Source organism: Spinacia oleracea, chromosome 4 (genome assembly GCF_020520425.1).
Source record: "Spinacia oleracea cultivar Varoflay chromosome 4, BTI_SOV_V1, whole genome shotgun sequence".
Taxonomy (NCBI): Eukaryota; Viridiplantae; Streptophyta; class Magnoliopsida; order Caryophyllales; family Amaranthaceae; genus Spinacia; species Spinacia oleracea.
The window spans coordinates 86,071,388-86,215,566 of NC_079490.1; the positions used below are offsets into that span (position 1 = coordinate 86,071,388).

The window sequence follows — 144,179 nt, forward strand, 5'->3', positions numbered from 1 at the left end:
TAAATAAAAACCCAACCACTTAAAATACCCACCCAGTCAAATGATTTTTGTATACCTTTCTTCTCCCTCTCCTGCCGTCAGTAACAATCCCCCATAACTGCCACCCCTACCACTCCCCGGCAACCGACACAACTACCAGCACCTCTGTACTGTCGACGACTCTACTTCCTCCTCAATCTCCATTGTCGTCACCTCCGTCAACCACAACCTTCCCTTCTCCTCTATGATCTTACCCAAATGCCCAAAACCACCGTCAAATCTCTCAATTGCTCGTATGTGTCTCCCGCTAGTGTTACCAACAACCTTAATTACGGTGTGCGTTGTTTCAGCCAAAAATTCGATCGTAAAAGAAGCTTCCTCTGGAAAAGACAAAATCGAGGAGGAGAGAGACGGTGGTGGTTTCAAGGGGTGGTGGGTGATTGAAGTGGTTGTCATGGTGCTTTCCGGTGGGTGCTTAACAAATGGGTTGACAATTAGATGCGATTACAGAGACAATATTCGATCGTTTTTTGCCGATAAAATGGAATTGGACGGCGCAAAATCCCTCCTTTAATGTCCTTTGCAATATCAATAAAACCCTCAAGAGAAATACAAAAAAAATCAAACAAATTAGTTAAGTTAATTTTAAGTTAATCAAACAAAATCCCACCTTTAATGTCCATGGTTCCATGGTGGTGTTAATGGCGGTGCATTAGAGCAATTGGAAACTCAATTCGAAGAAGATAACAACAACACATATTGTACGGGATACTCCCGTAGGCCCAGTTCTATACCAGAATATCATATTCTAGTATTATGGGCCCAAAGAGTAATAAAGGCCAAGGCCCAATCCATGACCTAATAATCTATCAAACCCCTATAAATACTCATTTTAGGGGAAGGTAAAGGGACTTCTCTACACTCTCTACTCCCTCCTCTCTGTACTCCATCTCTTTATGATATATTACTAATGTTGGGCGTCGGAGGCTCCGATTCGGGAAACCTCCCTCGGGTTCGAGTTCACTTTGCAGGAAATCACCTCCACATTCAAGATACGAAGATCCGACCACACCACCCGATTCCAATACCGGAACAATTGGCGCTAAAAGGAGAGGCACAATAACATATCATTGTGCCATCGAATCTCCGAGAGAGTAGAGGAGTATTCTATTGTCTTAATTCATTACTGTCATCTAAGAAACAAATTCGCATCTCAAATTTACACTCACAAACCAAAATTAACGAAGGCCCACAAGGCCATAAAGTCACAAATCAGTCCGTAAGGAAGATCTAAGAGTAAAAAATAATAAGAACATTGCAAATGCCAAGTTTTGTCTTCCCCATCATACACAACGAAAAGCCATTATTACAAAGTCCGTTCAGGATAATCAAAGCAAAAACCAGGGGCTCCTAAGTGGATTAGAAAGGTGGACTACACATATCATGAGTTCAAAGATCCCCATTTTCCTTTTAACAAACTTCATTATAGTTAGGCAAAAGTCAGTGCCTATTAAATCACGAATTTGCCCAGAACATTCTCAGATCTAAAGCTTAATTTAAAGAAGAAAAGGAAAGCTAAGCATCAATATAGGGGGTAGGTTAAATTGCTTGACATGGATTTCACCGTGGGCATTAAAGCAAGAAGGATGGTTGAGATCCCAAAATAACCGACGAAGTGCACTGCTGGCATTTTTCCTACCGGCCGTCTTCTACCGGCATCACCGACTAAGTGCCGCTTGCTGAGTTGCTCTGCTAAAGGCGGCAATGCCAGAGCACGGATACCAGCTAAGTTTTCTGTCTCCTTACTTGTATGAAATTAGTAGCAGACCGGTTGGCAGCCAACGTTCTAAATAATCCTCCATGAATACATGGCTAGCCATTTAAATGAACTGTTGTCGGCCTAATTTGCATGCCATATTGCTAAATGTCCTTTTTCCTCAGTTATATTAAGTTAAAGGTTGCATAACTGTATAAATAAGTGTTTCCTTAAAAACCATTTAACAAAGTCAAAAGAATGATTTTGCCGACTGTGATTTCTACCGCATATACCTTCTGGAAAGTCTGTGTTAAAGCATAAGTGCTTATTCTTGAATAGCAGGTGTGTTGGCAATGAAGCATCATAGTTTGCGTATTACCTGCTTGCGCAATAGGAAAACTGTATATATGAAAGTATGATACCGTCTGTCAGCTTAAATATATGGGCATGGCTATACCGGCCAGAATTATCTGATTTATTGCTGGTAAAGATTATCTGATTAATTGCCGGCTGTATAATGGCCGGTAAAGATTACCTGGCTAAGAACACCCCGTAAAATTACTTGACCCATTGCCGACCGCATTATTGTCGGCTAAAACTACATGACTAATTGTCGACTGTATTATTGTCGGCTAAAATTACATAACTCTTTGCAGACTGCATTATTTACCGATTAAAATTATCTGCTTTTTTATCGGCTAAATTATCTGATTAATTGTTGACAAGCCATACGCGACTTGGTGCTTTGAATTGTTGCCGAGTAGCATGTGTGAACCTTCAACCATGTCATTTGCTCCCAGCATGTGTTTTTAGATGATGTTAGGCAAGGCTCATAAGCATCTTTAGCTCACTAACTCATAGATTAATTATTAGCAAGGGTTTAAGCAAGGAATTATCAACGAGCGATTAGTTATTTCCTTATTCGCTACCAGTCTAGATTGAAAGTTAATACCAGTCCAGTGGTAATGCATCCCTATAATTACATACTTTCTGTCGGCCATTTTTCAATGTGCCTAGTATGAAGTCATTTTGAAACAATTTTTATAAGAAGGGGATTGGTGGTCATACCACCTTATGTGCTACCTGTTTGTACCTGATGTTTTCTCGATTAACGGGCAAATAAAAAATACAAGTAAAAGATAAAAAGTAAAAAAGCTGATCATTTCAGTAATAAAAACTTTTAGCCGGTGCATAATCTTACCGGCGCATTGTAGCAATCGTGATAGCCGGTGCATAATTTCAATATTTTCACTATCTTTGCATGACCCTTAACTTTTAGTTGCTATTTGAACTATGAATGTAAAAGTCATCCTATCTGCTGCCGTTTAAAACTTTAAGTTGGTATCGGTCTTGTTTGAGCAATCGCGGCCTGGTTTGATAAGTCATGCCCATGTCATATTCTCTGTAGCAAATGTGCCGAAAAGTTTGAAATTCCTCCTATCATACTTATTGCAAATAAGTGTTGGCATGATGAGCCTGCTACAATTTTTTAGTGTCCTACCGGGTGATTCCTACCGGCTCAAATGTGCAAATCACTATAAAAGTGTCCATAGCCAATCTGCCATATATTGTGCACCCATAGGCATTTAATTTGAACATCTAATTAATTATCCTCTGCCCCATCATTTCTAAATGGTAGAAGATCTGTCGTACTGTTATACTTGCAGTTTTCTCAACTGATGGGCAAAGAGTAGCTGAATTTCAGTGTTAAAGAAATCATCCTTTATAGTTAATGACTCCCATCGTCGGAGTGCGCATATTACCGGCGCATAGTAATAAACTTATTAGCCGGTGCATAATGTTATTATTTTTGGTTCGCTGTCCAGTAACCGTTAGCTTTTGTGAGAGATTGTCTAAATTGTTGCCGTATAATTGTATAAATAGTTAGCAGCCTAATTTTGGGAGCTATGTTTGCAACCGGCTTTATTCAAAGTCGTGCCCATTGGCCCAATCCCCCTTTATGTTTATTTGTTGCCAAATCAGATGTCTCTTAATTCCCTACCAATCATATATACAATCAAAAATCCCCACCAGACTCAGAGGTGCGAGTCATGTTATGAGAGTTTCCGAAAAGTCATAATATAGTACCACTTAATTTACTAGTAATTTCTGCAAGTCTTATTTACAAAATCAAAATCCATACCGGTCTTTTTAAGCGGCCTCGATTTAATTCATTTGTTGTTAGCAAGAGCTTAAGTACTCCAACTGTTTGGTAAGCTCCCAAAGTGTTTGTTAAGTGTATATTGTGTGCCATCTTGTAATAATGAGTACCAAGGGCCGCCTACTTTGATACTACATGCTTGGTCTTTTTTGTTTCTTAAAAAGTCAAGTATGTATATTCGCAGTTACGTGATAATAGGAGGATGCAACCATTTTATTTGCTAGCGGTATTTTAAGCAGCCTAAGTTGTTGAGACTCATAATTAAGTCACCAATAAACCAGAATAAAACTAATCGGTGTCTTAGTTGTAAGACTTGAGCTATAGGTTGTGGTTTTCTATCTGTCTAATATGATAATTTTCTGCCGGCAAAATCCTTGTTGGGATCCTAAATGCAAATCGCACCGTAAATGTTTTTGAAAAATCACACTCGTACCATTTAGTCAGACAATGTCATGCTGTCTAAAGTAATGTCGGCCTAAGAATGGTAGTCTAAGCAGCCTGCAAGGCCGTTCCTTGTTGCATTCAGGTGTGCAGTTCACGTTCTAAACGTTTTTACAAATGCCTACCGATAACTTTTGTATAAAAGGCTACCAGTAAGAGAAGGTAAAATAAGTGAAGTCTTATTCACTTGCTATCATTTACTATTTTGTGCAAGTCTACAATAAGTGTAAGTTAAATAATGCATGCGGATCAAGGTCTAGCATAAACCGTATAAGTATTGATGAAGTCAGACTTTGTTTATATTTCAAAGAGGAATATTTCATGCCTCCCAAAGGTTGGTTGAGGGTAATAAGAAGACTTATTGTTTGCAGGAGCTTCTCATAATGCAATTGTTGGGTAAAAGCTCTTGACATCGAATTTATTGCATATAAATGTTTTGAATAAGGATATTCTTACCATATAATTTGCAACCGGCCTATTTCTTGCCGGACCCGCAAATTTGTTGATTACCAAGGGCTTAGCTCACTTATCGTCAAGGATAATATTAAGCACTCCAGATGTTTGTGAATTGTGCAAGGGTCGCAGCTCAAAGAAGGGCACCATGTTGTGCCGGTAAAAGGTGATAGTAGCATGACTTTATCAAAGTATTACTGGTAGTAGTAAAATTTAGAACTTTAGACCCATTTGCTGATCGCAATTTCAAGTGTTTTACACATTAGGTGATTTCGATTTAAAAATAAAGCATAATGCATTCATGTGGTAATTAAGAGTTGTTAAGGGTCTCATTACATATACAATCCCGTTTGAAAGCGAAAGTGGCAAACTTCAGTTTGTATGTAATTCCTTTGATGTGTATGATATAGGTGCTTAATCCAACCATTGCTTCGCATTTTCCGAGTTCAATCCCATGATGATCCCATGATGACCTATGGAGGACATTCATTTACGGGCGTAGGTAGAAAAATTCTAAAAAGGGGATATGCGCGCAACAATTACAACACTGCATCATGAGCGTAAGCAAGAAAACTCTGGAAAGGATAAGCTCGAAGCAATTACGGTAAAAGTCAGGAAAGCCTCCCTATATCCTTCTCGTGTGCACTTGATGTTAAATATTATTGTACGTGGTTATACGCATGAGAAAGGAACTGCAATTTAATTATTCATTACACTCACATGAGATATGTGTCTACCCGCCATGCATAAGGCACAAAGACATCCTAAAAACAAGCATGCTAGCACTATGATCTTAAGGTGTTATTTTGTTTTAACTATGTTAGCTAATACCAATCATGATGTATGTTGCAATGAATCATGCTTAGAGGTATCAAGTTTCAATCAGGGTAGGCCTTTAGCGGTATGACTAATCGGACTAAAGTCCCGGTAATCGTGTCCAATTCTCTTGTATGTTGTTGGTTGTAACTGTACGGGGTGTCCTACCGGCACCACTTGGTACCGGCAGAACTCCCCGTAGGTAAACTTAACCTGCAGGTAATCTGGTCATCTTAGGTACAAAACCCCTACCGGCAATATTTGCAAAGACCCCTACCGGCATTATCATGAAGATAACCAACCAAGGGTCACTATCAACAGGTCGCTATCTAAACACAAGGGACCCACCTGATCGTACCTTTGGATTGGTCTATATAAGGAGCACCTCATTTATTGCTATGAGGTACACAAACACTAAAACACACTTCTTTCTTACTCTCTAATCATCTCTTAATCATCTCTTAATCTCTCAGTAATCTTACTTAAGCATCGGAGGGGGGATCCTCGAACCACCCTCGAGGCTAGTTAATCCATTCTGTTGTGCAGATATCAACCGACACTCTCAACAGGAATCCAGTATCCCACAGTCAGCTGTTCCCATTCCACACCCGGAACAATTGGCGCTAGAAGGAGGGGACCTCATCCCTTGAAACGGTAGAACAGTCAGCATGGATCTCTCACAGAAAGACGGTAAAAAATCAAAGAAAATTCAGGAAAAAGCAGCAACTCCACAACCGGCGACAACCTTCAAATTCCAACTCTCACTTCTAAACCCAGCCCATCTCTTACAAGCACAATCAATTGTAAGCCCAGCAACAAAAAACACCTCGGTACCGGCACAAAAGGAATTCACAGTGGAGGACGATGATGAGTTAGAAATAGAAAGCCCTGCCAGAGAGCAACCGAAAACTCCGCTGGAGCAGACGCTGCAGGAGCGCCTGTCTCCCCTATCGGAAGTATTCACGGGAGAGCAATTGAAAACACTGTCGGCGGTGATGGCCGCTTTGTCAGAGTTACCAGCCTCGCAACAGCCAGGCTCAGTCTGCAGTCTAAGAAAGACCAGGTCGGCGATTCCCCAGTTACCCGTTAGGGATCTCCTAACCGCCCTGAATCAAGAAAACACCCCAGAAAAAAGAAAGCGCTCGGATCCGGCAGAAACAGAATGGCCTGAAACAGAGCAAGTCCCAACCGCGGAGTATGAGCGAAGAGCGCCGGTTCTACAGATAGCTAGACGACAGACAATCCAGCCAAAGGATTCTCCTCTGTGCAGAGAAATCCTAGAAGAAAGGATGGAAAGGATAAAAATCCCGACAGGGAGATACGATGGGACGACGGATCCGGAGGATCACTGCACCACATTCAAACAGCACATGATGCTGTACACAGATTCTGACGCCATGTGGTGCAAAGTATTCCCATCCACACTCTTAGGAGTTGCAGCAAGCTGGTATAAGGGCATAGAGGCACACTCCATTTACAGTTTTCGACAGCTGCAGGCGTCGTTTTTGTCACGATTTGTGAGCAAACAGAAGAGAAAGAAATCGTCGGGAGAGTTAATGTCGTTTGCTCAAAGAGATAGAGAGTCGTTAAGAGATTATCTCACCCGCTTTAACAACGAATCAATCACTATTCCCAATTTGCAGCAGGAGGTTGCTGTTCTGGCTCTGATGAGGGGAATGCAAGAGTGCGAATTCAAGAAGTACCTTAGCCGGAAATCATACACTAATCTGGGCGACGTCCTGCACAAGGCCAATGAGTACATCAGGGGGGATGAAATGATGAAGATCTCCAATGTGGTAGTGGCAACCGGCGGAAATGTCGGGTATAATCCAGGCTATAACCCCCAGGCGGGAAAAGGAGGAAGCAATTTTCACCAGAACAATAATCAGCAAGGGGCAAGCCAGAGAAACCAGAATAACAGAAATGCCAATCCACAGGGGCAGAGACCCCGACAAGACAGAAGGGAGTCCAGAGGACTCTTTGATAACTACACTCCGCTGAACACACCGCAGACGACAATTTACAACATAAACAACAAGATGGACGGTTGGAGAAGGCCGCCACCAATGCAGAGTAGGAAAAGAAATGTCAAGAAATTCTGTGACTTCCATAACGAGCACGGCCACCTCACAGAGGACTGTAGAGACCTCAAAGACAACATTGAGGATATGGTCAGAAAGGGGTATTTTTCGCAGTATAGGGCGAGACAGGGAAATGGTAACAACAACTCGGTGGGGGGAAACCCTACCAATTCATACCGGCCACAACAGCAAAATCAACAACAATACCCTAGAATCGAACAGCCATATCAGCCACCTAGAATCGAGCAAAAACAGCCGGAAACCAGTGCCAGAGCAGAACAGAGGGATGGCGGGAAAAAGCCACCCGTGTATGTAATTTCTGGCGGTCCAGTCCACGGAGGGACGATAAGCGGCGCCAGCAGAAGTTTGGAGGAACACAGTCACATGGTAAATTATCATAACACAAGAGTGTGGCCGAACCCACCCAGCATACCAGTGATGACGTTCTCGGAATCAGATTGCAGAGGCATCAATTTCCCGCATGATGACCCGCTAGTTCTCACAATCGATATAGCAAATGCCGACGTGAACAGAGTACTGGTAGACGGAGGCAGCTCAGCAAACATCATCTTCTGGGAAGCCTTCAAACAATTGCACATACCAGAAGACGAACTTCAAAGGGTGAACTACCCAGTAATCGGTTTCTCAGGATCTACAGTGTACCCAGAGGGTAGCATACGGCTGCCGGTGAAAATCGGAGAAGGATCTGAAATGCGAGATCTCATGGTGGATTTCCTAATCATCAAAGTACCAGCGGCCTACAATGTGATCATCGGTCGCCCATTCATACATGACGTGCAGGCGGTAGTCTCCACCTATCACTTGACAATGATATATATGTCGAACCTGGAAAGGCCGGCAAAGATAAGGGGAAGTCAGTTGGCGGCAAGATCCTGTTACTTGACTGCTTTGAGAACACCGGGAAGAATGGTCCCAGAAGTAAACCTGACTACTGAGCCGGCAAGGCAAGAAGTAAACTGGACTACTAAGCCGGCAAGACCAGAACAACTGCCAAAAAAGAAGAACTGCACGAAAAGAGGTCGAACTGACCTGGACATGGAACACTTCGATGAGAGACCGGTATCAGCACCAAGACCAATGCCAGATGGTTTGACAGAAAATATTGAGTTGGAGGTTGGAAACATGGATAGAACGGCCGTGATCGGTACAGAAATGGGGAGTGACATGAAGGTCAACCTCATCAGCTTGCTGAGGGAACACGCGGACATCTTTGCATTCTCAGCGGATGAGATGCCCGGTATTGATCCAGAGATAATGGTCCACCGGTTAAACGCCGACAGAAATGTTAGGCATGTACGGCAGAAAAAACGTAATTTCTCCACAGAAAAAATGGCAGCAATACAAGAAGAGGTGGATAAACTGCTGGCGGCAGGTTTTATTGAGCCACGTGACTACCCTGAATGGTTGGCAAATGTAGTAATGGTGAAAAAGCCGAGTGGGTCATGGAGAATGTGTGTAGATTTCACCAACCTTAACAGAGCATGTCCAAAAGATTTCTATCCACTTCCACGGATTGATAGGCTGGTAGACTCTACTAGCGGCCATGCAATGCTCAGTTTCCTAGATGCCTTCTCAGGGTATCATCAGGTCAGCCTGCATAAATCAGACAGGAAGAAGGCGGCTTTTATCACGGATGCAGGAGTTTTCTGTTATAAGGCGATGCCATTCGGGTTGAAAAATGCAGGGGCAACGTATCAAAGGCTGGTCGACAAGGTGTTTGCCGACCAAAAAGGCAGAAACGTGGAGGTCTATGTAGATGACTCTATCGTAAAAAGCCGGAAAGAGGAGGATCATGTTAACGATCTCCGAGAAACTTTTGAGACTTTGAGAAAATACAGGATGAAATTAACCCCAAAAAAATGCGTCTTCGGAGTAAGGTCGGGAAAATTCCTGGGGTTCTTGGTCAGCGAGCGTGGCATAGACGCTAACCCTGAAAAAGTAGAAGCAATCATCAGTCTGCCGCAACCCAAAAGCGTAAAAGACATACAGCGGTGGACAGGAAAAATGGCCGCCTTAAACAGATTTGTGAGCAAGTCGGCAGATAAGCAAATGCCCTTCTTCACAACCTTGAGGCAAAATAAGAAATTCAAATGGGGGCCGGCAGAGCAAGAGGCTTTTGAAGCTCTAAAAATTCACCTAAAGAACCTGCCAACAATAGCAAGGGCAAAAGAGGGCGGAAAATTACAATTGTACATATCGGCGTCGCCAAAAACAGTTGCAGCAGTACTGGTAGCCGAAACAGAAAACAAAGGGCAGCAACCAGTATATTTTGTGAGCCATGTGCTAAACGGCCCAGAAACAAGATACACGGTTGTGGAGAAAATGGCATATGCAGTCCTTATCGCGGCTAGAAAGTTAAGACCATACTTTGATGCGCATACAATCGAAGTGCTAACAAACTTTCCTCTCGAAAAAGCCATCAGCAAGCTAGATACATCAAGCCGGCTGCTAAAATTGGCAATAGAGTTGTCCGAGTTTGACTTGGAATTCCGGCCAAGAACTGCAATCAAAGCCCAGGCATTGGCGGACTTCATAGTTGAAGCGTCATACCAAGAGGATGAAGTACAAGCTGAAGTATGGGATGTGTCAGTGGATGGTTCAGCTGCACAGACAGGCAGTGGGGCTGGAATAATCATGAAATCGCCAGGAGGAGACATTTTTGAGTATGCTATAAAGTTTATGTTCAACGCGTCAAATAACGAGGCAGAATACGAGGCAGCAATCGCCGGCATCCAAATGTGCCTCGCAGCAGATGCCAAAAGAGTAACACTCACATCAGACTCCCAGCTGGTAGCAAGTCAATTTAGCGGAGAGTACGAGGCCAAAGAACCTTCAATGGTCAAATACCTGGAAAAGTTGAGGTCAGTGTCGGCTCAGCTAGAGAAATTCAGTATTAATCTGGTATCCCGAGCAGAAAATACGCTGGCAGATGCACTATCAAAGTTAGCAAGTTCAAATATCGCCGACTTGAAAAGAACAGTCATGATGGAAGTCATGAATAAGCGAAGTACGGAGTCGGAGGAAATACGAGTCATGGCCATCACAACTACCTCAGAATGGTACGATAATATCCAAACATACATACAGACTGGAGCCCTACCAGCAGGTTTGGCAGAAGCCAAAAAGACAAAAAGGGACGCGGTTTGGTACATCATCCTGTGGGGACGGTTGTACAAAAAGTCATTTAGCCTGCCATTCTTAAGGTGCCTGACAGCATTCGAGTCAGCAAGGCTGATCGAAGAGATGCACGAAGGGACATGTGGGAACCATGCCGGTGGAAAACCCCTTGCCATCATCTGTCAAAGGCAAGGCTATTACTGGCCAACAATGTTAGAAGATTGTCGAGCATATGTAAAAAAGTGCGAGAAATGTCAAAAGTTTTCAGTTGTGATAAACCTGCCAGCCAATGATTTGATGCCCATTCTGAACCCAATCCCATTCGCACAATGGGGAATGGATATTGTTGGACCATTCCCAATGGCGGCTGGAGAGCCCAAGTTCTTAATAGTAGCAGTGGACTACTTCACCAAATGGATAGAAGCAGAGCCGGTAGCAAAAATAACGGCAAACCAGGTGAAAAAGTTCATATGGAAAAATATAATAACAAGATTCGGACTGCCGCAGGCAATAGTTTTTGATCATGGATCACAGTTTGATTGTGCACCCATACAATGCTTCCTGGGATTATACAGAGTAAAGTTAGCTCACTCGTCAGTATGTCACCCACAAAGCAATGGGCAAGCAGAGGCGGCGAATAAGCAAATCCTGGCTGCACTAAAGAAGAAGTTAGAAGACTGTAAAGGCAAATGGGCAGATCTTATGCCAGAAATTTTATGGTGCAACAGAACTTCTATCAAGGAGGCTACCGGCGAAAGTCCGTATAAGTTAAGCTTCGGGTCTGAGGCGGTCATACCGGCAGAAATGGCTCTGCCAACCATGCGAATCCAGCATTACGATGAGGAAAGAAACGATCAGCTGCTACGACATCAGTTGGACTTCATGCCAGAAATCCGCATGAAAGCAGAAATCAGTTCGGCAGCATACAAAAGCAGAATGAGCAGAGCATACAACAAGAAAGTGAAACACCGGCCTCTAGGAGTAGGAGAACTGGTACTGCGAAGAACATCGGCAACAGGAAAAGGAAATGCTCAAGGAAAGCTGACAGCTAATTGGGAAGGACCATACCAGATATGGGAGGAAATTGTTCCTGGATCATACCGGTTAATGCAGATGGATGGTACCGCACTCAAGAACTCCTGGAACGCCAGTACTCTGAGAAAGTACTATGTTTGAAAAAACTGTAATGATGATGCATGAGCAGACTGGTTGCAATTGCAGCCTGCATTTTGCTGTTATGTATAATTAGGGCGGTCCCCAAATACGACCAGTCCATAAATGAAGGAAGAAAAGAGCAAAAAACAAACGTTGCATAAATCCACACACAAAGGTAATGTATGGATGTGATCAGTAGCAGTAAAGAAAATAAATGCCGTATGGGCACTTTACTGTGAAGCGTAGCAGTCCATAATAAGTTGATTGTGATTAGTAGCTTTGGAGAAAATAAATGCCGTTAAGGGGCACTCCATTGTGAAGCGTAGCATTCAACGAAGTGTATGGATGTGATCAGTAGCAGTAAAGAAAATAAATGCCGTTTGGGCACTTTACTGTGAAGCGTAGCAGTCCATAATAAGTTGATTGTGATTAGTAGCTTTGGAGAAAATAAATGCCGTTAAGGGGCACTCCATTGTGAAGCGTAGCATTCAACGAAGTGTATGGATGTGATCAGTAGCAGTAAAGAAAATAAATGCCGTATGGGCACTTTACTGTGAAGCGTAGCAGTCCATAATAAGTTGATTGTGATTAGTAGCTTTGGAGAAAATAAATGTCGTTAAGGGGCACTCCATTGTGAAGCGTAGCATTCAACGAAGTGTATGGATGTGATCAGTAGCCGTAAAGAAAATAAATGCCGTATGGGCACTTTACTGTGAAGCGTAGCAGTCCATAATAAGTTGATTGTGATTAGTAGCTTTGGAGAAAATAAATGCCGTTAAGGGGCACTCCATTGTGAAGCGTAGCATTCAACGAAGTGTATGGATGTGATCAGTAGCAGTAAAGAAAATAAATGCCGTATGGGCACTTTACTGTGAAGCGTAGCAGTCCATAATAAGTTGATTGTGATTAGTAGCTTTGGAGAAAATAAATGCCGTTAAGGGGCACTCCATTGTGAAGCGTAGCATTCAGCGAAGTGTATGGATGTGATCAGTAGCAGTAAAGAAAATAAATTCCGTATGGGCACTTTACTGTGAAGCGTAGCAGTCCATAATAAGTTGATTGTGATTAGTAGCTTTGGAGAAAATAAATGCCGTTAAGGGGCACTCCATTGTGAAGCGTAGCATTCAACGAAGTATATGGATGTGATCAGTAGCCGTAAAGAAAATAAATGCCGTATGGGCACTTTACTGTGAAGCGTAGCAGTCCATAATAAATTGTTGTGATTAGTAGCTTTGGAGAAAATAAATGCCGTTAAGGGGCACTCCATTGTGAAACGTAGCATTCAGCAAATTATATGGATGTGATTAGTAGCCGTAAAGAAAATAAGTGCCGTATGGGCACTTTACTGTGAAGCGTAGCAGTCCATAATAAGTTGTTGTAATTAATAATTTTAGAAAAAATAAACGCTGTTAAGATGCACTCCATTTCGAAGTATAACATTCATTTCGAAGTGTATCATTCAACAAGTTAGCAATATAGTGAGGCCGACAACAAACAAGAGTTTATGCTAATAAAATGGAAGTATCATACGCAAAATGAAGTAAACATACACGATTACAGCAGAAAACACTAAAAACCGACAGCCATCACCAAAAAATCTTGCGAAGTGATTAGCTGATCACAAGGCACAAAAGATGTCGATTAAAAACCGACACCCCTATAATAAAACGATGTTCTAAGATATGTTACATCAACAATAAGTGCCCTAACAGCATCTGGCAAAAAGTCAAAAGCCAACCGCCTAAACTAAAAAACCCTAACATGTATGAGGCCGGCTGGGAAAAGTAGAGGATCCGCAAGAAGAGGAGGGTGATGACTGCCAAGACCGTCAAACGGCATGCTCATCACCAGACCAATAGGCATCTTCTGGAACTTGCAATGGGGGCAAGGTTCTTTGATTGGCATTGCAAATCACAGCCTCGGGTAGCTCCTGAGGCTCAAAGCCGGTAGCAACCTTGTACAGCTCTTTCTGCTCATACCCATCCTCAAATTCTTGCCACCCATCCTCATCCAGCTTCTTCACATGGCAAACGACCCGATGAGCAGCGCACCAACCACCATTATGGCGCAAAGTAAGAAGATCATTAAACCAGTCGGACTGGAGAAGCTTATCAACAGCCCTCTTGGCGGCAGTCTTCTTCACCCCAGGCAAACTCTGGTTAAGATCAGTCAGCTCCTGAGTCAGACCGTTTGCTCTCTCAGTTTCAGCCTTCAACTTCGGCTCGACATCTTCCAGCCTTTTGTTCGACGCCTCCAAATCTGAAGAAGCAGTCTCCAACTTCTTCTCGTTATCCTTCAAAGCAGATTCAGCCGCCTCAGCCCGCTTCTTCAGCTCGGCAATATCAATACTATTCTGCGTCAGCTGCATCTGGTTCCAACGATAGACATAATACAAGTCCATGCTGGATTGAACAGCCTAAAAAACAAAACAAAAAGCAAATGAGTAATCAAAAATAGCCGGATAGAAAGTTGTAACAAATTAAGCAAGAAATACCTTGTACAAATCGTTAAAATGCTGAGCAGCAGGGGCGTCAATCGGACCCTGTGGCCTGTCAGCAGGAGTTATCAGATCCCGAAAAGCACGGTAGCCCAAATCCCCACCGTCCTTAGCAGAATCGGTCGCCACCGACTCCCCACATAGCAGATCAATGTGTGGGTAGAACTGATCGGTGGGTTCGCCCCCAGAAGACCCGAACCATGACTTCATTGCTTCCGGGATCTTAAAGGGTGTATCCTCAATCCAACCGCCGGTACGAAGCGGCAGATGATAATTCAGCCGAGAATCACCAGATCGATTCTCACTACGACTAACAGGGGGCATACTAGAATTACCCCCTGTCACAGCGGCCGACGTGGCACAGTGCTGAAGTGGAGCCTCATTCTCGCCGCCACCACCTTCCACGTCCAAAATCTCAATGGACGGCTGCGGAGACGGGTGAACCGCAACAGCAGAATCAGCCGTCTTTTTGAGAATATCGTCAACGGGGAATTCGTAGTTGTCAACAGCAGCCGAAACATCATCGCCGCCAGCAGCCTTAGACTTCTTAGTGGGGTCAGAGCGCCCACTAGTAAGTGACAACCTCTTTCGAGTCTTCCCACCACGGCCGGTTGGATTAGATTGCATAGTGGGCGGTTGCACATTTTTTGGAATAGAGACAGAGGAGGATTTGGTTTTAGAACCGCCGGCAACACGATTCTTTGCAACGGTAGCAGTTGAACGACGGGAGGAGGCCCGTGTGGAGTACGTTGATATGGTGTCGTACTTTCCCTTAGGCTGCGGAGGCTGCGTGCACACAGGTCTCCAATTCTCGTCAAATCCAAGAATTTCTCTATCCAATGTTTTAGTACCTGCAAGGACAAAGACTCAATTAAAGCCGGCAACGAACTTATGCAATACACAAAACTATAAATAGCAATAATAAGTACATCCCATTCAGCTAAAAATATGTTTACCAAAGCAGTGGGTGTTGCAAAGGCCGACAGCGGACAAGGGCTGATTACCCAAAATATAATAGGCATTAGGGAGCCAATTCCGATTAACAGCCTGCTTTTTGCTGAGGCCGACATCTAAAATGTCACACGCCAAATAATCAAAAGCTTTTCTCTCCCGCCGGCCCAAACCACGCTGGCTGTACTGCTCCATTCGAGGCCGGGGTTTAGTAAAAGTCCGTCGGAGTAAAAAGTCGTCAGGAACTTGAACGAAGTAAAAACGATCCTGCCAATCTTTACAGCTCGACAAAGGAGGATGCACAGTCTTCCTCTTCGTTGCGCTATACGCCGACATCTACCCCGTCTCTCCATCCTTCTTCAACCATAACAGCCGCTTGAATAAATTCAACGTCAGCGGCCATTGTTTAAACAAACACAACCAGACATATGAAATAACAGTTCTGATGGTAGTAGGGGTGACTTGGGCCAAGCAGACATTCCAAGCCCGGAATATTTTCTCAACAAAAGGATGCAGAGGAAAGCGAAGCCCAAAATCGAAATGCTTCGCATACACAGCAATATGGCCGGGAGGGCAGTCAAATATAGTTGCACCTTCATCCGGCACTACCAGCTTATACTCAGCCGGTAATCCAAGAAAGGTCCCTCCATGAACCACATGATTCTTCTTTATGATCAGATCACGCCAAGTCGTCAAAATCGCGGTTGTACGAGGAAGACTTTTTAAGGGAGGGAGTTCTTCTTTCCTATGAACATCCGTGGAGTCGTCGGTAAAATAAGGCTGCTCTTTAGCCTCATCCGCAAGAACTTCAGCGACTATCACGTCGGCCGGATCGTCATCATCTGAACCAATACCGTCGTCTCCAATGTCTGCGTCATTCCTACCAGAAACGCCAGCATCATCACCATCATCACCCCTATGATCATCAACATCCTTGCCGGCGGAATCCTCGAAGATGGATTCACCATCAGAGTATTCGCCGGTAGCCATATCTATATCATCATTAACAGGCTCTTTACCAGGGCGGCGGCCGCTAGTGCTAGCCGGTTGTTCGGAAGCCATCCTATCAGCCTGACCAAAAGAAACACCGAAGTTGCCAGTATTAGTTCCATACTGCCCGTGGCCACTGCCGGCGGAATCCAAGAATTCCCGGTAATCACGAATATAATACCGCACCGAAAGGGGAGAAACATCTAAAGCAGGCTCAGAAGCCGGAATAGGATGCTCATGAGACCAGCCCGCAGATGATGTAGGGCATAACAACGCTCTCTCTCAGCCTGATTCAAACCCTCGTCATATACCTCACGAATGGCAGTCCGTCTTAAATTAGATTGAGAGTACGGCTCCTCCCGGGCCCAACTACAATTACTCTCTCGAGGAACACTCCAACCGGTAAACCCAGAAGGCTGAGAAGAAGGGTTGTCCCCACCCAAATTTTTGGTCATTTTGTTTTTAAGGCGGCGGATAATTAAAAAAATTTGACACAACAGAAAAGCAAAAACAAAAAATATATATATAGCAAAGAGTAACAAAATAGAGGAGGGGGTACCTACTGTTTTTCTGGAGTTTGAAATACAAATGAAGCACGCGAAAGAGAAAAACAGGGAGAACCTACAAAAAACACAGAAACGAAGGAAAATCAAACACAAAAGCAAAAGAGAGGAAAAAAAACCCGAAATTCAGTAACGATGAAAAGGGAGGCTAGTAAACCTTGGAAAATTCAAACCACAACAACAGCAAAAGCTTGAAAAGCAAACAGCAGCGAAGTTCAGCGAAAAACCCTAAGGGAAGAGAGAGAGAAAGGTCGGAAGTTCAAGAAAAAAGTGGACGGAATGGAAAAATCTCGAAGAGGTTAAGGATTTTTATAGGTCAAAGGGGGGGTATGTGAAACGTCACGACCCGTAAGTCAAGCAGTTAAAAGGTCAGTTACACTCGAAATCAACGACCCAGATTAAGCGCACCAAATAATGCCCGGGATGAAGGCCACGTGGAAGAACGTGGGTAACAATCTCCCGCCACTTGCAAGATAAAAAATTCAAATAATGCCTAGTCACCCACAGCATCTTCAAGGTGGCCAGTCGTCCAAATCTTTGATCAAGGGGGCTAGTTGCCAAATTTTTTTTCCAAAGGGGCCAGTCGTCCAAATATTTATCAAAGTCGCCCTAATATTTTATCAAGGGGGCTAGTTGCCCAAATTTTTTCTTTTTCTAAAGGGGCTAGTCGTCCAAATATTTTTCAAGGGGGCTAGTCATCCAAATGTTTTCTAAAGGGGCTAGTCGTCCAAATATCTTTCAAGGGGGCTAGTCGTCCAAATGTTTTTACAAGGGGGCTAGTCATCCAAATGTTTTTTAAAGGGGCTAGTCGTCCTAATTTTTTTTAGGGGGCTAGTCGCCCGAATGTATTTTCCAAAGGACCTAGCAATATAATTATTCATTCAGAGCGAAGGCAGTCGGCAAACTGTTCGCGGTCATTCCTCAAAAATACTCGCAACACAGTCAACGCCCGCACTTCACTCTGAGGGGGCTAGTTGTACCACCAGGTATCAAAATAGTACTTATTTTTTCCCGTTTAATCAGAGCAAGCACAACAATTGTCATATATGCGCTTACTCTGAGGGGGCTAGTTGTACGGGGTGTCCTACCGGCACCACTTGGTACCGGCAGAACTCCCCGTAGGTAAACTTAACCTGCAGGTAATCTGGTCATCTTAGGTACAGAACCCCTACCGGAAATATTTGCAAAGACCCCTACCGGCATTATCATGAAGATAACCAACCAAGGGTCACTATCAACAGGTCGCTATCTAAACACAAGGGACCCACCTGATCGTACCTTTGGATTGGTCTATATAAGGAGCACCTCATTTATTGCTATGAGGTACACAAACACTAAAACACACTTCTTTCTTACTCTCTAATCATCTCTTAATCATCTCTTAATCTCTCAGTAATCTTACTTAAGCATCGGAGGGGGGATCCTCGAACCACCCCCGAGGCTAGTTAATCCATTCTGTTGTGCAGATATCAACCGGCACTCTCAACAGGAATCCAGTATCCCACAGTCAGCTGTTCCCATTCCACACCCGGAACAGTAACCAACAATGCAGTCGTCGTGGAATAAAACATTTAAGACAGACTCGTCTAACTGTCAAGCATGTAAAGTTAGTCGCACCGCTAGTAAAAATTAAGTCAAAGAAACGTTGCCTAAACTCTGTATGTGTGATGAGTCTTTCGCAGTGTTATCCTAGTTTTGGGTTCAATAATTGCCTTAAGCGTCCCTCTATAAATGTTGGTAATTGGAAAAGTTAATCTCAATTCAAAGATTACACCTGTATTTGCCGTGATAATTTTTTACCGATAAGAATAATTCGAGGGGGTTTGTACTACCAATAAAATTTTGATTGTAAAAATGAAAGATAAGACTACAGCGTTTCATTAATCACAACACCGGCAACGCTTAAATAGTCTATTTTCCCCCATGCTATGTGCAATAAAGTTCTACAATCGGCTTAATAGTCTATTTTCCCTTAAGTAAAGAGTCTGGGTATTGTCCCTAAATAATCCGCACTCTAATTTACTACTGCAAGAAAGTTGTGCTTTTAAAACTTTTTTAAATAAATGCCCAATGACATCCCAATAAAAGCCAAGGAACTCCTAAGTGGCTATATGTTTATTTACTTGGAGTAAACTACCCACACATCTACTCGTATGATCCGCATAAAAAACTTGTTAAGATCATGATCGTGCTAATACAACTTTCGTATCAAAAGGGTTGAAGTGTTAACTTCCCGCACAATATGATGATGGCATGCTAGTATGTCATAAGATCTACATAATTAAGTATCATCTCTTGTCTAAATACATGTATTCCTTTTAAGTTTCACGATTGATAATTAATCTCTTACCGGTCAAATGTCGTTAACGTCATTTGAAGTGCATATAATAAACAAATTTATTATACTAATAGTTATAAGGATGTTATGCAAACTCACATATGCATGTGATTTGGTTAATTATAATTATCACCTTATATTCTCTACAACAAGATTGCAGGTGCTAAATAGCCGGTGTGTTTGAAGTAAGTAAAAGGCCGACATCGCATATCGAATGTGAAATATAGAAACCAACGAAATGTATGGATGTGATCAGTAGCTTTGGAGAAAATAAATGCTGTAGGGCACTCCATTGTGAAGTGTAGCAGTCCATAAGGAATGGATGTGATCAGTAGCTTTGGAGAAAATAATGCCGTTAAGGGCACTCCATCGTGAAGCGTAGCATTCCAACGAAATGTATGGATGTGATCAGTAGCTTTGGGGAAAATAAATGCCGTAGGGGCACTCCATTGTGAAGCGTAGCAGTCCATAAGGAATGGATGTGATCAGTAGCTTTGGAGAAAATAAATGCCGTTAAGGGCACTCCATCGTGAAGCGTAGCAGTCCAACGAAATGTATGGATGTGATCAGTAGCTTTGGGGAAAATAAATGCCGTAGGGGCACTAGAAGTGTAGCAGTCCATAAGGAAAGGATGTGATCAGTAGCTTTGGAGAAAATAAATGCCGTTAAGGGCACTCCATCGTGAAGCGTAGCAGTCCAACGAAAAGTATGGATGTGATCAGTAGCTTTGGGGAAAATAAATGCCGTAGGGGCACTCCATTGTGAAGCGTAGCAGTCCATAAGGAATGGATGTGATCAGTAGCTTTGGGGAAAATAAATGCCGTTAAGGGCACTCCATCGTGAAGCGTAGCAGTCCAACGAAATGTATGGATGAATAAAATCAAGGGGCTAGTTGTCCTAAAAATTTAAAGGGGCTAGTCGTCCTAAAAAATCAAAGGGGCTAGTCGTCCTAAATATTAATAGTCTAGTCGCCCGAATAAAATCAAAGGGGTTAGTCGTCCTAAATATTAAATAGGCTGGTCACCCGAATAAAATCAAGGGGGCTAGTTGTCCTAAAAATTCAAAGGGGCTAGTCGTCCTAAATATTAATAGGCTATTCGCCCGAATAAAATCAAAGGGGCTAGTAGTCCTAAGTATTAAATAGGCTGGTCACCCGAATAAAATCAAGGGGGCTAGTTGTCCTAAAAATTCAAAGGGGCTAGTCGTCCTAAAAAAATCAAGGGGAATAGTCATCCTAAATATTAAATAGGCTAGTCGTCCTAAAAAAATCAAGGGGGCTAGTCGTCCAAAAAAATCAAGGGGGCTAGTCGTCCTAAAAAATTCAAAGGGGCTAGTCGTCCTAAATATTAATAGGATAGTCGGCCGAATAAAATCAAGGGGGCTTGTTGTCCTAAATATTAAATAAGCTAGTCGTCCTAAAAAATCAAGGGGGCTAGTCGTCCTAAAAAATTTAAGGAGCAAGCAAAATAAATTATTATTTTTATCTGCATATCTTCGACTCATGAGCAGGTGATATCAGTTCTGAAGTGGTTTCAAATTTCAACACAGAATCAAGATATCCGCCCATTCTGTGAACCTCTGCAGATAAGGGGGCTAGTTGTACGGGGTGATTACTTTTTCAGAGCAAGCACAACAGTCTAAGACGGTTGTACTTACTCTGAGGGGGCTAGTTGTACGGGATACTCCCGTAGGCCTAGTTCTATACAAGAATATCATATTTTAGTATTATGGGCCCAAAGAGTAATAAAGGCCAAGGCCCAATCCATGACCTAATAATCTATCAAACCCCTATAAATACTCATTTTAGGGGGGAAGGTGTGAGGGGGTCGAAAAAGCACGAGGCTAATGCGTGACCTCGTCCCTCGTGGGTGTGACGATTCTTTTTATTCAATCAAGTGTAATTGGATTTCCTGTGAGTTTACACCCAATTGACTAGTAATATAGGAGTCGCCATTCAGTTTTTAACGACAATGAGAAAAACTGACAAAACCCGGTTATCGTGACATAAAGGGAGTGCAATTATGTTTGACAGGATACGTTCTGTTCGATTTATGGATCGATTGCGACAGAACGTGTGAACAGTTTCGCAGCGTGAGGCTTAGGCTAAGGGTTGGAGTCAATACTCAGAATATGAATTGTGTGTTATTTTTTCACGTCGAATTTGGGGCTGTATTTATAGGGAAGAGTTCGTGGAAAGATAGAATTGCAGAGTTCTAATCCACAAAGAATTAGGAAAAAAACACGTACCCAGGTATTTTCAGCGCCCAGGCCTGGGCGCCGAAGATTTCGGCTCCCAAAGCCAGGCGTTGAAAATAGGGTCTGGGCTGTTTTCTTAGTCAGATTCAAATTCCTGAAATCCGTAGTGCTTGAGACTTAATCGAGCCTTTTAGTGCGTATCAATTTCATGACGGAATGCGTCTGGGCCCGTTACGAACTCTAGGCTCGTTAAGATTTTAATTAATACGTAACTCTTATTTCCGAATCATATTAGGGATAGGATTCTCGCAGTTTTCTATCTCATTTAGGATTTATGTTGGAGTGCAACACCTAATTCTGACAGGTATCTATCTTTTATGACTTGCCACTTTTAGAAGCTACCATTTACGGCAGTTACTATTTTTAGCAAGTTTCCATAAATAGCAGGTTTCGGGAGAAATGAAAAGGGGAATTGAGATTCGTTTATTTTATAGGAGATGCGTTATCAAGTGGAGATTTACGCTTTCATCATCGAACCTTTCCCTTTCGGGAATGGGGACAAAAGTAGGTGTCTACAGTTAGCCCCCACTTTGACTGAGTCTCGGGATGAGACGATGGTCAAAGTATTAGACGGAGTGCGTCACACAAGCCATGGTGCATGTGACCTGTTTTGCGAGGGTCTCACGAGCCCCCGAGTGATAACATTTGACTTAAGGGTCATCACTTGAAATGTCGACATATCCCTCACATGTCATTGGGATTTGTCAACGGATAGTATAGAATACTCCCTCACTTTGTCATTGGAAGTATCTAAAGAGGCGTAGAAACTCCCTCACTTTGTCATTGGGAGTAGCTACAGATGTTTTCGAAATCAAAGCTATAAAGTGTAATTGGGCCTGGCCAAGCCCAACCACGAGGTAAAAATGTTTTTAAAGATTCTCATTTTCAGGGCTAGCTAAACGAGAAAACCCCATTGTTTTTATGGGACGTAAAACGAAGGAAAATCCAGCACATCGCTCTTTTTTTGGAAAAAACGGAAAACCAATCCTTTTAATTTTTGGAAAAGGGAAAACCAGAAAAAGTTATCGCTGCAGCGACTAAGGACTTGCGCGGTTAGTGACGCAGTCCCCGCCCGCTTAAGGTGGGGGAGCCTGTCCGTTGAGGGTGGACGCCCCGTCCGATAGAAGTGGACGAATCTGTTTTGATGTTTTGAAAATAAGGACCTACGCGGTTTTGTGACGTAGACCCCGCCGGCTAAAGATGGCGAACCTGTCCGCTAAGGGTGGACACCCCGTCCGATAGAAGTGGACGAATCTGTTTTTTGAAATTTGAAGATAAGGACCTACGCGGTTTGTGACGTAGACCCCGCCGGCTAAAGATGGCGAACCTGTCCGCTAAGGGTGGACACCCCGTCCGATAGAAGTGGACGAATCTATTTTGAAATTTGTTTGCGCTTTTTGAAAATAAGGACCTACGTGGTCGTCGTAGACCCCGCCGGCTGAAGATGGCGAGCCTGTTTCATTTTGTTTTTGAAGACTTCATTTTTGGAAAACTAAGGACCTGCGCGGCTAGTGACGCAGACCCCGCCCGCTGAAGGTGGGCGAGCCCTGCCCGCTAAGGGTGGACGTCCCTGAATTCGTTTTTTCGATTTGGGAACTCGCGCGGTTTGTGACGTGATCTTGCCGACTGAAGATGGGCAAGTTCCTATTTCTTTGGTTCTTTGTGATTTCTTTTGAGAATTCCTTTTTATTCATTCTTGCAAGAGCGAATTATTTCGAGGGATGCTCGAATTTAGTTGTAACCTGAACGTGGGCTGACAACGTGTTCAGACGGACCTTTGTCTTGCGACCGTCTGCTTTCGTGATTTTGAGCTAGTCTTTACGGCTCGGCTTGGTCTTCGATCAGGGGACCGTGCACAAGTGTCAATGACGACCTTTCCCTGAGGTCGAACCTGTTGTTTTTTGTTGAGATATCCAAACATGATATGGTGTATGGCGCAGTCCGGGAATGAGATTTTGATCGTGCGCTCCTTGTTGGAGTCTATTTTTTTCGCGAGCCCCCAAGCACTGGGGCTCGTCGGTCATTTTCCGTATCTTGTAATCATGTTTGGGGTCATGTTCGTATGTGCGAGCGACCTTTCATAGTAGTGTGCTACTTTAGCGAAGCCGTGAAGTGCGACTTTAGTTTTCAGGCGACATACGGTTTTAGCTTGGCCCGGATTAACCCTTTGACAGACAAACATTTTTTATTTGGAAAACCAACGACTTAACGATACACATTTTTGGTGTTTCGAAGAATGACCATGATATTTAACTTGTTTTTTGAAAAGTGTACATAAGCGTTTTCTGAGACGAGTCTAAGTTTCGACCAAGTTTTAATGTTTATTTTTTGCTTATTTGGGAGCTAAAGGTGCTTTGGGGCTTGATCCTACTTGCAATAGGGCCTCGTGTTTAGCAACACGGTCTTAAGTCCTTTCCTGGTCCGCGTTTTGTGAAATCTGGGCCTTGGGCTGCATTTTCAGCGCCCAAGGCCAGGCGTTACACATTTCGGCGCCCAGCCGTGGGCGCTGAAAGTCTTTTCCTGGTGATATTTGACTTTCGGATTTCCTAACACGTTTCCGAATGGGATCAGGATGTCACTGGGTGCGTCCAGCTATATATAGGGGCTAGATACGTCCCTATTTTCCACCACTCTCAAATTCTTTCTCTCTTTTTTGCTTTGTTTTAATTACTCATTGCTTTTGCCATGTCGATCCCTACTTTCTCACTCCAACGGACTGTTAGGCGGTGGCTACGGGCCCTTACTCCAACATAAAAGGCTTTGTTAAAAGAATACCACTTAGAGGCACTTTTAGGCTTACAATAAATTAATATTGATTATAACTTTCTGCATGCTGCCCTAAGCTTTTGGGACTCCGATCATCATGTTTTTGCCTTTCGGGGCAACGAAATATGTCCTTTGCCGGATGAATTTGCTGCGATCCTTGGTTATCCTACTAATGCTACTCCTGCTACTCCTGGCACTATTGAAGAGGGTAAAACAACCATAAGGGCTTTCCTAGGACTAGATGATAACATGTTTGCTGAAAATTGTTGTAGATGACAAGGTTAACTTGGCAAAACTTGTAAAACATCATTTTAGGCCTAGTAAGAATATGACCGAACAGAAATTGAATATCCGAGCCCTTGTATTTTGCTTGTTAAATCACTATTTGCTGTCGAATAACAATGGCGCGTTCGGTGACATAAGGTTGGTCCCCTTGATTAGCCAGATGGAAAGTTGCTATTCTATCATGCCGTTGGTTGTTGCCGAGACTTTGCTGAGTGCGGATGAGCTGAAGAAGGATGCCAAATCTGAACATTTTAAGGGAAGCCCCCTATTACTGCAGGTAATCGATTTTCTTCTTTGCGCACGCATACGCCCCTTTTGCATATATTTCTTTTGCCTGGGGCTGAGTTTCAGCGCCCAGGGCTGGGCGCTGGAGTTTTCGGCGCCTGGTCCTGGGCGTTGATACTGCGCCCCAGGGACCGTTTTTTTTTCTTTTCATTCTTTTAATTCGATCGTACCCTGTTTTTGCAGATTTGGCTTGCGGAACGGCTTAGACTTTTGGAAGCTCCTGCCGATCCTAAACATTATCGCCCTATAGCCTTGGGTAACCGAAAATACTTGCACCAAGGCCAGGACGAGGCCGAATGGACCTCCTTTTTTACTTATGGCATCTGTTCTATTAAGTGGGTGGTACCGTGGTGGGGTTTGACTACTATGACGGGGGGTTCTGATGTATCGGTTTATGTTTCCTTGTTGGGGCTATCTCGTCCCATTTATATTTTCCCTTACCGAGTCATGCGTCAATATGGTTTAAGGCAGACTATCCCCTTTTCTGATACGGTACCACCTAAGGTAGCGGCCTTTTCACAAACACGGGTTCTAGCGTGGGCTAAGTATTATGATGGTCTCCCGTGTTGGGCCGTAGCTACAAATGGCTTTGTGGGTCTTTCTGAAAACTACAAGTTGTGGATGAGCTCCGATGATAAAGATGTGAGGACCGAGGCTCGTAATGGGGAGCCGGCTGAGCTTTTGATACCTCGTATTCGTGTTAAGTATAAGGGTCCTGACTCTGCCAGACCTCGTACCTATAGTATTAAGACTGTGAAAGCTCGTCCTGATCGAAAGCGAAAGGAAGTTCCTCCCCGTTCCAGTTTCAGGCCTAAAAAGGTGCCTAACATGAAGGGGCCTGCTGTTGTTAAAAGAAATGCAAGCTCTCGCGGAGATCGTCGCCGGAACAATGTATGGGTTAGGAAGGCTCAGCCGCCTGTAGAAACAGTGGCTAGTCTAGTTGATGATAATAATCCTTCTCCCACCATTGTCTGTGCCCTTGAGGCTGAGCGGGCTATAACTGAGAATGTTTCTGAAGCCTTGGCATCTTAGTGTCCAGGAGCCGGTTCTTATGGAGATTGATATTGGGGCAGCGCAGAAGACTGTGGGGGTGGATCCTGCAAACATTACCCTCTACAAGACTTTATTTGATGATCCGGAAGAACTAGAGTAGTGTAGTTCTTGCTAGGGTGTAGGTGCCCTCTATTTATTTCAGTCGTGTTTGTTTTTATTCTTAGCACTTTTGTTTTCCTTCTTATTATTTTTTAATAAAGGCGTATTTTTATTTTTTATTTTCATTTATTTTGTTTCTCCTCTTTTTTATGTTTTTATATGTCTAACACTTTTTGCACAAAGAATTTTTTTTTTTTTTTTATTAGACCGAATCCTTGGTAAGGATTGCCTACGTATCTTATCAGAATCAGGTCGCGCGTAGTTCTAGCTAGATAAGTTCTAGGATGCCAGATTTTAATAGATATGCCCTGAGGTGGTAGCATATTACTTAACCGGTCAAATGAGTGAAGTATTATCATTATTTTTTCGTCTGCCGTTTTTTTTGCTGTAAGTCGCGTAAAAAATGAAATTCGACTATGTTTTCTATGGCTATATTTTTGGTAAGCCTATTTGGATACGTATTGTACCCCCCAAGTATTCGTTATTTTTCTGTTGTGTGCGGACAAAATGACGAGCACTTTTGAAAAGAAATTTTTTGGCAGGCAGAGAGTTTCAACGCCCAGGCTGGGGCGTCAGAAATTTCGGCACCCAGCCCTGGGCGCTGAAAATGACTTGGGCGGTCAATTTTGGACGCTTTGCTTCACATGTTCTTGCATTTATTTCTTCTTTTGTGCCTTGATATTTTGCTCGTATTTAAAGTCAATTTTGAGGTTATTTTGGAGACTTTTTTGACTGTTAGCGTGAAATGCGTTTTTGTCCGGATTAATTTTTTTTATTCGTGACTCGAAACAGTTTTGAAAGTGGGGTTAGGGTGCGGAAGTTATAAAGATCTTCGTGTAGGCTTTTGAGGTGGGTTGAAGTGCGTGTTATTAGTGAAGGGTATGATGGAATTATGTTTTATGAATCTGTTTTTTTGGTAACATTTGCATTGTTTTTGGATTTGAAATTCCTTTGATTTTGGATTGCATGGATTGACTCTTATGATGACACTGGTTGGCTTTTTAGGTTTTGGGGATATGAATGGGATAGTGTGGTTTATTTTGTGGGTTTCGGGAATTGGTTCCCATGGCACTATTTCAAAACCGAGTGGGCTTTGTTTGTTGGGCCTAGAGTGGGCCGCCTCTTTATTTTTGCAAGTACATTTGGTGTTTATTTAGTGTTAGAAAAAAAATTTAGGAGAAATATTACGCCTTTATTGATTCGGAAAGTAAGGAAAACACACTGAAATAAAACTGACCTATATTCTAAGGGGCTTTAGGACCATCTAAAGTCTCTATTATTTTTTCTATCAATCTAAAGAACTACTAGGCGCTTTTTACTAATGGTGCTCTATGTGGCTCAAGCCTGGGGTTTAGTCTCATAAAACTTCGGTCCTTCACCAGTACTCATCTTGAATTCCATTCCTTTTGCATTGACCCACTGATATGTCTTCACCCATCCGTTCTCGACCTCTTCTAGTGTTGATGCAGGAGAGATTAACCGGGTTGGATCGAAACCTTCATCTTGTAAAGCTAGGGTAGTCATCACAGTCTCGTTCTCCATAGGCCTCGATTCGTTAAACAATGTCCATAGAGCCTGGTTGTCCAATATTTCAGCTGTTTTAGTCTTGGTAAGGTGGGGTGCCTCATCCAAGGTGTGGCAGTCATGGAAAATTTCAAATCCGGGTTTTAGCAAGCCATCCTGAACGAAGGGTTCAGGGAAATCACAGCATGGGTGTTCTTCTCCTTCCCGAACGAACATCCCGTTAAGGGTCCTTTGATACGGGGGAAGGAGGGTAGTTTGTTTGGCTTTGTTAAGGCGTAGCCTAGACAGGCGGTCAGCAATATCTTCCTCCGTTGGTTCATAGCCTAAGCCAAAGGGAGTAGATTTGTTGGGAAAAGGATGGAATGTGTATTCCTTCTTCCTTATGCCCAATGGGGTTCCTGGGAAGTAACCTTGAGCTAACAGCATTCTAGGGATTACTCGGGATGCATGCGGGTCTAGGAATGCTGGATCATAATCTTCGATGAACTGGATTGTTTCTTCCATTTGAAACCCGTAAAGGTCGTCTGCAGTTTCGGCCGTTCCAACCATAGTGCAACTGACGTCGAGAGGAGGGGCGCGGTTTTCTAGTATTACCCCGTTATGGTTAAGTTTAACCATTTGGTGCAAGGTAGAAGCCACACCTCCTAAGTCATGGATCCAAGGTCGCCCCAAGAGGAGGTTGAAAGTGGGCTTGATGTGGATTATTTGAAACTCCGTGGTGCGTGCCACAGGACCGGTTTGTATGGTAAGGTTGATTTTTCCCAATACAGGCCTTCGGGAGTTATCATAAGCTCGTACCCCTTGCGTGGAGGTTTGGAAGTCATCGTTTCCTAGCCCCAAGAAATGGGCGGTTCGCAATGGGCAGACATTAACCGCCGAACCATTATCTACGAGCGCTAGGGGGATATTTTGTCCTTTGCATCCAACCACTAGGTAAAGGGATTTATTGTGAGCACCCCGCTCTTTGGGCAAGTCTTTGTCAGTGAAAACTATGGCTTTTTCTCCGACATCTCTCGTGACATGGCTAACCAATGAGTCAGGTGTGATATCTGTAGGTACTGAGATGAGGTCGAGTGAGCGAATAAGCTTTTCGCGATGTTCCTTTGAAGTACACATGAGATCCCAGATGGTAATCTCGGCCTTGGTTCTTTTTAGTTGTTTCAGGAGAGGATTTTCAATGACTTCTGCGACGGTGGCGTGCCGTCCATTCTCAGGAGTTTGCCTAACCGGGATGTCGTCCATAGGAGGTGGGTGAATATCTGGTTGGTATATTCTTCCGGATCGGGTGAGGTTGTCAACCTCGGGCTCCTGAGGGGTGGTGTCAATGAGAGCATACCCGGGCCAAGTTTCGGTGAAGAGGTCCTGGCCCGATACTTGAGATAGGTAAATATCTTCAGCATCATCATTCCACACACCGCACACTTCTCTCTCGATTCGATCCATAGGGACCACATCGAGTGGTGCACCTTGAGGCGTGATGTACACCGTGGGGTCGAAATTCTCTGGTTGGTCGAGAGAGATGTGACAAGAGCCGAGTGGGCTCTTGTTGTTGTTGGGTTTGCCAACGTTAAGGAGAGGTATCACTTCATCCTCTATCATGTCCTGGATCGTATGTTTTAGATTGCAGCAGTTTTCAGTGTCATGCCCATTTCCTTGATGGAATTTGCAGTAAGTACCTTCGACCCAATATTTGCTTTTGACAGGAGGGTCACGGGTGGGGCCTATAGGTCTCAACTTTCCTTGATTGGTTAGTCTTTCAAAGGCTTGTACCAAAGTCGACCCGAGTGGGGCAAACTTTCGGTCTCGGACCCATCTTCCAGGGCTTCTTCGGCCGGGAGTCTCTTCTACAACATGGAATTCTTGGGCTTGGGATGTGTTACCCCGATTATAGGTGTTGTTTTATATGTGGGTTTGCTTTGTATGGTTTTGGCGAGGTCGTCCTCGATCTTTATTCCTACATCATAAACTCTTTTGAAAGTGTCAAGTCCCAGGTACCTAAGGTGTTGTCTGTAAGCCGGGTCCAGGTTGTCAATGAATTTTTGGACCAATTCTGTTTCGGGAGGCCTATTGATTAGCTGGGCCGCCTGGTCCCTCCATCTAGCAAAGTAGGTCGTGAAACCCTCATTTTTCTTTTGGAAGAGAACTTCCAGCTCGCGCATGGTGACTTGGAAATCCATGTTCGACGAGTATTGCTTGATGAAGACATTGACAAAGTCTTCCCAAGTGGGGAAGAGCTTAGGGTCCTGGTGATAGTACCATTTGAGCGGCACAGGTTCCAAGGACAAAGGAAAGACAGGTAAATACATGGACTTGTCCACGCCTTTCAAGTTCATGGCATTCACAAAGCTCAGTAGATGATCACGGGGGTTGTCCGTGGCCTTGAACTTTGGTAAGTCAGATGAACTGAACTTTTCTGGTAGTTTGCCAGGAAAAGGTTCAGGATCGAGGGAGAAGTATTTGCTCCCCATGGTTTGCTGTAGGACCATTTTTTCAATCCTCTTCTCGTTATCGAGGTCATTTTTGGCTTGCGCAGCCGCTAAAGCTTCATTTTCCATTTTCAGTTGGCCCATGAGTCGGGTCATTTGAGCCATCTGCTCTTGCAAATCTTCGATGGACATGTTTGAAGGTGCGAATCGAGGTTGGGGAAGCAGAGATCCTTGAAATGAGGGATGACGGACGGAGCTTGGAGTCACTAAACCTGATGTTGGTGATGTATCTTCGAGACGCACTAACCGTTGATTCCCTGATCTGTACCAAGTGGCAGGACCAGTCCTAGGCATAAGATAAGCTAAAGTTTAGGTTCCCAAAGTTTCAAGCATTACTTAGTCTATACTTCGACTCTCTAAATTGGTTTTTCACTCTTTCTTTTGTTGGTACACTTTTTTAGTTTTTTTTTTTTCTTTTGGTCATTCTTTGGATTTTCGAAACACTCGCCCATGTGACATTCATAGTTATTAGCATGTTCGGTTTTGGTGCCGAGCATTGTCGTCGTAGGAGGCCTAACAACGACACAAAGAGTTATTAATTTTTTTACGAGTCGCTTTTGAAATCGAGTGCTTTTCTTACGCCCTCGTAGTAATTCTTTTTACGAACATTTTTTTGTGCTACGTATTTTCCTTTTGCGCGGGCACCGAGGTTGTTGCGCCTGACCAGAAGGCCAAGCAGCAACTTCAGCGCCCAGCGAGGGGCGTGAGAAATTATGGCGCCCAGCCAGGGGCGTTGAAAATGCGTCCCTGGCTGGTTCTCGTTTTCTGTCTTCTGTTTATGCGACTTCGATTTGCGTGCTTGCCTAATAACGTCCTTTACGCGTTGTGCAGCGTTTGTGGGATTCGTTATGGGCCATCTCGAGCGTCGCTTATTTTTGTGGCGATCGTTCGGGTTTGCGGAACGCGTATTTCGGTATAACTCTTTGGCAAATTAGTCTATGAATGTTTGGGCAATTTTTAAGGTCGTTGGTTTTCTAGGATAGTTTGTCACACACAATCACATATTTCGCTACACATAACTAACATTCATCATGAGGCGATAATAACATGTCATGTAGTTTATGATAGGCTTCTATGGGTAGTTATTTGCGCCTGGCTTGGTACCGCTTCTATCGTAGATCCAACACATGCCCCGGTCGAGGTAGTGTCTTCAACAGACGAATTTCGCTCAAGAGGCCAACCCGCAAGTGCAAGCCAAGGGGGCATGCAGGCGAGAGGGACCTAATGAGCGAGAGATTGGGTTCAGGATAGGTGTACTACCTGCACAAGTACCGAGTGGGAAACATACGCGGCGGATGCACCCCCCTATTGGCGAAAAAAGGTATCCTTAGTCCCAACTCCCGAGGGAGCCGAGATTCGTTATGCGGTTCTTCCCGTTCACATTAATATGCTGATTTTCAGGTCGTCCCAACTTGATGGGGAAATAAACGCGGGGTAGGATCGTTTCACCCTTCGGCTATTTTGATTACCTACAAGCACGAGTATTTCCTTCACTATCCCCAGTGGAGTCGCCACTGTGAGGGGGTCGAAAAAGCACGAGGCTAATGCGTGACCTCGTCCCTCGTGGGTGTGACGATTCTTTTTATTCAATCAAGTGTAATTGGATTTCCTGTGAGTTTACACCCAATTGACTAGTAATATAGGAGTCGCCATTCAGTTTTTAACGACAATGAGAAAAACTGACAAAACCCGATTATCGTGACATAAAGGGAGTGCAATTATGTTTGACCACGACGGCCGTAGGTTCCCTTGTGATCCCTGGTGTGGGGATCTCTCAACATACACCCGCAAGGTAGAGATTGAGGGTTCGGGGGACTGTAACTACCGAGAGGAGTACTTTGATCGTCGATAACTCCAGAGGCAGGATATCCTTACTAGCTCAGCATAAATAATTGAAGGGACATGCGTTAACTATTAAACTAATATGAGTTGATTTTAGCAATATGCAACATATAATACTAGACCGATCGTGATTATCTGATTTAAATAGTATTAAGGGACCTAGCATGATAATCCAATTTCCCAACATATTATCTTTATTAGGTGTGATAGAACAATCAGATTTAGTTAGTTTAACAGTTCATAAAAAGGGCGAGGAAAGCAATTAAATCATCGAAAAGGGACACATTACGACGCACCCTTGAGAGGTGCGTCACGGTTCTCAGAAAACTAACCAGTTTGACTTTGCTATTTCTCCTTTTTATTTAACGAATATCAATTATGGGACAGAATACGTTCTGTTCGATTTATGGATCGATTGCGACAGAACGCGTGAACAGTTTCGCAGCGTGAGGCTTAGGCTAAGGGTTGGAGTCAATACTCAGAATATGAATTGTGTGTTATTTTTTCACGTCGAATTTGGGGCTGTATTTATAGGGAAGAGTTCGTGGAAAGATAGAATTGCAGAGTTCTAATCCACAAAGAATTAGGAAAAAAACACGTACCCAGGTATTTTCAGCGCCCAGGCCTGGGCGCCGAGATTTCGGCGCCCAGAGCCAGGCGTTGAAAATAGGGTCTGGGCTATTTTCTTAGTCAGATTCGGATTCCTGAAATCCGTAGTGTTTGAGACTTAATCGAGCCTTTTAGTGCGTATCAATTTCATGACGGAATGCGTCTGGGCCCGTTACGAACTCTAGGCTCGTTAGGATTTTAATTAATACGTAACTCTTATTTCCGAATCATATTAGGGATAGGATTCTCGCAGTTTTCTATCTCATTTAGGATTTATGTTGGAGTGCAACACCTAATTCTGACAGGTTTCTATCTTTTATGACTTGCCACTTTTAAAAGCTACCCTTTACGGCAGTTACTATTTTTAGCAAGTTTCCATAAATAGCAGGTTTCGGGTGAAATGAAAAGGGGAATTGAGATTCGTTTATTTTATAGGAGATGCGTTGTCAAGTGGAGATTTACGCTTTCATCATCGAACCTTTCCCTTTCGGGAATGGGGACAAAAGTAGGTGTCTACAGAAGGTAAAGGGACTTCTCTACACTCTCTACTCCCTCCTCTCTGTACTCCATCTCTTTATGATATATTACTAATGTTGGGCATCGGAGGCTCCGGTTTGGGGAACCTCCCTCGGGTTCGGGGTTCACTTTGCAGGAAATCACCTCCACATTCAAGATACGAAGATCCGACCACACCACCCGATTCCAATACCGGAACACATATGATTAAATTAGAGCAATTAGGAATTTGAGATTGTAGTTTATGTTTTCAATTTTAGGGATTAAATCACAAATTTTAAGATTCTCTTCTTTAATTTTCCTTGGTTTTGTTCTTTATTTTCAGAAATTTGGTTCTTCAATTTGGGAATTTATATTGAACTATTAATTGTAAAAAAAACATCCAACATTTTGGGTAAAAATAAATAAATTGGAAAAGCTTTGACTTACACAACCGGCCACTAGTAAAAAGGCCCACGGAAAATAAACACCCCCTTAGTTGGGATCGGCCAGTAATAATCTGTACTTGGGACCTTTTAAAGTTGAACGTCCATAGTTGGGACTGCCTTTATCAATTTTTCCAACAAATAATTGTGAGAAACTATGCAGATCACATGTCTGATACCTTGGTGGTTTTTCATTTTAAAAGGTATATGACCATTGCCGAAAACAAAGATTAGATCACAAAATAAACACACTCGTTAAAATCTTGTCATATTATCTTACGTTGAAATACATTTGATGGAGAAGATATCTAGACAAGACATTCAACTCAGAAAATATCCAAGATAAATTAACTTGTATATGTCCACTCAAAGAGCTAGAAACAGTAAAATGTATGGTATAGATATGATCCTCTTTTTTTGGAGATTCAGGAAAATATGTCTTTGCTCCAAATATACATTTAATGTATTTATATGAAGTCTAATAAATGTGGTTTTATAGAGTTAATTATATTCAGTGAAATCAAGTATCTGAATTCCTAGTTGAATGCTGAAATTAATCTCCAATTAAATCCACATCTTACTCTTGGATAAACTCCTAGGATCGCACAAATGATACGTCAACAGAATACGTGCCTCGCTGTGAGCACACGCAAGGCAACGAGAAGAGGGGCAAGGCAACAAGCCAGCACTGGCACGCGCATGGGCTTGGCTTGCCGCCTGCTGTGTGCAAGGGGTTGGGCGAAGCCTACGGGCGAGCCTCGTGCATGCAGCACGCAAGGCGAAGTGACACATCACCAGAGAGGGAGCTGGCGTGCCAGCGCGCGCTGGCCAATCACACGAAGCAGCGATGACAGCGACGAGCGATGCTCGTGCACAGGGGCGCGCCAACGTGCCTTGTGTGCCTGCGCGGGGCGTGGGCTTTGTGGCCTACGTCTCATGCGATGAGACCGATGAACAACGCATCGTTGGGCAGGGCGCTTGCCTAGCCCACGTTGCATCAAATTGTGTATTTTGCTTCGTTTTACTCCGAGGCCCAACTTTGGGGTTTTGGGCTTATTTTTGCACGTAGGGGCAAACAATGGACTTGTTTCATACTTTTTATATTACTAGTTGTTGTCCCGTGCGCTAGCGCGCACGGTACGCCAAGGTATAGAAAAATAATTTCCAAATCAAAATGTAAATCTCAAGCGTAATTAGTATATGGAAATAGTTGAACAGTGGAGTATTGGCAAAAAATAAAATAAAAATTATGATCGGTTATTTTGTTTGTTATTTGTTTATAGTCGCGTGAGAAAAGGCTTATGAAATAGGAAATGTACTTAGATACATCTATCATTAACCATAACCATAACCATTTTAAACAAATTGAAAGAGTTTCTCTCTCGGACATGTTCCACAAGCTAGCTTGATCATCTTCCAGTAGCAGTCCAATTAGCCTATTAGAAACCAAAGCCGGTAAATTTCTCACATTAACATCTGTGGGTAACATACGGTACTTGATTTTGAGATCATCTCCTCAACAAGAAAGGATTTCCTCACCCATCTCTCCCCCATGTCCTGATGATTCATCCTATGTGATACCCATAGCGTAAACATTATCCAGTTAAGTCATCCACATCCATCGTCACTATCATCGGAGCCGGGTACCAGTGATCCAACTTGTCCAACTTCTTGTCAATATACCTGAAACTAGCAAATCAAACCAGGAACTAAAAAAGCTGCAACCACTAAATTCACCTCATTTGGAGATGTGTTAACCCTGCATGAGAAAATAATTGAGATCAGTTCATTAAAATCAGGTGAAGTGATCAAATCCGTAGGTAGGACTCAGCTATAAACATCCAATACATTTCTTGAAAATAACATACTCTTATAGATGACTACATAGCCGTTAACCATTTTCTACCGAGAAACTTTGTTAAAAAATGTGCTTGAGTAACATATTCATATTGCATAATTTTGTAAAGATTAAGAACAATGATACTCTACAAGCTAAATGATGTTCTATCCAATGCGCATATACAATGAGAACCACCACACAAGTTTGAAACTTTTTTCTTTTTTAAGGGAGGGGTAAGGAGCTTTAGTTTATGAACTAATGAAAGATATTTATGCTATGCCAATCAGAAGAATGTTAAATAGTCAACAAGTATAACAAACACATTTCAGCTTACCTTGTTGTTCTTTCCTTCATCAAAGAAAAATTTTCTACTGAAGTTGAGATGTGAACGCAAAAATCAATAGTGTCTCCCATATCTAGACTTCTGTAGTAGTTATGGATAGGCTTGATTGTTAGCACACTTTTGGGTAAAAGATTTTTTGGTTTTCATATCTCAGAAACACAATAGTAAATATATCCATCTCGTCCACAATCATATGTGATATAAGAACACAATTGAATTATAATGTGTTGCAAAAGGATCCGTTGAAAGTTTACATTTTTGGTTACTACCATCAGTAGCTCCTTCAAACAGATTTACTGTCATGTGTGCTACATCTTCTCTCAGAAATTGCACTATGTCCACTAATTGTATATTCTTTAACACCGAATAACATAACAAGAACACAAACTACTACATAAGATACATCATGACAAGAGGACAATGACTGCTAACAGGATACTCAAGGAGAGGATAATAAGATGATAACCTAAGAGGATTACTACGAAACAGATAGGAACAACAAGCATAACCAGACACAAATTGCAGAATGAACTGCTAAAAAGTAGTAAGTTTATGTATACGACCTCATATAGACATGTGTATAGTCATGCAATATGACAAGATCCCACTTGATAAAGTTGATATGAAATACACTTCTAACATACAACATACTTCTATATTCTAGCAAAACACTATCATATTGTGTCATACAAACAATCAAACTACAAATAATACTTTGAATATCAGTTATATTTATTTTGTAATGATACTCAAATATCAAGAACCGAGAGTAACCTGCTAATGAACTTAAAATTGGAATATACTTAAATCAACAACAAAACAGGAAGAATAACAGGATACCCATGCACCCAACTCTCAAAATTCAAAATTATGCTCTACATATCAACGTATCCTCAGAGATTTCTGCAAGAAATACTACTACATGCACCAATTACACCATATTCACAAGCTCGAAAGGCGAAAAATCTACCTATTTTTCATCTTCTCCTCCTCTACTAACAATCAATCACATCTCAGTACCAACCACGTTGAATTTGGCTTTTGTGGAATTATGCAGCAAACCCACAAATTGAGAGCTCCATAAACTAAAAAAAAACATCCATATAGTGATCTAGCTAGCCCCGTGAAAGTACCCGAAGTGAACACATTAGTTCATAATGCATTCCCTTTGTAAGGCGTAAGACAATTCAATGTTTTATTTTTAAAAGTAACTGAATTAAATACATAAGTTAATTTTCATTCCATTTGTAAGGTGTAAGGCGATTCAATGTTTCATCGTACGACAACTTAGAGTGAATACATACCAAAGGAAACTAATTTTTAAAAGGAGAAGATCCTTTAACATGACTGAGATACTAATCAGAAAAGAGAGGAAAGAAATGTATAAATTGAACACAATTGTAACCATCAATGAATTCAAGATACAGATAAGAAAATAATGCATAATAAAATATTGTTTTGATACGGAGTTCTCTATAAGCATCTTTCAATTCCTATATTCTCTCAATTTCTGAATTTTCTGGGTATACACATTTATATTTAGATTTTTAGGGATTTGCGGTGTCCAGATTCTTATCTTCTCTCAATTTCTAAATTCTCTAGGTCTAGGTATTAAAATTTTGATTTTAGAACTTATGCGCTGCAAAATCGGGCTATAATGTTTAATTAATAATTAAAGTTTCTAATTTTAACTTATACTCCCTTCGTAAAGAGGTACACTTGCTTTTAGTTGGGCATGCATAATGTGTCCCTTTACGAAACAAGATCTGAGTGAAGAAGAGAAAGGGAAAATTTCAGAGCATTTATTTACCCAACAGAAGCCAAATGGTAATACGCGTAAAGGAGCCGTCAAAGAGTTAGTCAACAAGTATTGCTGCACCATAAATACCATTCGATGGGTTCGGAAAGTGGCCAAGAAGAGTAAGCAACAGGGAAAGAGATTGAATGTGAAGTCCAACAGAGATAAGCGTGGAAGGAAAAAGTTTAGCCCTGATCTTGATAGGCTTAAAAGAGTCCTATGCCAAAAAAGACCAACATCAGAGCGGTAGCATCACTACAAGAAACAAGGCTTTTAGCGACAGATTTTCGCAACCGAAGGAAACTCAGTAGCTAAATTACTACTGCTCAAGTGTTAGTCACCAATTAATTACTGATATATTTTCAGTCAATATTTAACAACCAACTCATCTTTAGTTACAAAAACCGGTTACAAATTAGCAACTACTTGAAGGTTAGTTGCTAATTATCTACTGAAAACTATTTGGTCTCTAATTTACTACCAACAAATTTTCAGTCACAAAATTTCGGTCGCCAAATAGTTACAAAACAATTGTTGGTCACTATTTTACAAAAACCGGTTACAAATTAGCAACTACTTGAAGGTTAGTCGCTAATTATCTACTGAAAACTATTTTCTCTCTAATTTACTACCAAAAAAATTTCAGCCACAAAATTTCGGTCGCCAAATAGTTACAAAACAATTGTTGGTCATTATTTTACAAAAACCAGTTACAAATTAGCAACTACTTGAAGGTTAGTCGCTAATTATCTACTGAAAACTATTTGGTCTCTAATTTACTACCAACAAATTTTCAGTCACAAAATTTCGGTCGCCAAATAGTTACAAAACAATTGTTGGTCACTATTTTAATACAGAAATGTTTCAATTGTTGAAAGTTTACAAAAATATTTCGATTTTCGAAAAAACTACTCTATCCGTTCTCGAATATTAGTCCCTTTTGGAATCTTGACACTATTCATAATTGAAGAGAATCTTCTAATTTCCTTCCAATACGTATTTCAAAATATATTCATGTCTGATATTGTTTTGTTCGTCTCAGTGTGTAGTTTAACAATATTAGAATTTTATATTTTTTAAAATACGTATTTTGAGATATTTACCTTTAACTATTGAGTTGAAACGGATTAAAAAGTCAAAAGGGGACTAATATTTAAGAACGGAGGGAGTAGACCATTTTTTGTCCCTTCTTGTTTTCTCTTTAGATTTTGCTTTTTTCATTTATTTACAGTGGTTTGTTCCAAATTTTTAGGGTTGTTCTCAATAAATTATTCTTGATTTTATTTTCTACCTAAAAAATCTAGGTTCTTGATTCTCATGCATGGATGAGAATTTAATGTTTAGTGTATCAATTTTGAGAAGGTGATCTCGATTGTATGGCTTCGGGGTTTGTCATTAACCCAACGAGAACAATTCGTGCACAAATTGGGAAGAGATCTACTTGGAAAGATGCGAAGACATCGAAAATCACTGCTCGGGTCAAAACATAAGCGGTGTAGTACGTGTTGTGCTTTAAGAGGCGGAATAGTAATTGTTTTGATTGTAGCTGTTATGTGTTTTATCTAAATATGTGGTATACATATCTATTTCATCTATGTAGATGTAGTGTCGTATGTGTGATTATTAATGATATTATTTATCACTGTAAAAAACAAAGTGTAACACATACTCATAGAACTCACATAATGTTTGAAAATTTTAAAAAATTTGGGTTTGTTCTATTCACCCAATTTTCACTTATTTTTCATGAACTTATCTTATCTAAATTAATTTAACTTAACTTGTTAAAACTTATGATTTTTTTTTAGTTATAAATTGTAATTGACCAACACTTATTTTTACTGAATTTAATTAAACTTATCTGAACTTATTTTTCCTGAAATAAGTGGAAATAAGGTGAACATAACATAACCTTAATAATGAATTAAGATAAGGGATTTTCTACACCTATATTATCGGACTTTATCTGAACATGTGGAAATATTATTGGTATTCGATCATCTCATAAATTGGGACAATTCCCGAAACTGAACATTTCTTTTTTGTTATTAAACATGGAATGATATATATATTTAAGGACGCAAAAATGTCTTTCTATTTAAATTCATAAATAACTAATTTCCTATAATGATTAAATTGTGTTATACCTATATAATATATTCCTCTATTTTTTTTAAATGACACAATTATCTAGGCACGTTTGCCAATGTACGATTTCAAACATTAATATCTTCAATTATGAATAAGAAAAAATTATAAAAAGTTGATATTTAAAAGATATTTATTGAGACGAATCTAATAAGACCCACACGATTATGTTTTTTCTTAAGTATAAATCACAAAAGGAAGTCAAATGAGCTTGTGTGAATAGTATCCAAAACCTCATTGTGTCATGTAAATAAGAACGGAGGAAGTAATATTTATGAAAATTTCTTAATTAATTAATCAATATTAATATAAATGGAGTACCCATTTAAATACTGTAAAATGAATCTTAAAAATATTCGGAGTATAAGGCGGTTTAGTTAAAATTTGGGCGGTAAAGAAATTTGGGTAAGCGGTTAATTAGACTGGTTTAAAAATTTTAATATGAAAAGGAAAAGATGTGTTCTTTTTTAACCTAAAAGTTTGGTCTCTTCATTCTTAGCAGCCGCTATCTAGTTCTCTCACCTCTCCCATTTCTTCAAATGAGGATCATTGTAGTGGTACATCCTCTTCTCCACATCCTCTATAGCTCCCAGGTTTGCTCTTAATTTGTACCATATTTCCCTTCTTTATGGCTTTCAATTTAAATTTAAGAATTTTTTTTTATCTTTAGTTGGTTTTCAATTGAATTTTGTAAAATTTGTTTTTGATTTTCATAATTTTTTGGGTACAAAAGTTAGTTGTTAATTCTCAAATCATTTGCACGATTTCCGTATTTTGATGAATTAAGTTGAGTTTGTCTTTCGTACTCATTCGTTTGGGTCGATTCGGATTTGATTCAAATCAGGGTTTGATTTTAATTGTTTGTCTTGTTAGGGATTTGAAAGATGAGGAAGGGGAACTTGAGCATTTGGAGAAATATAGAGATGTCGTAATCTCAACACTTTGCGTAATTACATTTTTGGTACTGATCTTGATTGGAAACGCGTTGTTGATTGGTTAGTTTTGATGCATGTGTTCTCTCAATTACAGGATAATGAAATTTTGGACTGGTAAGTTTTGAGACAATGGCGAGGATTCATGATTTGGGTTTTGCTGATTGTAACAGGGTTGTGCTCTTTCAAGATCACACGGATCTTAGTATCTTACCTCCACTCAAGTAATCTTTTTACTGCTTCAAATTTCATTTAACTATCATTCTCTCAAATTTGTTGCACATTGGTTACGCAAATTATTTGGATAGGTAGTTGTATGATTGATTATGAGATGCTCTTTCTTTGTGGAGCATGGATGCAATTTGGCGACTTGAAATGTCTTGGAGTTGGTGAATTTGTATTAAGAGAGTACATGATTATGCAGAATAATAACATAGTGAAATCAACATCAACTTGGTTTGTTCTCTTTCTTTCCCTTTTTTCCAATTATGATACGGACAACTCAATTTTTTTGTTTCAGTTTATGATAACTCTCAAATTAGTTTTTCATTTTAGTCTAGTTTGTAAAATCAATTGTGACTTTCCCATATAAATCACACGTTTTTATGTTTTGTGTTTGCGGGTTTCCGTGCAGGTCGTTATAGTTGAGAAATGAAGAAGCTACATCAATATGAACGACATGATTTTGTTGTTATCTTAGTATCTTTGATTGTAAATGATTATTTTATTTATTTCATTTTGAGATTTTTTTACCTACAAAATGAAGCCTTAATGTAATCTAATGTTTTTAGTACTTTGCACTCATCAGTGTAGTCTCTTAAAGGATATGATCATGATGTAACTATTGCTAGTAATTGAATTTCTATTTTTATAGAGTTTTTAGCTAAAGGATATAAATTGCTTCCAAACAAATATAACACAAGTCTTGTGTGATTATATGATTATATCAATATTTGATTCTTTACAATACAAGTCGATTATAAGAAAAATAAATCTCGTAAAGATTTGAGTCGGGTAGATTAGTTGCTATCCTAGGTAAAATTTATGACTCCTATTTGCGACTGAGAATTATCTAGTTGCTAATTTGCCACACATTTTGCCAAAAGCCAATTACGTTGTACTAATATGTCAATCGTGAGATTGTGACCAATTGATCACGTTGCTAGTTGGCTACTGAATTGTTGATCTCTAATTAGTAACGGAAAAAATGTTAATTACCAATCAATGACTCGAAAGTTCAGTCACAAAATAGTGTCCGTCACAAATTAGTCGTTATAATGTCACTGAATTCATCGATCGCTATTTAGGGACTACTAATTATCCAGTCGCAAATTCGTTACGGTTATAAATTTGCGACTGGGTGTTTAGTGACGGATCAGATCAGTCGCTAATCCGTCGCTAAAGGTCTTTAGCGACCGATTTTTGGTGTTTAACGACTGAAATTTCCGTCACTAAACGACTGTTTTCTTGTAGTGCATTTTCCTTGCAATGCTCTATTTTCATTGTTCAACGACTAATAAGGGAAAAAGTTATCAAACCACACAACAATTCAATCAAGCCATCACTCAAAGATCACAACAAAAGAACAAGGTTGGAATGGTGCTTGCAAGAAATTGACGCTAATAACATTGATGCCAACCCATGCTTTGAAGACATGCACAACACTATTCATATAGATGAAAAGTGGTTTTACATGACAAAAGGAAAGCAGAAATACTACTTACTTAGAGGTGAAAAGAGACTTTATCAACACTGCAAAAGCAAAAGATTCGTTGCAAAGGTCATGTTCCTTGTTGCAGTTGCAAGACCTCGCTTTAATGCTTCTAGGGAATGCACTTGATGGAAAATTAGGAATTTTCCCATTTGTTAAATGGGCATCAGCAAAGAGGAGAAGAAAGAACAGACCGGCAGGAGCCCCGGAGTTGAAAGCAATTAATTCAGTGACCAAGGATGCATATAGAAGGATGTTAATCAGACAGCTTATACCAACCATTCAAGAGAAGTGGCCAACTGATCATGAAGGACCCATTTTCATTCAACAAGATAACACGACATCACACATTCAAACAAATGATGCAGATTGGTTAGAAGCAATCAAAGAATAAAACAAAGATACCGGGTTAGTTTTCCAGCCATCGAACATCCCTGATCTTAATGCATTAGACTTTGGCATTTTTAGAGAAATTCAATCTTTAAAAGACCATAAATCCCCTACAATGTATCAACATTTTCTAGGAAGTGTAAAATATGTATTTAATTTGTTTTGTCCAATTAAAGGGAATAGGATATTTTTGAACCTTCAATTAGTCCTGATTCAAATCATGAAGGCTAAGGGTAGCAATGATTATCAGCTTGCACATATTGCCAAGGAAAGTTTAGCTCGGCAAGGCATACTACCCACAATATTTATTCCCATCCTCTGAGTTAGTTCAAGAAACAGTAGATGGTTTGCATGCAATGGAAATTCAGAGTTGGTGATCAACGAAAAACTTTTGAAGCAACAAAAAAGGAACATATCAACATGTTACATATGCTCATTTTGTAAGTACTAATATTCTAATTCACTAGAAATACCCTAACACACGTAAAACATTTTGATGGGTGTGTCAGCAGGACAAATGATATAATCAAAACGTACATGAATTAATATATTTTGTAGTGAAGGTTATTAAGAGTTTAAATTTCACATGTCAATTGTCTCTCAGGGAGTGATTAATAATATTTGATGAACACGATGCTAACAATCACAACAAATCAATACAACTCGCCAATTAGAATTTCTACAAGCTGGTTGCAAAAGGTTTGAATAAATTGAATAAAATATGAAGGCAACGAACATCAAAAACGGCTCATACATCATAGAGGACTCACCTCTCAATATCAAATTCATTTTCATCATGTTGCCTTTTCTTTCAAAATAATTTATTTCACGCAAATACCACATCATCAATGTTAGAAATCTAATTTCAAGGATCAATATGTTAGGCCGTCGAGCGTACGATCTCTATTTAACTCCATTTTCATCATTGAGGACTTATTTAACTTAGGGCCAGGGACTTATTCAACTTGGGGCCAGAACATGGTTAAATAGGTTATGATCAATTGTGATTTGTGAACATCAATTTTCTTTACTGTTAACCAATTAATATGTACCTTTTGCACTTATCCACCAAAAAAGAAAGTATAATTAAGTGCCCCAAAATAAACACTTGCAGCAGTATATGATGTGCATGTTAAACACTTGAACACAAACATATACCTAGTCCAACAAGAACACATAAACAGATAACCAGTCCAACAAAAACAAAAACAGATAACTCATCCAACAATTACGCAGAGGATTTCCAAACAATTACATTAATAGTACACAAATTATTAACTAATCATCAACACCATTAAGAAAACATCAAGCAGTTAGTAAGAGGTACTCACTGGTGCTCGAACTTAGAATTCTTGTGTTTCATCAGAATCATATCTGGTGCCTAGGTTTCATCGAAATCAGAGATGAATTCAAGAGCCTTTCTTGAGCTCGACTCATGCGTGGAGGACTCAGGTGCAACCTCTTCAGAAGCTTTATTGGCAGGCGTTTTAGGCACACAATCCCCATCATTGTCTTCATCATCTTCGTAATCATTTTGGCTCTTCCAATTGAGGTTAGAGGCCTCACGTTTTTTCTGGTTAGAGGCCTCAAGTTTTTTCATCAGAATTCCTTCCAATCTTTATGATCATCCTCAAGCTTTTTCTTCCAATTCATCATAAAAGCATGACAATCAGCGATTGGCTCCATGACAGGCAAATGCATCCTCAGCCTAGCCAAATACTCCTCGTCCGTATCTAATTAAGGGAGTTCGATGATAATATGGATACATGAAGAACTCAGGTGAATCCCCAAATTGAAAACCCTAGTAATCGAATTGCCCAAACCCTAAGTTAACAAATTCCCCAAATTGTATACCCTAAATTAAACAAATCCCCAAATTTTAAACCCTGGAATTCGAATTGCCCAAACCCTAAATTGACGAATTTCCCAAACCCTAAATTGACGAAAGCACCATACCCTAAATTGATGAAATCAGGAAAAAAATCCCTATACCCTAAATTTAACGAATTCCCACCCTAAACCCTAAATTGACGAAATCACCATACCCTAAATCCTAGAATACGAGAATAAAATCTCAAAAACCATAAATTGACGAAATCCCCAAAACCCTAAATTAACGAAATCAGAAAGAAAAAAAAAATCATAAATTGAAGAAATTCACAAAATCAAGAAATTCTCCAAATTGAAAATACCCTAATGCACAAAATCCCCAAATTCAAGAAATCCCTAAAATCCCCGAAATTCCCAAAATTTCCCCCAAATCACGACAGAAAAGCTAACTCTAATTTGAAGAGAGGAGAGGAGTAGAGAAGAAACCATGAGAGAAAAAGAGTAAAAAGGAGGTCAATTTTCGTTCTTGAAGAGGTGTAGTGAAGAAACCAGGAGAGAAGAAGAGTAAACACGGGACCAATAGTTTCAAAAGAGAGAAATGAGAGAGCTTTCCATAAACAAGAGAGATAAGAGAGAAAATGAAGTTGAATGGGAACATGGGTACATTTTTTTTATACTGGAGGGGGGGGGGGGGGGGTGGGAGACTGGGATGGGTGGGGTTTTTAGTTATGAAATTATTTGTTTAATTGGGTGGTGAGACATAAGATATATTAGATAGATTATTTAATTAGATGGTGGGGTTGATAAGTTACTAAAAATGGCAAGTGTATCTCCTAAATAAATACGGACGGAAAAGACAAGAGTATATCCTAAATAAATACGGGCGGAAAAGACAAGTGTATATCCTAAATAAATACGGAGGGAGTAGTCTTTAGAGATATGAATGGTCAAAGTAGTGCGTCAGAGACAACACAAAATGCAAGTGAGTAGAACTTAGAAAACAAAGGGACTACTTCGTATTTAAATGGTATTATAAATAAGAACTATTCCATCAGTCCCAGATTACTTGTTACACTTTCATTTTTCGCCCGTCCTAGATTACTTGTTACACTTCTAAATTGGGAAAGACGCCACAATTATTTTATTATATTATCTCTCTCTCTTCCAACTCGAAAAAGTTTTGTCCCCACACCCTCTCTCATTCAATTAAAAAAATACCCACTAACTCACATCACATCTAATTTTTCAATAAAATAACAATTGATAACCAAACAACTACTTATCACCTAAAACTTTGTGTAAAGATAAATGTATCGAGTAATGTGGGGCGGAGAGAGTATAATATTTTAAGACTATGTTAAGAAACAAATAAAACATGAATTTGAGTAGTTGAGTTCATGGAAAAGGATGTTAGTTCAATAATAGGCCAGGTGAAAATTGGGTTAGGTAATTAAAAATGAGATAGGGTTAACAAATGTCGGTTTGAACACATGTCGGGTCAAATAAGATACTCCATATTTGTCGGGCCAAAGTACGCTCAAACCGATGTGAGTTAAAATGCACATTGATTCAAACCTGTGTTGGGTGGAGTTCAAGTTAAGTCAAATTAAATAGGGGTTTTATGTCTGATCAATTTTGATTTCAAGTTAAGTTCAAGTCGGTTTCGGAACACGTGGTTTGCCGGATACACCTCAAGCGAGAAGTAGGAGTCATGAACTCATTAGTCATTACTCATTACGTTTGAGACTTTGAGCAACTCCGTATATGATGAGAGGAGAGGAGTAGAGAAGAAACCACGAGAGAAAAAGAGTAAAAAGGAGGTCAATTTTTGTTCTTGAAGAGGCGTAGTGAAGAAACCAAGAGAGAAGAAGAGTAAACACGGGAATAATAGTTTCAAAAGAGAGAAATGAGAGAGCTTTCCAGAAACAAGAGAGATGAGAGAGAAAATGAAGTTGAATGGGAACATGGATTTTTTTTATACCGGAGGGGGGGGGGTGGGGTTTAGTTATGAAATTATTTGTTTAATAGGGTGGTGGGACATAAGATATATTATATAGATTATTTAATTAGATGGTGGGGTTGATAAGTTACTAAAAATGGCAAGTGTATCTCTTAAATAAATACGGACGGAAAAGACAAGAGTATATCCTAAATAAATACGGCAAGAAAAGACAAGTGTATATCCTAAATAAATACGGAGGGAGTAGTATTTAGAGATTTGAATGGTCAAAGTAGTGCGTCGGAGACAACACAAAATGCAAGTGAGTAGAACTTAGAAAATGAAGGGACTACTTCGTATTTAAATGGTATTATAAATAAGAACTATTCCATCCGTCCCAGATTACTTGTTACACTTTCCTTTTTCGCCCGTCCTACATTACTTGTTACACTTCTAAATTGGAAAAGACCCCACAATTATTATATTATCTCTCTCTTCCAACTCGAAAAAGTTTTGTTCCCACACCCTCTCTCATTCAATTAAAAAAAATACACCACTAACTCCCATCACATTTACTTTTTCAATAAAATAACAATTGATAACCAAACAACTACTTATCACCTAAAACTTTGTGTAAAGATAAATGTATCGAGTAATGTGGGGCGGAGGGAGTATAATATTTTAAGACTATGTTAAGAAACAAATAAAACATGAATTTGAGTAATTGAGTTCATGGAAAAGGATGTTAGTTCAATAATAGGACAGGTGAAAATTGAGTTAGGTAAAAATGAGATAGGGTTAACAAATGTCGGTTTGAAACATGTCGGGTCAAATAAGATACTCCATATTTGTCGGGCCAAGGTACACTCAAACCGATGTGAGTTAAAATGCATGCCGATTCAAACCTGTGTTGGGTGGAGTTCAAGTTAAGTCAAATTAAATAGGGGTTTTATGTCTGATCAATTTTGATTTCAAGTTAAGTTCAAGACGGTTTCGAAACACGTGGTTTGCCGGATACACCTCAAGCGAGAAGTAGGAGTCATGAACTCATTAGTCATTAGTCATTACTCATTAGGTTTGAGACTTTGAGCAACTCCGTATATGACCGTTAAAAAACAAAATAAAAAGAACACGAAAAGAACCGTCGTGAACCCCGAGCACAAAACAACAAAAGACTGCCCACATTCATTTCAATTTATTTGTTCAATCACCTCCCAACGGTCACCCTTTCTCTCTCCTAAACTGCCGATTATACAAATCTTTCTCCTTTCTCTCTCTCAAACAAATTTTGTTAATTTCACGTTTTCAGCAGCTGATTCATACGGTAGGAGATGAAAGGAATGAAGGGAAAATTGATGAAGAAACTCAAAACAGTGAAGCAAATTGGGTATTTGAACCCAGATCGAATACTCCAGGTGAGTGGCTTTGATGGGTTTGTTGATAATTTCCATTTAAAATCAACTTTTGTAGACAACTTTCCATTCAAATCTCATAACAAATCACACTGTTCTCCTCAATTGGACTCAAAATCACGAGCAGAAGTCGAAAAACCCGAGGTTATGGATGTCGAAACCCTCATGAAAGATAATGAAGAAGAATCTAAAACTGACAAGATGAGCACTGGGAATGATTTTGATGAGAAAGAAAATATCTTTCGTTCAGTATCAAAAGTGTCGGTGTGTGAAATGAAGAAATTGAGTTGTTGTTACGAAGAATTGGAAAAACAGAGTGTTTCAAAACTGGGGATTTCAAGCAAAGAATTGAAGAAAGAGGGTAATTCTGAAATAGAGAAATCAAGTTGTGGTTGTAAAAAATTGAAGAAAGAGGGTGATTCTGAAATAGAGAAATCAAGTTGTGGTTGTAAAGAATTGAAGAAAGAGAGTGATTCCGATTCTGAATTGGAGGTGTCATATTTCAGGCGACCGGATATGGATTCAGGGAGTTTATTTGATCCTAAACTTCTGACTGCATTCGAAGAAGCTGTAGAAGAATACATAAGAAGCAAGAAATCAGCTGAATTGGAGTCGAATAGTAAAAATCACAAGTACACATATTTCCAACCCGAAGATGAATTTGAATTGGACAATGAAAGCAAGCCATTAGACGAATACGAAGAAAAAAGTATCCCGGGAGGTAAGGATTCAGTTATATTGTATACAACAAGTGTAAGAGGGATCAGGAAGACTTTTGAGGATTGCCAGAGTATTCGATTTCTCCTAGAAAGCTTCGGGTTGGTGTATTACGAGAGAGACGTATCAATTCATTCGGAGTTTCGAGATGAATTATGGAGGATAATGGGGGAGAAATGTTTACCTCCAAGGTTGTTTATAAGGGGAAGGTATATAGGAGAAGCAAATCAAGTATTGACATTGAATGAACAAGGAAGACTAAGGGCATTATTTAGAGATATACCCATTAATTTTAGTGAAAGACCTTGTAATGTGTGTTGTGGGTTGAGATTTATCTTGTGTTACAATTGCAATGGGAGTAGGAAGGTGTTTCAGGTTCATCATCAACAACAACAACAACAACAACAACAACAACAACAAAGCAGTATTAATGGTGGATTATGGTCTAAATGCTTGCAATGTAATGAAAATGGTTTGGTTGTTTGCCCACTTTGTTGATGTTTTTCTTATTATTTTTGGTTTATTGCTCTTCTTTGCTAATTACTTGTATCATTATCATTCTTTTATTTATTTAATAAAGTTAAATATCATTATATTATTTTATGAAATGGTAGTTTTTGTTACTAGTACAATGTACTCGTATGAGTTTTACTTTACATTGTGTTTCAGAATGTTAATTTTTTACCGTCTTATTAGAGTATTTTATTTTTATTCGTACAATTGCGATCCACAAATTTGTGATATATTTGGAGTACAATGAAGTTAAAATTAGAATGTAAAAAAAAAAGAAATATGAAAATATCTCTATTCTATAAGCCAACAGGGGAGGGGTATTCCGGTAACACCACTTTTGGTGTCCCCAAACAAATATACTAAAATACCCTCTTATATTTCACTGTAAATCTAATTATTTATTATTTTAAAAAGTTGATTAAATACAGATTTTAAAAACTGAAAATAATAACAAATCGGGCAAACTTTTTGAGTGCCAGTATTTTTGGCTAATTAATTGTTTAAACGTCAATCAATTCGCATTCAATAAGGAAATCTTAAGACCAAATTAGTAGTAAATGCCTAAAATCAAGGAGCAATAAAGGTATTAAAACAACAATCAATTCACATTCAATCAGGAAATTAATCATACAAAACCGTAAAGAGCAGTAAATGCCTCAAATCAAAGGTAATAAAAGGCTAAACCTCCGGGAGGGTCAGAATTAAAAATTAGAAGTTTCCAAATCAATAATGGTGAGTATTTTACAATTCCAATCGCAATATTTCAGCAGAGATTGAAGTTGTCGACTATAAAATTTAACAATTCCATCAAATTACAGCGAATTTGAGTACTGAGCTCAACAATTGAAAATTCGAAGAGAAGAAAAAAACTCCGGTACCTAGGAAACGTACTGAGAATCATTTCCATTCTAATAGGAGAATCTGAAGGCGATTTGGAATGAACAAGACTGTGTGAACGCCTACGATCAGAGTAGAGAGAATCGTAGCCATGGATCGAGAGTTCATCTTCTTCGTCGTAATCATCGTGGACATCAAGAGAAATTTTATTTAGATTTTCTTTCAAATCAGCAATTGAACTCCACATCTTTCGAGTTCAATAAATCAATTCGATAATTCCGTGGCATGAAATTGGAAATGCGCTTGGGAATTGCAGGGGAGTTTGTTGATGGCTAAATCTGAAGGGAGAGGAAGTTGGGGTTTCGGTGGAGCAAAAGAGGTGAGATTAATATGCGGATGCCAAGGATTGAATTAGGTGAATTAGGTGTTTGATGTAGAGCCATTGAGATGCCAATGACTGTATTAGGTGAATCAGGATGTTTCATTTTGCTTTTGTTCACCAAATAAAAAATGTTCTTTTTTTTTTATTAAAATAGAGAAACGGTTTATCTTTCCCCCAAACAAGTAATACTTTTGCAATTTATGTTCTACTAATTTAGTAAAAAGATATATTTTTAAATAGAGAAAAATTGATAATGGTGATTAGAAATATTAACGGTAGAAACGAAGATCAAGGTATACAAGATCGAAGGTCAAAATGGTGGGATAAAGATAGACAACAAAGACAATCACTCACTCCAAACAAAAAGATCGCCAAAATACCAAAAGAAAGATTTCCTAGAGCCCAAGGTCGTGAGCCTCCGGACCAGATGATTTTTTAGTGCTTAATATTTGTTATAATTAGTTGTAACAAAACAATTTTAATTTTTAATAATTTCGCACGCATCGCGTGCATATAAGACTAGTAATTAAAGAAGAGAAGGGAAAATGATGAAAATAAATGATGGTTTAAAGAGATATGAGTTAGATAATGTTTGAGGCTTCATATTTTTTTTTTCTATCCTTTAGGATTTACACCTTTTTTTTCACCTTTTAGGACATCATTAAATTTCCCGGCAAGTTAACTCCCTTTTAACCACAACTTGAATGAAATAATAACTTCAAAATTCTGAATAGTAACCTTTAGTACTCCCTCCATTTCTTTTTGTTCTTTAAGTTTTCCTTTTTAAGTATCCCAAAATGTTTTTCACATTTCTTTTTTATATTATCACATAAATGCTTTAATATTCTATCAAAATTTGTGTCTGATGACTATTTTAACCAATTAAAATTCATTTAGTCATTTTATCTCTCACACTTTTGCATTTGAACATTAAAATTTTCCCATTTTCCCAATATCAGAATTTTGATAAAAGCGAAAACATTATAAATAAACGTAATTTGCCTTGTTTAAATAAAAAAAAAAGGTATTTTTGTTAGAAGGCACCTCTTTTATAAGAGTGTTTATGTGGGAAATGAGACATTTTATAAGGAAAGTGACATTTGGATCTTAAACATAAAATATTTTGTTGATTGGTACCTTTGGCCGGATTATTGGAGTTGACCCAAGTTTTTAGCGTTGACTTGGACATGTGGCAATTTAAAGAGGTAATATTTTTTTTTCAATTCCCTACAAAACCCAACTGACTTCATTTAAACCCAAAGAAGAAAATATCGTTTTGCTTTCTCTCCCCTCTATCCGACTCCATAGCAAGGAGCAGAGGAAGATTCAAGCTCGAGCAAAGTACTTCGCCACTTCAATTTGCTGTCACGAATTGTGATTAATACCCACACGAATCAGGTATGATGTTTTTCCCTCTAAAATTCCTCCTTAATTTTTCTAATTTTGCATCCAAAAAATCAGGGTTCTTCGATTGTTCAAGAACACGAACTGAGGATTTTCTAATTCGTTTTTTTTGTGTTGTTCAAAATGATATTCTCTCAACAAAAAGTGAAAATTTGTGCTTGTGGGTTTCCCGTTGTTCAAAGAACGTCGTGGACACACGAGAATCCGTGGAGGAAATTTAAAGGTTGCAAATTCTACAACTTTGAAACTAGGCAAATGGGATGTAATGCATTTGATTGGGTAGATGAAGACATTCTTGATTGGCAAAAGGACGTCACTAATCTCCTTATTTTAGAAAAGCAGAGGCTTGTAATAAACTTGAAAAGTTATCAAGGGAAGAGATGATTTCTTGGAACATGACAATAAGAGGTTGAATGAGGAGTGTTGTGGGATCTTTTACGGTGATCACGTGTCACGCGTGCCTCGGAGGTATAAAGTATAAGCTGGCACGAACCTCTGGAGACCTGCAAAACAAGAATATTCCCGTAGGAATATTCCCTCCGATGCCTAAGTAAGTATAGGCTAGAGAGAAAAGTAATTTAAGAGAGAAGGCAGAGCAAAGATAGTTTTAAGGTAGGTGGGAATGAATTGATTACCCTTCTACCTAGGGATCTGCACTATTTATAGTGCTAGGGTGTGAGGGGGTCGAAAAAGCACGAGGCTAATGCATGACCTCGTCCCTCGTGGGCGTGACGTCGTCAGATCAAGTGTAATTGGATTTCCTGTGAGTTTACACCCAATCGACTAGTAATATAGGAGTCGCCATTCAGTTTTTAACGACAATGAGAAAAACTGACAAAACCCGGTTATCGTGACATAAAGGGAGTGCAATTATGTTCGACCACGACGGCCATAGGTTCCCTTGTGATCCCTGGTGTGGGGATCGCTCAACGTACACCCGCAGGGCAGAGATTGAGAGTTCGGGGGACTGTAGCTACCGAGAGGAGTGCTCATCGATAATACTCCAGAGGCAGGTTATCCTTACTAGCTCAGCATAAATAATTGAAGGGACATGCGTTAAACTATTAAACTATTCTGAATTGATTTTAGCAATATGCAACACATAACACTAAATCGATCGTGATTATCTTATTTAGATTGATTTAAGGTACCTAGCATGATAATTCAATTGTCCAAGGTATTATCTTATTAGCCGTGATAGATCAATCAAGTTAATAGTTTGACAATTTTATAAAAGGGTGACGAAAGCGATTAAATCATATGAGGGACACATTACAACGCACCCTTGAGAGGTGCGTTGTGGTTCTCAGAAAACTAACCACTTGGCTTTGCTATTTCTCCTTTTATTTAACGAATCTCGGGTTTCTAAGTAATGTCCTAGTATTTAGGCTTAATTCATCAAGCTACAAGGGGCAGGATGCGTTCTGTTCGACTTTTGGGTCGATTGCGACAGAACGCTGGATCAATTTCGCAGCGTGAGGCTTAGGCTTAAGGCTAGAGTCAATACTCAGTTTATGGAATTGTGTGTTCTTTCACGTCGGTTTTGAGGCTGTATTTATAGGAAAAGGGTGTGTGGAAAGATAGATTTTAAGATACGAATCCAAAAAGAATCCGGGAATAAAACGGCCCCAGGCATTTTCAGCGCCCAGGGCTGGGCGCCGAAGATTTCGGCGCCCAGATCCAGGCGTTGAAAATGGGATCTGGGCCGAGTTTCTTTGTCAGATTTGGACTCTTTAGAACACGGAGATTTTGAGATTTATCCGAGTCTTTTAGTGCGTATTAACTTATGACGGAATGCGTCTGGGCCCGTTACGAACTCTAGGTTCGTTAGGAATTTAATTAATACGTAACTCTTATTTTCGAATTATACCAGGAATGCAAATTCTATCTCTTTTAGGATTTATGTTGGAGTGCAACCTAATTCCGACAGATTTCTATCTTTTATGACTTTGCCACTTTTAACAACTACCTTTTACGGCAGTTACTATTCTTAGCAGGTTTCTATAAATAGTAGCTTTGGCTGAAATGAAAGGGTGATTGAGATTCGTTATTTTATAGGAGATGCGTTTCCAAGTGGAAATTTATGTTCTCATCATCGAACCTTCCCTTTCGGGAATGGGGACAAAAGTAGGTGTCTATAGTTAGCCCCCACTTTGACTGAGTCTCGAGATGAGACGATGGTCAAAGTACTAGACGGAGTGCGTCATACAAGCCATGGCGTAGGCGACCTGTTTTGCGAGGGTCTCACGAGCCCCCGAGTGATAACATTTGACTTAAGGGTCATCACTTTAAGTGTTAACACATTCCTCACGCGTCATTGGAATTTGTTAACTGATAGTATAAAAACTCCCTCACTTTGTCATTGGTAGTATCTAAGATGTTTTCGAAATCAAAGCTATAAAGTGTAACTAGGCCTGGCCAAGCCCAATTACGAGGTAAAACGTTTTTAAAGACTCTCATTTTCAGGGTTAGCTAAACGAGAAAACCCCCTTGTTTTTATAGGACGTAAAACGAAGGAAAATCCAGCACATCGCTCTTTTTTGGAAAAACGGAAAACCAATCCTTTGATTTTTGGAAAAGGGAAACCATCCTTTGATTTTTGGAAAAGGGAAACCATTCTTTGATTTTTGGAAAAGGATAAACCGGGAAAGTTATCGCTGCAGCGACTAAGGACCTGCGTGGTTAGTGACGCAGACCCCGCCCGCTGAAGGTAGGCGAGCCTGTCCGCTGAGGGAGGACGCCCCATCCGATAGAAGTGGACGAATCTGTTTTAATGTTTTGAAAATAAGGACCTACGCGGTTTGTGTCGTAGACCCCGCCGGCTGAAGATGGCGAGCCTGTTTTTGTTTTTTGAAGATTTTATTTTCTTTTCATTTTCGAAAACTGAGGACCTGCGCGGTAAGTGACGCAGACCTCGCCCGCTGAAGGTGGGCGAGCCCTGTCCGCTAAGGGTGGACGCCCCGCCCGCTGGAGGTGAGCGAACCTGAATTCGTCTTTTCGATTTGGGACTCGCGTGGTACGTGCCGCGATCTTGCCCGATTGAGGTGGGCAAGTCCCTATTTCATTTGTTCTTGTGATTCTTTTGAGTATTTCTTTTTATTCATTCTTGTAAGAGCGAATTCTTTCGAGGGATGCTCGGATTTAGTTGCAACCTGAATGTGGGTTGACAACGTGCTTAGACGGACCATTGTCTCGTGGTCATCATCTTTCATGGTTTTGAGCTAGTCTTTACGGCTCAATTTTTCCACTACTTGGGTCCTTGATTAGGGGACTATGTATAAGTATCAATGGCGACCTTTGTCTTGAGGTCGTAATCAGGTTTTATCTTTTGAGATTACCCAAACACGGGACTTCGTACAGCGTAGTCTGGGAATATTGTTTTAACTTTGCATACCCTCTTTTGAAATATATATTTTCTTTCGAGCCCCCAACCACTCGTGCTTGACGGTCATTTCTTGTCAAAGAGGTTCCTTGGGGATACACATTTTGTAATGTCCTTGATCGTGGTTGGGATCATGCTCGTAAGTGCGAGCGATCTTTGTAGTGGTATGCTACTTTGATGAAGTCGTGGAGTGCGACTTCATTTTTCGGGCGACAAAGTTTGCTTCATTTTTTCAATAATTAATACATCGAGCTTACTTTTGGCCCGGATTGATCTTTTGACAAATAAACGCTTTTTAATTTGAGAAAACCAACGACTTGATTCTTTAATTTTGATTTTTTTTGTTTCGAAGAATGACCTTGATTTTTATTTTTTTTCTATATTGCCTTGAAAAATGTACACATATTTTTTCTTGAGATGAGTCTGAGTTTCGACAAGCTTTAACATTTGTTTTCACTATTCGGGCTCTAAAGGTGCTTTGGGCTTGATCTTGATTACAGCAGGGCCTCACGTCTATTAACATGGTTTTAAGTCCTTTCCCGCTCCGCTCCACGTTTTGAAGGATCCGGGCCTTGGGCTACATTTCCGGCGCCCCAGGCCAGTCGTTAAAAATTTCGGCGCCCAGCCTTGGGTGCTGGAAGTTCTACTTTGGCAGTTCCCGGATTTTTTAGCGCGTTTCCGAATGGGATTGGGATGTCACTCGATGCTTTCTTGTATATATAGGGGTTAAGTACGTCTTTCTTTTTTACCACTCTCAATCTTCCTCTTTTTTGCGATTTCTTAGCTTTTATTTTTCCCTCCCCTTGTCATGTCGATTCCTCCCTTCTCCCTCCAACGAGTTGTTAGGCGCTGGTTAAGCCCTTAATCCCACAGAAAAGGCCTTGTTGAAAGGATACCACTTAGAGGCATTCTTAGGTTTACAACAAATTAATATTGATTATAATTTTCTGTATGCGGCCCTGGACTTTTGGGATTCTGATCACCATGTTTTTGTCTTTCGGGGCAATGAAGTATGCCCTTTGCCAGATGAATTTGCCGCGATCCTTGGTTATCCTACCAATGCTACTCCTGCTACCCCTGGCACTGTTGAAGAGGGTAAAACAATCATAAGGGCTTTCCTAGGACTAGATGCTAACATGCTCACTGAGATCATTGTTGGTGATAAGGTTAATTTGGCAAAGCTTGTAAAACATCACTTTATACCTAGTAAAAATATGACCGAACATAAATTGAATATTCGAGCGCTTGTATTCTGCTTGTTGAACCACTATTTACTGTCGAATAATAATGGCGAGTTCGGTGACATAAGGTTGATCCCCTTGATCAGCCAGATGGAGAGTTGCTATTTCATTATGCCGTTGGTTGTTGCCGAGACCACACTGAATGCGGATGAGTTGAAAAAGGATGCCAAGTCTGAAATTTTTAAGGGGAGCCCCAAATTGCTGCAGGTAATCGATAGTTTATTCGCGCAAAGTAATACGCCTATTTTTTCTTTTTCTTTTCTTTTTTCGTTTGCCTCGACAGCCCCCTGCCTGGAGCTGATTTTCAGCGCCCAGAGCTGGGCGTCGGAATTTCTGGCGCCTGGTCCTGGGCGTTGAAAGTGCGCCCCAGGCAGGACTTTCGTTTATTATTATTTTTCTGATCGTACCCGTTTTTGCAGATTTGGCTCATGGAACGACTTAGGCTTTTAGAAGCTCCTGCGGATCCTAAACGTTATCGCCCTATAGCCTTGGGTAACCGAAAGTATATGCACCAAGGCCAGGACGAGGCCGAGTGGGCCTCCTATTTTACTCATGGCATATGCTCTATTAAGTGGGTGGTACCGTGGTGGGGTTTGACTAATATGACGGGGAATTCCGAGGCATTAGTTTATGTTTCTTTGTTGGGGCTATCTCGGCCCGTTTACATCTTTCCTTACCGAGTCATGCGACCGTACGACTTAAGGCAGACTATCTCGTTTTCCGATACGGTACCACCTAAAGTAGCAGTCTTTTCCGAAGCACGGGTTCAAGCGTGGGCTAAGTATTATGGTGGCCTCCCGCGTTGGACCGTGGCTAGAGATGGCTTTGTGGGTTTTTCCGAAAACTACAAGTTGTGGATGAGTTCCGATGATAAGGCTGTGAGAACTAAGGCTCGAAATGAAGAGCCGGCTGAGCTTTTGATACCTCGAGGTAGGGCTAAGTATGAGAGCCGTGATACTGCTAATCCTCGCGACCATGATATTAAGACTGTAAAAGCTCGTCCTGATCGAAAGCGAAAGGAAGTTCCTCCCCGTTCCAGTTCTAGGCCTAAAAAGGTGCCTAACACGAAGGGGCCTACCGTTCACAAAAGAAATGCAAGCTCTCGCGGAGATCGTCGCCCGAATAATGTATGGGTTAGGAAAGTTCATCCCCTAGTAGAACCAGTGGCTAATCCAATTGATGTTGATAATCCTTCCCCTACCATTGTTTGTGCCCTTGAAGCTGAGCGGGCTATAGCTGTTCAAACTGAAAATGTTTCTGAGGCCTTGGCATCCTTGGAAGTTAGTGTCAAGGAGCCTGTTCTTATGAAGATTGATATAGGGGCAGCGCAGAAGCCTGTGGAGGTGGACCCTGCGAACATTGCCCTCTACAAAACTTTATTTGATGATCCGGAAGAACTCGAGTAGTGTAGTTTTTGTTAGGGTGTAGGTGCCCTTTATTTATTTCAGTTGTGTTTGTTTTTCATTCCTTAGCACTTTTTGTTTTCCTTCTTATTTATTTTTAAATATTAATAAAGGCATAATTTTATTTTTCTTGTTTTCCTTTTGCTTCTCCTTTTTTTTTATTTGCTCATTTCCAACACTTATGCACATTATATTTTCATTTGATTGGACCGAATCCATAAATAGGATTGACTACGTATCCTTGTTAAGTAACTTTAACTTAGAATCAGGTCGCGCGTAGTTCTAGCTAGAATAAATTATAGGATGCCGAATTCGATAAGTACGTTCTGAGATGGAAACATATTATTTGAAACGGTAGAATAAGTGAAGTTTATTATTATTTTAATCTGCTGCTTTGCCGTAAGCCAAAAATTTATTTTATATTTTTTTTGAGTACATGTATTTTTTGGTGGTACATATATCTGAATACGTGCTGTAACCCCTCAAATGTTCGTTATTTTTCCGTGTATGTGCGGATAAAATGACGAGCACTTCTGGGAAAAATTTGGCAAGCAGAGAGATTCAGCGCCCAGGCTGGGGCGTTGAAGATTTCGGCGCCCAGCCTTGGGGGCTGAAAATGATTCCTGGGGAGATTTCTTGGCGCGTTGCTTCTTTTCCTTCACATGTTCTTGCATTTATTTATTTTCCTTTGCTTCGTTTTACTTTTTATTCGCCAGAAATCAATTTTCACACTATTTCGAAAGCTTTTTGGACTGTTAGCGTTAGACGCATTTTCGTCCGGATTAATTTTTTCTATTCGCAACTCAAAACAGCTTTGAAAATGGAGTTAGGGTGCAGAAGATATGAAGATCTTTGCGTAGGCTTTTCGGGTGGGTTGAGGTGCGTGTTGTTAGTGATGGGGATGATGGGTTCATGTTTTATGATTTTTTTTTTTGTTGAGCAACATTTGCATTGTTTGATTTCTTTCGGTTTCTTTGGGTTGCACGGGTTTGACCTTTATGTCTTAGAAATATGAAGGGGATGGTGTGGTTTATTTTGTGGATTTTCGGGAATTGGTTTCGATGTCACGATTCAAGACCGAATGGGCCTTGCTATTGGGCCTACAGTGGGCCGCTTCCTTACATTTTTTTGATTTTTATATTTGCAAGTATGATTAGTGCTTTATTTAGTGTTAGAATAATTTTTTAGGAGAAAATTTACGCCTTTATTAATTTGGAAAGTAAGGAAAACACACTGAAATAAAATTAATCAATATTCTAAGGGTTTTTAGGACCATATCTAGAGCTTTATTCTTTCTATCATCTAAAGAACTACTAGGCGTTTTGCTAAAGTGCTCTCTACGGTTCAAGCCTTGGTTTTAGTCTCGTAGAACCTTGTGAAGGATATAATGCCCTTGGTCCAAGTATGCATATAATATTAAGTCTAATAAATACGGTTCAGTATTAATTAACAAGTTAATAATTCAGTGAGATCAAGTGAGCTGAATGCCTAGCTAGAGGCCGCTTCAGTTCAAGTGGAATTAATGATATTAATCCACAGCTTACTCTTGACTGAACCCGTAGGGTCACACAAATAGTACGTAAACGGATCAAGTATTTAATGACATTAAATACTCCAACTATTGATATTCGGAATCGACGGATCCTCGTTTCAGTGGGAGCTGAGATCGTCACAAGCAAGAAATGAATACTCCGGAAACGATGATATTGCCGGAAACGGAAATATGGATCGTATCGGAAATATAAATATTATCCAAGTCGTAAATGTTGCCGGAAACTGAAACATGGTACGTATCGGAAAAGATTATCGAAAATGGAAATATTGCCGGAATCAGAAATATTGTCGGAAACGGAAATATTGTCAGAATCGGAAATATTATCGGAATCGGAAAATAATTTCGGAAACGGAAATATTAAATATTTGTTCGAAACGGAAATTAATTCCGAAATCGGAAATATTAAATATTGTTCGTATCGGAAATGAATTCCGGAATCGGGAATTTAATCGGAAGCGCATCGTATGAATTAGCATCGGACGAGGCTTGCTAGATGAAGGCCCAGCACGAAGCCAGGCCCGCGCCCAGCAAGCCGAGCGCCCAACATGGAGCTGCCACAGCCTCGCCAGGCCCAGCGCAAGGCCAGGCCCAACAAGGCCTTGGCGCGCGCACGCTAGACGTGCTGTTGGGCTGCGAGCTACGGCTGCTCGTGTGGGCCGCAAGGCCTGCGCGGGTGGTGCGATGCTCGTGGCCTTACGATGCTCATGTTCGTAACGAATCCTAATCCTATCGAAATTCGTGTATTGATTAAATCCTAATCCTAATAGATTAAGTTTATTATTTAGAGTTCAAGTTGGATTCTAATTAATAAATCCAAATCCTAGTAGGATTATAATTCCTTTTCCATACCTCTATAAATAGGTGCCTAGGGTCATAATTTATAGATACAATTGAAGTATTCTAAAGGTAAGATTTTGAAGAAAAATCAGCCATACACTTGCACCTAAATAACCGAAATTCCTAAGCTACCTTAAGGGCGATTCTAGTTGGTCAAGCTTAAGGCGGATCCGGACGTGTTGTGGACTATCTACGGAGGGACGACACTTGGAGTCCTAAAGACTTGTTCTTGTTCGGTTCGGGCGCAACTAGGGAGGGCACGCAATGCATCTAAACTATGCTAAATTATTATGTGTAAATAATATGCTTTCCTGGCTTTATGGTTTTTTCCGCATGATTTATGTTTTGTCATATGAATCATAATCTAATAGTGGTATCACGAGCCTCTTATTATTTTCATAATCTAAATTGCATAAACATGGTTAAATTTTACAAACTTGCAAAGAATTAAAAGGGGTGATTAATTTTCGTAATTGTTAATTAATTGCAAATTGCGTTTATTTAATTATATGTCCGCAGTTTTTCGGCAGTTTCTTCGTTACTCATCCAAATCGAGTGATTTTTGTGTCAATTCCGCATGTAAAAGGAATTCTAAATTTTTGACAAAAGATTTTTTTTCGGCCGAACCCAGAATTCCCAAATTCGAAGCCTAACTATGACTTTTCGGAGGTTTTAGTTTTTCGAACGCAAAAGTTTGTAAATTTAAGATGTTAAATTAAATAATTGCGATTCTTGTTGATAAATCTTGAATTTTTGATTGACCTACAGTATATGTTTAACAAGTTTGAATGCCTATCCTTGTTAATTATACAACCTAATTTGTAATTATGATTAATTTGTTGAAATTCGAATAATTTAGAATTAATTTGATTCTCATAATTAATTAATAATTTAATTAGGTACCAATGATTAAAAACCACCATAAAAATTGTTAATTTGTGTTAAATTTTAAATTTTTATGACCTAGATTTGAATCCATGTTAATCGGAAATTAATTGATTAATAAATTTTCGATTTTTCACCCAAAAATTATGAAATTAATATGATTTATTAATTTGTCATTAATTTTGGAAATAAAATTTTTAATTTTTATGCAATTCGCTCATAAAACTTGCACGCACAAAGCAATGGACGCTAAGTGTTACCCTTAAGGGGTGTTGTATAGTGCGGGCATGCGACGACGAGCAAGGGAGCTCGTCGCCCATGCGGTACGAATGCAGCGAGCAAGGCGAGTAGCACGCAAGCACAAGGCAGCAGCCCTGCCTTGCGTCGAGTGCTGCGATGATGCATGGGCGGATGGGCGAAGAAGCAAGGCGCGCGCGCGCGGGCAGCGAGGGGTGCCTCGCAGCACGAGCGCTGCCTCGCCCAGCCTCGCCAAGCAACTGCTGCGCTACGAAGCAGCGAGCGACGCTGCGCGCAAGCGTGGCTCGGCTTGCTGCGTTTGCGCGTGACAGCTGCTCGTGCCTTGCTGTGCGATCACTCGTGAGGGGCGATGCTGCCTCGTGGACTCGACGGGGAATGGGCGCAAGCCCATGGCCTCGTCTTGACCCGATTGATGCGTTTTGAATTTAATTTTTTAATTTTCAGTTCGAAAACGATTTTAATTAATTTTAAAATTCGTAATTTAAATTGTTTTCTTGGATTTTAATTTTGAATATTATAATTATTATAAATATTATTTATACTAATTATTTTACTAAAATTAAATCTTGAATTAATTTAAATTCGTTTAATTCAACTGAAATAAATTAAATTAATGGATTCGATTATAAATTTATATGAGCTTTAAATTTTAATTAAATTTGTATGTTTTCGGTTAGACTAGAAATATATTTTTATGTTTAAAATTAGTAAAGCATATGAATTTATTGGTGTAAGTGGGAGCATTTTTAGTCATAAACTCTTGATTAGGTCTACCAATCATTTAAGGTTAAACAACTTGATTAGAATTAATAAGGACTGAATAATTGGTAGATTATTGGTGCCCTTAATTAATTGCTGCAAATATTTATGTGATGCATAACGTATTTTACTAACCAGCTATGTGGGCCATTCATGATAATGAATGGGTGAATGGTATATATTGTATATGTACTGTTTTGCAGGTTATGGAGTGACTAGTATGGCCCAAATAGGATAGAAAATATGGTCTGCGCACCATTAATTTGAATGTAATTGGTCTAATGCACCAAATTTGTTTTTCAATTTAAATATGGTCTGCGTACCATCAAATAGTTGTAATTAGTTTAATTATAGCTTATCCTATTTGAAGAAAATGGCGCCTCCCACGGTGAAATTCAAGACGAAGTTACCATTTTGGAGACGGACTTTGAAGTTGAAGCTTCAAGATGAAGTCGGGCCATACTAGATCACATTTATCGATCTTATGCATGCTTTAAGTTATTTACTGCTTTAAATATGTCTTAATTATGCATGAGATTGTGGCTTGATTATGTTGCATGATTAAGGATTTTAGTTCACTTAAAATCTAACCAACATAGTAAGAGCCTTAAGTTCCAAACTTAAAAATTGAGTTAAAAGGTGCCATGCCAAAATAAACACTTGCTTGGATATCCTTTACATCAATCTAGTAATAGTTTTCGCTCAGCGAGGTGTTACTTATTGGTCCTAAAGGGGCAAGGTACACAAATAATTGTGAGTACATGTTAGTTTTGGTGAAACTCAACGATATAAGTAAGGAGTCCTTTTATGTCGGCAAAATCGATAGGTTTACCTAATAAGTTCTTAGACGTACCTATCAACCAAGAGTAGTTTCTAGACTATTAGCAAAAGGCTTTTGCTTACCTAAAAGATTTCAGAATTGAGTCTAAATACATAATGTGCTTAATTCTTCAATGGGTTTTAGGGTCTTGGAAACATTTTATTCACACCTGCCGGAACACATAAGTTGAATAAAATGCTTAATGAACATTGAATTATGCATGTATGCTAGAATTTAAGTTTATTAAGAGAAAATGTGAATGGTTATTTATTTGTTTATTCTTTTCAATTGTAGTTTTAATTACGGCAAACAACAATTCATTCAACATTCGATCAATTCTCGAAAAGGAGAAGTTGAGCGGGAAAAACTTCCTTGACTGGCAAAGGAACTTGCAAATAGTTCTTATGCAGGAAGAAAAGGAGTATGTCCTGGAAGAGGCGATGCCCGAAGCCGCAAGCGAAGGGGTCACTCAGGCAGCCCTCAATCATTGGATTGATGCCAACAAGGATGTGAAATGTCTAATGCTCGCCACCATGAGTGCAGATCTGCAGAAAACGTTCATCAACTCAGATGCTTTCACGATCATTAGTGAGTTAAAGAACATGTTCCAAGATCTGGCTCGAGTCGAAAGATTCGAGACTCATAGGCAAATTCTTGAGACCAAACTTAAGAAAGGCGAGCCCGTAAGTCCACATGTTCTCAAAATGATTGGACTCATTGAGAATATGAGTCGGCTGGATCAGCAATTCTCTCAGGAAATGGCTGTAGACACCATCCTCCATTCTCTTCATAGCGGGTATGATCAGTTCAAACTGAACTACAGTATGAATAGTCTGGACAAAACGCTCACTGAGCTTCACGGTATGTTGAAGACCGCTGAAAAGACGCTCAAAAGTGATAAGGAAGATGTGCTTATGGTGCGTGGGGGCAAGTTCAAGAAATCTGGAAAGAAGAGGAATGCTAAGAAAGGTGGCAACAAGGCCAGCCAAACTAAGCAACCAGCTGGCGCCAAATCTGAAAAGAGGAAGGTCAGTCAACCCACTTCTGAATCTGAATGCTTCTACTGCAAGAAGAAGGGGCATTGGAAAAGAGATTGCTTGAAGCTAAAGGAAGATCAGAAGAACGGAACAGTCGTTCCATCTTCAGGTATTTTCGTTATAGACTGTATACTTCCTAATTCAACTTCTTGGGTATTAGATACAGGTTGTGGCTCACACTTATGTTCCAATCCACAGGGACTAAGAAGAAGTAGAAAGTTAAGCAAGGGTGAAGTCGACCTACGAGTGGGAAATGAAGCACGGATTGCTGCATTAGCTGTAGGAACTTATTATTTGTCGTTGCCCTCTGGGCTAGTTTTGGAACTGGAAGAGTGTTTCCATGTTCCAAGTCTTACTAAAAACATCATTTCTGTTTCTTGCTTAGATGCTAAGGGATTTTCCTTTTTAATAAAAGACAATAGTTGTTCGTTTTATTTTAAAGAGATGTTTTATGGATCTGCTCGATTAGTCAATGGACTTTATTTATTAGATCACGACAAACAAGTTTATAACATAAATACCAAAAAGGCCAAAAAGGATGATTAAGATCTCACCTATCTGTGGCATTGTCGATTAGGCCATATTAACTTGAAACGCATGGAAAGACTTCAAAAGGAAGGAATTCTAGAACCATTTGACTTAGAGGATTATGGTAAGTGCGAATCATGTTTACTTGGCAAAATGACAAAGCAACCTCTAAAGTTGGAGAAAGAGCAACTAAACTATTGGGTTTAATCCATACAGATGTATGTGGACCAATGAGTACAAATGCTAGGGGTGGTTTCAGCTACTTTATCACTTTCACTGATGACTTCAGTAGATATGGTTATGTCTACCTAATGAAGCATAAGTCTGAATCCTTTGACAAATTCAAGGAATTTAAGGGTGAAGTAGAGAATCAATTAGGCAAGAAGATTAAAGCATTGCGGTCTGATAGAGGCGGTGAATATCTGAGCTATGAATTTGATGACCATCTGAAAGAATGTGGAATTCTATCAGAATTGACTCCTCCTGGAACACCACAATGGAACGGTGTGTCGGAACGGAGAAACAGAACCTTGCTAGACATGGTTAGGTCAATGATGGGTCAGGCCGAACTTCCAATAGAATTTTGGGGACATGCACTAAATACAGCTGCACTCACTATAAATAGAGCTCCGTCTAAAGCTGTTGAAAAGACTCCATATGAGTTATGGTTTGGAAAGCCTCCAAAAGTGTCTTTTCTTAAGATTTGGGGATGTGAAGTATACGTCAAACGATAAATTTCAGACAAACTTCATCCAAAATATGACAAATTTATCCTTGTGGGCTATCCAAAGGAAACAAAGGGGTATTACTTCTACAATACATCTGAGAACAAGGTGTTTGTTTCTCGAGATGGTATCTTTTTGGAAAAGAATCACATTTCCAAAATGACAAGTGGGAGAAAAGTAGACCTCGAAGAAATTCGAGTCGAACAACAAACTCTAGAGAATGCTACAGATGACATTCAGGATGAAACTCAGAGATCTTTAGAAGTATCTGGTGAGAATCATGGTCAATCTAGAGATGTAACCCCGCGTAGATCGCAGAGATATAGATCTCAACCGGAAAGGTACTTAGGTATTTTGACGAACGAGAGCTATGATGTTCTATTACTTGAAAGTGATGAACCTGCGACTTACAAACAAGCTATGACGAGCCCTAGCTCCAAGCTGTTAGGTTATGATACATATGACAATTCATAAATCATGCGGAAAAACCATTTAGCCAGGAATACATATTATTTACACATAATCATATAGCATAGTTTAGATGCATACTCTTTGTTGCGTGCCTTCCCTAGCTGCGCCCGAACCGAACAAGAACAAGTCTTTAGGACTCCAAGTGTCGTCCCTCCGTAGATAGTCCACAGCACGTCCGGATCCGCCTTAAGATTGACCAACTAGAATCGCCCTTAAGGTACTAATAATTTTCGGCACTTTTAGGCAAGATATGTGACTGAATTTTTCTCTCAAAAACTCACTTTGAATACTTGAAAACTCGTTATAAATTGTGAACCCAGGCCACATATTTATAGGGGTATGGAAAGAGAATTGGAATCCTACTAGGATACGAATTAATTAAATTAGAATCCTAGTGAAACTTTTAATTAATTTATCTTTTAGGATTAGGAATTTAATCATTAAATGAATCCTGTACGTTTTAGGTTTCGTATGTGAACACAAACACACACGCACGCACAGCAGCCCACGAGGGGCGCCATGCGCTCGCGCGCGCACAGCCCGAGCAACGCAGCCCACGACTGCCGCAGCCTTGGGCGCGCGCTGGGCCTGCCTTGCGGTGGGCCTGGCGCAGCCTTGGGCTGGCGTGTTGTGGCGCGCGTTTCCCTTGCTGGACGTGGGCCTGGCTTCGTGCTGGGCCTTCGTCTAGCAAGCTCGTCCGATGCTAATTCGTACGACGCGCTTCTGATTAATTTTCCGATTCCGGAATTCATTTCCGGTACGAACAATATTTAACATTTCCGATTCCGGAATTAATTTCCGTTTCGAACAAATATTTAATATTTCCGTTTCCGGAATTATTTTCCGATTCCGATAATATTTCCGATTCAGACAATATTTCCGTTTCCGGCAATATTTCCGATTCCGGCAATATTTCCGATTCCGGCAACATCTACGACTTGGATAATATTTATATTTCCGATACGATCCATATTTCCGTTTCCGGCAATATCATCGTTTCCGGAGTATTCATTTGCTTGCCTTTGACGATCTCAGCTCCCACTGGAACCAAGATCCGTCGATTCCGAATATCCATAGATGGAGTATTTAATGCCATTAAATACTTGATCCGTTTACGTACTATTTGTGTGACCCTACGGGTTCAGTCAAGAGTAAGCTGTGGATTAATATCATTAATTCCACTTGAACTGAAGCGGCCTCTAGCCAGGCATTCAGCTCACTTGATCTCACTGAATTATTAACTTGTTAATTAATACTGAACCGCATTTATTAGACTTAACATTGAATGCATACTTGGACCAAGGGCATTATTTCCTTCAGTCTCCCACTTGTCCTTAGGGACAAGTGTGCATTTCCTAATTCCTTTGTCGCTCGATGCTTGCTCTTGAACATAAGGTAAGAGTTGTCATCCTTATTATGTCAAGAGGTGTTCCTCGGTTTCAGAGTTCAACTGATCAAATAAACAGATAATCATAGCCTATGATTCATCCGAGCACGGCCATGCATTTCACAGTTTCTAGCTCTCCGAGTGGCCTTGTACAACTTTTAAGCATCTCATCCCGATTTATGGGAGGACAATCCCAATCTTGCGATCTTGAGATTAGACTTCGTTTGATAGGTGATTACCTGAGCGTTGCCTTTATAGCCTCCTTTTACGGTGCGACGGTTGGTCAACGTCAAAGTAACCAGTTCTCAAACAAGTAATCTCAAATCACTCAGGTATTGAGGATTTAGTGTCTAATAATTTTAATGAAATTTACTTATGACAGATTTTCATCTCTTACAGTAAAGTTTCATAGGTCTTGTCCGATACTAGTCTTCCCAAAGTAAGTATCTATGCAAATGATTATGACATTGCCATGTCCACATAGTTCAAGAAACAGAACTACTAGTCATCTTGCATTCTAGTCGTCTAACGTTTTCTATTCGTCCAATTTTATAGAAAACTCCGACTAGGGACCATTTTCAACCTTTGACATTCAAGTTCACTTGATAGACATTTCTTAGTCACAGGACTGGTCCTGACAGTCTATCTTGAATATATCGTCAAATTGAAGGGACTCATCATTTAATAAACCACAAATTAAATGGAAAAATGAATTCTCTTCATTTATTGTGAATGATTAACCAATAATGTTTTACAAAGATTTAAACTCTAAAACTTTAAAACATTAAACAGAGACATCAAAGCCATTCTCCAATATGCTTGATTCCCATAGCTGCAGTGTGCGAGTTGTGCTTCGCCTGCGGCAGAGGTTTAGTCAATGGATCTGATATGTTGTCATCAGTTCCAATTTTGCTTATCTCGACTTCTTTTCTTTCAACGAACTCTCGTAGAAGGTGAAATCTACGAAGTACATGCTTGACTCTCTGGTGGTGTCTAGGCTCCTTTGCCTGTGCAATAGCTCCGTTATTATCACAATACAGGGCTATTAGTCCTTTAATGGAGGGGACTACACCAAGTTCACCTATGAACTTCCTTAGCCATATAGCTTCCTTTGCTGCTTCATGTGCAGCAATGTACTCCGCTTCAGTTGTAGAATCCGCAATGGTGCTTTGCTTAGCACTTTTCCAGCTTACTGCTCCTCCGTTGAGGCAGAAGACAAACCCAGACTGTGATCTGAAATCATCTTTGTCGGTTTGGAAACTTGCGTCCGTATAGCCTTTAACAATTAATTCATCATCTCCACCATAGACCAGGAAGTCATCTTTGTGCCTTTTCAGGTACTTCAGAATATTCTTGGCAGCAGTCCAATGCGCCTCTCCTGGGTCTGACTGGTATCTGCTCGTAGCACTGAGTGCGTACGCAACATCCGGGCGTGTACATATCATAGCATACATTATTGAACCAATCAATGATGCATATGGAATCCCATTCATTCGTCTACGCTCATCAAGTGTTTTTGGGCACTGATTCTTGCTTAGAGTCATTCCATGAGACATGGGTAGGTAGCCTCGCTTGGAGTCCGCCATCTTGAACCTATCAAGCACCTTATTGATATAAGTGCTTTGACTAAGTCCAATCATCCTTTTAGATCTATCTCTGTAAATCTTGATGCCCAATATGTACTGTGCTTCTCCTAGATCTTTCATCGAAAAACATTTCCCAAGCCAAATCTTGACAGAGTTCAACATAGGAATGTCATTTCCGATAAGTAATATGTCGTCGACATATAATACTAGGAAAGCAATTTTGCTCCCACTGACCTTCTTGTATACACAAGATTTGTCTGCGTTCTTGATGAAACCAAAGTCACTGACTGCTTCATCAAAACGTATATTCCAGCTCCTGGATGCCTGCTTCAATCCGTAGATTGACTTCTTTAGATTGCATACCTTTTTAGCATTCTTTGGATCCTCAAAACCTTCAGGCTGTGTCATAAACACAGTTTCTGTTAAAACGCCGTTTAAGAAAGCAGTTTTGACATCCATCTTCCATATTTCGTAGTCGTAATATGCAGCGATTGCTAACATTATCCGAATAGACTTTAGCATTGCAACTGGTGAAAAGGTTTCATCGTAATCCACACCGTGGACTTGCCTGTAACCTTTTGCAACCAATCTAGCTTTGAAAACTTCAAGTTTCCCATCCTTGTCCTTTTTCAGTTTGAAAACCCATTTGCTTCCAATGGCTTGGTAGCCATCTGGCAAATCGACCAAATCCCATACTTGGTTTTCAGACATGGAGTCTAATTCAGATTGCATGGCTTCTTGCCATTGCTTGGAGCTAGGGCTCGTCATAGCTTGTTTCTAAGTCGCAGGTTCATCACTTTCAAGTAATAGAACGTCATAGCTCTCGTTCGTCAAAATACCTAAGTACCTTTCCGGTTGAGATCTATATCTTTGCGATCTACGCGGGGTAACATTTCTAGTTTGACCATGATTCTCACCAGATTCTTCTAAAGATCTCTGAGTTTCATCCTGAATGTCATCTTGAGCATTCTCTAGAGTTTGTTGTTCGACTCGAATTTCTAGGTCTACTTTTCTCCCACTTGTCATTTTGGAAATGTGATCTTTCTCCAAAAAGACACCATCTCGAGCAACAAACACCTTGTTCTCAGATGTATTGTAGAAGTAATACCCCTTTGTTTCCTTTGGATAGTGAAGGAAATAATGCCCTTGGTCCAAGTATGCATTCTATGTTAAGTCTAATAAATGCGGTTCAGTATTAATTAACAAGTTAATAATTCAGTGAGATCAAGTGAGCTGAATGCCTAGCTAGAGGCCGCTTCAGTTCAAGTGGAATTAATGATATTAATCCACAGCTTACTCTTGATTGAACCCGTAGGGTCACACAAATAGTACGTAAACGGATCAAGTATTTAATAGCATTAAATACTCCATCTATGAATATTCGGAACCGACGGATCTTGGTTTCAGTGGGAGCTAAGATCGTCACAGGCAAGGAATGAATACTCCGGAAACGATGATATTGCCGGAAACGGAAATATGGATCGTATCGGAAATATAAATATTATCCAAGTCGTAGATGTTGCCGGAAACGGAAACATGGTACGTGTCGGAAAATATTATCGGAAATGGAAATATTGCCAGAATCGGAAATATTGCCGGAAACGGAAATATTGTCAGAATCGGAAATATTACCGGAATCGGAAAATAATTCCGGAAACGGAAATATTAAATATTTGTTCGAAACGGAAATTAATTCCGGAATCGGAAATATTAAATATTGTTCGTATCGGAAATGAATTCCGGAATCGGAAAATTTAATCGGAAGCGCATCGTACGAATAAGCATCGGACGAGGCCTGCCGGACGAGGCCCAGCACGAAGCCAGGCCATCGCCCAGCAAGCCAAGCGCGCCGCACAAACAGCCACGCCAGGCCCAGCGCAAGGCCAGGCCCAGCAGGCTGCGCGCAGCGCGCACAGCGCGCACAGCACGCGCAGCGCGCAGCGCGCGCGGGCGCTGAGTGGGCTGCTGCTCGCGCGCACGCATGGGGCCCATCGTGGCTGCCGTGCGTGTGTGTGCAAGTGTTTGTGTTCGTGCACGTTTCCTAAAACATGCAGAGTTCGGTTAATGATTAAATTCCTAATTCTATTTGATAAATTAATTAAATTAGAGTTCTTGTAGGATTCTAGGTTTGATTAATTTGTATCTGAATAGGATTTCGATTCCCTTTCCATACCGCTATAAATATGAGGCTAGGGCTCACAATTTATAACACAAGTTTAAAAGTATTCAAAGTGAGTTTTTGAGAGAAAAATTCAGTCACTCATTTGCCTATAAAGTGCCGAAAATAATAGTACCTTAAGGGCGATTCTAGTTGGTCAATCTTAAGGCGGATCCGGACGTGCTGTGGACTATCTACGGAGGGACGACACTTGGAGTCCTAAAGACTTGTTCTTGTTCGGTTCGGGCGCAGCTAGGAAGGCACGCAACAAAGAGTATGCATCTAATCTATGCTAAATGATTATGTGTAAATAATATGTTTTCCTGGGTTTATGGTTTTTCCGCATGATTTATGAATTGTCATATGTATCATAACCTAACAGTGGTATCACGAGCCCCTTATTATTTTCATAATCTAAATTGCATGAACATGGTTAAATATTACAAATTTGCAAGAATTAAAAGGGGTGATTAATTTTCGTAATTGTTAATTAATTGCAAATTGCGTTTATTTAATTATACGTACGCAGTTTTTCGGCAGTTTCTTCGTTACTCATCCGAATTGAGTGATTTTTGTGTCAATTCCGCATGTAAAAGGCATTCTAAAATTTTGCCGAACCCAGAATTCTCAAATTCGAAGCCTAACTATGACTTTTCGAAGGTTTTAGTTTTTCGAATGCAAAATTTCGTAAATTTAAGATGTTAAATTAAATATTTGCGATTCTTGTTGATAAATCTTGAATTTTTGATTGACCTACTGCATATGTTTAACAAGTTTGAATGCCTAGTCTTGTTAATTATGCAATCTAATTTGTAATTATGATTAATTTGTTGAAAATTAGAATAATTTAGAATTAATTTGATTTTCATAATTAATTGTAATTTAATTAGAAACCTATGATTAAAAACCACCATAAAAATTGTAAATTTACGATAAATTTTAAATTTTTATGACCTAGACTTGAATCCATAACAATCGGAAATCAATTGGATAATAAATTTTCGATTTTTCGCCCTAAAATTATGAAATTAATATTATTTATTAATTTGTCATTAATTTTAAATATAAATTTTAAATTTTTATGCGATTCGTTCATATAACTTGCACGCACGAAGCAATGGACGCTTCGTGTTACCCTTAAAGGGTGTTGTATAATGCGGGCATGCGACGACGAGCAAGGGAGCTCGTCGCCCGTGCGGCACGAATGCAATGAGCAAGGGCGTAGTGCACGAGCACAAGGCAGCAGCCCTGCCTTGTGTCGTGTGCCACGACCAATGGACGAATGGGCATGGGCGTAGGGCGAGCCAAGGCAGTCGCGTGTGGGCAGCAAGCGAGCTGCGCCACAACGCGCGCTGCCTCGCACAAGAGCGCGCAGCCTCGCGCGCAGCGAGCGCAAGCTCGCGTGTCACGAGCGCTGCGCCTAGCATTGCTCGCGCGCACAGCGAGCGATGTCGCCCGCCCAGCGAGCGATGTCGCCCGCCCAGCGAGCGATGTCGCCCGCCCAGCGAGCGATGTCGCGCGCCCAGCGAGGGATGGCTCGCGCGCCCAGCGAGCGATGTCGCGCGCCCAGCGAGCGATGTCGCGCGCGCACTGCGAGCGATAGCTCGCGTGCGATGAGCGCTGGCGCGCGCAGCGAGCACCAATGCGTGCGGAGGCTTGCGATAGGGATGCAGCAGCTATGCGACGAGCGCATGGGCTGCGCGCGCATGGCCAGCAATGGCTGTGTGCGTGCGGCCCATGGGCGTGCAACGCGTAGGGTGTTTGCGTTACGATTAGATCGTTTTGAATGTTTAATTTGAAAATTTTAGTTCACGTAATTTTAATTAATTTTAAAATTAATAATTTAAATTATTTTCTTGGATTTTAATTTTGAATATTATAATTATAATAAATGTTATTTATTCTAATTATTTTACTAAAATTAAAATCATAAATTAATTTAAATGCGACTGAAATTAAATTAAACTTTTTGGATTCAATTATAAATTTATATGAGCTTTAAATTTTAATTAAATTTGTATGTTTCCGGTTAGACTAGAAATACATTTTTATGTTTAAAATTGGTAAAGCATATGAATTTATTGGTTTAAGTGGGAGCGCTTTTTAGCCATAAACTCTTGATTAGGTCTACAAATCCTTAAGGTTAAAACAACTTGATTAGAATTAATAAGGACTGAATAATTGGTAGATTATTGGTGCCCTTGATTAATTGCTGCAAATGTTTACGTGATGCATAATGTGTTTTACTAACCAGCTATGTGGGCCATTCATGATAATGAATGGGTGAATGGTATATATTGTATATGTACTGTTTTGCAGGTTATGAAGTGACTAGTATGGCCCAAATAGGATAGAAAATATGGTCTGCGTACCATTAATTTGAATGTAATTGGTCTAAAGTACCAAAGTTATTTTTCAATTCAAATATGGTCTGCGAACCATTAAATAGTTGTAATTAGTTATAGCTTATCCTATTTGAAGAAAATGGTGCCTCCCACGGAGATTTTCAAGACGGACTTTGAAGTCAAAGCTTCAAGATGAAGTCGGGCCATACTAGATCACAAATATCTTATGCATGTTTTAAGTTATTTATTGTTTTAAATATGTCTTAAAATGCATGAGATCAAAAGCTTGATTATGTTGCATGATTAAGGATTTTAGTTCACTTAAAATCTAACCAACATAGTAAGAGCCTTAAGTTTCAAACTTAAAAATTGAGTTAAAAGGTGCCATGCCAAAATATACACTTGCTTGGATATCCTTTACATCAATCTAGGAATAGTTTTCGCTCAGCGAGGTGTTACTTATTGGTCCTAAAGGGGCAAGGTACACAAATAATTGTGAGTACATGTTAGTTTTGGTGAAACTCAACGATATAAGTAAGGAGTCCTTTTATGTCGTGGCAAATTCGATAGGTTTACCTAATAAGTTCTTAGACGTACCTATCAACCAAGAGTAGTTTCTAGACTATTAGCAAAAGGCTTTTGCTTACCTAAGATGTTTTAGGATTAAGTCGACAAACTGTGCTTAGTTCTTCAATGATTTTAGGGTCTTGGAATCATTTTATTCACACCTGCCGGAACAATAAAATCGAATAAAATGCTAATAACTTGTTTGAATTGCATGGTTGCTTTAATTTCAAGTTATTATTCATGATAAATGTTTAGACTTTGCATGCTTCAATGTATGTTTTAATTATTGTTTATAATTAAATATCTTGCACTGCAATAAATCCTTTTAGAAAGGTAACAGTAAATTTCCTCGATTGGTAGTGAATCCAAGAACGATTCACGGAAAAGAGAGAAAGTGAGCAATTTACAATGTACGTTTCTTATATCGACCTTTATGGTTGTTTTCGAATATCAAAATCGAATGGCAAACCAATTGGTGCTTGTGAATTCAAAATACAATGTAGTTTTGAGATCATAAAGCATTGAGTTTAATACGCTCAGCTTTACCAATGGTTAACAACCTAATATCTTTGTCCATTTAATTCTCGAATGAGTCTAGTCCCTAGACATTCGAATAGATCGATGCTTAGAGAACTTTAGAAGCTTCTGGTAAGATCATCTAGTTGAAACAAAAATATTCAACATAAATTAAAATGGTAAAGAACCTTGTTGGTGACATTAGACATGTCTAACAAAGTATAAAAGTCAACACTAAAGAATTCAATTCTTAAAACTATAAGAAAGGGTACAAGAAATAGGAAAACGAGGAACAAATGAAAGGAATTTACGATTCCGTTTCTACCTATAAGTTTATGTTTAAAGAGAAGTGACCTAGCAATCAAACTTCCTTGGTATCATATACCGCTTGAGGTTCTTACTTCGGTAATAACTCAAACAATGGAAGCTAGGATACACTAATGACCTACAAGTGGGAAATGAAGCATGGCAATGCTACATTAGTTGTAGGGTCATCTAGTTTGTTTTAAGTCCTTTCAAAGGCTGGAACTTAATGGCTATTTTGTTCCATAATCAACATACCTAAATTTCTGTTTTCAAACACAGAAAGACTCACATTCAAGAAAAAACAAAGACAATGTTTGTTTGTTTATTTGAATGAAATGGTCAATTACAGGTTGAGTCAATATGCTTGATTAAAACAAACAACTCTTTAAAGAACTTTACTAGGTTCAAATCAACCCCTTGATTTGAGTTCCACTAATCTTTGGCATTGTTGCTTAGACCATATCAACAAGTTAACATTCAAAAAGCTCTATTTTGATAAACTTTTGAAAGTTGATTGATTTCTAGATCATTTTAAGACAACTAGTCTTACTTGTTGAAAGTAACAAAAGATATGAACTATTGTTAGAACGCCTAGACAATAGAGTTCAAAGCTAAAGAAAGATTTTATGACTTTATTATTTCACATGGATTTGAGTGAATATAGGTTTATTTACTCAATGTGATATAAGTTTGAATCTGTTTGGCTAGTTTAAAGATTCAGAAGTATAAAATCCACTTGGCAAGAAATCATAAAGATCTAGGTTAGATCATGTTCATGATTACTTGAGACCAAATATGATCATCAATGATTGTGTGTTCACAATCTAGGTCCATAAGATATGGCATATCTACGTTGGAATGATCGAAGTCAATTAGTACTTGATTCGATCAATGATGAATCATAAAGACTTTTCCTATAATTTCTAAAACAAAATGCTCAACTACCACCAAACTAAACCAAATTCGTCAAAGCTATTGAAAAGTAATTTCAGAATATCTTTTCATAATATATCTAAAGAGTTCCTAAACTCAGTGGGAGCTTAGTGTTTGTTATTCAACAAACTAAGGCCCAAGCATAGATATATGTTTCATTGTGATTTATTCAAATGAGACACAAGGGTATTGTTTCTACCACGAATTTTTGAGAACATAATGTTTGTTTGCTCGAAATAATGTCCTTTTGGAGATTCGTTTCCAAAATGACAAGTGGGAGAAAATAGACCTCGAAAGTTTTCGAGGCGAACAACAAACATAAACGGACATTCCGGAGGCTTTTCGAAGTGCTTCAGAAAATCCGAACTTATTCTTTAAGGACGTTAGAAGTGGCTTTAAAGAATAGATATCTCTTAGAAGACTTTACAAGTGCTTCAAGGAGAACAGAATATTCAAAGGACTTTCAAGTGGCTATTGATATTCTATTGTTTGATGTTCTATACCCAAGTAGGCATAGAATTCAAGTCACTGAAACTATGAGATTCTTCTATTAGATAGTAAAGAAACATAGAGATCAGGTCAATGAAACTATGAGATTCTTCTATTACATAGTGAAGAAACCTACAACTTGCAGTCAAACTATTATCATGTAGATTAATGAGTTTGTGACTTGTAAGAAAGCTATGACGAAACCCAGATTCCCTAAAATGGTTAGAGGCCATATATAGACTCAAATGTTTTTAAATGGTTAGAGGCCATAAAACATACTCAATGTTTTGATGACAAAATTGAAATTTTGTTGATTTGCAAGAATAGTTTCACACCTATTGGTTGCAAGTTTGTTTTAAGGATAAAAACCATCAAACATGGAATTGTGTTCACACACAAAGCTAGATTAGTTGCTAAAGGTTACAAGCAAATTCATGGCATGGATTGTGTTGAAACCTCATGCAAAATCGTAATACTTAAGTCTATAATTCAAGCAATGATTGCATATTGGTACATATGGCAATTGGATGACAAAACGTATTCCTCAGTCAAATGTTGGAATATAATATGTACATGGTATGTCATAGAATTTGTGGATCCAAATAAATGCTTGAAAAGAAAGCTAGCTTACGAAATCTAAGTACAGATTTAAGCAAGCAATTGGGAGTTGGAACTGTATTTTAGTGAAGCTAATAAGTATTTTAGTTTCATAAAATGTACATGATTCTTATAGATGTATAAGAAGTTTAGTGGGAGTACGTAAAACTTAATTGGTCCTATGTGTATCACACACATATCTCTCTATTGTGAAATAACATTCAAATGCTAAATACTTAGATTTGAGATTATTCATCAATGACGGACCAAGGCGAAACTTAGTACATACTGGGTATTAAGATCTATTTACAAAGATCTTATGATATTGTTTTGGATTAAGTAAATGGCATTTACTAAATCAAACACGAAAGTCTCCATTGGAGATATTCGACCCATGTGAATAAATCTAAGTAAAGGATGTTTGAACTATGTATAAGCATTTACTAAGTTAAACATCAAAGAGTCTAAATAAGATTCTTAACCTATATTATATGTCAAAGAATTTAGCTGAATTTAGTATCTACTGAAACTAGATAAGCTAAAGTTACATGAATAGAATTCAATTGGGAAATATTCTGCAAAAGAATTTATCATGTATGATATAATATGAGGATCGCCAAAAACGTATCGTATGACTTTAGGCATGACGAACATATACCAATCTCTATTGATCTAAGTAAAGATCAACTAGATTGAGATCAAAAATACTTATGGTACTTGAAAAGGTACATAGGAATAGTTCTTGATTCAAGGAAATAAGGATATGCTAAATATTGATGCTGCACGCATAAACACTGGCAAAGGATCAAGCAAGACCCTTTGGAGTTAACCATTGACAAGGACGAGCTATAGAGCATTGTGTTTTGAAAATGGCAACATGGATTGGAGACCATGAGTTGTTGCGTGGGAAATTAAAATAATAATTTCTATGTTCTAAGATATAGTTGGAGAATCTTCCACATATCTATGAACTGCCTGGATAGGTAAATCCAAACAAAGCATCACTGGCAACCTATACAGTTGAAGTAAAAGTAATTATTGCCTAAGAAGCAATAAAACAGGGTTGTTTAAAGTTCTTCACTGAACTTGGGTAGATCACCTATCTGCTGGCTTGATGGTTCTTCATTGAAAAATGCGTAGAACCACTCTTGAAGCAAGAAAAACGTCTGCTAACTTGATGGTTCTTCATTGCAAAATGAGTAAAACCACCATCGAAGTAAGAAAGACTAGATCACATAATAAACAAACTCGAAAAGATCTTATCATCATATCTCGAAGAACATTCGATGAAAAGGATATTAAGATTGGCAAAGCATGATAACTAAACCTATGCAACAAGTGAGAAGCAACACTCACGTTGTAGCACTGGAAATCAAGCATAGCTTTGAATTCCATGAATTGTTTTAGAAGATGGGTTTGAGGCCCATGGTTGTAAAACATTGGGGTTGAACATTTATCATATATGAAATGTGTTTTCCTATTCCATTTAATCTTGGTTTAGTATTAAATGATGAGTCCCTTCAATTTGACAAAATATTCAAGATAGACTGTCAGGACCAGTCCTGTGACTAAGAAATGTCTATCAAGTGAACTTGAATGTCAAAGGTTGAAAATGGTCCCTAATCGGAGTTTTCTATAAAATTGGACGCATAGAAAACGTTAGACGATTAGAATGCAAGATGACTAGTAGTTCTGTTTCTTGAACTATGTGGACATGGCAATGTCATAATCATTTGCATAGATACTTACTTTGGGAAGACTAGTATCGGACGAGACCTATGAAACTTTACTGTAAGAGATGAAAGTCTGTCATAAGTAAATTTCATTAAATTATTAGACACTAAATCCTCAATACCTGAGTGATTTGAAGATTACTTGTTTGAGAACTGGTTGCTTTGACGTTGACCAACCGTCGCACCGTAAAAGGAGGCTATAAAGGCAACGCTCAGGTAATCACCTATCAAACGAAGTCTAATCTCAAGATCGCAAGATTGGGATTGTCCTCCCATAAATCGGGATGAGATGCTTAAAAGTTGTACAAGGCCACTCGGAGAGCTAGAAACTGTGAAATGCATGGCCGTGCTCGGATGAATCATAGGCTATGATTATCTGTTTATTTGATCAGTTGAACTCTGAAACCGAGGAACACCTCTGGACATAATAAGGATGACAACTCTTACCTTATGTTCAAGAGCAAGCATCGAGCGACAAAGGAATTAGGAAATGCACACTTGTCCCTAAGGACAAGTGGGAGACTGAAGGAAATAATGCCCTTGGTCCAAGTATGCATTCTATGTTAAGTCTAATAAATGCGGTTCAGTATTAATTAACAAGTTAATAATTCAGTGAGATCAAGTGAGCTGAATGCCTAGCTAGAGGCCGCTTCAGTTCAAGTGGAATTAATGATATTAATCCACAGCTTACTCTTGACTGAACCCGTAGGGTCACACAAATAGTACGTAAACGGATCAAGTATTTAATAGCATTAAATACTCCATCTATGAATATTCGGAACCGACGGATCTTGGTTTCAGTGGGAGCTAAGATCGTCACAGGCAAGGAATGAATAGTCCGGAAACGATGATATTGCCGGAAACGGAAATATGGATCGTATCGGAAATATAAATATTATCCAAGTCGTAGATGTTGCCGGAAACGGAAACATGGTACGTGTCGGAAAATATTATCGGAAATGGAAATATTGCCAGAATCGGAAATATTGCCGGAAACGGAAATATTGTCAGAATCGGAAATATTACCGGAATCGGAAAATAATTCCGGAAACGGAAATATTAAATATTTGTTCGAAACGGAAATTAATTCCGGAATCGGAAATATTAAATATTGTTCGTATCGGAAATGAATTCCGGAATCGGAAAATTTAATCGGAAGCGCATCGTACGAATAAGCATCGGACGAGGCCTGCCGGACGAGGCCCAGCACGAAGCCAGGCCATCGCCCAGCAAGCCAAGCGCGCCGCACAAACAGCCACGCCAGGCCCAGCGCAAGGCCAGGCCCAGCAGGCTGCGCGCAGCGCGCACAGCGCGCACAGCACGCGCAGCGCGCAGCGCGCAGCGCGCGCGGGCGCTGAGTGGGCTGCTGCTCGCGCGCACGCATGGGGCCCATCGTGGCTGCCGTGCGTGTGTGTGCAAGTGTTTGTGTTCGTGCACGTTTCCTAAAACATGCAGAGTTCGGTTAATGATTAAATTCCTAATTCTATTTGATAAATTAATTAAATTAGAGTTCTTGTAGGATTCTAGGTTTGATTAATTTGTATCTGAATAGGATTTTGATTCCCTTTCCATACCGCTATAAATATGAGGCTAGGGCTCACAATTTATAACACAAGTTTAAAAGTATTCAAAGTGAGTTTTTGAGAGAAAAATTCAGTCACTCATTTGCCTATAAAGTGCCGAAAATAATAGTACCTTAAGGGCGATTCTAGTTGGTCAATCTTAAGGCGGATCCGGACGTGCTGTGGACTATCTACGGAGGGACGACACTTGGAGTCCTAAAGACTTGTTCTTGTTCGGTTCGGGCGCAGCTAGGAAGGCACGCAACAAAGAGTATGCATCTAATCTATGCTAAATGATTATGTGTAAATAATATGTTTTCCTGGGTTTATGGTTTTTCCGCATGATTTATGAATTGTCATATGTATCATAACCTAACAGATAGCCCACAAGGATACATTTGTCAGATTTTGGATGAAGTTTGTCTGAAATTAATCGTTTGACGTATACTTCACATCCCCAAATCTTAAGAAAAGACACATTTGGAGGCTTTCCAAACCATAATTCATATGGAGTCTTTTCGACAGCTTTAGACGGAGCTCTATTTATAGTGAGTGCAGCTGTATTTAGTGCATGTCCCCAAAATTCTAATGGAAGTTTGGCCTGACCCATCATTGACCTGACCATGTCTAGCAAGGTTCTGTTCCTCCGTTCCGACACACCGTTCCATTGTGGTGTTCCTGGAGGAGTCAATTCTGATAGAATTCCACATTCTTTCAGATGGTCATCAAATTCATAGCTCAGATATTCACCGCCTCTATCAGACCGCAATGCCTTAATCTTCTTGCCTAATTGATTCTCTACTTCACTCTGAAATTCCTTGAATTTGTCAAAGGATTCAGACTTATGCTTCATTAGGTAGACATAACCATATCTACTGAAGTCATCAGTGAAAGTGATAAAGTAGCTGAAACCACCTCTAGCATTTGTACTCATTGGTCCACATACATCTGTATGGATTAAACCCAATAGTTCATTTGCTCTTTCTCCAACTTTAGAGAAAGGTTGCTTTGTCATTTTGCCAAGTAAACATGATTCGCATTTACCATAATCCTCTAAGTCAAATGGTTCTAGAATTCCTTCCTTTTGAAGTCTTTCTAAGCGTTTCAAGTTTATATGGCCTAATCGACAATGCCACAGATAGGTGAGATCTGAATTATTCTTTTTGATATTTATGTTATATACTTGTTTGTCGTGATCTAATAAATAAAGTCCATTGACTAATCTAGCAGATCCATAAAACATCTCTTTAAAATAAAACGAACAACTATTGTCTTTTATTAAAAAGGAAAATCCCTTAGCATCTAAGCAAGAAACTGAAATGATGTTTTTAGTAAGACTTGGAACATGGAAACACTCTTCCAGTTCCAAAACTAGCCCGGAGGGCAACGACAAATAGTAAGTTCCTACAGCTAATGCAGCAATCCGTGCTCCATTTCCCACTCGTAGGTCGACTTCACCCTTGCTTAACTTTCTACTTCTTCTTAGTTCCTGTGGATTGGAACATAAGTGTGAGCCACAACCTGTATCTAATACCCAAGAAGTTGAATTAGCAAGTATACAGTCTATAACGAAAATACCTGAAGATGGAACGACTGTTCCGTTCTTCTGATCTTCCTTTAGCTTTGGACATTCTCTTTTGTAATGGCCTATTCCATCACAATAAAGACAGCTTGATGTGGATTTGTCCTGCTTTGATTTAGCATTGCCCTTGGACTTTCCACCTTTCTTGAACGGTCTCCTTCTAGCCTTGAGTAAATCTTTGGCTTCACAGTCCAGTATTATTTCAGCCTTTCTGACAAGGTGAACAAATTCTGCAACTGTTTCTTCTCTTGGTTCACTTAGGTATAGTTGCTTGAAGCGACCAAACCCACTGTGTAGTGAATTGAGCAAGATAGAGACTGCCATCCTTTCGCTTATTGGTGTTCCTAGTAGACTTAGGCGATCAAAGTATGAACGCATAAGATCCACATGGAACCTCAGTGGGACGCCTACCCTCTGTTTAGTGCGAAGGAGCTGAACATGTGTTTCTTGGACCTCCATCCTATAACACCTGTTGGGAGAACTAACCTTTAGACCAGACATTGATTCAATCAACTCATGGACGTTCAGGTCCCTGTCCTCCGTGCTTCCACGACAGATATCCCTCAGATTCTTGATGAGCGTAAAAGGTTCATAGGCTACAAACCTTCTAGCCCAATCATCAGGGATATTGTTCAGCATGAGACTCATAACCTTTTTGAGATCCGTATCCCAGGCGTAAAATCTCTCAGGGGTCATGTCTCTGGCATAGTAGCTTGGCATGGGATGTGACAGTACATACTCAAGTCCATTGAGTTTGACTATTTCAACTAGCTTAGCTTCCCATTCAAGAAAATTCCCCAGGTTCAGCTTGACCATAAGCTCAGAACCTATGATGATGTTTTGATTGTTGTTTGCCATATTAAAAACTACAATTGAAAAGAATAAATAAATAAATAACCATTCACAGTTTCTCTTAATAAACTTAAATTCTAGCATACATGCATAATTCAATGTTTATTAAGCATTTTATTCAAGTTATGTGTTCCGGCAGGTGTGAATAAAATGATTCCAAGATCCTAAAATCATTGAAGAACTAAGCACAGTTTGTCGACTTAATCCTAAAACATCTTAGGTAAGCAAAGGCCTTTTGCTAATAGTCTAGAAACTATTCTTGGTTGATAGGTACGTCTAAGAACTTATTAGGTAAACCTATCGATTTTGCCACGACATAAAAGGACTCCTTACTTATATCGTTGAGTTTCACCAAAACTAACATGTACTCACAATTATTTGTGTACCTTGCCCCTTTAGGACCAATAAGTAACACCTCGCTGAGCGAAAACTATTACTAGATTGATGTAAAGGATATCCAAGCAAGTGTATATTTTGGCATGGCACCTTTTAACTCAATTTTTAAGTTTGGAACTTAAGGCTCTTACTATGTTGGTTAGATTTTAAGTGAACTAAAATCCTTAATCATGCAACATAATCAAGCTTTTGATCTCATGCATTTTAAGACATATTTAAAAGCAATAAATAACTTAAAACATGCATAAGATAAATGTGATCTAGTATGGCCCGACTTCATCTTGAAGCTTTAACTTCAAAGTCCGTCTTGAAAATCTCCGTGGGAGGCACCATTTTCTTCAAATAGGATAAGCTATAATTAAAACTAATTACAACTATTTGATGGTACGCAGACCATATTTGAATTGAAAAACAACTTTGGTACTTTAGACCAATTACATTCAAATTAATGGTACGCAGACCATATTTCTATCCTATTTGGGCCATACTAGTCACTTCATAACCTGCAAAACAGTACATATACAATATATACCATTCACCCATTCATTATCATGAATGGCCCATATAGCTGGTTAGTAAAACACATTATGCATCACGTAAACATTTGCAGCAATTAATCAAGGGAACCAATAATCTACCAATTATTCAGTCCTTATTAATTCTAATCAAGTTGTTTTAACCTTAAGGATTTGTAGACCTAATCAAGAGTTTATGACTAAAAAGGGCTCCCACTCAAACCAATAAATTCATATGCTTTACTAATTTTAAACATAAAAATGTATTTCTAGTCTAACCGGAAACATACAAATTTAATTAAAATTTAAAGCTCATATAAATTTATAATTGAATCCAAAAAGTTTAATTTAATTTCAGTCGTATTTAAAATAATTCATGATTTTAATTTTAGTAAAATAATTAGAATAAATAAAATTTATTATAATTACAATATTCAAAATTAAAATCCAAGAAAATAATTTAAATTATTAATTTTAAAATTAATTAAAATTACGTAAACTGAAAATTTCAAATTAAAATTTCAAAACGATCTAATCGTAACGCAACAACCTTACGCATCGCACGCCCATGGGCCACACGCACATAGCCATCGCTGGCCATGTGCGCGCAGCCCATGCGCTGCGTCGCATAGCTGCTGCTGCTTTCCTTCGCAAGACTCCACGCGAGCTTGTGCTCGCTGCGCGCGCGCCAGCGCTCGATGCACGCGAGCCATCGCTCGTTGCGTTCGCTCGCCAGCGCTCGCTGCATGCGAGCCAGCGCTCGCTGCGCGCGCTCGCCAGCGCTCGCTTGATGCGAGCCAGCGCTCGCCAGCGCTTGCTTTGTGCGAGCCAGCGCTCGCTGCGCGAGGCATCGACGCTGGGCGCAGTACTCGTGGCACGCGAGCTTGCGCTCGCTGCGCGCGAGGCTGCGCGCGCTTGCGCGAGGCAGTGCGCGTTGTGGCGCAGCTCGCTTGCTGCCCATACGCGACTGCCGTGCCTTGCCTTCGCCCATGCCCATTCGTCCATTGCTCATAGCCCACGACACAAGGCAGGGCTGCTGCCTTGTGCTCGTGCACCATGGCCTTGCTCATTGCATTCGTGCCGCATGGGCGACGAGCTCCCTTGCTCGTCGTCGCATGCCCGCACTATACAACACCCCTTAAGGGTAACACGTAGCGTCCATTGCTTTGTGCGTGCAAGTTATATGAACGAATCGCATAAAATTTAAAAAAATTATATTTAAAATTAATGACAAATTAATAAATAATATTAATTTCATAATTTTAGGGCGAAAAATCGAAAATTTATTATTCAATTGATTTCCGATTAACATGGATTCAAGTCTAGGTCATAAAAATTTAAAATTTATCATAAATTTACAATTTTTATGGTGGTTTTTAATCATAGGTATCTAATTAAATTATAATTAATTATGAAAATCCAATTAATTCTAAATTATTCTAATTTTCAACAAATTAATCATAATTACAAATTAGATTGCATAATTAACAAGGCTAGGCATTCAAACTTGTTAAACATATATAGTAGGTCAATCAAAAATTCAAGATTTATCAACAAGAATCGCAAATATTTAATTTAACATCTTAAATTTACGAAATTTTGCATTCGAAAAACTAAAACCTTCGAAAAGTCATAGTTAGGCTTCGAATTTGAGAATTCTGGGTTCGGCAGAAAAATATTACTTTTGTCAAAATTTTAGAATGCCTTTTACATGCGGAATTGACACAAAAATCACTCGATTTGGATGAGTAACGAAGAAACTGCCGAAAACCTGCGTACGTATAATTAAATAAACGCAATTTGCAATTAATTAACAATTACGAAAATTAATCACCCCTTTTAATTCTTGCAAATTTGTAATATTTAACCATGTTCATGCAATTTAGATTATGAAAATAATAAGAGGCTCGTGATACCACTGTTAGGTTATGATACATATGACAATTCATAAATCATGCGGAAAAACCATTTAGCTAGGAATACATATTATTTACACATAATCATATAGCATAGTTTAGATGCATACTCTTTGTTGCGTGCCTTCCCTAGCTGCGCCCGAACCGAACAAGAACAAGTCTTTAGGACTCCAAGTGTCGTCCCTCCGTAGATAGTCCACAGCACGTCCGGATCCGCCTTAAGATTGACCAACTAGAATCGCCCTTAAGGTACTAATAATTTTCGGCACTTTTAGGCAAGATATGTGACTGAATTTTTCTCTCAAAAACTCACTTTGAATACTTGAACACTCGTTATAAATTGTGAACCCAGGCCACATATTTATAGGGGTATGGAAAGAGAATTGGAATCCTACTAGGATACGAATTAATTAAATTAGAATCCTAGTGAAACTTTTAATTAATTTATCTTTTAGGATTAGGAATTTAATCATTAAACGAATCCTGTACGTTTTAGGTTTCGTATGTGAACACAAACACACACGCACGCACAGCAGCCCACGAGGGGCGCCATGCGCGCGCGCGCACAGCCCGAGCAACGCAGCCCACGACTGCCGCAGCCTTGGGCGCGCGCTGGGCCTGCCTTGCGGTGGGCCTGGCGCAGCCTTGGGCTGGCGTGTTGTGGCGCGCGTTTCCCTTGCTGGACGTGGGCCTGGCTTCGTGCTGGGCCTTCGTCTAGTAAGCTCGTCCGATGCTAATTCGTACGACGCGCTTCCGATTAATTTTCCGATTCCGGAATTCATTTCCGATACGAACAATATTTAACATTTCCGATTCCGGAATTAATTTCCGTTTCGAACAAATATTTAATATTTCCGTTTCCGGAATTATTTTCCGATTCCGATAATATTTCCGATTCAGACAATATTTCCGTTTCCGGCAATATTTCCGATTCCGGCAATATTTCTATTTCCGATAATATTTTCCGATACGTACCATGTTTCCGTTTCCGGCAACATCTACGACTTGGATAATATTTATATTTCCGATACGATCCATATTTCCGTTTCCGGCAATATCATCGTTTCCGGAGTATTCATTTGCTTGCCTTTGACGATCTCAGCTCCCACTGGAACCAAGATCCGTCGATTCCGAATATCCATAGATGGAGTATTTAATGCCATTAAATACTTGATCCGTTTACGTACTATTTGTGTGACCCTACGGGTTCAGTCAAGAGTAAGCTGTGGATTAATATCATTAATTCCACTTGAACTGAAGCGGCCTCTAGCCAGGCATTCAGCTCACTTGATCTCACTGAATTATTAACTTGTTAATTAATACTGAACCGCATTTATTAGACTTAACATTGAATGCATACTTGGACCAAGGGCATTATTTCCTTCACAAGCAATGGCAAGAAGCCATGCAATCTGAATTAGACTACATGTCTGAAAACCAAGTATGGGATTTGGTCGATTTGCCAGATGGCTACCAAGCCATTGGAAGCAAATGGGTTTTCAAACTGAAAAAGGACAAGGATGGGAAACTTGAAGTTTTCAAAGCTAGGTTGGTTGCAAAAGGTTACAGGCAAGTCCACGGTGTGGATTACGATGAAACCTTTTCACCAGTTGCAATGCAAAAGTCTATTCGGATAATGTTAGCAATCGCTGCATATTACGATTACGAAATATGGCAGATGGATGTCAAAACCGCTTTCTTAAACGGTGTTTTAACAGAAACTGTGTTTATGACACAACCTGAAGGTTTTGAGGATCCAAAGAATGCTAAAAAGGTATGCAAGCTAAAGAAATCAATCTACGGATTGAAGCAGGCATCCAGGAGCTGGAATATACGTTTTGATGAAGCAGTCAGTGACTTTGGTTTCATCAAGAACGCAGACGAATCTTGTGTATACAAGAAGGTCAGTGGGAGCAAAATTGCTTTCCTAGTATTATATGTCGATGACATATTACTTATCGGAAATGACATTCCTATGTTGAACCTTGTCAAGATTTGGCTTGGGAAATGTTTTTCGATGAAGGATCTAGGAGAAGCACAGTACATATTGGGCATCAAGATTTACAGAGATAGATCTAAAAAGATGATTGGACTTAGTCAAAGCACTTATATCAATAAAGTACTTGATAGGTTCAAGATGGAAGACTCCAAGCGAGGCTACCTACCCATGTCTCATGGAATGACTCTAAGCAAGACTCAGTGCCCAAAAACACTTGATGAGCGTAGACGAATGAATGGGATTCCATATGCATCATTGATTGGTTCAATAATGTATTCTATGATATGTACACGCCCGGATGTTGCGTACGCACTCAGTGCTACGAGCATATACCAGTCAGACCCAGGAGAGACACATTGGACTGCTGCCAAGAACATTCTGAAGTACCTGAAAAGGCACAAAGATGACTTCCTGGTCTATGGTGGAGATGATGAATTAATTGTTAAAGGCTATACGGACGCAAGTTTCCAAACCGACAAAGATGATTTCAGATCACAGTCTGGGTTTGTCTTCTGTCTCAACGGAGGTGCAGTAAGCTGGAAAAGTGCTAAGCAAAGCACCATTGCGGATTCTACAACTGAAGCGGAGTACATTGTTGCACATGAAGCAGCAAAGGAAGCTGTATGGCTATGGAAGTTCATAGGTGAACTTGGTGTAGTCCCCTCCATCAAAGGACCAATAGCCCTGTATTGTGATAATAACGGAGCTATTGCACATGCAAAGGAGCCTAGACACGACCAAAGAGTCAAGCATGTACTTCGTAGATTTCACCTTCTACGAGAGTTCGTTGAAAGAAAAGAAGTCGAGATAAGCAAGATTGGAACTGATGACAACATATCAGATCCATTGACTAAACCTCTGCCGCAGGCGAAGCACAAATCGCACACTGCAGCTATGGGAATCAAGCATATTGGAGAATGGCTTTGATGTCCTTATTTAATGTTTTAAAGTTTTAGAGTTTAATTCTTTGTAAAACATTATTGGTTAATCATTCACAATAAATGAATAGAATTCATTTTTCCATTTAATTTGTGGTTTATTAAATGATGAGTCCCTTCAATTTGATGATATATTCAAGATAGACTGTCAGGACCAGTCCTGTGACTAAGAAATGTCTATCAAGTGAACTTGAATGTCAAAGGTTGAAAATGGTCCCTGGTCGGAGTTTTCTATAAAATTGGACGCATAGAAAACGTTAGACGACTGGAATGCAAGATGACTAATAGTTCTGTTTCTTGAACTATGTGGACATGGAAATGTCTTAATCATTTGCATAGATACTTACTTTGGTAAGACTAGTATCGGACAGACCTATGAAACTTTACTGTAAGAGATGAAAAATCTGTCATAAGTAAATTTCATTAAAATTATTAGACAATAAATCCTCAATACCTGAGTGATTTGAGATTACTTGTTTGAGAACTGGTTGCTTTGACATTGACCAACCGTCGCACCGTAAAAGGAGGCTATAAAGGCAACGCTCAGGTAATCACCTATCAAACGAAGTCTAATCTCAAGATCACAAGGCTGTGAGAACTAAGGCTCGAAATGAAGAGCCGGCTGAGCTTTTGATACCTTGAGGTAGGGCTAAGTATGAGAGTCGTGATACCTCTAATCCTCACGACCATGGTATTAAGACTGTAAAAGCTCGTCCTGATCGAAAGCGAAAGGAAGTTCCTCCCCGTTCCAGTTCTAGGCCTAAAAAGGTGCCTAACACGAAGGGGCCTACCGTTCACAAAAGAAATGCAAGCTCTCGCGGAGATCGTCGCCCGAATAATGTATGGGTTAGGAAAGTTCAGCCCCTAGTAGAACCAGTGGCTAATCCAATTGATGTTGATAATCATTCCCCTGCCATTGTTTGTGCCCTTGAAGCTGAGCGGGTTATAGCTGTTCAAACTGAAAATGTTTCTGAGGCCTTGGCATCCTTGGAAGTTAGTGTCAAGGAGCCTGTTCTTATGGAGATTGATATAGGGGCAGCGCAGAAGCCTATGGAGGTGGACCCTGCGAACATTGCCCTCTATAAAACTTTATTTGATGATCCGGAAGAACTCGAGTAGTGTAGTTTTTGTTAGGGTGTAGGTGCCCTTTATTTATTTCAGTTGTGTTTGTTTTTCATTCCTTAGCACTTTTTGTTTTCCTTCTTATTTATTTTTAAATATTAATAAAGGCGTAATTTTATTTTTCTTGTTTTCCTTTTGCTTCTCCTTTTTTTTTTTGCTCATTTCCAACACTTATGCACCTTATATTTTCATTTGATTGGACCGAATCCATAAATAGGATTGCCTACATATCCTTGTTAAGTAACTTTAACTTAGAATCCGGTCGCGCGTAGTTCTAGCTAGAATAAATTCTAGGATGCCGAATTCGATAAGTACGTTCTGAGATGGAAACATATTATTTGAAACGGTAGAATAAGTGAAGTTTATTATTATTTTAATCTGCTGCTTTGCCGTAAGCCAAAAATTTATTTTATAATTTTTTTTGAGTACATGTATTTTTTGGTGGTACGTATATCTGAATACGTGTTGTACCCCCCCAAATGTTCGTTATTTTTCCGTGTATGTGCTGATAAAATGACGAGCACTTCTGGGCAAAATTTGGCAAGCAGAGAGATTCAGCGCCCAGGCTGGGGCGTTGAAGATTTCGGCGCCCAGCCTTGGGGGCTGAAAATGATTCCTGGGGAGATTTCTTGGCGCGTTGCTTCTTTTCCTTCACATGTTCTTGCATTTATTTCCTTTCCTTTGCTTCATTTTACTTTTTATTCGCCAGAAATCAATTTTGACACTATTTCGGAAGCTTTTTGGACTGTTAGCGTTAGACGCATTTTCGTCCGGATTAATTTTTTCTATTCGCAACTCAAAACGGCTTTGAAAATGGAGTTAGTGTGCAGAAGATATGAAGATCTTTGCGTAGGATTTTCGGGTGGGTTGAGGTGCGTGTTGTTAGAGATGGGGATGATGGGTTCATGTTTTATGAATTTTTTTTTTTTTGTTGAGCAACATTTGCATTGTTTGATTTCTTTCGGTTTCTTTGGGTTGCACGGGTTTGACCTTTATGTCTTAGAAATATGAAGGGGATGGTGTGGTTTATTTTGTGGATTTTCGGGAATTGGTTTCGATGTCACGATTCAAGACCGAATGGGCCTTGCTATTGGGCCTACAGTGGGCCGCTTCCTCACATTTTTTGATTTTTATATTTGCAAGTATGATTAGTGCTTTATTTAGTGTTAGAATAATTTTTTAGGAGAAAATTTACGCCTTTATTAATTTGGAAAGTAAGGAAAACACACTGAAATAAAATTAGTCAATATTCTAAGGGTTTTTAGGACCATAGCTAGAGCTTTATTCTTTCTATCATCTAAAGAACTACTAGGCGTTTTGCTAAAGTGCTCTCTACGACTCAAGCCTTGGTTTTAGTCTCGTAGAACCTTGTGAAGGATATAATGCCCTTGGTCCAAGTATGCATATAATATTAAGTCTAATAAATGCGGTTCAGTATTAATTAACAAGTTAATAATTCAGTGAGATCAAGTGAGCTGAATGCCTAGCTAGAGGCCGCTTCAGTTCAAGTGGAATTAATGATATTAATCCACAGCTTACTCTTGACTGAACCCGTAGGGTCACACAAATAGTACGTAAACGGATCAAGTATTTAATGGCATTAAATACTCCAACTATTGATATTCGGAATCGACGGATCTTGGTTTCAGTGGGAGCTGAGATCGTCACAAGCAAGAAATGAATACTCCGGAAACGATGATATTGCCGGAATCGGAAATATGGATCGTATCGGAAATATAAATATTATCCAAGTCGTAAATGTTGCAGGAAACGGAAACATGGTACGTATCGGAAAATATTATCGGAAATGGAAATATTGCCGGAATCGGAAATATTGCCGGAAACGGAAATATTGTCAGAATCGGAAATATTATCGGAATCGGAAAATAATTCCGGAAACGGAAATATTAAATATTTGTTCGAAATGGAAATTAATTCCGGAATCGAAAATATTAAATATTGTTCGTATCGGAAATGAATTCCTGAACCGGGAATTTAATCGGAAGCGCATCGTACGAATTAGCATCGGACGAGACTTGCTAGACGAAGGCCCAGCACGAAGCCAGGCCCGCACCCAGTAAGCCGAGCGCCCAATATGCAGCTGCCACAGCCTCGCCAGGCCCAGCGCAAGGCCAGGCCCAGCAAGGCCTTGGCGCGCGCACGCTAGGCGTGCTGTTGGGCTGCGAGCAGCGGCTGCTCGTGTGGGCCGCAAGGCCTGCGCGGGTGGTGCGATGCTCGTGGCCTTACGATGCTCATGTTCGTAACGAATCCTAATCCTATCGGAATTCGTGTATTGATTAAATCCTTATCCTAATAGATTAAGTTTATTATTTAGAGTTCAAGTTGGATTCTAATTAATAAATCCAAATCCTAGTAGGATTATAATTCCTTTTCCATACCTCTATAAATAGGTGCCTAGGGTCATAATTTATAGACTCAATTGAAGTATTCTAAAGGTAAGATTTTGAAGAAAAATCAGCCATACACTTGCACCTAAATGACCGAAATTCCTAAGCTACCTTAAGGGCGATTCTAGTTGGTCAAGCTTAAGGCGGATCCGGACGTGTTGTGGACTATCTACGGAGGGACGACACTTGGAGTCCTAAAGACTTGTTCTTGTTCGGTTCGGGCGCAGCTAGGGAGGGCACGCAACAAAGTGTATGCATCTAAACTATGCTAAATGATTATGTGTAAATAATATGCTTTCCTGGCCTTATGGTTTTTTCCGCATGATTTATGTTTTGTCATATGAATCATAATCTAATACCTTGGTCCTTCGCCTGTACTCATCTTGAACTCTATTCCCTTTGCGTTGGCCCACTGACATGCCTTCACCCATCCGTTCTCGGCCTCTTCTAGTGTTGATGTAGGAGCGATTAACCGAGTTGGATCGAAACTTTCATCTTGTAGAGCTAGGGTAGTCATCACAGTCTCGTCCTCCATAGGCCTTGATGCGTTAAACAATGTCCATAGAGCTTGGCTGTACAATATTTCAACTGTTTCAGTCTTGGTGAGGTGGGGTGCCTCATCCGAAGTATGACAGTCATGGAAAATTTCAAATCCGGGTTTTAGCAGGCCTTCCTGAACGAAGGGTTTAGGGAAGTCACAGCATGGGTGTTCTTCTCCTTCCCGGACAAACATACCGTTAAGGGTTCTTTGATATGGGGGAAGAAGGGTGTCTTGTTTTGTCTTGGCTTGCTTAAGGCGTAGCCTAGACAAGTGGTCAGCAATATCTTCCTCCGTTGGTTCATAGCCTAGGCCAAAGGGAGTAGATTTGTTGGGTGGGGGATGAAACATGTAGTTCTTCTTCCTTATGCCCAATGGAGTTCCCGGGAAATAGCCTTGAGCTAGAAATATTTTAGGGATGACCCGGGATGCACGCGGATCTAGAAATGCTAAATTATAGTCCTCAATGACTTGGATGGCTTCATCCACTTGAAAACCGTAAAGGTCTTCTGCAGTTTCGGCCGTTCCAACCATAGTACAACTGACGTCAAGAGGAGGGGCGCGTATTTCCATAATTACCCCGTTATGATTAAGTTTAACCATTTGGTGCAAGGTAGAAGCCACACCTCCTAAGTCGTGGAGCCAAGGGCGTCCTAAGAGGAGGTTGAAGGTGGGCTTGATGTCGATTATTTGAAACTCCGTGGTACGTGCCACGGGACCGATTTGTATTGTGAGGTTGATTTTTCCCAACACAGGCCTTCGAGAGTTATCATAAGCTGGTACCCCTTGCGTGGAGGTTTGGAAGTCATCGCTTCCTAACCCCAAGCAGTGGGCAGTTCGCAATGGGCAAACATTTACCGCTGAACCGTTATCTACGAGTGCTAGGGGGGTGTTTTTTCCTTTGCATCCAACCACTAGATATAGGGCCTTATTGTGGGCGCCTCCTTCTTTAGGTAAGTCTTTGTCAGTAAAAACTATTGCTTTTTCCTCAACATCTCTTGTGACGTGGTTAACCAACGAGTCAGGTGTGATATCTGTAGGGACTGAGATGAGATCAAGTGAGCGAATAAGTTTTTCACGATGTTCCTTTGAAGTGCACATGAGATCCCAGATGGTAATCTCGGCTTTAGTTCTTTTTAGTTGCTTCAAGAGAGGATTTTCGATGACTTCTGGGACGGTGGTGTGCCGTATGTTTTCAGGAGTCTGTCTGACCGGGATGTCGTCCTCGGGGGGTGGGCGAATATCCTGTTGGTATACCCTTCCGGACCGAGTGAGATTGTCAATTTCGGACTCTTGAGGGGTGGTATCAATGGGAGCATGCCCGGGCCAAGTTTCAGTAAAGAGGTCCTGGCCCGATACTTGAGATAGGTAGACATCTTCAGCATCATCATCCCACACACCGCACACTTCTCTCTCGATTTGATCCATAGGGACCATGGCGAGTGGTGCACCTTGAGGCGTAATCACTACAAGAAAATGGGGTAAATAGTGATGCTTTCGTTGTGGCGCTTTTAAAGAGGGCCGCAATAATTTTGTATTCTCGGAAACTGAAAATGCATATATTGACGCTTTTAGACGTCTAAATAAATATTGCCCATAAAAAGAGTCGCAATATACCGTAATAACCATGTTTTATAAGCACGTCATGACTCCTAGATTAAATTAAATTAAAAACAACCCACGCACCCACGAAATTCTCAACTTCCTCTACTCTCGAGCAACCGACTCGCCGTGCTCCCTCTATTCTTCCTCAAAATCCCGGATTATTCTCACCCAAACGTTCTCCTGAACTCAATTCTCTCTCATTCCTTTTGATTATAAACGGGAAATCTGCAGGAGAGTCATTTTAATTCTCGCTCTTTCACCCCTAATTTCATTCTTATTACAAGCTTCTTTGGATTTCACGATTTGATTTCATAATTGTAGTATCGAACAATTGATCACAGCTAAAGCCATCACAGCGGCATAATAGAGCATCGCCGCTAATTCACCGGTAATTTTTTTTTTGATGTTCAATACCCGCTATAGTCTAGGTTATGATTGATGATTTCACTCAATTCCATTCCTTTCTTTCAGCTTTTGTTTTTCTTTTTGCAAATTCAAGATTATTAGCAACTGTAAAAACGAAAGGATTTGTGTGTTGGTATTCTAGGATGGTTCAGTTTTTTCAGATACCAATTATGCTGTAAATTTTTTAAAATTCTGATTTGGGGAACTAAGTTCTTCAAGGGATGTGTTGTAACTAGTAAGATATGTAGTTATATGCAACAATATTTGATTGAAATTTTGAAATAATTATGGATATCATCTTGTTTATCTATCTATACAATTAAGGAAAGAACCCTCACATCTATTACAAGGACATACTGAGAGTGAAAACATTGTTGGGCAGTCTGCATCCAAGAATCCTATCCATATTCTAATTAAAAGTTCAGCAATTAGTTTTTCTTTGTTGTGAGCTTCCATAATAAATTGAGTGTATACTGTTAATTTGGGACTTCAGCTTTAGTTATACAGATTGATCATGAATATGTTGAATACACACTTTATTTGATTTTGATTAAAAAATAGAATTTTATTTTCTTGCATGTTGAATGTGCATTGACTCGGTGCAGTATGTCACTGGTGTAGAATTTCCCCTGAAAAATAATGTAGCTTAAACTCAATTTTATAGATGATAATATATGGTGCTGAAAACATATGGTTTTGGCAAGGGTTGATTATGAATGAAAAATTATTATTGAGGTGAGACCTAGTAAGTAACCGATGCTTATCTTTGTGTATTTTTATAGAGTATATATTGGCTTATGGAAATAAAGTTATCCAGGCAGGGGATCAGGGTGTTGCAGTTGTAGGGCTGCTACAATGGGTTGCTTCTGGGTTGTTGCTGCTGTAGTGCTGCCTTAGTGGCTGCAGGTGGGTTGTAGCTTGCGTTTGTTAAGTGCATGTGCTACTGTTGGTGTGCTTCCAGCTCTGCTGCTCTTATGTGTTGCTATTCAGGGATGGTAAAAAAGGGTGTTGCTATTGTCTTCTTGGCTTCCTCTATGACTGTTTGCCTTTTTGGTCTTAGTTGTCTAGGTTTGACGTTGTGTGCGTTGTAGGTTGTAGAGGTTTGTTTTTTGTTGGGTGTGTTTTTGTAGGTGTGTTTTCAACCTTATACATACATTTGATTACGATTTTTAATATATTTCTTACTTACTAAAAAATTAAAAAAAAGCTATCTTGTTGTACTCGACATAGTGCTATGGCCATAGTATGGTAGATTGGCTTGAGTGTAGGGGATGGTAGGAAAAGATGCCTGCTATCATATTGGCGTGAAGTAAACAAAAGATCTTGGTGTGAAATTGTGAATGTGTGATTATTAAATTGCATATATAACAAATCATATGCTCAGTCTTCTCAATACATCGTTAACCTGTAAAAGCTGTAATCATAAGTTCTACTCCAAAGCCAGATTTTGTTAACCTGTAAATGATGTATTAAGGTCTTATGAGGACTTATGTGTAGAAACTGTAAATAAGCTCTACTCTAAAGCCAGATTTTGACACAGTTATATCTTTATGTCATGTTAGATTAACTGGAGATTTTGACAGAGTTATATCTTTATGTCATGTTAGATTAACTGGAACACGGTCTGGAAGTGATGGATCTTTGGTGTGCCCCATTTAATTGTTAGATTTTGTTTCTAGATGTCATTACTGATTAACAAGTTCATGTCTTTTCTAGGCGGATTTTGTTTCTAGAAGTCTCTGTTGTACTAGCATATTTTCCTCCATTCTGCAGGTGAATGATTTTTTCTCTTGTCAATTTTTTTGGGTGATATTAAAGTGACTTTCGTTATTTTTGTAGACAATTAATATTAGGAGTTGCTTAAGGTTTTGTTCAAGTGTTTTGGATCTTGTAGATTTTTTTTAATTTATGAATGGCTCTGGTTTCAATGTTTTTATTTGGGCAGTTCTATATATGTTTAGGTTAATAAAACAATCAAAGAATGTAATAATTATATAAATCATAATTGAATTTCCCATTAATCTCAAGTTGACTCAATAGCTAAGAAGTTGCATGACTAATTAAAGTCACTCTCAGAAGCACAAGTTAAAAAAAAGACAGTATTATTCATTTCATCTCATTTTTTATCTTACTTAAGAGTATGTTTTATGGGATCGAGGTTGTTAGATGAGACCCCCTAAAGGAAGCTATTTTCTAATAAGGAGTGGAGTATGTAATACTATATAAAACGAGTCTCCTACTAGCCTACTACCACCTAGCCTGGTCCCATTTATTGTTTACCTTTAAGTCTGACCAATATGCTACAACTAAAGCCAAACTAAATCATACCGTTTTCAAATTAAAATTCAAGCCAAACTAAACCAATATTCTACTCCATCCTTTCAAATTACAAATTTGATGAATCAGACGAGTCTGTTTATGAGAGTGAAGAAGAATTGAAAGGAGGTGGGGTAGATACTAGTGTGAAACCATCAAAACCTCGACGTCGGATTATAGTTCCAAATTGGCCAAAATGCGTGAATTTTGATGGGAAGGAAGAAGTTACAGCTATAGCCTATAGGTAAACATATCTCTACATAAAAGATGCACCTGTGTTTTATATTATTTTTAATATTGATTATTCTGTGTAATCGAGTGTTTTTTTTTTATTATTACACTTAACTCTATATCTTTTAATTCTGGAAGATGCTAATGGAAAACGCCACCTGGTGAAGGGTTCAATCCAGCCTCGAGATGTTTGGACTGATGAACAAGGATTCAGATACTTTGTCAAGCTTAATGAATTATGCAACCTCTTCGAAAAGGTGGTTCCATCCGTGTGAGTTTCCTCGGTGATATTGCAAAACGGGATTCATTATGTCTAGTGGGAGAAAACACCTGGCGTGATGCGAACAAGAAGATAAAAGCTGATATTGTTACAATTGTTCGGGTATGTAGATTATCGTTCTTAACCCTTTCATTAATTATCAACTAGTTGTGCATCTGTCAACCAATGAGCTTATATTTTTACGTATAACTATGCATAGTAAGTATATGTATAAGCCAAAGTAATAAATAAATCCAAAGTACACCGACTTATTCTTTATACAAGTTTCAAGAATAAGCTTAAAATAGCTTCAAGTACTTGATCAACATATTGAAGTTCTTTTTATAATCATTAATCGACCTTGTCTGATGTTCATGACCAATATTTATATAGGAATAAGACATACATTACCATTGTTGTATTTCGTACACCATGTGACCAAGGCCACTCTGCCCCTCCTCATCCAAATAATGCATTTTTTTTAAAACAAGTTGCCCACTCTTTTTTTTAAAACAAGTTGCCCACAAGTTTAATAAATAAATGTTAATTCTTGCTAAGCTATTCATATAAAGCCTGTAATGGGTTCAGAAATCTGGATTATGTAGCAGGTTTGTTTCTAATCTTTGCTGAATGATGTAAAAAGGATATTATAATTTGAAAATTAAAGATGAAAAACTTGAACACTTCTTCGTTTTGTTCCTTACTTATAGTCTAATGGTTAGAAAGGTTTTAGAGACCCTTGCTCCCAAGTCAACAAAAAAGCCTGCAGTTACGCAAGGAAGTCGAGTTTTGTTAGGAATTGTACAGGCTTCCAAAGAGTTGAATAAGCTGTCAAATTAAGGTTGTTGGTCAGTATCTTTCTAAGTAGACACATTACATTGTTCTGTATGAGCATAAATTTTTTCTTGCTCAACTTTCTGAAATCATAGCTAATATCTAACTGGAGAACGTAGTTGGAGCTGCTTGGTTTTTTTGTTGTATTCAGGCCATCTGACAGATGCTAAAGAAGTGGAGGTTATCCCCGTGTTTGAGTGTATGATTGAACTTCAGTCTAGAAATTAGAAATGCATAAATGTTATCGAGTCATATTATTGATATGAATCAGCAAACAGAGTTCGAAGAGATTTTGCACTTTCTTGTTGCTTTCTTGCACAATTTTCATATAAGGGTAGTCATAAACAGGGAGGATACAAGGTGCTTACACTATTTGGAATGATGGGTACTAGTTAAATCCTAGTTAGGCAGTGGTTTAACTCCCCCCACTACTACAAAATGCGTGAAATCTCGACGATATGACCTCGACGCTGAGGGAAAATGCTGGTACAAAATTTGATTCTTCGTGGTTTGTCGATGCTGATCATCGTCTACTCTTTTTCTCGACTTGGATCAGCGTCGAGATATTTCCAGCACGTGACCTTGTCCAACTAAAATCCACTTATCTTTAGCCGCGTGTTCAAAATTTGGGGGAATGAAAAACCACCCCCACTAACTCTCATTCTCAACCCTAACTGTTCAGTTCTCATTTCTCTCTTCGCCGCTTTCATCTCCTTCATGGTTCTCAAGAAAGATCAAAGAGATTCATCAAATTATATAATTTTCTTCAAATTTCTACGGGTTTCAGGTACCCTCTTCGATCTCTCATCTTTTAAGTTTAGATTTTTTTTGAATTTTTCGGGTAATTGTTTCGAGTTTTTATGTTTTTCTCTTCTTCAAGATCTGGTCTGACCTCTCCCATTCCAATACCAAGGCGTGCTTTAGTTTTATGAATTTTATTTTGGCTTAAATTTATGCATTTTTCTATTAGGTATGTCTCTTTTCTCGTACAAGGAACAAAACTTTTTTGTGATTTACGGTTCTGGCTCTCGTTAGGTACAAATTCAATAAAAAATTTGATTGTTAACCTTAGATTAAAGCCCATTTTCATGTATCTTAGCTTACATTTAATGGTTGTAATTTATAAATATTGCTTGCTTGAATCCTAAAAAAAATTGGGTTCTTGATACCTAACCTTGCCTTATTTTGTTGCTCTACGAAATATTAGGGAATTGATCTGGTCTTTAATTTTTACAAGTTTTCTATCTTTCCCGTTTCACAGGTGTAAATTTCCATCTTATCATGTATGCTTCATATATATTTCATTTGAAAATGGAAGATACTGAATTTCAAGCGAGATTTACCATTAGTTATGTGGCAATTAGCTCTGGTAACTCTTGCTTATCTTGTTTCTCTGGTTGTCTGTTGCTTTGATGGAGTAATCTAATCTTAGTATTTGAAAATATATTATATGAAATGATTCATTGATAAGTATTTTAGTCATCAACTACTACTAATATTACAATGGTGTGTGTATAAAATAGAGGACTTCTAAGCTACTATATCTCTTCTAGTTTGATTTGTTAATCAAATGGTAGTATAATATACTAATCAAATATCCTCATTGCTTAAGGAACAATAACCTGATTTCCCCCTTCTCTGCATTTGTTTTAGATTAGAATAATTTTGGATTACATTGTTGTTTGGTTAAATTTCTTGCCCAAGGAAATTGCATAGTCAGATTGAGTAGGATTGAAATTTAACCTTGTAAAGAAGGGGTTTTGTAAATTAGATTCAGATTTAGGTTTTACTGTTTCTAAAATTTGGACCAAAAACATAATACTTCAAGAAACTTAATTTCAAGAAGAATAAATTAGTAAACAAGTCAAAGTTCTGATTGCATTTGATTAGCTAATGTTTACACAATTATTTTAGAGTACCTCTTTTCTTGGCTTGTAGGTATATGCGTACATTGAGTTCTTTTTATAAAGCTATTTCATTTCTCTATTTATTTCCTTCTAGAAATGCTGCAATTGTCTTTGTTACTACTTGATTATATGTTGTGATGAATTATGTTCCATTTCCTTTTGTCCATCAATGGCTACTGCCTCGGCTGTCCCCTGTACTAGCTGTAGAAAGACCCTAGAGAAATCACCGGCACTTGCCTTTCATATTGTTTGTTAAATTGTGTACAAGTGATCAAATGAGTTGGCATTTTTGATTTTCAGATTGACCCAGTCAAGTACAAGAGCATCAGCTCTGGTTTCGGTATTTTTCTCAAGGAACAGGGAGCGAGGAACTTCTTTAGGGGTTGGGTGCCTACGCTTTTGGGTTGCAGTGCTCAGGGTGCATGCAAATTCGGTTTCTATGAGTTCTTCAAGAAGTACTATGCTGACATTGCTGGCCCGGAGTATGCTGCCAAGTATAAGACATTGATTTACCTTGCTGGTTCAGTATCAGCTGAACTTATCGCAGATATTGCCCTTTTCCCTATGGAGGTAGTAAAGGTTAGGTTGCAAACCCAACCTGGTTTTGCCAGAGGATTGTCTGATGGGCTCCCCAAATTTATCAAGTCTGGCGGAATTGGCGGGTGTGGCGGGGTCGAAAAAGCGCGAGGCTAATGCGTGACCTCGTCCCTCGTGGGTGTGACGATTCTTTTATTCAATCAAGTGTAATTGGATTTCCTGTGAGTATACACCCAATTGACTAGTAATATAGGAGTCGCCATTCAGTTTTTAACGACAATGAGAAAAACTGACAAAACCCGGTTATCGTGACATAAAGGGAGTGCAATTATGTTTGACCACGACGGCCGTAGGTTCCCTTGTGATCCCTGGTGTGGGGATCTCTCAACATACACCCGCAAGGTAGAGATTGAGGGTTCGGGGGACTGTAACTACCGAGAGGAGTACTTCGCTCGTCGATAACTCCAGAGGCAGGATATCCTTACTAGCTCAGCATAAATAATTGAAGGGACATGCGTTAACTATTAAACTAATTTGAGTTGATTTTAGCAATATGCAACATATAATACTAATTCGATCGTGATTATCTGATTTAAATAGCATTAAGGGACCTAGCATGATAATCCGATTTCCCAAAAATATTATATTTGTTAGGCGTAATAGAAAAATCAGATTTAGTTAGTTTAACAGTTCATAAAAAGGGCGAGAAAAGCAGTTAAATCATCGAAAAGGGACACATTACGACGCACCCTTGAGAGGTGCGTCACGGTTCTCAGAAAACTAACCAATTTGACTTTGCTATTTCTCCTTTTTATTTAACGAATTTCAATTATGGGACAGGATACGTTCTGTTCGATTTATGGATCGATTGCGACAGAACGCGTGGACAGTTTCGCAGCGAATTTAGGGATCTATTTATAGGGAAGAGTTCGTGGAAAGATAGAATTGTAGAGTTCAAATCCACAAAGAATTAGGAAAAAGCACGTACCCAGGTATTTTCAGCGCCCAGGCCTGGGCGCCGAAGATTTCGGCGCCCAGAGCCAGGCGTTGAAAATAGGGTCTGGGCTGTTTTCTTTAGTCAGATTCGGATTCCTGAAATCTGTAGAGTTTGAGACTTAATCGAGTCTTTTAGCGCGTATCAATTTTATGACGGAATGCGTCTAGGCCCGTTACGAACTCTAGGCTCGTTAGGATTTTAATTAATACGTAACTCTTATTTCCGAATCATATTAGGAATAGGATTCACGCAGTTTTCTATCTCATTTAGAATTTATGTTGGAATGCAACACCTAATTCTGACAGGTTTCTATCCTTTATGATTTGCCACTTTTAGAAGCTACCTTTTACGGCAGTTACTATTTTTAGCAGGTTTCCATAAATAGCAGGTTTCGGGTGAAATGAAAAGGGGAATTGAGATTCGTTTATTTTATAGGAGATGCGTTGTCAAGTGGAGATTTATGCTTTCATCATCGAACCTTTTCCTTTCGGGAATGGGGACAAAAGTAGGTGTCTACAGTTAGCCCCCACTTTGACTGAGTCTTGGAGTAAGACGATGGTCAAAGTATTAGACGGAGTGCGTCACACACGCCATGGTGTATGTGACCTGTTTTGCGAGGGTCTCACGAGCCCCCGAGTGATAACATTTGACTTAAGGGTCATCACTTGAAGTGTCGACATATCCCTCACGTGTCATTGAGATTTGTCAACTGATAGTATAGAAACTTCCTCACTTTGTCATTGGAAGGATCTAAAGGTGCGTAGAAACTCCCTCACTTTGTCATTGGGAGTAGCTACAGATGTTTTCGAAATCGAAGCTATAAAGTGTAATTGGGCCTGGCCAAGCCCAATCACGAGGTAAAAGTGTTTTTAAAGATTTTCATTTTCAGGGCTAGCTAAACGAGAAAACCCCCTTGTTTTTATGGAACGTAAAACGAAGGAAAATCCAGCACATCGCTTTTTTTTGGAAAAAACGGAAAACCAATCCTTTTAATTTTTGGAAAAGGGAAAACCAGAAAAAGTTATCGCTGCAGCGACTAAGGACCTGCACGGTTAGTGATGCAGACCCCGCCGGTTAAAGATGGCGAGGCTGTCCGCTAAGGGTGGACACCCCGTCCGATAGAAGTGGACGAAACTGTTTTTGAAATTTGAAAATAAGGACCTACGCGGTTTGTGACGTAGACCCCGCCGGCTAAAGATGGCGAACCTGTCCGCTAAGGGTGGACACCCCGTCCGATAGAAGTGGACGAATCTGTTTTGAAGTTTGTTTGCTTTTTTGAAAATAAGGACCCACGTGGTTTGTGACGTAGACCCCGCCGGCTAAAGATGGCGAGCCTATTTTAAATTTGAAGACTTTATTTTTCGAAAACTGAGGACCTGTGCGGCTAGTGACGCAGACCCCGCCCGCTGGGGGTGGGCGAGCCCTGTCCGTTGAGGGTGGACGTCCCTGAATTCGTTTTTTTCGATTTGGGAACTCGCGCGGTTTGTGACGCGATCTTGCCGACTGAAGATGGGCAAGTTCTTATTTCTTTGGTTCTTTGTGATTTCTTTTGAGAATTTCTTTTTATTCATTCATGCAAGAGCGAATTCTTTCGAGGGATGCTCGAATTTAGTTGTAACCTGAACGTGGGCTGACAACGTGTTCAGACGGACCTTTGTCTTGCGACCGTCTGCTTTCGTGATTTTGAGCTAGTCTTTACGGCTCGACTTGGTCTTCGATCAGAGGACCGTGCACAAGTGTCAATGACGACCTTTCGATGAGGTCGAACCTGTTGTTTTTTTTTGAGATATCCAAACATGATATGGTGTATGGCGCAGTCCGGGAATATGATTTTGATCGTGCGCTCCTTGTTGGAGTCTATTTTTCGCGGCCCCCCAAGCACTGGGGCTCGTCTGTCGTTTTTCGCATCTTGTAATCATGTTTGGGGTCATGCTCGTATGTGCGAGCGACCTTTTATAGTAGTGTGCTACTTTAGCGAAGCCGTGGAGTGCGACTTTAGTTTTCAGGCGACATCCGATTTTAGCTTGGCCCGGATTAATCCTTTGACTGACAAACATTTTTTATTTGGAAAACCAACGACTTAACGATACACATTTTTGGTGTTTCGAAGAACGACCATGATATTTAACTTGTTTTTTGAAAAGTGTACATAAGCATTTTTTGAGACGAGTCTAGGTTTCGACCAAGTTTTTAATGTTTATTTTTTTTTCTTATTTGGGAGCTAAAGGTGCTTTGGGCTTGATCCTACTTGCAATAGGGCCTCGTGTTTAGCAACACGGTCTTAAGTCCTTTCCTGTTCCGTGTTTTGTGAAATCTGGGCCTTGGGCTGCATTTTCAGCGCCCAAGGCCAGGCGTTAAATATTTCGGCGCCCAGCCGTGGGCGCTGAAAGTGTTTTCCTGGTGATATTTGACTTTCAGATTTCCTAACACGTTTCCGAATGGGATCAGGATGTCATTGGGTGTGTTCAGCTATATATAGGGGCTAGATACGTCCCTATTTTCCACCACTCTCAAATTCTTTCTCTCCTTTTTGCTGTGCTTTAATTATTCATTGCTTTTGCCATGTCGATCCCTACTTTCTCACTCCAACGGACTGTTAGGCGTTGGCTACGGGCCCTTACTCCCAAAGAAAAAGCTTTGTTAAAATAATACCACTTAGAGGCACTTTTAGGCTTACAACAAATTAATATTGATTATAACTTTCTGCATGCTGCCCTAAGCTTTTGGGACTCCGATCATCATGTTTTTGCCTTTCGGGGCAACGAAATATGTCCTTTGCCCGATGAATTTGCTGCGATCCTTGGTTATCCTACTAATGCTACTCCTGTTACCCCTGGCACTATTGAAGAGGGTAAAACAACCATAAGGGCTTTCCTAGGACTAGATGATAACATGTTTGCTGAAATTGTTGTAGATGATAAGGTTAACTTGGCAAAACTTGTAAAACATCACTTTAGGCCTAGTAAGAATATGACCGAACAGAAATTGAATATTCGAGCCCTTGTATTTTGCTTGTTGAATCATTATTTGCTATCGAATAACAATGGTGAGTTCGGTGACATAAGGTTGATCCCCTTGATTAGCGAGATGGAAAGTTGCTATTCTATCATGGCGTTGGTTGTTGCCGAGACTTTGCTGAGTGCGGATGAGCTGAAGAAGGATGCCAAATCCGAACATTTTAAGGTAAGCCCCCTATTACTGCAGGTGATCGATTTTTCCTTGCGCACGTATACGTCCCTTTTGCATATATATTTTTTTCCTGGGGCTGAGTTTCAGCGCCCAGGGCTGGGCGCTGGAGTTTTCGGCGCCTGGTCCTGGGCGTTGAAACTGCGCCCCAGAGACCGTTTTTTTTTCATTCTTTTGATTCGATCGTACCTGTTTTTACAGATTTGACTTGCGGAACGACTTAGACTTTTGGAAGCTCCTGCCGATCCTAAACATTATCGCCCTATAGCCTTGGGTAACCGAAAATACTTGCACCAAGGCCAGGACGAGGCCGAATGGACCTCCTTTTTTACTCATGGCATTTGTTCTATTAAGTGGGTGGTACCATGGTGGGGTTTGACTACTATGACAGGGGGTTCTGATGTATCGGTTTATGTTTCTTTGTTGGGGCTATCTCGTCCCATTTATATTTTCCCTTACCGAGTCATGCGTCAATATGGTTTAAGGCAGACTATCCCCTTTTCTGATACGGTACCCCTAAGGTAGCGGCCTTTTCACAAACACGGGTCCTAGCGTGGGCCAAGTATTATGATGGTCTCCCGCGTTGGGCCGTAGCTACAAATGGCTTTGTGGGTCTTTCTGAAAACTACAAGTTGTGGATGAGCTCCGATGATAAAGATGTGAGGACCGAGGCTCGTAATGGGGAGCCGGCTGAGCTTTTGATACCTCGTATTCGTGTTAAGTATGAGGGTCCTGATTCTTCCAGATCTTGTACCTATAGTATTAAGACTGTGAAAGCTCGTCCTGATCGAAAGCGAAAGGAAGTTCCTCCCCGTTCCAGTTTTAGGCCTAAAAAGATGCCTAACATGAAGGGGCCTGCTGTTGTTAAAAGAAATGCAAGCTTTCGCGGAGATCGTCGCCGGAACAATGTATGGGTTAAGAAGGCTCAGCCGCCTGTAGAAACAGTGGCTAGTCTAGTTGATGATAATAATCCTTCTCCCACCATTGTCTGTGCCCTTGAGGCCGAGCGGGCTATAACTAAGAATGTTTCTGAAGCCTTGGCATCTTTGGAAGTCAGTGTCCAGGAGCCGGTTCTTATGGAGATTGACATTGGGGCAGCGCAGAAGACCGTGGGGGTGGATCCTGCGAACATTGCTCTTTACAAGATTTTATTTGATGATCCGGAAAAACTAGAGTAATGTAGTTCTTGCTAGGGTGTAGGTGCCTTCTTTTTATTTCAGTTGTGTTTGTTTTTATTCCTAGCACTTTGTTTTCCTTCTTATTATTTCTCAATAAAGGCGTATTTTTATTTTTCATTTTCATTTATTTTTGTTTCTCCTTTTTTTATGTATTTTATATGTCTAACACTTTTTTCACAAAGAATATTCGTTTTATTTTTATTTTTTTATTGGACCGAATCCTGAAGGAAATAATGCCCTTGGTCCAAGTATGCATTCTATGTTAAGTCTAATAAATGCGGTTCAGTATTAATTAACAAGTTAATAATTCAGTGAGATCAAGTGAGCTGAATGCCTAGCTAGAGGCCGCTTCAGTTCAAGTGGAATTAATGATATTAATCCACAGCTTACTCTTGACTGAACCCGTAGGGTCACACAAATAGTACGTAAACGGATCAAGTATTTAATGGCATTAAATACTCCATCTATGAATATTCGGAACCGACGGATCTTGGTTTCAGTGGGAGCTAAGATCGTCACAGGCAAGAAATGAATACTCCGGAAACGATGATATTGCCGGAAACGGAAATATGGATCGTATCGGAAATATGAATATTATCCAAGTCGTAGATGTTGCCGGAAACGGAAACATGGTACGTATCGGAAAATATTATTGGAAATGGAAATATTACCAGAATCGGAAATATTGCCGGAAACGGAAATATTGTCAGAATCGGAAATATTGCCGGAATCGGAAAATAATTCCGGAAACGGAAATATTAAATATTTGTTCGAAACGGAAATTAATTCCGGAATCGGAAATATTAAATATTGTTCGTATCGGAAATAGATTCCGGAAATGGAAATTTAATCGGAAGCGTATCGTACGAATTAGCATCGGACGAGGCCTGCCGGACGAAGGCCCAGCACGAAGCCAGGCCGTCGCCCAGCAAGCACGCACGCCACAAGCCCAGCGCGCGCCAAGGCCACGGATGCGTGGGCCTTGCTGCGTGGGCTGCAGCTCGCACGCATGGGCAGTCCTTGTGGCTGCCGTGTGTGTGTGAGTTTGTGCTCATGCGTGATTCCTGAATCTGCAAGAGTCAGTGTATGATTAAATATCTATTCCTAATTGGATAAATTAATTAAATAGAATTCATGTAGGATTCTAATTCCAATTAATTCGCATCCTACTAGGATTACGATTCCTTTTCCATAACTCTATAAATAAAGGCCTAGGGGTCATAATTTATATACAAGTTTCAAAGTATTCAAAAGTGAGTTTTTTGAGAGAAAATCAAACACACATCTTGCTCAAAAGTGCCGAAATTTTCTAGTACCTTAAGGGCGATTCTAGTTGGTCAATCTTAAGGCGGATCCGGACGTGCTGTGGACTATCTACGGAGGGACGACACTTGGAGTCCTAAAAGACTTGTTCTTGTTCGGTTCGGGCGCAGCTAGGGAGGGCACGCAACAAAGAGTATGCATCTAATTATGCTATATGATTATGTGTAAATAATATGTTTCCTGGGTTAATGGTTGTTTCCGCATGATCTATGTAAATGTCATATGTATCATAACCTAACAGTGGTATCACGAGCCCCTTATTATTTTCATAATCTAAATTGCATGAACATGGTTAAATATTACAAATTTGCAAGAATTAAAAGGGGTGATTAATTTTCGTAATTGTTAATTAATTGCAAATTGCGTTTATTTAATTATATGTACGCAGTTTTTCGGCAGTTTCTTCATTACTCATCCGAATTGAGTGATTTTTGTGTCAATTCCGTATGTAAAAGGCATTCTAAAATTTTGACAAAAATAGTATTTTTCTGCCGAACCCAGAATTCTCAAATTCGAAGCCTAACTATGACTTTTCGAAGGTTTTAGTTTTTCGAATGCAAAATTTCGTAAATTTAAGATGTTAAATTAAATATTTGCGATTCCTGTTGATAAATCTTGAATTTTTGATTGACCTACTGCATATGTTTAACAAGTTTGAATGCCTAGTCTTGTTAATTATGCAATCTAATTTGTAATTATGATTAATTTGTTGAAAATTAGAATAATTTAGAATTAATTTGATTTTCATAATTAATTGTAATTTAATTAGAAACCTATGATTAAAAACCACCATAAAAATTGTAAATTTACGATAAATTTTAAATTTTTATGACCTAGACTTGAATCCATATCAATCGGAAATCAATTGGATAATAAATTTTCGATTTTTCGCCCTAAAATTATGAAATTAATAATATTTATTAATTTGTCATTAATTTTAAATATAAAATTTTAAATTTTTATGCGATTCGTTCAAATAACTTGCACGCACGAAGCAATGGACGCTTCGTGTTACCCTTAAGGGGTGTTGTATAATGCGGGCATGCGACGACGAGCAAGGGAGCTCGTCGCCCGTGCGGCACGAATGCAATGAGCAAGGGCGTAGTGCACGAGCGCAAGGCAGCAGCCCTGCCTTGTGTCGTGTGCCACGAGCAATGAACGAATGGGCATGGGCGAAGGGCGAGCCAAGGCAGTCGCGTGTGGGCAGCAAGCGAGCTGCGCCACAACGCGCGCTGCCTCGCACAAGTGCGCGCAGCCTCGCGCGCAGCGAGCGCAAGCTCGCGTGCCACGAGCGCTGCGCCCAGCACTGCTCGCGCGCGCAGCGCGCGATGTCGCTCGCCCAGCGAGCGATGTCGCGCCCCAGCGAGCGATGGCTCGCGCGCGCAGCGCGCGATGTCGCTCGCCCAGCAAGCGATGTCGCGCCCCAGCGAGCGATGGCTCGCGCGCACAGCGAGCGAGCCAGCGCGCCCAGCGAGCGATCTCGCGCGCGCGCACTGCGAGCGATAGCTCGCGTGCGATGGGGCGCTGTGCGGAGGCTTGCGATAGGACAGCAGCAGCTATGCGACGAGCGCATGGGCTGCGCGCACATGGCCAGCAATGGCTGTGTGCGTGCGGCCCATGGGCGTGCAACGCGTAGGGTGTTTGCGTTACGATTAGATCGTTTTGAATGTTTAATTTGAAAATTTCAGTTCACGTAATTTTAATTAATTTTAAAATTAATAATTTGAATTAATTTCTTGAATTTTAATTTTGAATATTATAATTATAATAAATGGAATTTATTCTAATTATTTTACTAAAATTAAAATCATGAATTAATTTAAATGCGACTGAAATTAAATTAAATTTTTGGATTCAATTATAAATTTATATGAGCTTTAAATTTTAATTAAATTTGTATGTTTCCGGTTAGACTAGAAATACAATTTTATGTTTAAAATTAGTAAAGCATATGAATTTATTGGTTTGAGTGGGAGCGTTTTTAGTCATAAACTCTTGATTAGGTCTACAAATCCTTAAGGTTAAAACAACTCGATTAGAATTAATAAGGACTGAATAATTGGTAGATTATTGGTGACCTTGATTAATTGCTGCAAATGTTTACGTGATGCATAATGTGTTTTACTAACCAGCTATGTGGGGCCATTCATGATAATGAATGGGTGAATGGTATATATTGTATATGTACTGTTTTGCAGGTTATGAAGTGACTAGTATGGCCCAAATAGGATAGAAAATATGGTCTGCGTACCATTAATTTGAATGTAATTGGTCTAAAGCACCAAAGTTATTTTTCAATTCAAATATGGTCTGCGAACCATCAAATAGTTGTAATTAGTTATAGCTTATCCTATTTGAAGAAAATGGTGCCTCCCACGGAGATTTTCAAGACGGACTTTGAAGTCAAAGCTTCAAGATGAAGTCGGGCCATACTAGATCACAAATATCTTGTGCATGTTTTAAGTTATTTATTGTTTTAAATATGTCTTAAAATGCATGAGATCATAAGCTTGATTATGTTGCATGATTAAGGATTTTAGTTCACTTAAAATCTAACCAACATAGTAAGAGCCTTAAGTTCCAAACTTAAAAATTGAGTTAAAAGGTGCCATGCCAAAATATACACTTGCTTGGATATCCTTTACATCAATCTAGTAATAGTTTTCGCTCAGCGAGGTGTTACTTATTGGTCCTAAAGGGGCAAGGTACACAAATAATTGTGAGTACATGTTAGTTTTGGTGAAACTCAACGATATAAGTAAGGAGTCCTTTTATGTCGTGGCAAATTCGATAGGTTTACCTAATAAGTTCTTAGACGTACCTATCAACCAAGAATAGTTTCTAGACTATTAGCAAAAGGCTTTTGCTTACCTAAGATGTTCTAGGATTAAGTCGACAAACTGTGCTTAGTTCTTCAATGATTTTAGGATCTTGAAATCATTTTATTCACATCTGCCGGAACACATAACTTGAATAAAATGCTTAATAAACATTGAATTATGCATGTATGCTAGAATTTAAGTTTATTAAGAGAAACTGTGAATGGTTATTTATTTGTTTATTCTTTTCAATTGTAGTTTTAATATGGCAAACAACAATTCATTCAACATTCGATCAATTCTCGAAAAGGAGAAGTTGAACGGGAAAAACTTCCTTGACTGGCAAAGGAACTTGCAAATAGTTCTTATGCAGGAAGAAAAGGAGTATGTCCTAGATGAGGTGATGCCCGAAGCTCCAGGCGACGGGATCACTCAGGCAGCCCTCAATCGTTGGATTGATGCCAACAAGGATGTGAAATGTCTAATGCTCGCCACCATGAGTGCGGATCTGCAGAAAACGTTCATCAACTCAGATGCTTTCACAATCATCAGTGAGTTGAAGAACATGTTCCAAGATCTGGCTCGAGTCGAAAGATTCGAGACTCATAGGCAAATTCTTGAGACCAAGCTTAAGAAAGGCGAGCCCGTAAGTCCACATGTTCTCAAAATGATTGGACTCATTGAGAATATGAGTCGGCTGGATCAGCAATTTTCTCAGGAAATGGCTATAGACACCATCCTCCATTCTCTTCATAGCGGGTATGATCAGTTCAAACTGAACTACAGTATGAATAGTCTGGACAAAACGCTCACTGAGCTTCACGGTATGCTGAAGACCGCTGAAAAGACGCTCAAAAGTGATAAGCAGGATGTGCTTATGGTGCGTGGGGGCAAGTTCAAGAAATCTGGAAAGAAGAGGAATGCTAAGAAAGGTGGCAACAAGGCCAGCCCAACTAAGCAAACTGGCGCCAAATCTGCAAAGAGGAAGGTCAGTCAACCCACTTCTGAATCCGAATGCTTCTACTGCAAGAAGAAGGGGCATTGGAAGAGAGATTGCTTGAAGCTAAAGGAAGATCAGAAGAACGGAACAGTCGTTCCATCTTCAGGTATTTTCGTTATAGACTGTATACTTGCTAATTCAACTTCTTGGGTATTAGATACAGGTTGTGGCTCACACTTATGTTCCAATCCACAGGGACTAAGAAGAAGTAGAAAGTTAAGCAAGGGTGAAGTCGACCTACGAGTGGGAAATGGAGCACGGATTGCTGCATTAGCCGTAGGAACTTACTATTTGTCGTTGCCCTCCGGGCTAGTTTTGGAACTGGAAGAATGTTTCCACGTTCCAAGTCTTACCAAAAACATCGTTTCAGTTTCTTGCTTAGATGCTAAGGGATTTTCCTTTATAATAAAAGACAATAGTTGTTCGTTTTATTTTAAAGAGATGTTTTATGGATCTGCTAGATTAGTCAATGGACTTTATTTATTAGATCACGACAAACAAGTATATAACATAAATACCAAAAAGGCCAAAAAGGATGATTCAGATCTCACCTATCTGTGGCATTGTCGATTAGGCCATATAAACTTGAAACGCTTAGAAAGACTTCAAAGGGAAGGAATTCTAGAACCATTTGACTTAGAGGATTATGGTAAATGCGAATCATGTTTACTTGGCAAAATGACAAAGCAACCTTTCTCTAAAGTTGGAGAAAGAGCAAATGAACTATTGGGTTTAATCCATACAGATGTATGTGGACCAATGAGTACAAATGCTAGAGGTGGTTTCAGCTACTTTATCACTTTCACTGATGACTTCAGTAGGTATGGTTATGTCTACCTAATGAAGCATAAGTCTGAATCCTTTGACAAATTCAAGGAATTTCAGAGTGAAGTAGAGAATCAATTAGGCAAGAAGATCAAGGCACTGCGGTCTGATAGAGGCGGTGAATATCTGAGCTATGAATTTGATGACCATCTGAAAGAATGTGGAATTCTATCAGAATTGACTCCTCCTGGAACACCACAATGGAACGGTGTGTCAGAACGGAGGAACAGAACCTTGCTAGACATGGTCAGGTCAATGATGGGTCAGGCCGAACTTCCATTAGAATTTTGGGGACATGCACTAAATACAGCTGCACTCACTATAAATAGAGCTCCGTCTAAAGCTGTCGAAAAGACTCCATACGAATTATGGTTTGGAAAACCTCCAAATGTGTCTTTTCTTAAGATTTGGGGATGTGAAGTATACGTCAAACGATTAATTTCAGACAAACTTCATCCAAAATCTGACAAATGTATCCTTGTGGGCTATCCAAAGGAAACAAAGGGGTATTACTTCTACAATACATCTGAGAACAAAGTGTTTGTTGCTCGAGATGGTGTCTTTTTGGAGAAGGATCACATTTCCAAAATGACAAGTGGGAGAAAAGTAGACCTCGAAGAAATTCGAGTCGAACAACAAACTCTAGAGAATGCTCAAGATGACATTCAAGATGAAACTCAGAGATCTTTAGAAGAATCTGGTGAGAATCATGGTCAATCTAGAAATGTTACCCCGCGTAGATCGCAAAGATATAGATCTCAACCGGAAAGGTACTTAGGTATTTTGACGAACGAGAGCTATGACGTTCTATTACTTGAAAGTGATGAACCTGCGACTTACAAGCAAGCTATGACGAGCCCTAGCTCCAAGCAATGGCAAGAAGCCATGCAATCTGAATTAGACTCCATGTCTGAAAATCAAGTATGGGATTTGGTCGATTTGCCAGATGGCTACCAAGCCATTGGAAGCAAATGGGTTTTCAAACTGAAAAAGGACAAGGATGGGAAACTTGAAGTTTTCAAAGCTAGATTGGTTGCAAAAGGTTACAGGCAAGTCCACGGTGTGGATTACGATGAAACCTTTTCACCAGTTGCAATGCTAAAGTCTATTCGAATAATGTTAGCAATCGCTGCATATTACGATTACGAAATATGGCAGATGGATGTCAAAACTGCTTTCTTAAACGGCGTTTTAACAGAAACTGTGTTTATGACACAGCCTGAAGGTTTTGAGGATCCAAAGAATGCTAAAAAGGTATGCAAGCTAAAGAAATCAATCTACGGATTGAAGCAGGCATCCAGGAGCTGGAATATACGTTTTGATGAAGCGGTCAGTGACTTTGGTTTCATCAAGAACGCAGACGAATCTTGTGTATACAAGAAGGTCAGTGGGAGCAAAATTGCTTTCCTAGTATTATATGTCGACGACATATTGCTTATCGGAAATGACATTCCTATGTTGAACTCTGTCAAGATTTGGCTTGGGAAATGTTTTTCGATGAAGGATCTAGGAGAAGCACAGTACATATTGGGCATCAAGATTTACAGAGATAGATCTAAAAAGATGATTGGACTTAGTCAAAGCACTTATATCAATAAGGTGCTTGATAGGTTCAAGATGGCAGACTCCAAGCGAGGCTACCTACCCATGTCTCATGGAATGACTCTAAGCAAGACTCAGTGCCCAAAAACACTTGATGAGCGTAGACGAATGAGTGGGATTCCATATGCATCGTTGATTGGTTCAATAATGTATGCTATGATATGTACACGCCCGGATGTTGCGTACGCACTCAGTGCTACGAGCAGATACCAGTCAGACCCAGGAGAGGCGCATTGGACTGCTGCCAAGAACATTCTGAAGTACCTGAAAAGGCACAAAGATGACTTCCTGGTCTATGGTGGAGATGATGAATTAATTGTTAAAGGCTATACGGACGCAAGTTTCCAAACCGACAAAGATGATTTCAGATCACAGTCTGGGTTTGTCTTCTGCCTCAACGGAGGAGCAGTAAGCTGGAAAAGTGCTAAGCAAAGCACCATTGCGGACTCTACAACTGAAGCGGAGTACATTGCTGCACATGAAGCAGCAAAGGAAGCTATATGGCTAAGGAAGTTCATAGGAGAACTTGGTGTAGTCCCCTCCATTAAAGGACCAATAGCCCTGTATTGTGATAATAACGGAGCTATTGCACAGGCAAAAGAGCCTAGACACCACCAGAGAGTCAAGCATGTACTTCGTAGATTTCACCTTCTACGAGAGTTCGTTGAAAGAAAAGAAGTCGAGATAAGCAAAATTGGAACTGATGACAACATATCAGATCCATTAACTAAACCTCTGCCGCAAGCGAAGCACAACTCGCACACTGCAGCTATGGGAATCAAGCATATTGGAGAATGGCTTTGATGTCTCAGTTTAATGTTTTAAAGTTTTAGAGTTTAAATCTTTGTAAAACATTATTGGTTAATCATTCACAATAAATGAAAGGAATTCATTTTTCCATTTAATTCGTGGTTTATTAAATGATGAGTCCCTTCAACTTGACGATATATTCAAGATAGACTGTCAGGACCAGTCCTGTGACTAAGAAATGTCTATCAAGTGAACTTGAATGTCAAAGGTTGAAAATGGTCCCTAATCGGAGTTTTCTATAAAATTGGACGCATAGAAAACGTTAGACGATTAGAATGCAAGATGACTAGTAGTTCTGTTTCTTGAACTATGTGGACATGGCAATGTCATAATCATTTGCATAGATACTTACTTTGGGAAGACTAGTATCGGACAAGACCTATGAAACTTTACTGTAAGAGATGAAAGTCTGTCATAAGTAAATTTCATTAAATTATTAGACACTAAATCCTCAATACCTGAGTGATTTGAGATTACTTGTTTAAGAACTGGTTGCTTTGACGTTGACCAACCGTCGCACCGTAAAAGGAGGCTATAAAGGCAACGCTCAGGTAATCACCTATCAAACGAAGTCTAATCTCAAGATCGCAAGATTGGGATTGTCCTCCCATAAATCGGGATGAGATGCTTAAAAGTTGTACAAGGCCACTCGGAGAGCTAGAAACTGTGAAATGCATGGCCGTGCTCGGATGAATCATAGGCTATGATTATCTGTTTATTTGATCAGTTGAACTCTGAAACCGAGGAACACCTCTGGACATAATAAGGATGACAACTCTTACCTTATGTTCAAGAGCAAGCATCGAGCGACAAAGGAATTAGGAAATGCACACTTGTCCCTAAGGACAAGTGGGAGACTGAAGGAAATAATGCCCTTGGTCCAAGTATGCATTCTATGTTAAGTCTAATAAATGCGGTTCAGTATTAATTAACAAGTTAATAATTCAGTGAGATCAAGTGAGCTGAATGCCTAGCTAGAGGCCGCTTCAGTTCAAGTGGAATTAATGATATTAATCCACAGCTTACTCTTGACTGAACCCGTAGGGTCACACAAATAGTACGTAAACGGATCAAGTATTTAATGGCATTAAATACTCCATCTATGAATATTCGGAACCGACGGATCTTGGTTTCAGTGGGAGCTAAGATCGTCACAGGCAAGAAATGAATACTCCGGAAACGATGATATTGCCGGAAACGGAAATATGGATCGTATCGGAAATATGAATATTATCCAAGTCGTAGATGTTGCCGGAAACGGAAACATGGTACGTATCGGAAAATATTATTGGAAATGGAAATATTACCAGAATCGGAAATATTGCCGGAAACGGAAATATTGTCAGAATCGGAAATATTGCCGGAATCGGAAAATAATTCCGGAAACGGAAATATTAAATATTTGTTCGAAACGGAAATTAATTCCGGAATCGGAAATATTAAATATTGTTCGTATCGGAAATAGATTCCGGAAATGGAAATTTAATCGGAAGCGTATCGTACGAATTAGCATCGGACGAGGCCTGCCGGACGAAGGCCCAGCACGAAGCCAGGCCGTCGCCCAGCAAGCACGCACGCCACAAGCCCAGCGCGCGCCAAGGCCACGGATGCGTGGGCCTTGCTGCGTGGGCTGCAGCTCGCACGCATGGGCAGTCCTTGTGGCTGCCGTGTGTGTGTGAGTTTGTGCTCATGCGTGATTCCTGAATCTGCAAGAGTCAGTGTATGATTAAATATCTATTCCTAATTGGATAAATTAATTAAATAGAATTCATGTAGGATTCTAATTCCAATTAATTCGCATCCTACTAGGATTACGATTCCTTTTCCATAACTCTATAAATAAAGGCCTAGGGGTCATAATTTATATACAAGTTTCAAAGTATTCAAAAGTGAGTTTTTTGAGAGAAAATCAAACACACATCTTGCTCAAAAGTGCCGAAATTTTCTAGTACCTTAAGGGCGATTCTAGTTGGTCAATCTTAAGGCGGATCCGGACGTGCTGTGGACTATCTACGGAGGGACGACACTTGGAGTCCTAAAAGACTTGTTCTTGTTCGGTTCGGGCGCAGCTAGGGAGGGCACGCAACAAAGAGTATGCATCTAATTATGCTATATGATTATGTGTAAATAATATGTTTCCTGGGTTAATGGTTGTTTCCGCATGATCTATGTAAATGTCATATGTATCATAACCTAACAAATCCTTGGTAAGGATTGCCTACGTATCTTGTCAGAATCAGGTCGCGCGTAGTTCTAGCTTTAGAATAAGTTCTAGTATGCCGGATTTCGGTAGATATGCCCTGAGGTGGAAACATATTACTTAATCGGTCAAATGAGTGAAGTATTATCATTATTTTCATCTGCCGTTTTTTTTTGCCATAAGTCGCGTAAAATATGAAACTCAAAATCCGACTAATTTGTATGGCTATATTCTTGGTTGGTAAGCCTATTTGGATACTTGGATACGTACTGTACCCCCCAAGTGTTCGTTATTTTTCCGTTGTGTGCGGATAAAATGCCGAGCACTTTCTGAAAAGAAAATTTTTGTCAGGCAGAGAGTTTCAACGCCCAGGCTGGGGCGTCAGCAATTTCGGCGCCCAGCCCTGGGCGCTTAAAATGACTTGGGCGGTCGATTTTTGACGCTTTGCTTCACATGTTCTTGCATTTTTTTTTTGTGCCTTGATATTTTGCTCGTATTTAAAGGCCAATTTTGAGGCTACTTTGGAGGCTTTTTTGACTGTTAGCGTGAAATGCGTTTTTGTCCGAATCAATTTTTTCTATTCGTGACTCGAAACAGTTTTGAAAATGGGGTTAGGGTGCGGAAGTTATGAAGATCTTTGTGTAGGTTTTTGAGGTGTTGTTAGTGAAGGGTATGATGGAATCTATGTTTTATGAATCTGTTTTTTTGGTAACATTTGCATTGTTTTGGATTTTGATTTCCTTTGATTCTGGGTTTGCATGGATTGACTCTTATGATGACACTGGTTTGGCTTTTTAGGTTTTGGGGATATGAATTGGATAGTGTGGTTTATTTTGTGGGTTTCGGGAATTGGTTCCCATGGCACTATTTCAAAACCGAGTGGGCTTTGTTTGTTGGGCCTGGAGTGGGCCGCCTCTTTATTTTTGTATTTTGCAAGTACATTTGGTGTTTATTTAGTGTTAGAATAAAAATTTTAGGAGAAATATTACGCCTTTATTGATTCGGAAAGTAAGGAAAACACACTGAAATAAAACTGACCCATATTCTAAGGGGCCTTAGGACCATCTAAAGTCTCTATTATATTTTTTTTATCAATCTAAAGAACTACTAGGCGCTTTTTACTAATGGTGCTCTATGTGGCTCAAGCCTGGGGTTTAGTCTCATAAAACTTCGGTTCTTCACCGGTACTCATCTTGAATTCCATTCCTTTTGCATTGACCCACTGATATGTCTTCACCCATCCGTTCTCGACCTCTTCTAGTGTTGATGCAAGAGAGATTAACCGGGTTGGATCGAAACCTTCATCTTGTAAAGTTAGGGTAGTCATCACAGTCTCGTTCTCCATAGGCCTCGATTCGTTAAACAATGTCCATAGAGCCCGGTTGTCCAATATTTCAGCTGTTTTAGTCTTGGTGAGGTGGGGTGCCTCATCCAAGGTGGGGCAATCATGGAAAATTTCAAATCCGGGTTTTAGCAAGCCATCCTGAACGAAGGGTTCAGGGAAATCACAACATGGGTGTTCTTCTCCTTCCCGAACGAACATCCCGTTAAGGGTCCTTTGATATGGGGGAAGGAGGGTGGTTTGTTTGGCTTTGTTAAGGCATAGCCTAGACAGGTGGTCAGCAATATCTTCCTCCGTTGGTTCATAACCTAAGCCAAAGGGAGTAGATTTATCGGGAAAAGGATGGAATGTGTATTCCTTCTTCCTTATGCCCAATGGGGTTCCTGGGAAATAACCTTGAGCTAACAGCATTCTAGGGATGACTCGGTATGCATGCGGGTCTAGGAATGCTGGGTCATAATCTTCGATGAACTGGATTGTTTCTTCCATTTGAAACCCATAAAGGTCGTCTGCAGTTTCGGCCGCTCCAACCATAGTGCAACTGACGTCGAGAGGAGGGGCGCGGATTTCTAGTATTACCCCGTTATGGTTAAGTTTAACCATTTGGTGCAAGGTAGAAGCCACACCTCCTAAGTCATGGAGCCAAGGTCGCCCCAAGAGGAGGTTGAAAGTGGGCTTGATGTCGATTATTTGAAACTCCGTGGTGCGTGCCACAGGCCCGGTTTGTATGGTAAGGTTGATTTTTCCCAATACAGGCCTTCGGGAGTTATCATAAGCTCGTACCCCTTGCGTAGAGGTTTGGAAGTCATCGTTTCCTAGCCCCAAGAAATGGGCGGTTCGCAATGGGCAGACATTAACCGCCGAACCATTATCTACGAGCGCTAGGGGGATGTTTTGTCCTTTGCATCCAACCACTAGGTAAAGGGCTTTATTGTGAGCACCCCCCTCTTTGGGTAAGTCTTTATCAGTGAAAACTATGGCCTTTTCTCCGGCATCTCTCGTGACATGGCTAACCAATGAGTCAGGTGTGATATCTGTAGGTACTGAGATGAGGTCAAGTGAGCGAATAAGCTTTTCGCGATGTTCCTTTGAAGTACACATAAGATCCCAGATGGTAATCTCGGCCTTGGTTATTTTTAGTTGTTTCAGGAGAGGATTTTCAATGACTTCTGCGATGGTGGCGTGCCGTCCATTCTCAGGAGTTTGCCTAACCGGGTTGTCGTCCATAGGAGGTGGGTGAATATCCGGTTGGTATATTCTTCCGGATCGGGTGAGGTTGTCGACCTTGGGCTCCTGAGGGGTGGTGTCAATGAGAGCATACCCGGGCCAAGTTTCAGTGAAAAGGTCCTGGCCCGACACTTGAGATAGGTAAATATCTTCAGCATCATCATTCCACACACCGCACACTTCCCTCTCGATTCGATCCATAGGGACCACAGCGAGTGGTGCACCTTGAGGTGTAATATACACCGTGGGGTCGAAATTCTCTGGTTGGTCGAGAGAGATGTGACAAGAGCCGAGTGGGCTCTTGTTGTTGTTGGGTTTGCCAACGTTAGGGAGAGGTATCACTTCATCCTCTATCATGTCCTGGATCGTATGTTTTAGATTCCAGCAGTTTTCAGTGTCATGCCCATTTCCTTGATGGAATTTGCAGTAAGTACCTTCGACCGAATATTTGCTTTTGACAGGAGGGTCACGGGTGGGGCCTATAGGTCTCAACTTTCCTTGATTGGTTACTCTTTCAAAGGCTTGTACCAAAGTCGACCCGAGTGGGGCAAACTTTCGGTCTCGGACCCATCTTCCAGGGCTTCTTCGGGCGGGATTCTCTTCTACAGCATGGACTTCCTGGACTTGGGACGTGTTACCCCGATTATAGGTGTTGTTCTTATATGTGGGTTTGCTTTGTATGGTTTTGGCGAGGTCGTCCTCGATCTTTATTCCCACATCATAAACTCTTTTGAAAGTATCAAGTCCCAGGTACCTAAGGTGTTGTCTGTAAGCCGGGTCCAGGTTGTCAATGAATTTTTGGACCAATTTTGTTTCGGGAGGCCTATTGATTAGCTGGGCCGCCTGGTCCCTCCATCTAGCAAAGTAGGTCGTGAAACCCTCATTTTTCTTTTGGAAGAGAACTTCCAGCTCGCGCATGGTGACTTGGAAATCCGTGTTCGACGAGTATTGCTTAATGAAGACGTTGACAAAGTCTTCCCAAGTGGGAAAGAGCTTAGGGTCCTGGTGATTGTACCATTTGAGCGGCACAGGTTCCAAGGACAAAGGAAAGGCAGGTAAGTACATGGACTTGTCCACGCCTTTCAAGTTCATGGCATTCACAAAGCTCAGTAGATGATCACGGGGGTTGTCCGTGGCCTTGAACTTTGGTAAGTCAGATGAACTGAACTTTTCTGGTAGTTTGCCAGAAAAAGGTTCAGGATCGAGGGAGAAGTATTTGCTCCCCATGGTTTGCTGTAGGACCATTTTTTCAATCCTCTTCTCGTTATCGAGGTCATTTTTGGCTTGCGCAGCCGCTAAAGCTTCATTTTACATTTTTAGTTGGCCCATGAGTCGGGTCATTTGAGCCATCTGCTCTTGCAAATCTTCGATGGACATGTTTGAAGGTGCGAATCGAGGTTGGGGAAGCGGAGATCCTTGAAATGAGGGATGACGGACGGAGCTTGGAGTCACTAAACCTGGTGTTGGCGATGTATCTTCGAGACGCACGAACCGTTGATTCCCTGATCGGAACCAAGTGGCAGGACCAGTCCTAGGCATAAGATAAGCTAAGGTTTAGGTTCCCAAAGTTTCAAGCATTACTTAGTCTAGACTTTGACTCTCTAAATTGGTTTTTCACTCTTTCTTTTGTCGGTACACTTTTTAGTTTTTTTTTTATTTTGGTCATTCTTTGGATTTTCGAAACACTTGCCCGTGTGACATTCATAGTTATTAGCACGTTCGGTTTTGGTGCCGAGTATTGTCGTCGTAGGAGGCCTAACAACTACACAAAGAGTTATTAATTTTTTCACGAGTCGCTTTTGAAATCGAGTGCTTTTCTTACGCCCTCGTAGCAATTCTTTTTGCGAACATTTTTTGTGCTACGTATTTTCCTTTCGCGCGGGTACCGAGGCTGCTGCGCTTGACCAGAAGGCCAAGCAGCAACTTCAGCGCCCAGCGAGGGGCGTGAGAAATTCTGGCGCCCAGCCAGGGGCATTGAAAATGCGTCCCTGGCTGGTTCTCGTTTTCTGTCTTCTGTTTATGCGACTTCGATTTGCGTGCTTGCTTAATAACGTCCTTTACGCGTAACAGCGTTTGTGGGATTCGTTACAGGCCATCCCGAGCGTCGCTTATTTTTGTGGCGATCATTCGGGTTTGCGGAACACGTGTTTCGGTATAACTCTTTGGCAAATTAGTCTATGAATGTTTGGGCAATTTTTAAGGTCGTTGGTTTTCTCGGATAGTTTGTCGCACACAATCACATATTTCGCTACACATAACTACATTACAAACATGGATTTGAAAATTATATATGCCACGTAGTTTATGATAGGCTTCTATGGGTAGTTTATTTGCGCCTGGCTTGGTACCGCTTCTATCGTAGATCCAACACATGCCCCGGTCGAGGTAGTGTCTTCAACAGACGAATTTCGCCCAAGAGGCCAACCCGCAAGTGCAAGCCAAGGGGGCATGCAGGCGAGAGGGACCTAATGAGCGAGCGATTGGGTTCGGGATAGGTGTACTACCTGCACAAGTACCGAGTGGGAAACATGCGCGGCGTATGCACCCCCTATTGGCGGGAAAAGGTATCCTTAGTCCCAACTCCCGAGGGAGCCGAGATTCGTTATGCGGTTCTGCCCGTTCACATTAATATGCTGATTTTCAGGTCTTCCCAACTTGATGGGGAAATAAACGCGGGGTAGGATCGTTTCACCCTTCGGCTATTTTGATTACCTACAAGCACGAGTATTTCCTTCACTATCCCAGTGGAGTCACCACTGTGGCGGGGTCGAAAAGCGCGAGGCTAATGCGTGACCTCGTCCCTCGTGGTTGTGACGATTCTTTTATTCAATCAAGTGTAATTGGATTTCCTGTGAGTATACACCCAATTGACTAGTAATATAGGAGTCGTCATTCAGTTTTTAATGACAATGAGAAAAACTGACAAAACCCGGTTATCGTGACATAAAGGGAGTGCAATTATGTTTGACCACGACGGCCGTAGGTTCCCTTGTGATCCCTGGTGTGGGGATCTCTCAACATACACCCGCGAGGTAGAGATTGAGGGTTCGGGGGTCTGTAACTACCGAGAGGAGTACTCCGCTCGTCGATAGCTCCAGAGGCGGATATCCTTACTAGCTCAGCATAAATAATTGAAGGGACATGCGTTAACTATTAAACTAAACTGAGTTGATTTTAGCAATATGCAACATATAATACTAATTCGATCATGATTATCTGATTTAAATAGCATTAAGGGACCTAGCATGATAATCCGATTTCCCAAAAATATTATATTTGTTAGGCGTGATAGAACAATCAGATTTAGTTAGTTTAACAGTTCATAAAAAGGGCGAGGAAAGCAGTTAAATCATCGAAAAGGGACACATTACGACGCACCCTTGAGAGGTGCGTCACGGTTCTCAGAAAACTAACCACTTTGACTTTGCTATTTCTCCTTTTTATTTAACGAATCTCAATTATGGGACAGGATACGTTCTGTTCGATTTATGGATCGATTGCGACAGAACGCGTGGACAGTTTCGCAGCGTGAGGCTTAGGCTAGGGTTGGAGTCAATACTCAGAATATGAATTGTGTGTGTTCTTTTCACGTCGAATTTAGGGGTCTATTTATAGGGAAGAGTTCGTGGAAAGATAGAACTGCAGAGTTCTAATCCACAAAGAATTAGGAAAAAACACGTACCCAGGTATTTTCAGCGCCCAGGCCTGGGCGCCGAAGATTTTGGCGCCCAGAGCCAGGCGTTGAAAATAGGGTCTAGGCTGTTTTCTTTAGTCAGATTCGGATTCCTGAAATCCGTAGAGTTTGAGACTTAATCGAGTCTTTTAGCGCGTATCAATTTTATGACGGAATGCGTCTGGGCCCGTTACAAACTCTAGGCTCGTTAGGATTTTAATTAATACGTAACTCTTATTTCTGAATCATATTAGGAATAGGATTCACGCAGTTTTCTATCTCATTTAGGATTTATGTTGGAATGCAACACCTAATTCTGACAGGTTTCTATCCTTTATGATTTGCCACTTTTAGAAGCTACCTTTTACGGAAGTTACTATTTTTAGCAGGTTTCCATAAATAGCAGGTTTCGGGTGAAATGAAAAGGGGAATTGAGATTCGTTTATTTTATAGGAGATGGGTTGTCAAGTGGAGATTTATGCTTTCATCATCGAACCTTTCCCTTTCGGGAATGGGGACAAAAGTAGGTGTCTACAGCGGGTGTGTTTCTTGTTTTTCTCATATTGTTATTTCTGTTTGGCTTGCGTTTTCTAGATCATATATTCAAGTATCTCTGGAAGGTTTTATTTACACATATTTGCTGTTGTCTTGGTCTGTGTTTCCACCGTTTCTAGCATAAGTTCGTAGGTATTGATTAACATCTCTTGATTTTTGCCACATGAGTGAAAATGGAAAAGAGGGTGTGGTTGGAGGCTTGGTGTGACGATTAATGCCCTCCATGTCTTCTTTCACATATTTATTGATAAGTGACTCGAGCCTTGAAAGTCAAGTCATTCAATATGGAACAGAGGGATTATTGAAGAAATTTCAAGATTTACAATTAGAATGATCATCTATGACACCGAACCTCTTAATCGAGGCCAGACCTTCTTTGAGCCTACTGTTTTTTATTTAAATAAGTTGGGCCAAGAGCCAGAAATTTTTATGACGCTTAGCGGTAATAAAATAGCCTCCTAGTTTTTTGCTCTTCCTCCTTACAGCGACTGTCATGCAATCAACATTTTGTATGCAATAACCCACAACACTTCTTTTTCTGCCAGTCCACCTCATCCAAAATCTCCATGCCTTTGATCGCTTGTTGTGGCCTAAGACCAGTAATGACGCCTTCTGTTCCTTTGCATGGTCTACTGTTATTGTACTTTTCTCCTTCCCTGACAATGCAACTATTTCCACTTGTATCTGCTCAATTTAATGAACCGGATTGACACCATTACAACTTGATTAGTATGATATTAATGTTGCAAGATATTTCCATTTAAAAGCAAAGGGATGGAGAGGAATGTCTGATATTAATGCTGGAAGACATTGTTATCCTTTGAAATTTGTCATCTTAAAAACGCTGGTACCTTAAAGGTAAAAAATCATGGACTTTGTCAGTTTCTTTTTTTTACATGTCTGAACATATGTGATGATTTTGATACTCTTGAGACTCTGTGTCAGCATTTTAGTTTCCTGTCATTTTACTTTCCAATGGTTTGAGTAACTCTTTGTGATTCTATTAATTACCAGATTTGCATTCAGTGAGAGTTTTAGACCTAGGATTTTCTTAAACAACTTTTAATTAATAGTACTACGAGAATTTGTTCTCTGGGTCAATTCTTGTCATCTGTTGAGAAAAATGGTCTAAGATGATACCTTAAATGAGACACTTGTTGAAGAAGATTATGAGAAAGAATGAAATGGGGTAAAAAGTCCCACCGAGTCTAGTGATTGTTATTATTTTGTGAAGGAATATGTGGAATTTGATTCTTGTAGCATCAAATTACAGTTGACTACACAGATTTCTCCACATTCTCTGCTTCATTATATCTGCCATTCTACTTTCATGCCCTTTCAGCATTACAATACTACTTATAAGAATTCAAGATGATTAATCTCTAGTTTGCCTTGCTTATTGTTTCAAACTATGTGCAGAGCTATATGGAGTACTTAGAGTTGGATAATAATAAGTGTGGTAGTTTAGTAGCAAGAATATTGATGTACCCAATTGTGTAGCATAAAGAACAGTGTCGTAAATACTATTTTTTTTCAAACTTGTCAGGAAGTACTGACTAGAATGTTTCAGTATGCATGTTTCAATTGAAATCATCTTGTCCCTAGAGCCAATTTTGATATACATTCAAGTTTCCCACAATAATATGCTTTATGTTGTATCAATATTCTTGCTTTTGAAATCGTGTATAGCTAAACTGGTCTTTATTTGGTGTTAAATTTTTTATTTTGTTTAGTAGGAGTGTTCCTTGTTCAACGCATTAGTCCTGGAAATTGGAGTAGGGTTGAGGAATCTTTGTATACTTTTCCTGTATGTCTTTTATAAAAGTATTTCCTCAAAAAAAAATAGTGTTACAATGCTTTTTACATTGCATATATATGACATAATTTTTTTATATGTGTAGATGAATGATGATTCAGGTAGAAAATGTAACAATTAGATCAAGATATTGAAGCTTCAATCAATCGCGGGGGATTTAGGAACAAACGTTTTATTTATTTATTTTAAAGGAACAAATGCTATGTTAGTTGGATAATACTAATAAGTTATTTTTATTTATAATGTGACTTGATAAGGAAAAAAATTCAATGTATGGATATATAATATAGGATCCTATTGTTATTTTGGTATGTTCTTAACTAGTTTTATTATTGGGCAGTGTAAATATGCACATAGATGTTTTTTAATTAAATTAAGTATGTTTGCAAATTATGCATTTACTTAATTTATAGCTATATATATCGACTTGTAATTTTAATTGATTACAAGTAAGTGTGAATTACGATCATACATATTATTTAATGTCATATATATTTTATTCTTCTTGGTTTCAACGTAATTATTAATTCAAGCATTAAAAAATCATGATTGAGAGGTAAATTGTGACGCTCTTTTGCATCAAAAAGGTTTGGCGAAAAATAATAGGGAGGTAAATTGTGACGCTTTTATGCATCAAAAGCGTTTTGGTGGGAAATATGGGTTGGTAAATTATGACGCTTTGTTGCGTCAAAATCGATTTGGCGGGATTTCGTGTCAAATGTAGCTCGACAATAACCCACCATAAAAAGCGTCCTTATATTGAAGGAGCGGCTTAAAAAAGCGCCACAAAAGACAAAAATTATGGCTACAAAAAGCGTCATTATATAGTGGCCCAAAATATAATGACGCTTTACAGAAGCGTCATTTTAGAAAATTGTGACGCTTTTTGGCGCCATTTTTTGATCAAAAAAGCGTCACTATAAGTCATGTTTTTTTGTAGTGAATATACACCGTAGGGTCAAAGTTCTTATTTTCTGGTTGATCGAGAGAGATGTGACAAGAACCGAGTGGTCTCTTGTTGTTGTTGGGTTTTCCAACGTTAGGGAGAGGTATTACTTCATCCTCTATCATATCCTGGATCGTGTTTTTTAGATTCCAGCAGTTTTCAGCATGGTGCCCATTTCCCTGATGGAATTTGCAATAGGTGCCTTCGACCCAATATTTATTTTTGAATGAAGGATCAGGTGTGGGGCCTATAGGTCTTAGCTTTCCTTGATTGGTTAGTCTTTGGAAGGCTTGTACCAGAGTCGACCTGAGTGGGGCAAACTTTCGATCTCGGGTCCACCTTCCAGGGCTCCTTCGGGTTGGGGTTTCCTCTACGGCGTGGACCTCTTGGGCTTGAGGCGTGTGGCCCCTGTTGTAGGTGTTACTTTTGTATGCGGGCTTGCTTTGTACTGTTTTTGCAAGGTCATCCTCGATCTTTATTCCTACATCATAAACCCTTTTGAAGGTATCAAGGCCCAAGTACCTAAGGTGTTGTTTATAAGCTGGGTCTAGGTTGTCAATGAATATTTGGACCAATTCAGTTTCAGGAGGCCTATTGATTAGTTGGGCCGCTTGGTCTCTCCATCTAGCAAAAGAGGTCGTGAAACCTTCATTTTTCTTTTGGAAGAGGACTTCCAACTCGCGCATGGTGACTTGAAAATCCATGTTTGACGAGTATTGCTTGACGAAGACATTGACAAAGTCCTCCCAAGTGGGGAAGAGCTTAGGGTCCTGGTGGTAGTACCATTTGAGTGGCACAGGTTCCAAAGACAAAGGAAAGGCAGGCAAATACATGGACTTGTCCACACCTTTCAAGTTCATGGCGTTCACAAAGCTCAAGAGATGATCACGGGGATTGTCCGTGGCTTTGAACTTTGGTAAGTCAGATGAACTGAACTTTTCCGGAAGTTTGCCGGGAAAAGGTTTAGGATCGAGGGAGAAATACTTGCTCCCCATGGTTTGCTGCAGAACCATTTTTTCGATCTTCTTCTCGTTATCGAGGTCATTTTTGGCTTGCATAGCCGCTAAGGATTCGGTTTCCATTTTCAATTGATTCATAAGTTGGGTCATTTGGACCATTTGGTCTCGTAATTCTTCCATGGACGTGTTTGAGGGTGCGAATCGAGGTTGGATAAGCGGAGATCCTTGAAAGGGGGAATGACGGATGGAGCTTGGAGTTACTAGACCTTGTGTTGGTGATGTAGCTTCGAGACGCACTAACCTTTGATTTTCAGATCGACGCCAAGTGGCAGAACCAGCCCTATGCATAAGACAAGCTAAAGTTTAGGCCCAAAGTTAAGCATTACTTAGTCTAGACTTCTGACTCTTTCTATTGGTTTTCTATTCTCGCTTTTGTTGGTACACTTTTGGCTCTTCTTTTGGTCATTCTTTGGATTTTCGAAACATTTTCCCGTGTGACATTCAAGATTATTTTAATTAGCATGCTCGGTTTTGGTGCCGAACATTGTCGTTATAGGAAGCCTAACAACGACACAAGGAGTTATTTATTTTATAAGTCGTTCTTAAAATCGAGTGCCTGTGAGGGGGTCGAAAAAGCGCGAGGCTAATGCGTGACCTCGTCCCTCGTGGGTGTGACGCTTCTTTTTGTCAAATCAAGTGTAATTGGATTTCCTGTGAGTTTACACCCAATTGACTAGTAATATAGGAGTCGTCATTCAGTTTTTAACGACAATGAGAAAAACTGACAAAACCCGGTTATCGTGACATAAAGGGAGTGCAATTATGTTTGACCACGACGGCCGTAGGTTCCCTTGTGATCCCTGGTGGTGGGGATCGCTCAACGTACACCCGCAGGGTAGAGATTGAGGGTTCGGGGGACTGTAACTACCGAGATGAGTACTCGCTCTTCGATAACTCCAGAGGCAGGATATCCTTACTAGCTCAGCATAAATAATTGAAGGGACATGCGTTAACTATTAAACTAATCTGAGTTGATTTTAACAATATGCAACATATAGTACTAGATCGAGCGCGATTATCTGATTTGGATTGTTTCAAGGGACCTAGCATGATAATCCAATTTCCCAAAAATATCATATTTATTAAGCGTGATCGAACAATCAGATTTAGTTAGTTTAACAGTTCATAAAAGGGCGAGGAAAGCAATTAAACCATGGAAAAGGGACACATTACGACGCACCCTTGAGAGGTGCGTCACGGTTCTCAGAAAACTAACCACTTTGACTTTGCTATTTCTCCTTTTATTTAACGAATCTCAAATTATGGGACAGGATACGTTCTGTTCGATTTATGGATCGATTGCGACAGAACGCGTGATCAGTTTTGCAGCGTGAGGCTTAGGCTTAGGGGTTTAGAGTCAATACTCAGAATAATAATTGTGTGTTGTTGTTGTTCCCTTTTCACGTCGAACTTAAGGCCCTATTTATAGAAAAGAGTTCGTGGAAAGATAGAATTGTAGAACTCTAATCCACGAGGAATTAGGAGAAAAAACACGTACCAGGTATTTTCAGCGCCCAGGCCTGGGCGCCGAAGATTTCGGCGCCCAGAGCCAGGCGTTGAAAATAGGATCTGGGCTGTTTTTCTTAGTCAGATTCGGATTCCTAGAATCCGGAGTTTTTGAGATTTAATTGAGTCTTTTAGTGCGTATTTAACCTTGTGACGGGATGCGTCTGGGCCCGTTACGAACTCTAGGCTCGTTAGGATTTTAATTAATACGTAACTCTTACTTTCGAATCATATTAGGAATAGGATTCTCTCGCAATTTCTATCTCATTTAGGATTTATGTTGGAGTGCAACACCTAATTCCGACAGGTTTCTATCTTTTATGACTTGCCACTTTTAACAACTACCCATTACGGCAGTTACTATTTTTAGCAGGTTTCCATAAGTAGCAGGTTTCTATAAATAGCAGGTTTCGGGTGAAATGAAAAGGAGAATTGAGATAACATTTGACTTAAGGGTCATCACTTGAAGTGTCGACATATCCCTCACGTGTCATTGGGATTTGTCAACGGATAGTATAGAAACTTTCTCACTTTGTCATTGGAAGGATCTAAAGGTGCGCAGAAACTCCCTCACTTTGTCATTGGGAGTAGCTACAGATGTTTTCGAAATCAAAGCTATAAAGTGTAATTGGGCCTGGCCAAGCCCAATCACGAGGTAACAAATGTTTTTAAAGATTCTCATTTTCAGGGTTAGCTAAGCGAGAAACCCCCCTTGTTTTTATGGGACGTAAAACGAAGGAAAATCCAGCACATCCTTCTTTTTTGGAAAAAACGGAAAACCAATCTTTGGAAAAAGGGAAAGCTACTCACATCGTTCTTTTTTGGAAAAACGGAAAACCAGAAAAAGTTATCGCTGCAGCGACTAAGGACCTGCGCGGTTAGTGACGCAGACCCCGCCGGCTAAAGATGGCGAGCCTGTCCGCTAAGGGTGGACACCCCGTCCGATAGAAGTGGACGAATCTGTTTTTGAAATTTGAAAATAAGGACCTACGCGGTTTTGTGACGTAGACCCCGCCGGCTAAAGATGGCGAACCTGTCCGCTAAGGGTGGACACCCCGTCCGATAGAAGTGGACGAATCTATTTTGAAATTTGTTTTGTGTTTATTTTTTGAAAAATGAGGACCTACGTGGTTTGTGCCGTAGACCCCGCCGGCTGAAGATGGCGAGCCTGTTTCATTTTGAATTTTGAAAATTTCATTTTTGGAAAACTGAGGACCTGCGCGGCTAGTGACGCAGACCCCGCCCGCTGAAGGTGGGTAAGCCCTGTCCGCTAAGGGTGGACATCCCTGAATTCGTTTTTTCCTTGATTTGGAACTTGCGTGGTTCGCGGCGCGATCTTGCCTGGTTGAGGTGGGCAAGTTTCCTATTTTTCATCGTGATTTCTTTTGTTCATTCTTGCAAGAGCGAATTCTTTCGAGGGATGCTCGAATTTAGTTGTGACCTGAACGCGGGTTGACAACGGGTTTAGACGGACCTTTGTCTCGCGACCATCTGCTTTCGTGGTTTTGAGCTAGTCTTTACGGCTCGATTTTTGCCATTACTTGGTCTTTGATCAGAGGACCATGTACAAATGTCAATGGCGACCCTTTTCTGAGGTCGAACCTGTTCTTTTGAGATCATCCAAACATGAGACGGCGTATAGCGTAGCCCGGGAATGTGATTTTGATTGCGCGCTCTCTGTTGGAGTATACTTTTCGCGAGCCCCCAAGCACTCGGGCTTTGGTGGTCATTTTTCGCATACTTCATAACGTCTTTTAATCATGTTTGGGGTCGAGCTCGTATGTGCGAGCGACCTTTCATAGTGGTGTGCTACTTTGGCGAAGTCATGGGGTGCGACTTCAGTCTTCGGGCGACAAGGTTTAATATCATTCGGTTTAGCTTGACCCGATTTAATCTTTTGACAGACAAACATTTTTATTTGAGAAACCAACGACTTAACAACATTTTTTGGTGTTTCGAAGAATGACCTTGATATTTCATATTTGTTTTAAAAAGTGTACATGTATGTTTCTTGAGATAAGTCTAAGTTTCGACCAAGTTTTACCATTCATTTTTGCTATTTGGGAGCTTAAAGGTGCTTTTGGGCTTGATCTTAATTGCAATAGGGCCTCGTGTCTAGCAACGCGGTTTTAAGTGTTTTCCTGTTCCGCGTTTTGTGAAATCTGGGCCTTGGGCTGCATTTTCGGCGTTCAAGGCTGGGCGTTAATTATTTCGGCGCCCAGATTCGGGCGCTGAAAGTCCTTTCCTGGCGAATTTTGAATTTCGGATTTCTTAACGCGTTTCCGAATGGGATCAGGATGTCACTTGATGCGTTCAGCTATATATAGGGGCTAGATACGTCCCTATTTTCCATCACTCTCAATCTCCTTCTTTCTTTGCTGTGTTTTAGTTACTCCTTGCTTTCGTCATGTCGATTCCTACTTTCTCACTCCAATGGGCTGTTAGGCGTTGACTACGGGCCCTTAATCTTACAGAAAAGGCTTTGTTGAAAGAATACCAGTTAGAGGCACTTTTAGGCTTACAACAAATTAACATTGACTATAATTTTCTGCACGCAGCCCTAAGCTTTTGGGATTCCGATCATCATGTTTTTGTCTTTCGGGGCAACGAAATATGTCCTTTGCCAGATGAATTTGCTGCGATCCTTGGTTATGCTACTAATGCTACCCCTGCCACTCCTGGCACTATTGAAGAGAGTAAAACAACCATAGGGGCTTTCCTAGGACTAGATGCTAACATGCTTGCTGAAGTTGTTGTAGGTGATGAGGTTAATTTGGCAAAACTTGTAAAACGTCACTTTAGGCCTAGTAAGAATATGACCGAACAGAAATTGAATATTCGAGCCCTTGTATTTTGCTTGTTGAATCATTATTTGCTGTCGAATAACAATGGTGAGTTCGGAGACATAAGGTTGATCCCCTTGATTAGCCAGATGGAAAGTTGCTATTCTATTATGCCGTTGGTGGTTGCCGAGACTTTGCTGAGTGCGGATGAGTTGAAGAAGGACGCCAAATCTGAATATTTTAAGGGAAGCCCCCTATTACTGCAGGTAATCGATTTTCTTTTGCGCACGTATACGTTTTTTTTTTTGCATATATATTTTCCATTCGTCCTGCCTTGGGGCTGAGTTTCAGCGCCCAGGGCTGGGCGCTAGAATTATCGGCGTCTGGTCCTGGGCGTTGAAACTGCGCCCCAGGAACCGTTTTCTTTTTGTTATTTTTTTTTTTATCGTACCCGTTTTTTGCAGATTTGGCTCGTGGAACGGCTTAGGCTCTTGGAAGCTCCTACCGATCCTAAACATTATCGTCCTATAGCCTTGGATAACCGAAAATATTTGCACCGAGGCCAGGACGAGGCCGAATGGGCCTCCTTTTTTATTCATGGAATCTGTTCTATTAAGTGGGTGGTACCATGGTGGGGTTTGACTACTATGACGGGGGGTTCTGATGTATCGGTTTATGTTTCTTTGTTGTGGCTATCTCGGCCCATTTATATTTTCCCTTACCGAGTCATGCGTCAATACGGTTTAAGGCAGACTATCCCCTTTTCTGATACGGCACCACCTAAAGAAGCGGCCTTTTCACAAGCACGGGTTCTAGCGTGGGCTAAGTATTATGATGGTCTCCCGCGTTGGGCCGTAGCTACAAATGGCTTTGTGGGTCTTTCTGAAAACTACAAGTTGTGGATGAGCTCCGATGATAAAGCTGTGAGGACCGAGGCTCGAAATGGGGAGCCGGCTGAGCTTTTGATACCTCGTATTCGTGTTAAGTATGAGGGTCCTGATTCTGCCAAACCTCGTACCCATGGTATTAAGACTGTGAAAGCTCGTCCTGATCGAAAGCGAAAGGAAGTTCCTCCCCGTTCTAGTTTCAGGCCTAAAAAGATGCCTAACATGAAGGGGCCTGCTGTTGTTAAAAGAAATGCAAGCTCTCGCGGAGATCGTCGCCGGAACAATGTATGGGTTAGGAAGGCTCAGCCGCCTGTAGAAACAGTGACTAGTCTAGTTGATGATAATAATCCTTCTCCCACCATTGTCTGTGCCCTTGAGGCTGAGCGGGCTATAACTGAGAATGTTTTTGAAGCCTTGGCATCTTTGGAAGTTAGTGTCCCGGAGCCGGTTGTTATGGAGATTGATATTGGGGCAACGCAGAAGACTGTGGGGGTGGATCCTGCGAACATTGCCCTCTACAAGACTTTCTTTGATGATCCGGAAGAACTAGAGTAGTGTAGTTCTTGCTAGGGTGTAGATGCCCTTTATTCATTTCAGTTGTGTTTGTTTTTTTCATTTCTAAGCACTTTGTTTTCCTTCTTATTATTTTTCAATAAAGGCGTATTTTATTTTTCATATTTTTGTTTCTCCCTTTTTTTTATATTTTTATATGTCTAACACTTTTTGCACATTTTATATATGTTTTTTTTTTATTGGACCGAATCCTTGGTAAGGATTGCCTACGTATCTTGTCAGAATCAGGTCGCGCGTAGTTCTAGATAGAATAAGTTCTAGGATGCCGGATTTTAATGGATATGCCCTGGGGTGGTAGCATATTACTTAATCGCTCAAATGAGTGAAGTATTATCATTATTTTCGCCTCGTCTACCGTTTTTTGCCGTAAGTATTATGTAAAAACGAAATTCGACTTTTTTGTATGGCTATATTTTTTGGTAAGCCTGTTTGGATACGTGTTGTACCCCCCAAGTGTTCGTTGTTTTTCCGTTATGTGCGGATAAAATGACGAGCACTTCTAAAAATTAGGCAGGCAGAGAGTTTCAACGCCCAGGCTGGGGCGTCAAAAGATTTTGGCGCCCAGCCCTGGGCGCTGAAAATGATTTGGGCGGTCGATTTTGACGCTTTGCTTCACGTGTTCTTGCATTTCTTTTTTTTCTCTCTTTTTTTTGTTTTAGTGCTTTGATTTTTGCTCGTATTTAAAATCAATTTTGAGGCTACTTCGGAGACTTTTTTGACTGTTAGCGTGAGATGCATTTTTGTCCGGATTATTTTTTTCTATCCGTGACTCGAAACGGCTTTGAAAATGGAGTTAGGGTGTGGAAGATATGAAGATCTTTGTGTAGGCTTTTGAGGTGGGTTGAGGTGCGTGTTGATGCGGGGGGCGGTGTCTATTTTTTATGAGTTTTTTCTTGAGCAACCTTTGTATTGTTTGAATTTGATTTCCTTTTGATTTCTTTGGGTTGCGTGGGTTAGACCCTCATGTTTTGGTAATATGATAATGTGGTTCTCTTTTGGGGTTTGATGAATTTCGATGTCACGATTCAAGACCGAGTGGGCTTTGTTTTATTGGGCCTAGAGTGGGCCGCCTCTTTGCAAGTACGTTTGGTGCTCTTTTAGTGTTAGAAATAAAGTTTTTTAGGAGGAATATTACGCCTTTATTAATTTGGAAAGTAAGGAAAACACACTGAAATAAACTTGACCTATATTCTAAGGGGTATTAGGACCATCTAAAGTCTTTATTATTTTTCTACCAATCTAAAGAACTACTAGGCGTTTTTTATCAAGGTGCTCTATGTGGCTCAAGCCTTGGGTTTAGTCTCGTAAAACTTTGGTCCTTCACCGGTACTCATCTTGAATTCTATTCCTTTTGCATTGACCCACTGATATGTCTTCACCCATCCGTTCTCGATCTCTTCTAGTGTTGATGCAGGAGCGATTAACCGGGTTGGATCGAAACCTTCATCTTGTAAAGCTAGGGTAGTCATCACAGTCTCGTCCTCCATAGGCCTCGATTCGTTAAACAATGTCCATAGAGCCTGGTCGTCCAATATTTCAGCTGTTTTAGTCTTGGTGAGGTGGGGTGCCTCATCCAAGGTGTGGCAGTCATGGAAGATTTCAAATCCTGGTTTTAGCAAGCCATCCTGAACGAAGGGTTCAGGGAAATCACAGCATGGGTGTCCTTCTCCTTCCCGAACGAACATCTCGTTAAGGGTTCTTTGATACGGGGGAAGGAGGGTGGTTTGTTTGGCCTTGTTAAGGCGTAGCCCAGACAGGCGGTCAGCAATATCTTCCTCCTTTGGTTCATAGCCTAAGCCAAAGGGAGTAGATTTGTTGGGTAAAGGATGGAATGTGCATTCCTTCTTCCTTATGCCCAATGGGGTTCCAGGGAAATAGCCTTGAGCTAACAACATTCTAGGGATGACTCGGGATGCGTGCGGGTCTAGGAATGCTGGATCATAATCTTCGATGAACTGGATTGTTTCTTCCATTTGAAACCCGTAAAGGTCGTCTGCAGTTTCGGCCGTTCCAACCATAGTACAACTGACGTCGAGAGGAGGGGCGCGGATTTCTAGTATTACCCCGTTATGGTTAAGTTTAACCATTTGGTGCAAGGTAGAAGCCACACCTCCTAAGTCATGGATCCAAGGTCTCCCCAAGAGGAGGTTGAAAGTGGGCTTGATGTCGATTATTTGAAACTCCGTGGTGCGTGCCACAGGCCCGGTTTGTATGGTAAGGTTGATTTTTCTCAATACAGGCCTTCGGGAGTTATCATAAGCTCGTACCCCTTGCGTGGAGGTTTGGAAGTCATCGTTTCCTAGCCCCAAGCAATGGGCGGTTCGCAATGGGCAGACATTACCCGCCGAACCATTATCCACGAGCGCTAGGGGGATGTTTTGTCCTTTGCATCCAACTACTAGATAGAGGGATTTATTGTGAGCACCCCCCTCTTTGGGCAAGTCTTTGTCAGTGAAAACTATGGCCTTTTCCCCTGCATCTCTCGTGACATGGCTAACCAATGAGTCAGGTGTGATATCTGTAGGTACTGAGATGAGGTCGAGTGAGCGAATAAGCTTTTCGCGATGTTCCTTTGAAGTACACATGAGATCCCAGATGGTAATTTCGGCTTTAGTTCTTTTTAGTTGTTTCAAGAGAGGATTTTCAATGACTTCTGCGACGGTGGCGTGCCGTCCATTCTCAGGAGTTTGCCTAACTGGGATATCGTCCGTAGGAGGTGGGCGAATATCCGGTTGGTATATCCTTCCGGATCGGGTGAGGTTGTCGACCTCGGGCTCCCGAGGGGTGGTGTCAATGTGAGCATACCCGGGCCAAGTTTCAGTAAAGAGGTCCTGGCCGGACACTTGAGATAGGTAAATATCTTCAGCATCATCATCCCACACACCGCACACTTCTCTCTCGATTCGATCCACAGGGACCACGGCGAGTGGTGCACCTTGTGGTGTAATGTACACCGTAGGGTCAAAGTTCTCATTTTCTGGTTGGTCGAGAGAGATGTGACAAGAGCCGAGTGGGCTCTTGTTGTTGTTGGGTTTGCCAACGTTAGGGAGAGGTATCACTTCATCCTCTATCATGTCCTGGATTGTATTTTTTAGGTTCCAGCAGTTTTCGGTGTCATGCCCATTTCCTTGATGGAACTTGCGATAAGTACCTTCGATTCAATATTTACTCTTGACAGGAGGGTCACGGGTGGGGCCTATAGGTCTCAACTTTCCTTGATTGGTTAGTCTTTCAAAGGCTTGTACCAAATTCGACCCGAGTGGGGCAAACTTTCGGTCTCGGACCCATCTTCCAGGGCTTCTTCGGGCGGGAGTCTCCTCTACGGCATGGACTTCTTGGGCTTGGGATGTATTGCCCCTGTTGTAGGTATTGCTTTTGTATGCGGGTTTACTTTGTATTGTTTTTGCGAGATCATCCTCGATCTTTATTCCCACATCATAAACTCTTTTGAAAGTGTCAAGTCCCAGGTACCTAAGGTGCTGTCTGTAGGCCGGGTCCAGGTTGTCAATGAATTTTTGGACCACTTCTGTTTCGGGAGGCCTATTGATTAGCTGGGCCGCCTGATCCCTCCATCTAGCAAAGTACGTTGTGAAACCCTCATTTTTCTTTTGGAAGAGAACTTCCAGCTCGCGCATGGTGACTTGAAAATCCATGTTCGACGAGTATTGCTTGATGAAGACATTGACAAAGTCTTCCCAAGTGGGGAAGAGCTTAGGATCCTGGTGATAGTACCATTTGAGCGGCACAGGTTGCAAGGACAAAGGAAAGGCAGGTAAATACATGGACTTGTCCACGCCTTTCAAGTTCATGGCATTCACAAAGCTCAATAGATGATCACGGGGATTGTCCGTGGCTTTAAACTTTGGTAAGTCAGATGAACTAAACTTTTCTGGTAGTTTGCCAGGAAAAGGTTCAGGATCGAGGGAGAAGTACTTGCTCCCCATGGTTTGCTGTAGGACCATTTTTTCAATCCTCTTCTCGTTATCGAGGTCATTTTTGGCTTGTGCAGCCGCTAAGGCTTCGATTTCCATTTTCAGTTGGCCCATGAGTTGGGCCATTTGAGCCATCTGGTCTTGCAATTCTTCGATGGACATGTTTGAGGGTGCGAATCGAGGTTGGGGAAGCGGAGATCCTTGAAATGAGGGATGACGGACGGAGCTTGGAGTCACTAAACCTGGTGTTGGCGATGTATCTTCGAGGCGCACTAACCGTTGATTTCCTGATCGGCACTAAGTGGCAGGACCAGTCCTATGCATAAGATAAGCTAAAGTTTAGGTCCCAAAGTTTCAAGTATTACTTAGTCTAGACTTCGACTCTCTCTATTGGTTTTTCACTCTTTCTTTAGTTGGTACACTTTTTAGTTCTTTCTTTTGGTCATTCTTTGGATTTTCGAAACACTTGCCCGTGTGACATTCGTAATTATTAGCATATTCGGTTTTGGTGCCGAGCATTGTTGTCGTAGGAGGCCTACCAACGACGCAAAGAGTTATTATTTTTTATGAGTCGCTTTTAGAATCGAGTGCTTTTCTTACGCCCTCGTAGCAATTCTTTTTACGAATGGTTTTTTTTGTGCTACGTATTTTCCTTTTGCGCGGGCACCGAGGCTGCTGCGCCTGACCAGAAGGCCAAGCAGCAACTTCAGCGCCCGGCGTAGGGCGTGAGAAATTCTGGCGCCCAGCCAGGGGCGTTGAAAATGCGTCCCTGGCTAGTTCTCGTTTTCTGTTTGCGTTTACTTTTTGTTTATGCGACTTCGATCTTGCGTGCTTGCCTAATAACGTCCTTTGCGCGTTGTGCAGCGTTAGTGGGATTCGTTACAGGCCATCCCGAGCGTCGCTTATTTTTGTGGCGATCGTTCGGGTTTGCGGAACACGTATTTTGGTATAAATCTTTGGCAAATTGGTTTATGAATGTTTGGGAAATTTTTAAGGTCGTTGGTTTTTCTAGGATAGTTCGTCACACGCAATCATATATTTCGCTACACATAACTAACATTCCATCATGAGGCAATAATAATATGTCACACAATTTATGATAGGCTTCTATGGGTAGTTTTTGCGCCTGGCTTGGTACCGCTTCTATCGCAGATCCACCACATGCCCCGGTCGGGGTAGTGCTTTCAACAGACGAATTTCGTCCCAGAAGGCCAACCCGCAAGTGCAAGCCAAGGGGGCGTGCAGGCGAGAGGGACCTAGTGGGCGAGCGATTGGGTTTGGGACGGGTGTACTACTAGCGAAAGTGCCGACTGGACAACATTCGAAGCGTATGCACCCCCCCGTTGGCGATGGGTATCCTTAGTCCCAACTCCCGAGATGAAACACCAAGGGAGCCAAGATTCGTTATGCGGTTCTGCCCGTTCACATTAATATGCTGATTTTCTGGTCGTCCCAACTTGATGGGGAAACAAACGCGGGGTAGGATCGTTTCACCCTTCGGCTATTTTGATTACCTACAAGCACGAGTATTTCCTTCACTATCCCCAGTGGAGTCGCCACTGTGAGGGGGTCGAAAAAGCACGAGGCTAATGTGTGACCTCGTCCCTCGTGGGTGTGACGCTTCTTTTTGTCAAATCAAGTGTAATTGGATTTCCTGTGGGTTTACACCCAATTGACTAGTAATATAGGAGTCGCCATTCAGTTTTTAACGACAATGAGAAAAACTGACAAAACCCGGTTATCGTGACATAAAGGGAGTGCAATTATGTTTGACCACGACGGCCATAGGTTCCCTTGTGATCCCTGGTGGTGGGGATCGCTCAACGTACACCCGCAGGGTAGAGATTGAGGGTTCGGGGGACTGTAACTACCGAGAGGAGTACTCGCTCTTCGATAACTCCAGAGGCAGGATATCCTTACTAGCTCAGCATAAATAATTGAAGGGACATGCGTTAACTATTAAACTAATCTGAGTTGATTTTAACAATATGCAACATATAGTACTAGATCGAGCGCGATTATCTGATTTAGATTGTTTTAAGGGACCTAGCATGATAATCCAATTTCCCAAAAATATCATATTTATTAAGCGTGATCGAACAATCAGATTTAGTTAGTTTAACAGTTCATAAAAGGGCGAGGAAAGCAATTAAACCATGGAAAAGGGACACATTACGACGCACCCTTGAGAGGTGCGTCACGGTTCTCAGAAAACTAACCACTTTGACTTTGCTATTTCTCCTTTTATTTAACGAATCTCAAATTATGGGACAGGATACGTTCTGTTCGATTTATGGATCGATTGCGACAGAACGCGTGATCAGTTTTGCAGCGTGAGGCTTAGGCTTAGGGGTTTAGAGTCAATACTCAGAATAATAATTGTGTGTTGTTGTTGTTCCCTTTTAACGTCGAACTTAAGGCCCTATTTATAGAAAAGAGTTCGTGGAAAGATAGAATTGTAGAACTCTAATCCACGAGGAATTAGGAGAAAAAACACGTACCAGGTATTTTCAGCGCCCAGGCCTGGGCGCCGAAGATTTCGGCGCCTGGAGCCAGGCGTTGAAAATAGGATCTGGGCTATTTTTCTTAGTCAGATTCGGATTCCTAGAATCCGGAGTTTTTGAGATTTAATTGAGTCTTTTAGTGCGTATTTAACCTTGTGACGGGATGCGTCTGGGCCCGTTACGAACTCTAGGCTCGTTAGGATTTTAATTAATACGTAACTCTTACTTTCGAATCATATTAGGAATAGGATTCTCTCGCAATTTCTATCTCATTTAGGATTTATGTTGGAGTGCAACACCTAATTCTGTCAGGTTTCTATCTTTTATGACTTGCCACTTTTAACAACTACCCATTACGGCAGTTACTATTTTTAGCAGGTTTCCATAAATAGCAGGTTTCTATAAATAGCAGGTTTTGGGTGAAATCAAAAGGAGAATTGAGATTCGTTATTTTATAGGAGATGCGTTATCAAGTGGAGATTTACGCTTTCATCATCGAACCTTCCCTTTCGGGAATGGGGACAAAAGTAGGTGTCTACAGTGCCTTTTTTCATACGTCCTCGTAGCAAATTTGTCACGAATTTTTTATTGCTACGTATACTTTATGCGCGGGTACCAAGGCTGTTGTGCCTGACCAAAAGGCCAGGCAGCAACTTCAGCGCCCAGCTCTGGGCAAAGAAAATGATTGGCGCCCAGCTTGGGGCGCTGAAAATGCTTCCCTGACTAGTACTCGTATTCTGTTCGCGTATCCTTTTTTCGTATATACGACTTAATTTTGCGTCCTCGCCTAATAACGTCCTTTACGCGTTGTGCAGCGTTGTGGGATCCGTTATAGACTGTCCTGGGCGTCGCTTATTTTTGTGGCGATCGCCCGGGGCTACGGAACACGTATTTTGGTATAACTCTTTGGCCAATTGGTGTTTATGAATGTTTGGGAAATTTTTAGGGTCTTTGGTTCTCTAGTATTATTTGTCACACACAATCACATAATTCGCTACAAATAACTAACATTACAACATGAAGAAAAATAATATGTCACGTAGTTTATGATAGGCTTCTATGGGTAATATTTGCGCCGGCTTGGTACCTCTTCTATCGTCGATCCAACACATGCCTCGGTCGAGGTAGTGCATTCACGAGCGAATTTCGTCCCAAGAGGCCAATCACGATGTAAGCCAAGGGGGCATGCACCAATGAGAGGGACCTAGTGGGCGAGCGATTGGGTTTGGGACAAGTGTACTACTAGAGAAAGTGCCGAGTGGACAACATTCGAAGCGTATGCACCCCCTGGGTGGCGATGGGTATCCTTATTCCCAACTCCCGAGATGAAACATGCCAATGGAGCCAAGATTCGTTATGCGGTTCTGTCCGTTCACATTAATATGCCGATCGTCCCAACTTGATAGGGAAATAAACGCGGGGTAGGATCGTTTCACCCTTCGGCTATTTTGATTACCTACGAGCACGAGTATTTCATTAACATCCCCAGTGGAGTCGCCACTGTGAGGGGGTCGAAAAAGCACGAGGCTAGTGCATGACCTCGTCCCTCGTGGGCGTGACGTCGTCGGATCAAGTGTAATTGGATTTCCTGTGAGTTTACACCCAATCGACTAGTAATATAGGAGTCGCCATTCAGTTTTTAACGACAATGAGAAAAACTGACAAAACCCGGTTATCGTGACATAAAGGGAGTGCAATTATGTTCGACCACGACGGCCATAGGTTCCCTTGTGATCCCTGGTGTGGGGATCGCTCAACGTACACCCGCAGGGCAGAGATTGAGAGTTCGGGGGACTGTAGCTACCGAGAGGAGTGCTCATCGATAATACTCCAGAGGCAGGTTATCCTTACTAGCTCAGCATAAATAATTGAAGGGACATGCGTTAAACTATTAAACTATTCTGAATTGATTTTAGCAATAATATGCAACACATAACACTAAATCGATCGTGATTATCTTATTTAGATTGATTTAAGGTACCTAGCATGATAATTCAATTGTCCAAGGTATTATCTTATTAGCCGTGATAGATCAATCAAGTTAATAGTTTGACAATTTTATAAAAGGGTGATGAAAGCGATTAAATCATATGAGGGACACATTACAACGCACCCTTGAGAGGTGCGTTGTGGTTCTCAGAAAACTAACCACTTGGCTTTGCTATTTCTCCTTTTATTTAACGAATCTCGGGTTTCTAAGGAATGTTCCAGTATTTAGGCTTAATTCATCAAGCTACAAGGGGCAGGATGCGTTCTGTTCGACTTTTGGGTCGATTGCGACAGAACGCTGGATCAATTTCGCAGCGTAAGGCTTAGGCTTAAGGCTAGAGTCAATACTCAGGTTATGGAATTGTGTGTTCTTTCACGTCGGTTTTGAGGCTGTATTTATAGGAAAAGGGTGTGTGGAAAGATAGATTTTAAGATAGGAATCCAAAAAGAATTCGGGAATAAAACGGCCCCAGGCATTTTCAGCGCCCAGGGCTGGGCGCCAAAGATTTCGGCGCCCGGATCCAGGCGTTGAAAATGAGATCTGGGCCGAGTTTCTTTGTCAGATTTGGACTCTTTAGAACACGGAGCTTTTGAGATTTAATTGAGTCTTTTAGTGCGTATTAACTTATGACGGAATGCGTCTGGGCCCGTTACGAACTCTAGGTTCGTTAGGAATTTAATTAATACGTAACTCTTATTTTCGAATTATACCAGGAATACAAATTCTATCTCTTTTAGGATTTTTATGTTGGAGTGCAACACCTAATTCCGACAGATTTCTATCTTTTATGACTTTGCCACTTTTAACAACTACCTTTTACGGCAGTTACTATTCTTAGCAGGTTTCTATAAATAGTAGCTTTGGCTGAAATGAAAGGGTGATTGAGATTCGTTATTTTATAGGAGATGCGTTGCCAAGTGGAGATTTATGTTCTCATCATCGAACCTTCCCTTTCGGGAATGGGGACAAAAGTAGGTGTCTACATAGGGTTTCTTGGGAATTGGTCCCTTACTCCTGGCTGCATGATTGGATGCTTTGTAAGATCAGGACACATGTCCGATAGTAGGAGACTTGATTAGGCCTGGTGGGCCTCTTGAGCGTTGGGCTTATTAGGTATAATGGATCAGGATCCTCCTGGGTAAATAGGTCTCATGACCTAGTGATGGGTCTTGGATCTTAAATGCGGGTATGAGCTATGTGAGTTTTCGAGGTATGCCTGCTGGTGGGCCTTTGGGCCTCATTTCTGGGCCATCATAGTATACCCATGTGGTGCTTTTTAGTTTAGGCCACATCATTTGCCCCTCAAGAAGGGTGCCCCTCGCCCATGTGGGGTAGGCTTCTTGACATGGTGGAGTGCCACGTGTGGATACTTTTCAGAGCTTGGTTCCCCTTTAAAACCTTCAGAATTCGTTTATTTTCTCTCATTTCCCTTTTGTTATTTCAAAGTGATTTTTGTAGAGAGAGAAAACGAATTCCTTGTCGAAGATTTTGTGTTTGCATTAGGTGTTCTTGGATTCTTCGTTCAGTGTTCTTGGAGCTTGGACAATTTTGTTTAATCTTTTCATCAGTTTGATCACTCTTTGGTAAGTATTTTCAACAACTTCTTGTTTCTGCATGCTCATGAAATTTTCTTTGTTTTTGATGTTTTAATCTCTTGGGGAGGCGTCCTGTTAGTTGCTGCGCTCTTTTTTCCTTTTTTCTAAAGTCAGACGTCATGTTCCTTATGCAGGATGGCATGGCTCGTATTAGGCAAACAGCCAATGTGGGTGCATGGGCAGCGCCGCGAGAGAGGGACAACAGGGTTCCTTTTTCGAGCCCGTCCCAAGGAAATAGGGGTGGAGTTAGCTCCTCCCATCATTCAGGAGACGGGGATTTACGGGCGGCACATTGTTCAAGAAGAAGAAAGAGTGTAGCTCGCCGTCCTCGTGTCCCGCGTGAGGATTTTGAGGATGATTCCTCCAGTTCTTCTGACGAGGAGTTTGCAAAAAATCTCCCTCCTATGGTTCGGGGGAAAGAGGATGTAGATTTCCTTCCTTCTGACATCTTCCCCAGCATGAAATGGTTGAGGTATCTGAGGGAGCAGGGACGTGACTTTGAGCGCTTTTTACTCCTGCCTCGAGGTTTTAGTTTTAGATGCCCTCGTCCCCATAATACTGTAGACCGACTCTCTCAGGGCGAGGTTGCTGTCTATACGGCCGCTTTTAGGTTGGGTCTTAGGTTTCCTCTGCACCCTTTTGTGATGGACGTCTTGGAGGGATATGACATTGGCTTAGCCCAGCTGACCCCTAACTCTTGGGCGAACGTCTTTGGGTATATTGCCAAGTGTGCATTGAGTGGCGTCACTCCTTCTTTTCCTGCTTTTATTAGGCTCGTAGATATTGCCCCTTCCTCTTGTTCTCCCTAGGGATGGTTCACCTTATATAGCCGGCGGGGATATAAGACGGTAGTGGGTAAGACCTCTAGCTGGATTTGGTGGAGGAAAAAGTGGTCTGTTATCCGAATGGAGGACCTCTCCCTTTCAGAGCGTCTTTCACGGTGGAATTGCCGACCCCGTTATTTGTCTAAGGGTGACGTCTACCCTCGTCTTTTATCAAGGGATAGGAGGCTCACAAAGCCTTTATTTCAGGCCGAAATGTATCGGCTGTCTTCAAAGAGTCATGCGTGGGTGCCCAACACTTGGCTTCCCCGTGTGGGTCAGTTTACCAACATGGTCTTTCTCGCAGCCGTCGGTCTCTGTCCCTATTTGAGTAGAGGTAATTCTTATATGAAGGAAATAATGCCCTTGGTCCAAGTATGCATATAATGTTAAGTCTAATAAATGTGGTTCAGTATTAATTAAACAAGTTAATAATTCAGTGAGATCAAGTGAGCTGAATGCCTAGCTAGAGGTCGCTTCAGTTCAAGTGGAATTAATGATATTAATCCACAGCTTACTCTTGACTGAACCCGTAGGGTCACACAAAAAGTACGTAAACGGATCAAGTATTTAATGGCATTAAATACTCCATCTATGGATATTCGGAATCGACGGATCTTGGTTTCAGTGAGAGCTGAGATCGTTAAAGGCAAGCAAGTGAATACTTCGAAAACGATGATATTGCCGGAAACGGAAATATGGATCGTATCGGAAATATAAATATTATTCAAGTCATAGATGTTGCCGGAAACGGAAACATGGTACGTATCGGAAAATATTATTGGAAAGGGAAATATTGCCGGAATCGGAAATATTGCCGGAAACGGAAATATTGTCAGAATCGGAAATATTATCGAAATCGGAAAATAATTCCGGAAACGGAAATATCAAATATTTGTTCGAAACGGAAATTAATTCCGGAATCGGAAATATTAAATATTATTCGTATCGGAAATGAATTCCGGAATC

At 40.4% G+C, this 144,179-nt stretch overlaps 3 protein-coding genes and 1 long non-coding RNA gene across 17 annotated transcripts; all 4 read left to right on the top strand.

Annotated features, from left to right (window-relative positions):
- The first annotated feature begins 937 nt into the window (after positions 1–937).
- LOC130472345 (uncharacterized) lies at positions 938–25,069 on the top strand. 3 transcript variants are annotated; one of them, XR_008932451.1, is made up of 2 exons: positions 938–5,394; positions 24,787–25,069. XR_008932451.1 is itself a non-coding variant. In XM_056843035.1 (2 exons), exon 2 carries the CDS (start codon positions 6,275–6,277, stop codon positions 11,999–12,001), a length of 5,727 nt encoding a protein of 1,908 aa, XP_056699013.1. In that variant the 5' UTR covers positions 996–4,956; positions 5,201–6,274; the 3' UTR covers positions 12,002–14,753. The 3 variants fall into 3 exon arrangements, 2 of the variants coding, with proteins under 2 accessions (XP_056699013.1, XP_056699012.1); XM_056843035.1 differs by lacking the exon at positions 24,787–25,069 and having other exon boundaries at positions 996–4,956; positions 5,201–14,753; XM_056843034.1 differs by lacking the exon at positions 24,787–25,069 and adding an exon at positions 5,797–14,753 and having other exon boundaries at positions 1,007–5,394.
- Positions 25,070–47,561: 22,492 nt separating this feature from the next.
- Positions 47,562–49,123, top strand: LOC110798982 (uncharacterized). Its single transcript, XM_022004182.2, has one exon. It carries the CDS (start codon positions 47,728–47,730, stop codon positions 49,021–49,023), a length of 1,296 nt encoding a protein of 431 aa, XP_021859874.1. The 5' UTR covers positions 47,562–47,727; the 3' UTR covers positions 49,024–49,123.
- Positions 49,124–97,509: 48,386 nt separating this feature from the next.
- LOC110784534 (mitochondrial phosphate carrier protein 3, mitochondrial) lies at positions 97,510–124,977 on the top strand. 12 transcript variants are annotated; one of them, XM_056843562.1, is made up of 4 exons: positions 97,626–98,444; positions 98,919–99,026; positions 122,737–122,806; positions 124,740–124,977. In XM_056843562.1, exons 1-4 carry the CDS (start codon positions 98,375–98,377, stop codon positions 124,741–124,743), a joined length of 252 nt encoding a protein of 83 aa, XP_056699540.1. In that variant the 5' UTR covers positions 97,626–98,374; the 3' UTR covers positions 124,744–124,977. The 12 variants fall into 12 exon arrangements, 10 of the variants coding, with proteins under 10 accessions (XP_056699540.1, XP_056699534.1, XP_056699533.1 ...); XM_056843556.1 differs by lacking the exons at positions 122,737–122,806; positions 124,740–124,977 and adding exons at positions 104,164–104,302; positions 104,486–105,585 and having other exon boundaries at positions 97,984–98,444; XM_056843555.1 differs by lacking the exons at positions 122,737–122,806; positions 124,740–124,977 and adding exons at positions 104,164–104,281; positions 104,486–105,585 and having other exon boundaries at positions 97,984–98,444.
- LOC130472464 (uncharacterized) lies at positions 115,949–122,287 on the top strand. The gene is made up of 2 exons (XR_008932814.1): positions 115,949–119,095; positions 119,394–122,287. It is a non-coding gene; the product is annotated as an uncharacterized lncRNA (long non-coding RNA).
- Positions 124,978–144,179: the final 19,202 nt, after the last annotated feature.

Bases quoted from the DNA above. Each gene is read 5' to 3' on its own strand.
- LOC110798982 (XM_022004182.2), top strand. From the start codon at position 47,728: ATGAAAGGAATGAAGGGAAAATTGATGAAGAAACTCAAAACAGTGAAG.
- LOC130472345 (XM_056843035.1), top strand. From the start codon at position 6,275: ATGGATCTCTCACAGAAAGACGGTAAAAAATCAAAGAAAATTCAGGAA.
- LOC110784534 (XM_056843556.1), top strand. From the start codon at position 104,923: ATGAGCTCCGATGATAAAGATGTGAGGACCGAGGCTCGTAATGGGGAG.